We start from the raw sequence: 144,179 nt of genomic DNA, 5'->3' as shown, positions 1-144,179 counted from the left end.
ATTAATTCAGTTGGTGATTCTATTATATATACCTACTTGAGATATGCTCATAATTTCAAGTTCGTTTTAATTAGCCACCAGGGGGGGGGGGGGGGGGTGCAATAATATCCTGCTTCCAGGTATTCATCATCTTTATGCAGTGTACATTTATGCAAATATTATTTGAGGAGAAATGGAAAAATCAAATGCCATTTTGCAATTGATCTACTCTCATTTTCAAGGTTTTTTAGATAGATAATAAAAGGTCTTTTTGCAATTCTGTCATTTTCAAGATTCTCAAGTGCACTATCGCCAATATCATTAAAAGTGTGGCAAGAACATAAGTATGGGGAAGAGGCATATTCCAGAAGGGATTTTTTTTTTCAAGAGATTATTTCAACAAATACTACCATCAAAGTAGACGTATATTCCCTCACCTGAATCATGAAAAAAGCGATGATACATGTATTCCATTTTGACTCATTTGTGAAATTTAGGATCAGTTCTCAGACAGAGAACAACTGCCAGTTATTAATATGGGCTGTGATTCTGTTTCTCGCTACCCTTGAACTCGCACCTTACAATTAGATCTAGAGTCTAGAGTCTTAACATGGACTCGGTGGAAATACCGGTTTTACATGCATGTGACGTCATCAGCTTTATAAGAGCATATTCTTATATAATGTAAATTTGTAAGCGGTTAGCAAACTCATAAATAGTAGTACTCATATTAGAAACTAGTTAGTAGATTCTAACGTAAGATCCACGCGCAAACACTAGCGTCCTATATAGGCCCCTACGTTCCTACGTGTACACTGTAGCTACTGAAAACATCACGTAACCTGTTGTGATAAACAAAAATCGGGTCGCGAGAACCCCCCACCCAGCCCCTTTAATCGGGTATTTACGCTCTTTTTAGAGCGATATTTGCTACTAGTACCTAGTACTAATTTAAACCTAACAGTTTGGACCTAGAACAGTTACAGTAGGCCCAACAAAAAATATAGTAGGCCTAGGGGCCTACCAGTATACCTACGAACATGTACAAACCTACGAACATGTACACACAAACATTGTTCGAACTTCGTCTTCGTGCACGTCAGTAGCGGGTAATGATTTGCGCGCTAACAAAGATCCGCACCAGAGCCTCAGAGGTAAGAAAACTACATCAATAACAATACAAAATGCCACGGAACCTTTTATATTTAAAATTTGATGATATTTTCAAAATGCAATTATTGGACAAAGGAACCCTCAGCGAAATTCGGACTCAATGCACGGCTGCAGCGCGTTGGTGTTACGGCCTATTATGTATGGCAAACACTATAGGCTACATGTACTTAGTATGCTGCGCTACATAGTATACTATAGTATTACGTGCGTGCAAAGACAAAGTTGTCTATAATATGCGATGAAATCCGTGAAAATCATGCACATCGTTTATGATAGAAAATAACTGGTACAGGAAATAATTACCTTAAAAGATACTTATCCCCGCTGACAGACTTAGCAAAGTCACCATCATAGATTCAATGTCATTTTTAGCCCCAGACGACATCGAAGACCTGACTATCGCGATGACAGACGTTGACGACTCCGCGCCACAGCAACAAATTTCAGGCATTGGCATGTGTAACCAATGAGATCATCGGACTGCGAACACGTGACTTTCTCTGGTGGACAACTAACACCGATACGGTGTTATTAGTGAAAACCCCCTTTTCATGACAAAACTATAACACCACTTGGGTGTCATTTTAACACCGAGAATCTAACACCCAATGAATGAGAGAATGTTGGTGTTAAATTAACACCGAAGGGTGTCAAATTGTGTCAATTTAACACCAAATTTAACACCCACAGTTTGACACCCGGTTGGTGTTACACTTTTAACACCGCGTTTTTTGCAGTGTTTGAACACACATTACACATAGAAATGTAAAGATAATCAAGCACATTATACAAAAACACTACCTTGTTATACAAGAATGATACCAAAATGTCATTACGCTAAATCCGCCAGAATATTTGTCTAAAAACTCGACAGCCGCAGAAGTGGCGGCGGATCCAGGAGGGGAGCACGGGGCGCGAGCCGCCCTCCCCTTTATTTTTTCTAAAACAAAAGAAGTACAAAGAAAAACAATGGGGGGGGGGGCATGCGCCCCCTTTAATTTTGAAAAGGCGCCCCCTGTACGTTCGGATGACCCCCCCCCCCCCCCCTTCCTATTACAGTGATAGGGGTTAAATCCAGTGAGAAGTACATGTACACGTGTATAAAGTTTGAAGAGGGATCAGGGGGTAACAGAGAGGTTCAGGAGTTCAGACAAAAAAAAAACAGTTTGGAGTTATTCATGCGCAAATGGGTATACAAATGACCTCCCCCCCCCCCCCCCCATCAGTTGGTTAGGCCCTTCACTTGTTTCCAAACGACATAAAATGCATGTCAAGCTTGCATGCACGACATAACAAACTATATGACCAAAATCGTCCGTCAATTCCAACTTGGGAAAGAGTCCATTTCATTATTTTGTATTGAGTACATTAACAATCCCCTTCTATTGATATTGCCAAAGACGACCTTTGCCGCCAGAATGATGGGTGTGCTGGCTAGACGCCATTCATCTATAAGAATTACTTGAACAATCATTTATATTCCAGATGCTTATCTCAGGGAATTTAAAAATCGAATCGTGCCCCGTTGGTACGTATGATTTGTTCTGTTCAGGCGTATAGTTCCATCCCGAACTGGCTCATTTGACAAGATTTACACGTTACCTATAGTGTTTGTTAAAGGGACATTCCAGACGATTTTCATAATTTCACATCATGTAGTACATAAATCGACATCTCCATGTATAAATTTGTGGATTTATTGTCCTTGAGCAGAGAAACCAATAAACTGAAAATCTTAAACTAATTACACTGGACAGTGTTGATGACATCAAAGCATCATATATTTCAGAAATATAGCAGTGTATTTCCATTACAATACCGCCTGCTTAACAGGCTCACCTGTGAAAAATCTAAGCATGCCTTTTTCTTTTGTTCTGCTTCCTTGAGCCCCAACTTATGCATTCTAATGGCGAGGCTGCCATATCACCATAATTGTTCACTACTATTTGTTATAGATTTTGAAAACATTCTCATACCTCATCCCAATCACTATAAATTCTGAAACTCTGTACTCAGTATAACTAATTTTTAGCTGTTCAAATGTTGAAGCCTGAAAATCATCCGAAGGTCCCCTTTTAGTTCCTCCCTTTTTCTACATCGCCATAAATCTTACAAAATTGTAGGTTTTGTATGGTTACAGAGCGAATAGGAATTGTATTTGATATTACTCCGTTCATATTCGTCGATAGTGCTGGAGTTGGGCTAGACGCCTTCTGCTGAGCGTCTTTCCTGCGTCATTTGCGTCTTCTGCTGTTTGGCGTTTCGTTTGTCTGTTAATTCATATCTAAAGTTACATTCCTTCCAAATGGCATCAACGAATTCTGAAGAGTTGAATGGTTATCAACCCCTTACCTCACCCAGCACAGGCGCGCATATTTACACAGATAATAATATATTTCAAAATAATGATACAAGGGTAAGATGTATGGCTAAAAAATCGTACATATCAAAAATATTACAAACAAACCGTTATGTTTGTTTGGTGGTGTCTTTGTTTGCTGTTTCCGTCTATAAAGGATCGCGACGCCCTCTCGGGTTGGGTTTAAATCAGTTTATTGGCCCATCTGATTCTCGGGTAGGTTGTGAGCGAAACTGTTTTCCCACTGAAACACTTCGCCTTCTTACTAAGATAAGAGCGACCACGAAGACCATGGCGGTAGCCTGGACGCATGCCAAGATACGGTATACTGTCCGAAAAGAACCAGTGACGTCATAAATCAGACCTTGAGGGGTGAGAAACAAACACGGCGAGAGTTTAGTGATGTTGTAATCAGCGGGTCTAGGAACACTACCCCCTGGAAAACCACCCTCCGGATAACTACCACCCGGATAATTACCCCCAGGAAAATTCCCCCCTAGGGCAATTACCCCCCGGACAACTACCTTCCAAGGGCAATTACCCCCTCCAGGGTAATTACCCCCTAGGACAACTACCCCCCGGACAACTACCCTCCTAGGGCAATCACCCCCCCCCCCGGGCAATTCCCCCTTAGGAAAACTACCCCCTGGATAATGACCCCTCGGATAACTACCCCTGGATAACTACCCCCTCGGATAACTACCCCTTGGATAACTACCCCCCGGAGAACTACCCCCCGGAGAACTACCCTCTGGATAACTACCCCCCGGAGTACTACCCCCTGGGTAACTACCCCCCGGAGAACTACCCCCTGGGTAACTACCCCCCGGATAACTACCCCCGGATAATTACCCCCCGGATAATTACCCCCGGATAATTACCTCCCGGATAAGTACCCCCCGGATAATTACCCTCCGGATAACAACCCCCCAGATAATTACCACCAGTATAATTATCCCCAGGATAACTACCCCCTCCTCCGATAACTAGACCCCAGATAACTTCCACCCGATAACTACTCCCTCCGATAACTTCCCATGGATGATTACCCCGGATAAGTAGGCCTACAACTCCCCCTCCCCCATATAACTATCAAAAGGAAAATTACCCCCAGGACAGTGCACCACGACAATTACCCCCTGGATAACTACCTCCCGGGTCATTGCCCCCTCCCCAACTCTTACTTTTAATAAAAAGAATATTATTACTACAGGAAACGAAGTTCTTTGTATCATTTGCAAGGAATCACGGAGATGCCATATTGATACTTCATCTTATGAAAACAACATCTTAAGGATTTACGATTTGTATCGTTTGCATTTAGGACGATTTATGTACAAGCTTAATTTCTCCCTTCTGTATTTTGACTCTGTGTTCATCAAAAACGAAACTGTCCCTGTATATCCTACCCGGTAATCCAGTAAATGTCAATGCCTTTAACCAAAACTATTTTCGCTAAATCTGTATTTTCTTTTACTGTTCCGAAATTTCGGATTTCTCTTGATAGTAGTATAAAAGAAGTTTTAAGTTTGAATGCCCTTACCATTGAACTAAAGATATTTTGAAGAAATGTTACACTTCACTTTTTGCAATATTTTTTTCTAACCGCAATCGTCTATCGTTTACCACAACTCCATGTAAGACTTCTTTACTTTGAGGAGCTTATATCTCATGCCTCACGTGCCCTGGTTTTGACCCATCGTCTTCCTCTTCCCTCTCGCTTTTCTCTGTCCATGTACCGTGAAGGTAGTCTATTCCTGTCATTCATTATTCACCTTTCCTCTTTCTTTCGTTACAAGGGATTTATCTCGTGTGTGTTCATGTGCAGTGCACTCCCGTTAGGACGAAATGCCCAGGACCGGCAGTTTTTTTTTTTTCGTTTTAACGAAATTTCGTCATAACCGAACAAATATAATACGCAATGTATAACGAAAAGAAGGAAACCACGCATAAAAATAAATTTCTGTTTGTTGAATCCTCATCATACGCTGGAAAGCTATGTGAAATGGGAGAGTACCTTTTTAATTTTGTTTAAATATTACATTTTAAAAAGAGCATAAAGTTGTTTGTGTTGTCACACATGTGTAGAAAATGACGGTGTATGATTTGGTTACAGTTCGCTATTCCAAAGGTTCTTTTCTTACTTAACTACGTTACTCCGAAGGCTCCTTATTCCGAAGTTTCGCCATTCCCGGGATTCCGATGGTTTGTTTATCTGAAGGTTCGCATTTCCGAAGAATCATTATTCCGAAAGTTCATAATTTAAATTAAAATAATACATTGTTCATTTTCCGAAGGTTCGTTGATCTGAAAATGAAATGAGGTTCGTCATTCTGAAGGTTAATTATAAATCAAAAAAAAAAATGAGAAAGGTTCACTATTCAGAAAGTTCGTTGTTCCTTTCATCCGAAAATGAAATAAGGTTCGTTATTCCGACGAAAGTTTGTTAATGAAAAAAAAAATGAGAAAGGTTAGTTATTTCGAAGACTTATTTATCTTAAGACGATTATAAGGATTGCAATTCTTAAGTTTTGTTAGTGAACTCACCTTTTTCCACCATGGATTAACGATTCTTTTTTAATGTTCCGATTAACAAATGTTTTGAATTCCTATCATTTTCGGACTAACGAACCGTATAAGAATAAGAACAAGAACCATATTTTATCATCGGATTAACGAACCTTTGGAATAACGCCAAAAATTAATGTGCTTAATATTTCATTTCCGAACTATTACGGACATTTAGTTGTATCAGAATCTGTGTGTTTTGTATTAAAGGACTTCGGAACAATGAAACAAACCTTATCTGAATTCAGATTATTGTATTACAATAACGCAAGTTCCCCTCGGAAACTGTGCGTGATACACGGAGTGAACATACAATGATATGAAGCGTTCGCTCATACATCCAGAGACGCTATAAAAATGCTTGTTCCGCTACGCATTTTCGAATGCGATCCGCATTTCGTTGTAACGGAGCACATTTCTTTTGTTTTTCTTTGTCAGTGGCGCTCAAAAAAGACTTCGTGGTAACGACTATTTTGTTATAACCGTCTTCGTTATAAGCGAATTTTGTACCATAGGCGATAATTTTGTACCATAGGCGATAATTTTGGGACCAGAAGTTTTGCTTCGTTATAACGAAATTTCGTTATAACCGTGTTCATTGTAACGGGAGTACACCGTATCTTTATTTGTGTACTTCGTCTCTGTCTTAATTTGCTTTCTTTGCATTGTTTCATCAATTTTGTAACTGTTTTACTATTATACCGTTAACGCTCATTTCAGAATTGCCCTACTGCATCATTGGGCATTAACAACTAGTATATCAAGGATGCGGGAAGAGATTGTCACATCCTGGGTATGATCACCGCAGAGCATTACCTCCCTTGACAATTACTCTATTAAAATTAGGCTCCAAACAATCACCCCTCTTGCAATAACTCCTCCCCCCCCCCAGAAAATTACGTCTCACATTGTCATTTTCGAACAACGTTTGCTATTTGAATTGAAAAAAAAAAACAACAACAACATTTTTTCATATCGTCTGGTTTTGGTCGAGACCTAACTTCAGGTTTTTAACATCTTTTGGGTGAGATAATTAGAAACCCCTTACGAAATATTAAAGAGCATGTTATTTTAAGAAGGATTCAAGTTTTTGTGAAAAAAAATTAAAATGGCCGGGATAAAACAGAGCAGCCCTAATGTAAAAAGGATTCTGTCAACTACAACTCTCTAGATCTACTCAAAAAGAGGGTGCAGGACAAAAGACTTCGTTAACAACTAGGGGTGTTTTTGTAAAAAAAAAAAAAAAAAAAAAAATAGAAATACTGTTAAACTCGTAATATTTTACTCTTTCTAATCAGACTAGCATATATTTGAACTGGATTTCCCCTTAAAGTGCCGACAACATTTAATTTGAAAACTAGCACAATTCTACTTGTATGTAAAATAAGCTGTAATTTTACTCAAATGACAGATTAGGGCACCGTTTGATAAAAGTTGCCAGTTATGACATCTTGTTAGTCTCTAATAATTTCAATAAAACCATGGGTTCTGTTTGATTGATAAGCTCGAGTCACTGACTTGTTACCATGGACCTGCTTTGATCGACCTACAACGATTGGTAATTGTGTGGAACTGACAGCTTGTCAGGACTGATAACTTTCATAAAACCGTGCCCGGATCCTATCAGAAACTATGGCTTTACATCGAAGGGTCCCTCGCTAATGTTAAGGGAATATGAATTGCAGTGAAATCAACTCTCCTTTTTTTACGTTTATCGTCTAATGTGTTATAATGGTAGAAAATGACAAGCCAAAAGAGTAAATGATGACAGTGTAAGAGAAAGGTGCATTAATGTAGGGCCTACATGAGCTTAGTCTTCTGATATGGTGTTATGCACTTATGGAAAAATTACAACGGGTGTATGGTAACTTTCGGGGGGGGGGAGGGAGGGTTGTCCAGTGGGTAAGTATCAGGAGGGGGCGGGGGGGGGGTATCTCGGGGTGGTAATCCGGGTGGTAATTATCCTGGGGGTAGTTATCCGGGGGGTAGTTATCCGGGGGGTAGTTATCCGGGGGGTAGTTATCTAGGGGGTAGTTATCCGGGTGGTAGTTGTCTGGGGGGTAGTTATCCGGGGGGTAGTCATTCAGGGGGTAATTACCCAGGGGGTAGTTATCTGGGGGTAGATGTCCTAGGGGTAATTGCCCTTGGGGGTAGTTGCCCTAGGAGGGTAGATAACCGGGTGGTAGTTGTCCTAGGGGGTAATGGCCCTGGAGGGTGATTGCCCTAGGAGGGTAGTTGTCCGGGGAGTAGTTGTCCTAGGGGGGAATAGACCTGGGGGGTAATTATCAGGGTGGTAGTTATCCGGAGGGTAGTTGCCCAGGGGGTAAGTGCCCGGATACGGCAATCAGCGTGTACATTAAAGGTCCTGTTTACCTTTAAGAGCAGTGATTTTAAAAATGTTTACGATATCACATTTTGATGCATATGTGTCGGTCTGTTGTATCTCAAAACATCCTACCATAAGAAAGAGATGGGTACCAACAATCTCCGGAATTACGCACCTTATGTCGTTTTCGGATTAAAGAACCTTTGGAATAACGTGTTTTTTTTTAAATTTATTATTCATCAATTATACTGCCTCATTGATTACTCTTTCTATCTTTAACTTTTTAATCCTGCAATTTTCATATTTCATATTCATCAGAGTTAGTATCCAGCAATTCTTGGACTGACTATCGTCCTTTTTCCCTGTACATACTGCAAATCTGGAATGAAAACACGGTACATTGGCTCATTATTAAACTTGTACTTGTTTTGTTTAAGTTTATATCATGTTATATGCATTATGTTACTTTAACACTGTTTTATCTACGATGTACATACCTTGGGATATCATTTGTTATTCAGCCTCGGGCAGCAATGAATGATTCCATTGGATGACATAAATATGCCATTAAATTAATCATCTCGAAAAACAGACCTTCGGAATAACGAACCTTATTTCGATTTTGGATAAAAGAACCTTCGGAAAAGTTAACCTTCGGCATAAAGAAACTTCGGAAAAACGAACATCATTTTCTTTTTGGAATAGCGAGCCTTCGGAATAATGAAACCTCGGAACAACAGACTGTAACCTCTATGCCAGAGCTGAGTTGAATTTTTTTGCTACAGTGTGACGTGAGTGAGCAAATAGAGGACGCAGTGATGAGATGTGAAAGATAAGAGAGATAGATTCGAGCAAAAGGAGAAATCATGCCGAGAAAACATCGCTACACAAAGAAACGAGAAAAAGAGAGAAAGAGGAAAGTAAAACAATAAATGACAAGTATTGACTTGGCCTCCACAGGTGATCCCGTGCGGACACAATACCTTCAACATGTTCAAAGCCCTATTGATATTGTTGACTACGCCATATTTCTGCACACGAAATAATATCTCGTCATGAATCATGAAGTCATGTGACCATTAATTTTGACCGTGTACCTGAGAGAAAGGAGGTCATGATCCCGCTCAACCCTTTACCGACGTACATGATTGATATTGCCGTAGAAACGACGCCGGGTTCAACAACCAGAAATAGCATTGGTTCGCATAAACCAACGGAACCGTAGACTCCTATACCAATTAGCAGGGAACACCCGATTAAATGTCCATACGATGTACTAAATGGCTGTAAAAATAACGTCACTGTCACTAACGATGCCATCGTCACGTAGCAGTGGGGGCTCCACGTTGGGCGTTGCCGGAGCACCAGGGAGGTAAGAATTCTGGCCACTACACCCCCAATACCCCCGGTGGTTGCCAAGTAAACGGCTCTTGATTCCTCAATGCCAACGGACACTGCGTACGGCACCACGAATAACATCCAGCTGATGAACACGAACGAACCAAGAGCGCCGCATGGGAGCACAAACGCGAAGAACAGTTTAAGTTTAACAAGGAGCTCCTTCATCCAGACTAATTGCATTGTCGTGCCAGCTCTGTCTTTAAGGCATCGAAATTGCAGGACACGGGTTGTCGTTTCCCTGGTGTGCGGAATGCAGCTTTTGTCATCGATCATGGATTTGTCATTGCAGCTTTCGACATCAACTGAGTTTGTATGCCTGTCGAGGTTTCCATGTAAATCCAGCATTTGAGGAGAGCGATATAAATGCTCTTCATCTCCCCTGTGGTGAAGGCTCTCGTATGAAGCGCTTTTTCCAGCATCACAATGGACGACGCGTTGATCATGCAGCAAGCTTTCATGAACAATCTCATGCTCGGAGCTCGCTCCTGATGTCTGCCTCGTGTTTTTCTTCGGCAACTTCAAAACGAGTCCTATGGGGAACATGTTCAGATTGAGTCCACCCATGATAAGGAGGGCGCCCTTTAGTGAAAAGGTTTCCAGGAGAAATTCCGTCACGATGGGCATGGCGAGAATGCCGACAAGCGAGCCGACGAATGCAACTGAGCAGGCGAATGGGAACTGGACGCCGTAGTGCCGGTGGAGGCAGTGAAGAGCTGGAATGACGACCATACTCTGACCGATACCTTGGTCAAATAACGGAAGAAAGTCGTGAGGGAATTTAACAAGAAACCAAGCAAATCGACTGTTGCACGCAGCCATGGCAGGGGTGAGTCTGCCTTCATAGGCAGTCATTCTAGAGCCATATCGTGGATTTTAACCATGGCCTTGTAGGGTGACCTTAAATCAGTATTTCACTTTCAGTTCAAAAAGAATCATTACAAAAATACATTTTACGATAATCATAATTCATGCATAGCCCTGCTCAGCAATGTCACCATGACAGTGCTTGTTTGCAGATGTCTGTCCAGATCTTTAAAAAGAAACAAACCAGCAAAAAAAGAAAAAAGAAACGTAATGGAAAACAGTATTACAATGTCATACATACAAAAGCTAATAGAATACTACTTAATCATACTAAAAAGAACGCTTACAAAACAAAACGTATGTAATCTTTCCTAATGTATCTCTGGATATTGTTTAATCGGATTGGCAAGATTTGGGGTGTGCAGACGGACAATCGGAAACGAAAAGAAATTAAAACATCTAGGAATGAATATCACGAACGTCCTAGTTCATGTGGAACGGGATTTACCCAGATTTAGCACAATTTCACATTTATATGCGCAGGTCAAGAGGATATGTTCAGTCCTCAACAAGGCTCAATAGTCTTTTTGCGTCAATGGTGTGTTGAAATGAAAGTTTTCATTAGAACCTCAGATTGCGAGTTGCGGAGACAAGCGCCGTCTAAATCAGAATGTTTTTCAGTTTTTAAAGGCAATATTCACAACACACCAAGCATAACCACAAGATGGCGACCACAACTGTCATCTTTTTCTGGTACTCCACTATTTATAGCTCACATTCTTATATCGATACCAACCTACACAAATAAACAAGACTCCCAGTGGAACGACGTCATTAGCGAAGGCAGATGACGTCATGGCCACTCCAGCAGTGAAACCTCCTGCCATTGATACTTTTTTGGCGTCCACACGGAGTATCAGAAGTCGTATGAAGATGCCTGTCATGGAAAGTAGCATTTAAAAGATCACCAAAATCGGGGACGCTTACTGAGCAAAGGAAAAGGTGTGTTTTCAATCAATATCACCTCATCATATGTCCTTCTGAGTAAAGTAAAAGCCTTATGTATATTTCAAGTTTGTAGATTTAAACAAAGTTCTTTTAAAAAAAAATCATATTTCTTGGTACTTGAATAGCACTCTTCGGTTTGTAGTGGTTTTTTTTCATGATTTCTTCCCCTCGTGAAGACCTGCTGACGAGTGAACGGTGTAAATCAGTTTTTCAACTGCTCTTCAGGATTAACCATGCATTTTATCTCTGCAGTGAATTTGAAGTTTCGTCTCAGTGGGCATAAATTTCTGTACAGGATCAGACGAGTGTACAAAAAATTCAAATCCCTACAATCCTAAGCAAGTGATTTGCATTCAACGATGTCTGTTGAAAGTGAGATAACGAATTAGGAGGTCTTTAAAAATAATCTTCGTTGTGAACAAACAGTTTGTCGGAATCTATCATTGATGATTAACACATACAAGCAAAGATCCCTGATTATAAAATGGGTACTACAGGAAATAGTGATGAGTACAACCACAGAATTAGCCTACTAGAGCAGTATTCGATAGACCACGGAAATGATGTTAAGGCACCCATGACGGCGTACGAAGAATCAAACTGCTTCACAAAAGACGGGATCATAACACCAAGTGACTTCAGCGTTCCTGCCTCGAGGAATAAGAAAGAAAATACCGCCACCAGCACGACGTGGCGCCACGGATCACGTGGCTTCTGGGCGTCGTCAGCCATTGGTACAATCTGTGTCACGAAACCGGCGTCTTCTGCTTCCGGTATAACTTCGTGTTGCGGTGCCCTGAAAGTATTAAGCAGAAAATCTGACAAACTTGGGCCAACCGAAGGTTATTGAGTCAGCAAATCGAAATATTTCCTTCACTAAAGACATTACACGATTCGAGTTGGATTCTATTACGTTTGATATGATTAACCCTTTGAGTTTGCGGTTTGTTTGTTTTTCTTTTTTGTATACTATTTGACACCATGATATACTTACTTAATGTGTTATCTACTGCTATGTTTACCTGCAAGCTGAGTTTATAGCTTAGTGTTTGAAGACAAACTAACAAGTTAATGATTATCAAAGTGTTAAGATACTCCCTATCTCATTTCACCTTGAATAATTTCAGTATACAGTAGTAGAGTTTGTCAATACCCGAGCAGCGCTACTTCTTCCCTGGAAAATCTGTTTGTCCTAAATCACCAGCGCAGCTTTTTTTCTTTTTGGCCTTCCAAATCTATAAGTAGTGTTCAGATAATATCTGAAAGAGTAAATCGTCATATCTGTTCCGTCTTGCTTCACGTTTGCATCTGCACTGTGTACAAACTCTATGAAGGTGCCCCAAGCAGAAGACATGGTGTTGGTAGAGGGTTGTATCAACGGAATCGATCACTCGTTGCTCGCTTTTAGTAGAATATATTGGAAAGTGTTTTAAACTTAATTGTATCGAGTCTGTAGAGGTGCACCTATTTGGGGAATGGTGTGTGAGGGTATCTCCTTCCCACTCTGCAATTTAACGATCTTGTGCACACATTTAGTTTGATGTTTTGTCAACAAGTCAGTAGCTTCAAAACATAGACGCTTGTATACTAATCGGCAGGTATTGCACGAGGGACATAATGACTCCGAACTTCCAATTTCGTGTTTTTTTGGTGCCCCAACACTTCTGTGCATGAAGTTTGTGCTTCGACCTAATATTTAAAGGTTTCTGCTGCATTGAAATTTCTGGCCTCCCTAACAACACACGCGTATAAATGACTGAAGTTTTAATCTGTTTCGAGGCCTTGAATTGTTTGTATAGTCTCGGAGGCAGCCTCTTAATCGTGAACATATGAACAGTTTGATCCCTGGAGTGTTTCTGGAAATTTATCAGTCAGACTACAAGGCTGAATTCACGAAGGTGGTACAATCTTTGTCCCATGGTTTGTGTACAATCTTTGTCCATGATTTCAACCATGGACGAAGACCGTAGTTTTGTACGGGGCGCCAAGTGTCGCATGGCCCATTTCGTTACGAAATCAGTCATTTCGTCGACGAAATGACCATTTCGTTAACGAAATGTCAATGTTTTAAACCATGGCCAAGAATTTACCACCTTCGTGAATTCGGGCCCAAAAGTTTTCACCCAACACATGTGTAGAGCAAAGAGGTGGTCAAACATTTCCAGTTATCTATTTGTTAATTGGACCCACTTATGAATTATGCCTGCTTTTGCTTTAGTATCGAAATATGTGTCAAAACAAGTGTCCCATTTTATGACGCAGTCATGTGCATCATAATTCATTTCCAAAAGCTGTGTAAGAGCTAGGACAAACATAGCCTATTGCCTCTGAAATAGCACATCAAATGCCTTTTCTTCTTTGTAGAGTGAGTTACATGCTAAATACAACTGTGTCTATGCCTTAAAACTTTGATAGGCTGCTCATTAACATAGTCATTCATTTATCACAGTGGCAATTTTCTTACGCCTCATTTTAGCCCCAAGAAGCTTCAACAATAATTCTGATGCAATGAACAGAGTATGCTATATATCAATGTTACAGCAAATTTCTCTTTGCTTTACAATATTTTCTGCTACTGAAAATACAGGTTCATATAAGTATACACAAGCATATACAAGTATACACAAAATAACCGTGTCTCTGCATGACTTCCAAATATCCCAGCTTTTCACACATCCCGATCAAAATAATATCGGCAGGTAAAGTTTTCTTTCATTTCGTAAAGCAGTCATGTTAAAGTGAAAATATACTTTTAGTTAGTTTTTGAGAACTCGTCTTACACCATTTCATAATTATTTGCTTGTAATGATCGAAAGAGTCTACCAATACAGAAACTTACCTTGCTGATGCGATTTGCCAGGACGATGAGTTGTTTTGGAGTATTTCGAGATCAGAAGTGTAGAACTAGAAAAAACACTCGGATAGCGCAGACCTCTGCCACACCAACAACTCATTTCCATCCATACACGCATGAAATTTCCCAATGAGGAAACATTTCGTTACGTTACGCCGCCTTGCCCGAACTATAGGGAGTTTTCGCTGCACGACGGGAAGACCGAGAGTACGCGGAAGCAATCAGCTGTGACAATCCCCGCACTCGGACTCTCGTCCCCATATCTCAGCAATACGCTTTCCTGTTACGACGGAGACGTGGGGAGAAGATCGCTGATTGGTTGACTGGTATCGGGACCGAACGCTACTTAGGCCCCAGTCACATATAAACACGAATCCTCAAGGATCTACACGTTGATCCGGGGAGGTCTGGGATACTTTCGACCTCGATGGAGCGTCGACGAGCGTTGATATGACTGTACACACGGTATCAACACGGCAGCTACACGGATAAGGCCGGAACAGCACGGCACTTACACGGACCAACACGGCAGCTACGCGGCGGCCACGTGGACCATCCCGGATTGCTCTGCCAACACGTCAGTCCCCGGGTGACGCCGGATGTTTTTGATCTCCAATAGTTGCCGTGTTGGCCTCTCGGATATCCAAGGATGCCCAAAGCCCCAGTCACATAGACTGCCCGAGGAGAGATCCTTGTTGAAGCCCCAGTCACATACAAACACGGATGCTCAGGGATCTACACGGCAATCCCCGGATCATGCGTGCGATGATCCGGGGAGATCCGGGACAGATTTGCCCCGAATGGAGCGTCGACGAGCATTTATGACTGTAAACACGGCATCAACACGGCAGCTACACGGATGAAGCCGGACTAACACGGCATCTAAACGGCATCTACACGGCGCTAACACGGACCATGCCGGACAAAGCCGGCATCTACATGGTCCAAGCAGGCAGAGCACGGCGTCTACACGGAACAACACGGCAGCAACACGGACCAACACGGCATCAACACGGACCAACACGGCAGCAACACGGACTAACACGGCAGCAACACGGACCAACACGGTAGCTACACACATGCCACACTTGCAGAAGAAAAAGCTAGCAAATTTTGAATTCAGCATCACAGATTTCATTCATTTTTTACCAATTCAGAAAATTGAATGCCGTAGGAACACATATAACAATCAGTGAGTGATTTTGAAAGCTCATATTTTGTTTTCTAGAAACATTCCAAACGCACAGTCATTTTTTTCTAAGTCATGTTAAAACCACATGTCAGATACGTTACCAGAGGTAGAAAATTGTTGATTGTCTGCTTATTTCTTGATTTAAAATGGCAATGCTTATGTGAAACTACAAGCTTAAACGTAAACAAATATCATGGAAACATTTTTGAGTCAGCCTTCATCTAATCTGTCATAAAAATGATCGTGATTTATAAGTGAAGGCTAACTAAAAATCAAGAATATACTGTAGTATAATCTATATCGGCTTGAAATACGTTACCCTAATTTTACTTTTACCTTCATTTCAATTATATCAATAATCTCATCGTATTTGTAAAAAACATTATGAATAAGTATTACACTTCTTAAATAGAAAATGCCAGGTAACATCTCTGCCAGATTAAATACATATTGGATCAGACAAAGACCAGTGTGGTAACGTATCTGAAGCATTATATGTCCTGTTAGCGTATACGTTTCAGACCCAACGCCAATCATGCCAATAAATTCATTTTAACCTGTAAGAACATCACAATGTGACTATTTTAGTTAAAACAGCGCACTTCTAATCGTTAAGAATGATCTCGTCATAGATAGATTAGATAACTCTTCATTCATGTCCATAAAACTTTGAGATATACATGAAATACGAGAACCAAACAAACATAAATCCACAATATTTTTTATGTAGTTCAGAAATTTTGTAATTACAAGGAAGACGGTAAAAATTAAATTGGAAAAGTTTTATATGCAAAAAAAAAAATACACATGAATGCAATTTTCCTTTGTTCCTGTCTCTAATAAATCAGACCTCAAGAATAGATAGATGATGGTAACGTATCTGACAAAGCATGATGTTGAAATGTCCCCCAATTAATAGGGAATTCGAGTGGTTCCGTGTGATCTTCATGTGAAAAAAAAAAGTGATGGACTGCCAAGGATACTCCCGGCACCTACACGGTCGTTCCAGGCATCAACACGGACCTTCCCGGCATTTACACGGCAGCCACATGGACCACCCCGGATTTCTCTGCCAACACAACAATCCCCGGATGACGCCAGATGTTTTTGACATCCAAAAGTTGCCGTGTTGGCATCCCGGATGTCCCCGGATTTACACGGATGTCCCCGGCGTCAACACGGCTGTCCTCGGGGGTCGAAACTATCCCGGATCTCCCCTGATCATCGTGTAGATCCTTCAGGATCCGTGTTTATATTATGTGACTGGGGCCCCGGAGAGTTCCGGGACAGTTTCGACCTCGATGGAGCGTCGACGAGCGTTGATATGTCTGTACACACGGTATCAACTTGGCGACTACACGGATAAGGCCGGAAGAGCGCGGCGTCTACACGGATCAACACGACATCTACAAGGATCAACGCGGCAGCTACACGGCAGCCACTCGGACCATTCCGGATTGCTCTGCCATAACGGCAGTCCCCGGATGATGCCAGATGTTTTTGACCTCCAAAAGTTGCCGTATTGACCTCCCGGATGTACAAGGATGCTCAAGGCGTCAATAAGGATCTCTCTTACAGAGTTCTGTGATCTTTCCCCGGATCACCCCGGATGTTCCGGCATGTCTATGTGACTGGGGCTTTAGTATTTTGGCCGAGTACCGTACTCGGTTTCCCCAGGACGGAACGGTTCTCGGGTTTGATCATGCGCTGAAGCAAATTTTGTACACGGCACGCTCAACTACCGGCTGCGTCGTGCATGCGACAACTCTCTAATGTCAATAACAGTGATTATAAAATGGGTTCAAGAATGTAGCCAATAGGAAGCGCTGAAATGAGTCACGTGTGCTTTGGTTATTTTAGTCCCATTGCACTGCGTGTTAAATCCTATTGCCGATCGTCTGTGCGCGCGGCGGCTCCTTTGAATTGCATGCATACGCGCTGTCAATCCTGTAAACAACTTCTAGTTCGGGCTGCCGGCCGGCCGACCTTTCTTCCCTTGTGCATAACATGTGTGGCGTACGTATACTCTTATACGTACAGTAGACCAAGCGTTGTGGGACCGGACGCGTACATGGAGTCACTTTGAAGGGCAAATCCAACGATTTAGCAGGTTAATTCTCACGCCGTTTTCAGAGTATGTTGTCTAGTAGGCCTATATGAGGAGTCTATATCAAGTATTTAAGGTAAAGGGTGCATATTCTATGTAAAATAAGTAAGTTTTCATGCGGGAACTTAAGTGTCCGGAAACCCAACCCCCTATCATACTTATATGCGGGATTTCCGAGTGCGACGTGCGTAAATGTTTGGGACGAAAATCTTCGGACATCTTGACCCACAAAGGTACGTGAAAAATGCTGTTAGTTTTCGACCCATTTCATAAAACAAATGATGCACAGGATTATTTGGTGGCGTCAGTGAAGATGTAGCGCACTCGAGGGTATTTACAATTGTGAAACATGCACTCGGCTTCGCCTCGTGCATGTTTCACTACATTGTAAATACCCTCGAGTGCGCTACATCTCCACTAACGCACTCTATCCTGTGCATCATTTGTATACAATGACAATTTCTTAATCCCATTATTGACTAATTATTGATTGGGATATCCATTCTATTTACATGAGTAAGTAGGCCTTATTAACAATGATTGTTTTCAATATTTACAAAGTATATATAGAGTGTGTCTATAGACTATTTACTGTACTTACGTCTAACATTCGAACGCAACTATCAATCCAATATTTGATAAGCAGATGCTGTGAAACTAAAAGATGGTAAAGAGGACTGTGAATTAAGGAAAAGGGAAAAATGACATAGAAATTAAACGAAACGGAGGAAGAGAGAAATCAACAGACGAGAGAGAGAGAGAGTGAGAGAGTGAGAGGGAGAGAGAGAGAGAGAGAAGGAGACAATGACAGAATAAACACGATATAGGCGCCAGTAGAACAAGACAGTGATCTAGGCACACCGTTAAGTGGTAGATCGCCTATTAGTCAGTAACACGCGCTTTATTAGTGCGCGTATGTAAAACTAACTCTTCTTAACTACACTTTATTCGCTTATTATGTTCTTGTGGTACTAGATCTTAGTACAAAATAGTTGAATTCATGAATGATAATGTAGTCATTACCACACAACTTTGAATGATTGTGGTATTTTAGTGTATCTGTTTTGGCTACCACTGAAACAGTTCAAAATACATAAAGTTAATCTGTTTGATAAATCAAAGTCTTTTACAGTAGGCCTACTCTGTAGACAATAAGGTGATGATGATATTCCCTTATGCAAGGATAACTGCATGTATCTATATTCATCTTACGTAGAACTGTATCAACACTGCAAGATTTATTTTTGAAAAAAACAACAACAATGTGCATCATTTTCAAAAGTTTCAAAACTTTCTCCAGCAGAGATCGTTGAATATAATGTTTTGATGTGATAGAGCGTGTTACGCCGTCTATTGGTCAGATTTTGAGAAAATGATCATGACAACTTGCACGTATTTACAAGACCCGCTCTCTTCTACCCTGTAAGCATTCACAGAAGTTTTTCGTTTATCATAAACAATGATCTTTGATATTGGATTGCAATCACCTAACAAATTATGTTACCTCCTCTAAAAGATTGGTTTAACTCTTGCCAGTTTTCACTGGCTTGGAATAGCCTACCATTACCTTGATCGGGCATGGAGGGTTAATCATTGAAGTTATGGAAAGGTCAAGATAAAAGCTGCAATGCATTTCTTTCAACAACAAAAAAAGAATGTTCATAGCTGTATCCGGTCCTTTTGCATCATCAAGAAGGAAACATTGCAGAATGTTCAAATTACAAGTTTTCTCAATTTTTTTGTAGATACATGCATGTCACTCAAGATCATATTCTGAAAATTCAACTTCACACATTTCACTCTTACAGCACTGAATCGGCTTTGAAAGACAAAGTCTGTTCCTTCCGGCTCACAATAGGAACATGAATTTTGAGCAATTAACATTGAAATTAATTTCAAGCCTGCGACAGAACCGTATTATCATATATCACAGAATTCATATTCGTGATGTAAAAGAATTCATTTTCCTTAGAGGTGTATTGAATTTGAAATATAGAATTTAAAAGTTATATTGCATACAATTTATCCGATAGGAGTCTGTGCAAGTTGGTCTTTCTTTTCACTTAGTATTGAATAAATAACGTTTATTACCAGTGCATTTGCATCTGTAGACCTACCTGTCAAATCTTGATGGCATCACCTCATGCGGGTAAAGTCATGGTAGCTAAATGCATACGATATCACAGGAATTTGAACCCGTAAACTTATAAGGGTTGTAAGCATGTCCAGCTTTGCTTTATATATGCTTCATTATACAAATGATGCACAGGATAGAGTGCGTTAGTGGAGATGTAGCGCACTCGAGGGTATTTTACAATTGTGAAACATGCACTACATTGTAAATACCCGAGAGTGAGCTGCATCTCCACTAACGCCACGAAATAATCCTGTGCATCATTTGTTTTATAAAATGGGTCGAAAACTAACAGCATTTTTCACGTACCTTTGTGGGTCAATACCAGTCAGCTACATGTTGCACTCGCTCAAGAATCGATGTCCGAAGATGTTCGTCCCAAACATTTACGCACGTCGCACTCGGATATCCCGCACATATAAGTACTGTACGTATAAGAGTATACGTACGCCACACATGTTATGCACACAAGAAAGGCCGGCCGGCAGCCCGAACTAGAAGTTGTTTACAGGATTGACAGCGCATATAGTAGCGCGCGACGCACTTGTAACAACTGATTGAGTGCGCACTGCTAGTGTAAACATTGTGACGTCAGGCCGTGCATGTTAGTGAGAAATTAATGCACGCACACGTGACTCATTTCAGCGCTTCCAATTGGCTACATTCTTGAACCCATTTTATAAATATGTATATTGTATGGCCCTTGTTTGTTTAATGCATTGCTCCAGCGTATCTCGCATCATCTCTGTACACGAAAGAATGATACCCCTTGACCACATGCTATAATTTTTGATAATTACATATTTGACAAATCAACTTTCTTCTTCTTCCTGTTCAGTACATACGCAGTCCACCTTTGGTGTATTGTCGTACTGTTGGCAGGCATGGTGTGGAAATCAAAGGGCACTATAGCACCCCATCAGCAAACATGCCGCCAAATATAGGCCCTACAATATACAATGTAGATGACGGCTAACACAGACCTACTGTCGATATAGACCTACTTACTTTAAATAGTTAAACATCGTCCTTATTCTTTTGTATTCCCCTCTACCGTATTCCCCCCCCCCCCCAAAAAAAAATAGATAAATAAAAAATAAAATAAAATAGAAATGAAATAAAGATTAAATAAATAAATAAAACAAAAATAACATAGAAATACAACGGTAACTTCCGCAACGATAACTTTAAAAATAGTGAATCAATCTATCACAATTTCAGGGTATGAAACTATAACTCATTGCCCACATCCATTGAATTTGCTTCAGTGGTCAAAGAGAAATGAGGATTTTTGTAGAGCATGTCAGGAATCCCTTCCCTCCAAGTTCTTTAGGATTGTGTTTATACATTAATATGTAGTTCCAAGAGCATCAAAGTGCTAAACTTGGAAGAATCAGACTCATGACATGCTTTACAACAATCCACATTTCTCTGTGACTGCTTAACCAAATTGAATGGGGTTTCCTTCAAAATAGAGCTAAGATGTTATAATTATTTTAAGACCCTGAAGTAGAATTTGGGCGGTTTAATCGTATTGGGTGTTATCAATGCAAAAATCTGATTGTAACTTTTTTTGGACATACTGTATAGGTCTCACGCTATGATCCGCGAAGCGAAACGCAATATTTAACACTCGCAGTGCAATCTGGAATAAGAAGAGGGAATGGAAACTGAGAAGTAGAGAATTGCTGAGAATTTAGTTTTGTTGTGTCGTTGACAAAAGGAAGTATGAAGTCCAAGCATGGCAAAAACAAAAAGATTCGTCCACTTTATACAAGCGACGGGGATATATTCCATGGCAAAGTTGAGGCTCAGTTTCAGCATGAACCAATACCCCATGATGGACCATGAAGTAAGGACGTTTAAGAAATGGAGTTCCAACTGGCTGTAATTATTCAAACCGTTTTCAGTTTTTGTTTATTGATGTACAAAAGAATTCCACAGGTGCATTTGCGTCTCTGATGATCGATGGGAGGCGCCGTCTTGCTGGGCAATCTCAGGATTCATTTTGAACGTTAACATGTTTGCTAAACTTTGCTTGTTTATTTTTTTTTAATGAAACGAAATCTCACTTAATGATAAAGCATATAAATCCTGTCCCGAAATATATGGAAAAGTGTAAATCAGAACTACATCATAATCATTATGAAAGTGTTTAAAACTGTACCCCCTGGAAAGCCTGTTTATCACGTAATCCACAATAATCCCGACAAATAGAACTGATACGGAATAATCTTAGAGTATAATTTCTTATCAACAGATGTATCAGATCAGTGCCCGGGCATGCCCAGTGGATTAATTTTCATTTTCATTTCATCATTTTTTTATTTTTATTTATTTATTTATTTATTTATTTTATTTATTTATTTATTTATTTTTTTTTTGGGGGGGGGTCCAATTTCTATTCGCGCATCCCCGTGTTTTCAACATGTATTATACACCCACCTTGTAAGTAGGGATGGCGAAGAGTAATTACAATCACAACGCCCCAAATATCATCAATTAGCGAATTTGGTAGAAATTACCCTATGGCTAGACAACATTGGTATAATATACAGAGCTTGAATCTTTATATGCGGGACTACGTTAAAGCTGGGGAGAGGGAGGTAGGGGGAAATCACACCCAAACAAAACTTTAAGAACGGATAAGAAGCCAGCTTAAAGCGCGTAGATAAAAGCTTAGAATCAATCAATGGCAACACCCACCTGTTACACGAGCAACTGCAAGTTGACAGTGATTATTTACACCGCCATTTTCTCCAACAGACGAAATATAACGCATCAAAATGAGTACATAGAGAGATGAGTGGTCTTATGATCGGTGATTCAATTAAAAAAGCACTTAATTGTTTCTCGTAACCCAGCGAAACGACAGCTAGTCCCTTCTACAAAATAACTGGTACCACAGCAGAATGATATGACTAGGTTAAAAATTCGCTATCACTATATCTCACCTTTCTAGAGGAGTAGGCCTATATTTCTATGTAGGGAAGTAAAAAAAAAACAAACAAACTGCTGATCACAATTCATGCAGTGCAAGCTAAACGAAAAATATATTAGATAGAGCAATAACGATGACTTCCTGTCACTGAACGCAGATGTTATAGCATAAGGGCTATGCAAACATGATAAAGTGCAATCAACGGTAATGCTGTGTTCAAGGTACTATCGGCAGATGATTATCAAAGGTGAATTTCAGACCTGTCAAAAGTTAATAGTCTGAAAAGAAATAGGAAAACATGACAAACAAAACAGTGAAAATTTGGTTCATATGCATCATCACACACGTTGTTAGTAACATAATTCGTACATCTAAAAAATTCAAGATAACTTTTTTTTTTCCAGGTATATTGGTCATGTTCCAACCCTTAACCCCTCTATAAGACAAACTTCTCTGTATGTGCGAGCTTTAGGTAAAGAAAAGCCTCTGAAATTATGAAGTCATCCGACGAGACCGACACCCACGAGTCATACAGCAAACGAGTTCGAAATTAAAAAAAAAAAAAAAAGGTCCGTGAGTCATACAGGCCACGAGTCATGAGTTGGGCACTATAGGCAAATAAGGTCCACGAATCCGACATTATAGGTTTAAAAACACTCGACGAGATCGAAATTGCAATACGAGGCTGATGTGTCGGTCTCATGTGTCTTGTTTACTTAGTGTTGGAACTCATGGGCTGTATGACTCATGGGTCGTATAACTCGTGGGCTGCATGACTCATGGGCGGTTTGACTCGTGGGTTGTATGACTCGTGGGTGTTGGTCTCGTGTCGTACGCCCGATATTATGATATTATGGCATATTAATGATACAAAATCTATTAAGAGATATCTTGGAGCGCAAGAATTAAATATCTTATCCACTGTACATCGAACAGCTTCTCTCTTCCGAAATCTCCATTCAATATTATCCAGCTTAAGTACACTGTACAACTGAGAAATGGATGAGCGAGGCCCTACATTTAAAACTGTTCTCAAGGCATGATTTTGTAATACACGTATATTTGGATCTTTCGTAGTAGGTTACACCTGTATTGCAGTACACTGTGTCACAGCAATCAATGTGCCATTGTATCATATACGTTTACATAAAATAACTGTTTGTTGTTGGGAAATAAGTTTTTGAATTCGCTTAAACAGAATTACTATACCTGTATAATTTCTTCACACAGCCTTTATGTAGACTTCAGTTCAAATTCTCATCTAAAATCATACCAAGATATTTACAAGAAGACAATCTCGGTATTTATTATCGTCATTCATTTAACAGCAATATATTATGATTATAAAAAGATAACATTTTAAGTTTGCGGTTAGATCCCATAGCAACGACTTCACATTTCTTTGTATTAAGTTTGAGTTTCTTGGAAACTAGCCACTCTGGTATCAGATTTAGATTTTCACAAAGGGTCTTTTCCAGGAACGCAACGTTTTGACACCATAGTACAAAACGTGTCATCAGGGTATAACTGCACTAGTGAGTATATCGAACCACTGAGTGAAGATCATTGACACAGGACTACATTGCAAATAAAAGAGGTCCGAGAATAGAACCTTGCCGGATCCCGCACTCCCGCACGAGACTTCCATTAATGACCCAGTCACACAGACATCCCGGATCACCCCGGACAGATCCGGGGTGATCCGGGGAGAGATCCTTGTTGACGCCTTGGACATCCTTGGACATCCTTGGACATCCGTGTATGTCCGTGTAGATCCGGGGACATCGGGGAGGCCAACAAGGCAACTTTTGGAGGTCAAAAACATCCAGCGTCTCCGGGGATTACCGTGTTGGCAGAGCAATCCGGGATGGTCCGTGTGGCTGCCGCGTTGATTCGTGTAGATGCCGTGTTTGTCCGTGTAGACGCCGCGCTCTTCCGGCCTTCCTGTGTAGCTGCCGTGTTGATACCGTATGTACAGACATATCAACGCTCGTCGACACTAGTGGTCTTCATCGAGGTCGGAACTATCCCGGATCTCCCCGGATCTCCTCGGATCACCGTGCTAATACGTGACTGGGACCTGAGGCCCCAGTCACATATAAACACGGATCCTCAGAGGGAGTATCTACCTATGAGCGGCGAATGTTTGCGAACGTAGCGAATTGTAGGTTTCGACAGAAATTTTGAATATGTTCAACAAAATTTCGTTGCGATAAGAAAAACTAGATGCAACATAGAAAACTGCCTTCGAACTTGATTGCAACTGTTACTGAACCCTGACAAAATCTAAAATTTGCTAAAATTCGCTTCTTTCGCAAGCATTAGCCGCTCATTGAGATACCCCATTTACTTTTGATTATGAGAAAAATTGAATTAGATGTCAAAATTTAAATAAGATGAGATCGTATGGTAAAAAAAGGAAAGATTAATCTAAAGTGTATCTAATCTAAATACTATTTCAGTCGATTTTGCGATCAACAGTTACCGGGTAGGCCTAATAGTTTTTGTTTTCGTAAACGGCACCAGTCAATTTCCTCGTCGGGTAAAACATTGACGCAAAGCACGCATTTACCCTGAGGCATATGCTATAGCTACAAGCTGGAAGCTCACGGCGCTCTGGCAGTAAAAGTCTTCTTGGTAAAGCAATCGTTTCGCGAATCGCACTGTGCAGGTATAGCGAGAGAAAAATACTCATGTAGGACGTTTGGCATGGTTTTGTTGAAGGAAATAAACCAATGAGAGTTTAAATTGTTATGTAAACTTCCACCATATAATGCCTTCGGACTTTTAGTCACCGCTTTCATCCACGCGAGTTACGCGTATCAGCTGATACTGTAGTAGAACCTGTAGACAGAATCTGTACTAATACTGCCACTTGCGAACCATGTGTGCAATATCCATTAACGTTTTCTACTGTAAGTGAAAGTGAAGTTTCAAAGGAAATAGAACAATTAGAAAATAAGAAGTCAGTCGGATTAGATGGAATATCAGTAAAGATCCTAAAAATGTCAAAGGATGCAATTGTTCAACCAATAACTTTTTTGATTAATAAATCTATAACCCAAGGAAAAGTTCCAAATAAATGGAAGATAGCAAAAATCATTCCTCTACATAAAAAGGGTGATAGATTGATTCCAAATAATTACAGACCAATTTCTATTTTATCGTGTTTATCAAAAATTCTTGAAAAGATTATACAAAAACAATTACTTCAACATTTAAGTAGAAATGATATACTCATAATGGAACAATCCGGATTTCGGCCAAAACATTCAACCTCCACGGCACTGATTAAAGTAACCGATGAATGGTTGAAGTCTTTGGATAACGGATTATACACTGGTGCAGTTTTTGTAGATTTGCAAAAAGCTTTTGATATGATCAACCCTAAATGTCTGCTGCATAAACTTTTCACAATAGGTATTAACGGCGCCACCCTTAAATGGTTTGAAAATTACTTATCTGACAGAAAAATAGTAACTAGTGTAGGAAATTGTATACCTCTGAAGAACTGGATATTAAGCTCGGTGTGCCACAGGGATCGATATTGGGTCCATTGTTGTTTATCATATTTATTAATGACTTACCTTCCATATTTGATTCATGTAATGTGTATTTATATGCGGATGACACTGTTATTTATTTTTCTCACAAAGACCCACAAAAAGTACAAACAATATTGAATAAGGAACTATTTGTATTAGATAGTTGGATGTCTAAGAACAAATTGAAAATTAATTATGATAAAACTGTGAGTATGTTAATTGGTAATCGATATATGTTGAAAAGATATAATAGTTTGGATTTAAGTATAAAAGGATATGAAATTAATCAGGTTAAAAGTTTGAAGTATTTAGGATTGTACATTGATGATGAACTCAGATGGGACGTTCATGTAAATTATCTGTGTGAAAAAGTAGGCCGTATGATTTCCTTCCTTCGTCGTTTGACATATTTCATAAACAGAAATTCTTTGAATTTGATATATCGCAATGTTATTCTTCCTGATTTGGATTATGCAAATGTTATTTGGGAGTCTTCTTGTGAAAAACATATAAATCAATTGCAAAAACTGCAAAATAGAGCAGGAAGAATTATTCTGAAGGTCAATCCTAAATTACATTTTTCTGTCAGGTTAATACATGATATATTACAGTGGGAAACGTTAAAATCCCTTCAAAAATTTCATGTCGGAGTAATGATTTACAAGATTTTGAATGATTTAACACCTACCTATTTACACGAAAATATGTTTTATTCCCCCAAACCCTACCAATTTCGGTACTATAGCCTCAGCCTTCCAAAACCTCGGACAAACTTCTGCAAACGTGCATTTTTCTACAGGGGAGCCAAACTATATAACAGCCTTCCTCATGCTGTCCGTGACTGCAAGTCACTGAAGGATTTTAAACGGTCCCTTTTTGAATTGGTTTAATTTCATCTGCGTAAACATATCTAGATATATGTATAATAAAAATATATATATATACTTTTGTCTGATACACGAGAAATGTATCTACACTTTTCAATAAAGCGTACTTTGCCCTGAGATTTTGTATGATTATTGCATTATAAGTTTTCATGAGACTACAAATGTATTATAATGTTGTATTTATATAATTATGTAATCTTCTACTCTTTTTTTTTCTTTTCCACAACCCTTTATAACTGGTCCCCATGGAAGACCAGCGGCACCAGAAAAGTGCAGCTGATTATGGGCTATCCAGCCGTTATCTCTCTATATAATCCTACTGTACATTCTATTCCCTCATTTTTTTTTTTTTTGGTATATCGATGATGTCACATTATTCATTTGCTATGTATGTATGCTTCATTTTTATGCATGATGTATCATTTTCCCTGTACCTCATATGTTGTCTTTTATATCTGTATGTATGTTTATGACGGAAATAAAACAAACAAACAAACAAACGCTAAACGCAGCGTTGACAGCGCGATGGCATTCCGATAGTTGCATTAATTTCTCTTCATATCTTTCTCTTCTCAGATGTAAATATTGATCAACATCAGTATAACAAAAGGCGGGTCCAATCTACATCATGAATTGTCAAATCTAAAACATTCGACAACCGTAACGTCGAAGAAAGGCCTACGTATATAGACAGGGTCTACTGAATATATTATATTTCTTTTCATCATGGTAGTTTTCTCGAGAATACTCTCCCATATTTCTGTCGCATTTCCTGTTCTTCTGTCCACCGACATGATGAGACGCCATATAGATGTGCAGATATGCATGTAACCCAATTTTACCGGACCGTATCTATAACATAAAGTTTTATTACCCCAAGTGTTCGGATACAATGAGAATGCGGATATAACGAAAAAAAATCACCCCAAACCGATGATCTCATTATAACGGGATTCCCCTGTATATTGATGGGCTCTTATAGCGTCCCTGTTGATTACAGGTAGGACACGTGACACAAGCTGTGATCAAAGTAAAAGATGACACTGCTGACCAGATACTTTCGTGTTATACCATCTCCATAGGCAATTTAAGAAAAAGAACAATAACCAAAGAACAAATATAAGAATGCCCAACTTGGGGACACTGTCATATTCTCCTGTCAGCACCTGAAAGTGATGGCGAAGTTTTCAGGGACCTCCAGAAATGGGGGAGGGGCGCATGAAATATTTCTGGTGCTCCTTCCAGGTTTCATTTCATTTTTTCATTTTTTCTTTCTTTTGTTTCAACAAAGAATAAAGAGGGGGAGCGCCCAGTGCACCCCCCTCTGGATCCGCCACTGTGCTTTGGGACTAATACTACATGTTATAGTAGGCTCAATCATTTACGCACTGGACCAGGATAGATAGAGGGCCTTCCATCCATGTATTCTAACACGTAATATTCTGGCTCTGCACATGTCATTGTGCATGATAGCAAAGTCGGCAACAGGTTTTGCTTTGTGGATATAACATAGAAATTGTGGGTACTTTGCATTGGGAACACCATGCAGTAACCTTTGCCTCACAAGTTTGCTAACTCTCAAGACATGGACAAAATTTTAAGGAGTTTGATACGGCATCAACACTATTATATCGATAATGTACAGGTGAGAGTGTGTTTGAGGAGATACAACCACTTGAGGGTATCGTCAGAGGTCAGTGGCGTAACTACGGGGGGGGGGGGGGGGCACTGCCCCCCCCCCCCCCAATCCGCTGGTAAAAAAAAAAACAAAATGGTAATTCAAGGGTTAGTAAACTGTTTTTGAAATCGACATTAAAGGGTGATCAAGAAATAAGATATTTTTCTAAGATTTCTGTAACCATAATTAAAGAGGTATATAGTGTGAAACATTGTTCAAAACGCCCGGAGCCGACAAAAGATTGTGATTCAGCGTGATTCCTGGTTGGCATTCTGAATATAAGCAGGATGTGCGCAGTATACTCAGAACATCCGAACGGCAAAAAGAGTCGCTGCAATGTTGCGCAATGTGATGTAGAATGTACACCTTTGTACCTTACGCATCGTTATATCAAAGCTAGATCATTGATTTTGCAGTGTTGCTTTACATACTAGTCTATACTAAAATGCCTTGCACTGCCAATAATAAGACTTGACCTGGGCTATTTGCCTATTTCCTAACTTTTCCATGTATATAAAACACACACACACAAACACAAACAACTAGGGGATGCTCTAAAGTGCGGATTTTGGACATCTTTCACCCGCTTGGTCACTTCGACGCCCCCTCGCTGGTCATTATACCTCCCCCAATCATGAACATAAACCGACACCCTTGACAACCAGTGACGGATCCAGGGGCGCCCCCCCCCCTAATTTCCAAAGCGAAAAAATATAGCTAACGGCAAACGGCAGTATTTGGACTGTAAAATGTCAAAATTTTCAAGCTCGCTCGCTCCACTCGCTCGCATTTAATCGCTATGACATTCTCCTTATGTTGCTGCCAGTAATTGCCAGCAGTTGCGCCCGGTGCGCCACCCCCCCCCCCCTCCCTCCTTAATTTCCAAAGCGAAAAGTATAGCTACAAACGGCAGTTTTTGGACTGTAAAATGTCAAATTTTTCAAGCTCGCTCGCTTCGCTCGCTCGCATGTAATTGTTATGCAATTTTCCTGATGTTGCTGCCAGTAATTTGTTGTTTCACACCGTCATTCCATGATCCCTGTAAGGAAAACTTACATTATGCGTTTTCACATCAGCCCGATGTTTCGAAACAGCGCGCTATTTTTCTGACTTGGGACATTAAAAAAATCTCGACCTTGGATTTTTATCGGGCTGATGTGAAAACGCCTAATGTTGCTCAATAGGCGTTTTCACATCAGCCCGATAAAAATCCAAGCTCGAGATATTTTTTAATTCCCCCTTTCAGAAAATAGCGCGCTATTTCGAAACATCGGGCTGATGTGAAAACGCCTAATGACTGCGCTGTGGAATGTATCGCATTCCGTTATGTATTGAAGTCCCCATTAAGGTTGCAGACTGACAGCGCACGCACAAGCATACACACCCTCAAAATTACTTTTCCACGAGGTGCCCCCCCCCCATGTCTTGACCCACGGTACGCCACTCAGTGGCGTATCTAGGGGGGGGGGGGGCAAGGGGGGCACGTGCCCCGGGCGCCACTCCTTTGGGGCGCAAAAAACGAAAAAAAAAAGCGAAGAAAAGAAGAAAAAAAAAGAAAAAAAAACGAAGAAGAAGAAAAAAAAAAACTCGCCCGGAAGGGGGGGGGGGGGGGGGGGGGGGGAGAGGGAGAATGGGGGGGGGGCAGAAAACCAAATCAAACAAGATAAAAACAAAACATGATGATGACGCGGACAAAATGACAATGTTTATTGTGTTCATACAAGAATTCCATGTTCCGTAAGCTGAAATACAAAAATTTTCGGCGCGCTTGCTGCGCTCGCTCGCCAAATATATATAAAAAAGAAGGTAAGAACAAAACTTGATGATGACGCGGACAAAATGTCAATGTCTATTGTGTTCACACATGTCATTTAATATTTAGCAGGCAAAATGTTTCACTGAGCAGCGGCTGCAATTTCTTTCGTTCTGAAGCGATCGCCAATTGGATCAAAAGGCGCCAACGGTTTCGAAGATACGGGGGGGGGGGCGCAAAAAAAACCCCCAAATCAAACAAGATAAGAACAAAACGCAATGATGACGCGGAAATATACAAATTTCGGCTCACTCGCTCGTACTATTAGAGTATTTTTTCAAGTCCTCAGTTTGGTGGTATAAATCGTTATCTATGTGGATAAGGCCGTCACTATAATTATCTTGATTAGAATTGTAAGATTTAAAGGACAAGTTCACCTTCATAAACATAAGGATTGAGAGAATGTAGCAATATTAGTAGAACACATCATTGAAAGTTTGAGGAAAATCAGGCAATCCGTTCAAAAGTTATGAATTTTTGAAGTTTTTGTGCAGTACCCGCTGGATGAGAAGACTACTGCTGTGTATGAATAACTTAGATGTCACATGCGTACAACAATATAAGGAAAATATAAAGAGAATTTCACAAAATTCCATCTTTTGAAAAAAGTACACATTACCCTGACTCCTTACCGACACATGTTATGGGTAATATTATTCCCCCTGCCTTTAGAAAGAGACAAGTCAAGTGCTCTTTTATTATGCGAAAAAAGTGAAAATATGTTGAAGTTTCTTTTACATTTTCTTTATACTGTTGTACGCATATGACTCACAAGCTGTCGTAGTCTCCTCATCCAGCGGTTCCAACACAAAAATTTAAAAAATTCATAACTTTTGCATCGATTGTCCAATTTTCCTCAAACTTTCACTGATGTGTTCTACTAATATTGTTGCAATTTCTCAATCCTTATGTTTATGAAGGTGAACTTGTCCTTTAATGAGCAAAAAATGACAAGAGTTCCATGTTTAGTAAGCTGAAATATAAAAATTTTCGGCTCTCTCGCTGCGCTCACTCGCCAAAATTTATCAAAAAAAAAAGGAAGAAGAAGATAAGAACAAAACGTGACGATGACGCGGACAAAATGACAATGTCTATTGTGTTCACACATGTCATTTAATATTTGGCAGGCAAAATGTTTCACTGAGCAGCGGCTGCAATTTCTTTCGTTCTGAAGGCGATCGCCGATTGGATCAAAAGAGGACGCCAACGGTTTCGAACATACGGGGGGGGGGGGCGCAAAAAAAAACAAATCAAAAAAGATAAGAACAAAACGTAATGATGACGCGGAAATATACAAATTTCGGCTTCAGTTTGTTGGTATAAATCGTTATCTATAAGGTCGTCACTATATCTTGATTAGAATTGTAAGATTTAATAAGCAAAAAATGACAAGAATTCCATGTTTTGTAAGCTGAAATACAAAAATTTTCGGCTCGCTCGCTGCGCTCGCTCGCCAAAATTTATATATATATATATATATATATATATATATAAAGAGAGATAAGAACAAAACGTGATGATGACGCAGAAATATACAAATTTCGGCTCACTCGCGCGTACTAATTTTAAGTATTTTTTGAAAGTCCTCAGTTTGTTGGTATAAATCGTTATCTATAAGGCCGTCGCTATATCTTGATTAGAATTATAAAATTTAATAAGCAAAAAATGACAAGAATTCCATGTTTTGTAAGCTGAAATACAAAAATTTTCGGCTCGCTCGCTGCGCTCGCCCGCCAAAATTTATATAATATACAGTGTATATAAAAAAGAGAGATAAGAACAAAACGTGATGATGACGCAGAAATATACAAATTTCGGCTCACTCGCGCACACTGATTTAGAGTATTTTTTTAAAGTCCTCCGTTTGTTGGTATAAATCGTTATCTATAAGGCCGTCACTATATCTTGATTAGAATTGTAAGATTTGATACGCAAAAAATGGCAAGAATTCCATGTTTTGCAAGCTGAAATACAAAAATTTTCGGCTCGCTCGCCAAAATTTATCAAAATTCGCTACATTTAAATCACCTTCAAAAGACCCCTTTTAAGTGCTTGAAAAAAAGCATATCATGTAGACTTTGTTTAAAGTCCCTACCGAGATGGGGTTGGGGTTGAACACTTTTTCAGAAATTAGGGGCGCAATTTTCGCGCTTGCCCCGGGCGCCGTTTCCCCTAGATACGCCACTGACGCCACTGTCAGAGGTGTAACATGCAAAACATTGTGAATACCTAGAATGCGCTACATCTCCATTAGCATCACAAACATAAGCATGTGCATTATCTGTTGTATAAAATTGGTCTATGAATCAGCTCATACAACTTTGTACTTCAATAGGTCAACAAGAGTTGCTCTTCAATTGACAGTGCAGATGACAGTGTGAATCAAAGCGATTGTTTGGCAGCAAAGGGTAACTGAACTGAGCACTCAGTAATCTGCCACAGGATAAACCACAAAGCAGTTGTGCTAGTTTTCTTTTGCTGCAACACTTTTTGCACTCCTGCGCATTATTGTACAAATACAGACAGCACATGCGACTCACTTCAACTCTCCTAATTGGCTGCAAACCAATTTTATAACACAAACTGATTAATGAAAATATCAAATGTGGCACACTTTTACCTTTTTTTAGATAAATGTGATTTCCAAATTTATTGGTGCATCTTTACAACAAATACGTGTATATCACATTCCATCATAAAATATATAGAAGCACTTTTTATAGATGAATGACATGTACACATGAAATACTCTTTTTTTTTTCTCGGCATATAACAATATTCCATTTGTACAAGAGCCTGTGTAAAAGTGAACACTGAGAAAATTTTAATTACATTTGCACATTCAGTTAATCACAGTTGAGATCATACAAAATAAAGTATATAGTGCTTCCTCATATCATAAACAGATACAAATGTTGAATATCATTACATATTTGACAAGAAACGCTCAGTCTAGATCATTTCATGGCGACAAAGACATACTGATGAGCAGACGGACAGTGACAACCGGAAATTGACCATTGATAACATGTAAACAAAGCTACGAAATGACGACCATAGACGTAATCAGTGAGCACTTTTTCATCATGCAGCGTCGAAACAATTTAAACAATTCACATCAAACTGATGAAAAAAATATCGCCCTCTTTGATGAAAGGCGGCAGAACCCTAGATGGACAATACAGGCAGGAAGAGAGAGAGAGAGAAAAACGTCAAGCCCCGACACAAAACGAAAACCATCTCCCAATTAATCAACAAACAGTTTCCCAGTAAACAAACAAGTCACATCAATAAATGGTGAATATCAAGAGCCCCCTCGCTTGGCAGTTCATTGCTGACACTTCTCTGCAAAGCCACTGACATTGCATAAACTTGTTTCTGGATGGAGTCCAGTTTGAAGGTATGCTTTCGCAGCCACATCGCCATCATCTCAGGAAAAAAAATATGATGAAGACACATTTACTTCCATTCTATATTCACATTATATTTTTTTGAGGTAATATCAACATCCAGTGGCTTTCTCTGTACTCATTTGTACGTAAATTTGAAGCACAATTGTGAATCTAGGCTAATGGAGTAACACAGTAAATAGTTGCTGTCAAGCTCAGAAGTTGCCGGAAATCTCACTTCTACTCCATCTCCTCGCACTACTTCTTTCCCCTCCCGCAATCAATTTGCAACTCTTTGGGTTTCTGACCCCTCCAAATACAAAGTTTTGACAGTCTGAAACAAGAACGGTATGAACACCACACACATCGTACAGCACTACCTTCCTTTTGTCTAAAAAAAAAAGTAACATGCTGGCAGTACATCACACATTTGAAATCCAATTTGAATAATCTCAATAAAATGTAATACTAATCAGCTAAAACAATCTTGTGAGACGTTTTCTGGCTGCCTGCTTGGGCAATGCCGTGCCTCAGTTGGCTGTAAGTCCGTCTTGTGTCATACCGAGAATGCAAGGACATTAGAACATAATGTTATTGATTTCTCCAACAAGATGTACGAACATTAATCGCTGTTTCAGAGTTGAATCATGTAATGCCCAAAGATGATGATAAACATAGTTTACAAACTCAAAAGAAAAAAGACACACAGATACAACCTTCCACTTTTCAAACAAAACTTGGTTTTGGCACTTCCTTTCTGAAACAACCCTACACAACATCACAGTTACACAGACCATTGCAAATTCATACTACTGCTCTCCTGGATCGAAGACTAGCGGACGGACAAGGGTCAACGCTCAAACCAAGTAATTTTGAACCAAATTTGACTTGAATAAATGATGACCAGTACTTCTAGAATCATAGGCCCAAAAATACATGAACAACTCTATGAAGACAGCAGCTTGCCACCATTTTCAGTTATGGAAATGAAAATAATCCTAAGTTGTTGTCGTAGCAATTGTATTTGACAGTACTAGTATAGCCAATCTTTCTGCAATAGGGCTGATAAATCTTCACCAACTATTATCAAAATATAATTCAAACACACACACACACATACTAACACACACACAAACACCTCCTTCACCATCAAAATCTTGGTAGTTGACTGAAATCACTGTCTTGGGGAAAACCCAATAAACCAATAAAAAATGTGACTCATAAAAAGATAAACCCATATACCTAAATCTGTGTTACTTCCAAGAATGATTTTTCACAGGTTCTTCTAACTCTTGCTTGGGGTGCACAAAAAGTCCACAAAAAGGTGTACAGGGATTTACATTAACAGTACAATTAGCAAATCAACCTGTCCAGGAGAGATCCCCCCCCCCCCCAAATACACTTATGCTAATACAATCTTGCGCTGACTTCATGCACACAATCAAGACTGAACAGATTAATCTGGTACATTCATAAATGTTTGATATTTCAAAGTATGACAGAAACAAAATTATGGGACACTGAAATTGCAGTGTTTAAAACAGGTCTCTTTCTCTCTTGTGACAATGCAATATGCTCATTATGGCCTGGACTTTTCAGATAATATCTAGCTTCAGGCAGTAATGTGGACAATCTGGCATGATGACCTCAACAGCTGACCTCTGGCACTTGACCAATCAGAAAAGACAAAATATCAGAGCATTGTTACTGTCGAGCAGTTTCTTTGTGTGTGTGTGTGTGTGTGTGTGTGTGTGTTGTGCACGTTATTTGTCGTTCATTTTAAGAAAACAAAATCTTTCAGCTGCTCACAATGACAAAAAAGAACGTTCCAATTCAATTTTAACTTGGCCTCTGGCACAAACTGTCAAAAGCAAAACTACAAAAAAAACAGCCTGCCCCCCAATTCACTTGGTGAATTGCTGCTGGGCTAACATTACCCCTATATATACCATGCTTGAACAAATGCCAACACAGTCCCTATTTTGTACTTGCTTTCTCATCAACAGAGCACAGAATCATGTCAGTGAAGTCCTAGCCAGCAAGAATAGCTTGCTATGCAAGTAGCTTACTGCAACAATAATAACCACACAACTAATCAAATCAAGATTCCTTGTGGTTGCCATGGAAACTGCAAGCTATGTAGATTTAGTTCGCCCCTCACCCGTGCTGCTGTTTTTTGTTTTTTTTTGACCCCTGACCTCATGCATGTGAATTTCCAAGTATGATACCGTGAAATCTTTATTGATGCTAACAATTTTGATCACGTCCTGCTCATCATCTTTAGTTTCTATTACTGTAATGGCACTAGGGTTTGAACTTTGACCCTTTACCATATGAGAAATGATGCAGAACAGATGGACGGACAGTGTGAAAATGTGAAAAGAGGAGTACCTGGAGAACATTTTGAGAACAGGCCCAAAGCAAACATGAGAGAATCGGCAGTACCGTGCCTGTATCAGACTGGCCTGCAGATAATGGCTAATACTGTTTGTGGTTTAGTGATTTGTTTTGTTGTTTTGCTATTTAACGTGAAAAGCTGCTTTCAACCTATTTTCATCAATTCTACAACTTCCTGTAGATGACCATTGGTCTTCAGGCATGACACCATGGGATTAACCCAAGCCAGAATAATTATATTTCCTTATAGAGTATAGAAATGACACAACATGCTTTCCATTCCAAAAAGAAAGAAAGAAAGAAAAAAAAGAGTACTGACGAGGAAAGGCTGCAATGTCCTTCGTGCTAATTCCACCTGTTACAATTCTTCTTCAAATGCTTTCACAATATGGGCTTGGATGATGCAAAGTCACAAAGTAACAATAATTGTTTCTAAAAAGCAATTCAATGATATATCTGTGCCGGTGAAAACTGGAAGGCACATACATAAGCAAACACCCACACACCCACTACAAAGACATCATGATTCCCATATTACATTGGAGGCGTTGTGGCTGAGAGGATAAGAGCACAGTCTCTGAATCACGAGCGTGATTGGGTTTGTAGGTTTGACCCCAACAAAGTCTAATATGTTTGCCTTTCAGCAAGGCACTTTATCCACATTGCTGCTCTCTACCCAGGAGTATAAATGGGTACCCAGTAGGATGAGTGCTGGTTAATCAGCGAGTGTGCACCTACGATGGTGACTGGCTGAAATGCTCTCGAGGGAGTGGAGAGTGAGCACTGTCAGTGCTGGTTGGAAATAATGTAGGCCTATCCAGTAACCAGGGTAATGATAATAATGCATGTGCCTTTAGCACTCTACAGAGTGGATTTGGCGCAATACAAGTCCTTTATATTATTATTATCATCACCATCATTATTTTCATTATTAGGATTAATCCCATGCATGGAAAGTTGTGTGAGCACTCTTTGTTTACAGTGAATTGATTTGTTACATCTTTATTAGGTCAGAAAGTCACCAAAGAAACTGTCTCAAAGTTCATGATCTCCACAAAAAGGATTCTAGTGTTACACATGATTGACAGTACAGAACATACTTTTGGCAGCTCTTCCAAAAATATTAGATTGAGGACAAAAACTAAAGAAACAAAATGAGCAGATACATACTGCAAGTACTCAACTTTACACTTCAACACAAAAAAATGTTGCATTATTATTCATCTTTTAAGAAAACAAAAATCAAATGCAATAATCAGCAATAACACACACACAAACACACACACATACACAAACAAACAGCTACACATACCTTTCTTTCACTCTAAAAGAAACTGGTGCCACAATGAAAGGAAACCACAAAAATAAGTACCATCATAACTTTCAAGAGAAAATCTTTCTTTAAATCAACCACATTGATAATGCACACACTGATGACAGGCCATCACAATTAAGCAGAGAATACGGTCATGATTTCATTAAAACTCTGCCCAGTATTTCACAAATCTGTTACAATTTTCATTCTTTTCCGCTGTTCATTTTTTATTTTTGCCTGTATGTATATATTTTTATAAATTGAAATGTACTCTTATATACACTTATTTACAAATGACAAAATATGTATATACGCATGAAAAATTTCAAAAGATATCTTAAAAAAGTGCAGTCTAAACCTGCCAAAAAAAAAAAGAAGAGCAGTAGCATAAACAAAAAATAAGGTAGATGCTCTTAGCATGAAGTAGTTGGAGTACGCACAGTACTTTAAATTTCACATGAATTCTAAATAACACCTGGGAGAATTTCACTACAACAGCGTTCCAATGACATTCAGGTAAAAGCTAAGAATTCAAAAGGATTGACACAGGTATTGAGAGAAAAAAAAAATGCACAATTTACAAGTAAAGCTGCAACTCACAATCACACACAGTTTGATGAAGCACTGATACATGCAAATACACGCATAAGAAGCTATAACAAAGTCTTCATTCTATACAACCTGTAGCAACATTACTGATTTGTTAAAACAAATCCAACATTTGTAAATACATTGTATTGACCCTCTGCACCCTATGAAAATGTATACCGATTAAATCCCACGGACCATTTCTACCAGTAACGTGACGAGTACGGTACGCTCCTTTCCACTCATTCCTTTCAGCACAAATGGCAAGACAATGTCATGTACAGTATACGCCATATACAATATTTAGCGAGTCTAATTTTCGTGAATTGGGACTTCCAGACAATTTCACGTGTGGTTAAATTCACGTTCACGGAGTACAGTAATGAATGACCAGAGAAATATATGCATGCACGTTGCATTCATGTCAGGATTACAGTTAATATTTCTGCGTGTGGATAAATTTGCAAATAGCAACCGACTCGCGAAAGTTGCGAAAATAAAAACTCCGCGAAATATATGGCATATACAGTAAATGAATATAACATTTGTTGTCACTCCCATCCCTATCAGATGGAAGCCATATTCTGAGTGTATTTCAATATTTGAAGAGTTTGTTTGCAACCAGCCAAATGTGACCATGCATCACAAAACCAACCAAAAGCTGCACACCTCCATTTTCAGCGAGGATGCAAAATATGTGAACTGGGTCAACCTAGTCTATCTTTAGTTTTTTATATATTTCCTGCGAGAGCAATTCTTCTACATAATTCTCAAGTTTCAGATCATAAAATACATGGGAATTTGTGTGTTTTTCAGTTTTCTAAAAGAACACCTTTTTTGTACAATAGTGTGAATTAGTATGTCTAAGAGGCCCCTTTTAATTTCTTAAAACTCCTTACGTACTCTTTACTTTCAACGCGAACAACTTTTGAAAGGAAGCTGGTGCTGCTTTGCATTCATAGTGTGCAAAATGTCAACTTAATCTGATAACCCCTTCATTGCGGTTGCCAAGGAGTTTTTCATCCTGTTTTTACTGTTATTTTCCCTTTCATTTTACACAGCACAGCTTAGAGAGGTTAAGCCCTTCAATAGACCCTTAACTTCAAAACCTCTTTTCTCAGTTAACACTTTCCAGAGTGTATTCTGTCTTTCCATTATCTAGGTAAGTTAGGAATGTCAATATTTGTTTTTATTGAGTTATACATCATTTCAAAGCTGAGAGTCTGCTATTTTGGAATCTGCCCTTAACTAAAAATCCATGTCTGGCAATTTTGGGGGTGATTTTGTGATGCACAGTCACAATGTATACTGTATATGCTGTTATTTTCTCGTACATATGTTTTCGTGAATGAGGTCACAGTTTTTGCAAGATGTTGTTTTCGCAAATTGACACACGAAGCTATCAAAAATGCGTCATTACCTCAGCACACAGCGACATTTTCATGTGTTGTTAAATTCACTATCGCAACTGTGATTCACGAGACTCGCGAAAATCAAACCCTCGCAAAAATAACAGCATATGAAGTACATGGTCACTTGGGTTCCCCTCCATTGCTTCTCAGCTCTCTGCATACTTATAAAGCATAACAAAACAAAACACAACAAAAAATAGGCGACATGTGTCCCAACAGCTTGCGCACAAGTGTGACATTTTGCCACTAGAATTTGAACTAAAGAGGGGGTCAAAATTTTTGTGCAAATCTATCAGCGCACTGAATCATGCACCACAGAAATATTGTGTCAAATCCAATGAGGTAGATGTCCGGAAAACTACACAAACTGAAGAAAAGTGGGAGAGGGCTTCTCTTGAAAAAAATAAGACAAACAAAAAAATACAATATTTTTCCATGATGATCTGGGGCCTGTGTCATAAAGATTGAGCGTAAGTTGCCATTAATCCCATATTGCGTTTCATAAACAACTTTGCGACTGATCGCAGGTAATGCTCAATCTACTGAAAGCTATGCTTGATTCTTCTTGAAAGCAAGTGTGTCTTTATGAAACGGGCCTTATGCTCAACATTGAATTTACGCTCAATAAATCGAGCATACAATCAATCACAACTCGTTACGAAACAGGCCCCCACTAATCTCCTATTTAGTTCAGAGTGATGAAGTCTGCACAATACATACATGCATGTGAGGCAACAGGAATCACTATCTGCCACAATGCAATTCAATGCACATCAAGAATATCTTCTACCACCCTTGTTCATCGTGTAAAGCCCGCCGCACACTATACGATCCGACCGATCGTACACGTATGACCTTAAGAATGGAAGTGTGACGTCACCAGCCTTGCCATTTTCAGTTGTACGACTGGGTCTTAGTTCCAGTCGTAGAAATTTGACATGCTGAATTTCCACGACCGGTCATGGGCTTTCAGCCATTCAAAATACAGTAAAATGCAGGCGCATGCATTAATACTCATTGGGAAAATGTACTGAAGACAGAACAGTCTTAAGCCTACTCGTAAGATCAGGTCGTATAGTGTGCATTGGCAGGTCGTACAATGGGGTCTTATGGTCTTAAGGTTGTATAGTCGTGAGTCGTATAGTGTGCGGCAGGCTGAAGTCTGTTCACTGCTGACGGCAAAGAGAAGGATTTGGGGAAAATGAGAAAAAAATCACTGCCCAACAATTCTCTCACAATTGCATGGCGGAATATGCAGTGTAACATGATGTGTGTGTGCAGGACAAGCTCTGGACCCAATCCAGGCCGCCATTTTGGCATTCATATCTTCAAACAATTTTACCCACGGGACAAATATTTGCTTCACTAATAACTACCACCTCCTGACATTGATGTTACTTCTTTACAGCAGAAGTATTTTGTTCTTTGTTCTTTTTCTTTTTTGCTGAGGTCCGTGTAATATAATTTGAGGTTTGTTGGTCACAAAAATAAACTGAAGTTAATAAGAATTTGTAGAGACATACAAAATCAAGGCTGGTAATTTTATCCTCTAAATATCTGTTGGGATTGACGATGAGGAAAATAGCTAATACCACAAAATTTGTTCTAAAAATGTTGCTCTTTCTCTTTCTAAGGTATTTTGTTGTTGATATTGATATCTGTTCTATACTTGCACACATGATACATTATGCTGAACATGAAAGCGGAGTTTAGTTGTAGTGAATTTTCTGATACCTTCAAGAATCCAGTCTAGTTTTAATCAAGGATGCTTTCATGCGGCCATTTTACAAGACAAGCAGAGAGCTCTGGATTAGAAAAGATTGCTCTCCTCCAAATGACAAACTACATTTGTAAAGTCTTACCAGCTCGACACATCCATGCACACGCATGGGTAGAATGAAGCATTCCCTTGCAAAGAACATGTGGGCTCAGTCTAAATGATGCTGTCAAAGTCAAATCAGACAGACTTCCCAGCAGTCATGCTAATTTTATCTGTACTGTAAATGGAAACCCAAGTATATGAAAATAGTACAAGCTTAAGATCCTCCCCTCCCTGTCTCCCGTCACCCCCCCCCCCCCCACCTCTAGTAATAACAGTTTCATGACTGGATCTCACAAATACTTCCCAATCTTTTTCACATTGTGCATGAGGTATTGTTAATCTCCATCCCCTTTTTGATCACAATGTTTATAACGTGCTTGTGGCCAACCCCCTTTTTCATATTTTGCAAAGGGCATATCCTTTTTCCTTTTTTGTTTTGTTTTGATCAATCACTGCTTGAAATGAGGTATCTTCATGTTGTCTACAGACCATAGCCCTATCTTTTTTTCTTTTCTTTTTTTTTTGAGCTTGAAAATGACACCTTGGCTTTGATACTAGGTCATTTACCATCATCACAGACAGGAGATGTGTTTCCAGAGGCCAGCTCAGCTGGTTTGGTTTTCAAGATGTTTTACTGCCCTTGTGTGTCAATGGACGGCAGAATGAGGATTTTGACCTCAAAAACTCAGCCCTAGTTAACAAAATCTTGTTCCTTGTAAACACTACCTTTTCCTTCATCACAAAATCATGCAATGTAGGATGAAATGAGACAGTACGAAGGAAACACACAGGCTTTCAAAAACGACCTTTTCAATAATGAAAATGAAACATCATAAATGCAAGAAACTTTGAAAAGGAGAGCATATCATCCGGAAATATAACAAGACAAAAGTCATATGCAATTTATTTTGTTTTGTTTTGTTTTGTTTTTTGTTTCTTTTTTACGTGTAAGAAAACAGACTGGCTGAAAATTCAGACCTACAGTGTATATCCAGCTTGGTCCCCAATTTTGATCTGAATTAACCTTGCTTCAACACTGTGGGGTCAGTGTTTCATTGCTAGTACCTGGGAGAGCTTTTCATCATATCCTCAACTATAAAGTCTTTCATGTGAGTAACATGAAAGTCTGTAGACACCCTACATCAAAGTTCACTACTCCTACAATGTATCTCTCATCTAGGATTAAGATATAAAGTACCCGTCAAATGACAGTTCACAAAAATGGGGGGGGGGGGGAGAGAACAGTTTACAAACAGATCTATAGCATAACAAGGAATTGGATTATGGCTTCATAATGTTTCACAAAACTGCTACTTTTCAGGGAGTAATTTCATACAAAATATAATATTCTGCCACAGCTTGTGATGCCAACCAATAAATGCATGATAACAATCAGCATAGCAACGAACACGCCAATCAGGAACGAATACTGGAGAATACAAACCCTTAATATCAATGAGCCTCTGAACATGCATTAAAAAAAAGAAAAGAAAATATGTTGATGTCTGGAAACAAAAACCCAAAGAGAAAAATACAAGCACAAAGTGATCTATCAAAATTTCATCTCCATTCAAACAGACAGGTACAGGTAAGTTGTGAAGTACTAAAGTTGTGGTTTTTCCCCCCTCTCTTTCTTGTATCCATTTTTCTGCCAAATTACATAAACTTAAATTGTTGGCTCATGATATTGTGGGTATGCATGTATCTGGTATGCTTAAATGCTTACGTATTACTGTTTATGCTGCATAAATACATCTACAGGGGACAGGCTATCTTTGAAGCATTTAATCTCAGAATCAGGTGTGTGTACCTTCAACATTGGCACTGCGGGTCATTCTTAATCAATTCACACAAAAAAGTAGGTGTTTGTATTCAGTGAAAGACGAACTGACCAAACATGATTCAATTGGTACAAAATAGGACTGGTAGGAAGGAATTTCATTTTGGTTGGGAATAAAAAGGCAAAATGTGATTTACAACAGACAAAAAAGAAAAATACCCCCTGTTGTGACCTGAGAAAACCCATGCACATACAGTAAGACCGAAGAGATCATGTGATAAATGTCACCTTGGTAACACCCCTCCCACAAGTGATTCAACCTGTAGGATACGGGGCATAAACATCTTCTCTTGTATTATGGCTGCATCAATGCATTTCACATACTGCAGGATGCAGAGGACATTCAGAGACATGAATGTAGCACTGTCCTCAACTTGGTCTATGCAAGCAGACTTGGTCACATGTTTGACTATCCACAAAGCACCAAGTTCAGAAATAAGACAACAGGAAAAGAGAGTTCCCAGACTCGTCAGCCCCCTCACTCCCCTTCATCACTACTCTCACTTGTTCTTGTTATTTTCACCTTTTGAGGTTTGTCCAGGTTTTATTTTTCAGGTGTAAGGAAATGCAGTCAAAGCTTTTGGTGTTCTCACTGTTATATCATAATTTCCACTTAAGTCCTCTTATTCCATGCCCATGTGAAAAAAAAAAAAATGCATAATTTGTCATTGCCTTCCTCATCCCTTCAATGCCTTCCTTCCCTTTTGTCCAACCCTTTCCTCTCATGGTCTGAATTTGATCTTTGAAAAGTGATGAAACGTTGTTTCCTATCGTCATGATGCCACAGTCAAATAGACAGGTCACATAACCTATGACCTTTGAACCTTGAACGGAACCGAGAGGTCCTCGTGTAATGGCACTTTTGGCTCAGGTTGATTTGGTTTGGATGTTGTTGCACTTGTTCATTTGTTCCTGTGATGGTACAAGGAGTGTTATCAACATGCTTGTTTTCGGCACAAGTGTGAAGCAAGATTACACTTCCAACCAGACCTCCTGCTTTGTACATCATGCATCAAAAAATAAATCTATACCAGTTTGTGCTTTAACATCTTTGTTTTGCTTCTAATCTTTCACCTTCACTTAAACACATACGCATTGCATTTCCTTGTCAAATTTCTCAGATGCTGAACTAATGACAATAATTGATTCCCATCTCATAATACCATGACAACAAAAAAAGCCCAATTTCACACTGTACCACTCTGCACTTTATAAATTTCTAACTGGACACTGCAGAAAAGGTCTCCATTATCATGTGTAGGGAAAGAAAATCTATAAATCATCTTGCTGTTAGAAACTGCAACGATCAGGTTTCCAACATGAGTACTGTATTTATTCTGACACGACTTCTAACTCCTCTGGTCAGGGTACCAAGAGATGTTCATGACATTTGTCAGTTTGCTGAACATATTAGAAGACTGCATTCATTTGAAGCACAAGCCTATTTGTAATCCTTGCTCCTGTTTCGATCAAACAATTCTGTTTTTGAACAAGTATCAAGATAGCTAGCTTCGGCATAGACTAAGTTTGTCAAAATTTGCATGCTGAATGAAAATGTCAAACTACGAAGTTATGGGGGGAAAAATTCATTACGACAAAAACCAAATTATCTTTTTGCTTACCACAATAACCTGGTGAAAGTCAAAGACTGGGCAATCTGACAAACAAGTTTGGCACATCAGTGGGAACATGCAATCAACACGTCTACAATTGTTGCAAGTTGCACTAATTGCAGTAAACCAGAGCAACAAATGAATTGCTCACATCCGATTTGGTTGTCACCCAGCCAATGACACAGTAACTGCAATCATCTGCACCAACAGTTATGTTGTACACATCTTTATGGCATGAAATCTATCAAAAAAAAAAAAAGAAGAAAATCCTACTAAATTTCTCTTCTTTTAAAACAATAAACTAAAGGGAAAAAAAATCAACAGCAAGTGGTGTATTACATGGCATTTGAAGAGAGAAAATATCATGCATTGATGCCAAGGGTTATGGTGGGAAAGGAGATTGGTGAAGTGGGTTTATCTATCAGAACAAGGGGTTTAAAGACATGAAGACCTCTATGCTTTCTTCAACAGCACCACTCCTTTCACCTTTGTCTTCATAAAAGACTACAGCAAAACACACACACACACATGCATGTAGTCATACAATGATCCACACATACTTGTGAAGGCACTTGGTAAGTTCTGATTTTCCAAGAAAATAAAAAAATAAATAAAACAAGGAAAGAATACCACTTTCTCTCTGTTCTAGTAAAGGCACTGGGTCAGTGTCCCATTGTACAATTCTCTCCTGCTCCGTCTTCAGTCTGGCTGAAAACATGCCATACCTTTACCATTTACCGATCCAAGAAGGCACACAGCTGCACACGCACACGATAATGTCACAATAATGGCAACACATACAGATAAACAAACACTCACGCACATGCACACACAAACACTAAAGACCAACCAGCCAACATGATATGCTGACCTGTGCCCCATCCTTGGTGGTATCAGACCTGGGTGACACTGGCTTGGCAGGCATCCCTAGAGTAACCCACACTGCATCCAGCCCTAAAATCACTGTACACATGCTGGGCCTGCAGCCTTCTGTCTTGGCAAACTTTGCATGAAACCAACTGAAAAGATTGCATCCCCCCCCCCCCCAAAAAAAAAAAAAAAAAAAAAATCCCAAAACAAATAACAAAACAGTAGGGCAAATATAGTATCTGGACAAAGTGAAAGTACAACTGTCTTTAGAAGACAAAACACAGAACAAGAAATCCTGACATGCCAGAGTAAACACAAGGTCTTGGCAAGGCCTGTCAATAATGCTCCATAGAAACACCACCATGTAACAATGTGAAGAAAACAATGAGAAATACAAATCAAGAAAAGAAAGAAACAAAGCAAATCTTTGATGAGATTCACAAATAAAAGCTTTGGCTACCATGGTAATTTTACCATGGCAAGTTGGAGCAAAAACCACAGAAATCACTAGTATTTTTCAAATGTGCATTTTTCTGTTTTGTTCTTCTTCTTTTTTCCGGGGGGAGGGGGAGGAAGGGGAGGGAGAGGGGACAGCGGGCAGCACCCTTTAATTCTAGCTTGTTTTAAGGGACAATTTTTTTCTGTTCGTGTTTTTTTTTTTTTTTTAGGAGGGGGCAGAGGGCAACACTCTTTTAACTCATGTCTTAAGGAACTATATACCATGTACCTGCCATTTTCCTTTAGTCATGATTAAGTTTAAGCTTATCTGACTGCAATCAAATCAAACATTTAACATGCAGTATTTCAGGTATAAATACTCGATGTAAATAAATATAAATCTTTTAACAAGTATTAATAGGGTAATCTCATTCTTCATCATAGAACACATATAGAGCAAGGGGATGTATTGAAAATTCCTCTCCAATAAACATTCACAATACAATTATCATATGAAGGGGCTGTTGGAAATGGTGATTATCAACAATAAGAAAATTTAAAGTAGGATTAAAATGAAAGTTGTATTTCATGAACATGAAAGCATCATACTGTTAATACTTTACTTTCATCTTTTGCTTCCCATCAAGTTTGTGAGTACAGGTGATGTGGTGACTTGTATTATAGCAAAAAGAAATATTTCAAACTAACTTATGAAATAGCTTAGAGACTGATCAGCATACATGTAGGGGGGGGGGGGGGAAGCACTTGCTTTATCAAAATTACAGGGAAGTGGAACAAATACAAGTAAAAATTACAGCCGAAACATGAATTATGGCATCTTATGGTGGCATAGGAGCATCTCAGTACAGGCCCCTTGTCTGGTTAATATGACACCTTCAAAATTTCCATTTAAAGAGCCTAATATAAGATATTGTCTAAACTGCACAGGAAACCTCATACGATGGTTCAGAACATTTACCGATGATAACGATAAATATGTACCCTAGCCAAGAGCCATGAAATGATTGCAAATAAGGGGGAAATGAGCAAATTTGTGACATTTTGTGCAAAATGATTACAATGAGTGATGATGCAACGTAACGGTCTTGTGAAGAAAATCACCACATTGTGGCATTTCCAGTGGCGCTGTGTTTGACAGACACCCGTCACTCAAACAGTCAAAACTTTTTAAAATAGATTTGTCTTTTTCCATATAAAGTGCCATATAAATGATGCTCTTTCATTAAGTTTCATAAGAGAGTTAAATCTTCTTTTGAACAAGAGGCGGTCACCACTTTAGAGCCGAGGGCGTATGGTGACATACCCTACATGCAGAGATGTGTGTGTGGAGGAAACAGATGCCTGTACCTTGGCTCCTACTGTACTTTTGGATGACCAGCATTTGGAGGGAGAGGTATTCAAGACTTATCAGTGCTGTCACATGGTTAGGGAAGGTCACATGATTAGGGAAGGTCACATGACCATGAGTTGGGATACATCAGCATTTTTCACTGCTGCTTAGACTGTACTGCCACAATTCACAGGTGTGACTTCTTGACTGCAGCAACAGCTTGACATACATCCAGGAGAATAAAACAAACCACACTTACCAGGTACATTACAAAATTACTCCAAACACAACCACACACAGCATAATTTTGCTAACTACATGTTTTACATCCCCTCATGGAGAAGGATTTGGGCATTTGTGTCGTTCAACCGCCACCTGTTACGGGCAACTGACAGGTGAAACCAATACTTCAATCAATAAAATAAAAACTTCTCCAACATTCTCAATAAGTTGACAATTGTACAATAAGGACAATGCAACGTTTCTCTCTACTGTTGCCGTCTTGATACGATTCCCTTCTCCGGGCCAGCCTAAGCCGAAACTAGCTCTCTTACTCCTGCTACTCCTCGGTCATGACATTTTGGCAGAAAAAAAGAAGAAGAGATGTTGTAAGATCCACAATCATGGCTTTCACTTCAGAATACATACAAAGCTGGAGCATTAAAACAAAAAAGAAAAAAAAAATCTCTGAACTTGCACAAGCACAACCTAGCGTGTACACATAGGTCTCACTCCTGTGCAATCAAGGCTCGAAGCATCCCATCCACAAAGTGGAAAAAGTTTGCGTGGCTCTCTACTCCCAAAAAACAGGTTTATAGGTATATCTTTGTGAAAGACGCAAATGGACAACAATGGGTCCGGCTGGTCCATCGCCAACGAATCGTGCCCACGCCCCGTGGGTGGGATAACGTCACAGAAATACGTTCGTGCATTGATCGGCACAGGGCATGTTCGCACAGAGAAATACTTGGGGGAGCGTGCCCTACATATTTCAGCCTTCACCAGGTGGCTTGGAAGTCGAGGATTCCACTTACGATAGGCGACTTTGGCACTCACTTTTCTTCTTGCACACAGTGCACTGCCTTGGCAGACAGACTTCGCAGATTGACCAATCAGATACAATCAACATCCAGGGGTCTATCTCCTGTCACAGCATCAGCGCTTTTGACTCAGTGCGTAGGCATACATGTACATGTTTCAATTTAACATACTCAGCGACAGTGTGAAAACATTCTCACCTTTATTCTCTCTTTCTCAATCTCTCTCACTCTCCCCTCGGACTTCTGCAAAGGTATAATTTCTTGCTTTCCACATACACACGTGTGTGCCACTGTGTACATCAAACAACAGAGCTGCGTCCCTCTCTGGATAGAGTTTACTCCTTTCCACCCTAGAGGGCGTCCTGTCCGTCTGGCTGGTGAATGTACTGGTCCGACGACATGTCCAGGGTGGGGAGTCCGAGGCAGGAGAGATCCTGCATTGGCATGGCCTGGGCTCCTGGGGGCATTGTCATGGACGAATGCATCGTGGGCTGCGGCAGTGACAAGGTGGCTTGCCGGGATTGCGGCTGCTGTTGCTGCTGCTGTTGCTGTTGCTGTTGCTGTTGGTGCTGTTGCTGTTGCTGGTGCTGGTGTTGCTGTTGTTGCTGCAACTGTTGGCTGAGACTTGTGGCAGTCCTGTGGGGGGTGGAGTGGTTGAGACGTGTGTCCATGCTCCCCGACGGGTACTGCTGCGCGTGATGCATGGCAAACGGTGCTCGGGTGGCTGACTGCGAATCAAAAGGGAACAATTCATACACCACTCAATGCAAATCTAATACTATAGATATTATATCTCTTGCAAACACACTGTAACAAAATGCTGCTGTGCTTGTTTGACTGGTGCAGAAGAAAGGGGTTTTCAATTAGAAGGACTGTATCTTTTCAGCAGAATGAGTATTTGTGCAATTCTGCAGTGTGTACCCTGCACCATCATAAAGAGCTTGATCTTCTCATCATGGGGGCATACAGAGAAACTTTTATCTTTTACCTGTCCTTTCCTTACTGGGAGCATATTCAGTAATTAACAAATCTTTTGTCATCAATTATCAACTCTCTTCAGGGCTTGTTAACCTATGGACAATGAGCACATGACAACACAAATGTACAGGATGTTATGTGAAAAAAAAAAACTGCTTAACTGAAAATAGAAAAGTAAAACTTCATCACAATTTGAAAGAACAATACACAAGTCCATCCTTTCCTGTATAGAAAACCATAAAACTGTAAAGCCATACAACTATCTCTGTTTAGAAACTGCACTGTAGGTGCAAGACTACACTTACAGTAGTATATTTACTTCCATGCAGCTGTAAATGAAAGCCCAATTTACTGAAGAATTTACTGAAGAATTTTCTGAAGAATGCAATCCCTCACAAGACTGTGAAAATGTGATCTAGTCTTTGTTCACTGCAGTGTCTCTGACCCTTCTATTTGGCAAAATATTTAATTTTTTTGTGCAATTCAATGGCACAAAAAAAAAATACTATGCAGAAAGATAAATCTGCACAGATTTGATGACAGAATTGCATTTATATAGATTTTTCTGTCTGCCTGACCATCAAAGTACAGAATATGACTTTGGTAGAATAGCCCCATATCAACAAAACCACAAAATTTTGTCCAGACAATCTTAAGAATTACTTAAGACTACTTTTGATATGTGCATTCATGAATGCACTCTGACAAAATAGAGAGAGAGAGAGATTACGTGCTGTTTCAACAAGGGTTAGATTATTCACCTGAATGAATGAATGAATGAATGAGTGGTGGTGGTGGTGTTTGGGCTTGTTTGTTTTCCTTATTTTTTGTTTATTCATATCATTTTTTGGTCAAACCTCATTTTCTTGAGGGACTTGCATGACATCCTCACAATGCACTGGATATTCTGATTATTCCTGTCCTTTGTTGTTGAGTCATGAAGACATATGCGAACTACAATTGCTCTTTGCTTGTGTCAAAGATGACAAGTTTTGGGGCTTGATACAAATACAAATGTTTAAAGTAGAGGAAGAGTTAGGGAAGGGGGAGGATGGCAGGGGGAGTGAAAGGAGGGTGGGAGGGAGAGGGAGGAGGAGAAGGAGGAGGAGGAGTAACAAGAGGAGGAGGAGGAAGAAGAGGAGAAGGAGGAGGAGGAGGAGAAGGAGGAGGGGAGGAGGAGGAGAAGGGGGAGGAGGAGAAGGAGGAGGAGGAGGAAGAAGAGGAGGAGGAGAAGGAGGAGGAGGAGGAGGAGAAGGAGAAGGAGGAGGAGGAGTAAGAAGAGAAGGAGGAGAAGGAGGAGGAGGAGAAGGAGGAGGGGAGGAGGAGGAGAAGGGGGAGGAGGGGGAGGAGGAGGAGGAGGAGGAGAAGGAGGAGGAGGAGGACAAGGACGAGGAGGAGGGGAAGGAGGACAAGGAGGACAAGGAGGACGAAGAGGAGAAAGAGGAGGAGGAGGAGAAGGAGGGGGAGAAGGAGAAGGAGGAGGATGAGGAGGAGGAGGAGGACGAGGAGGAAGAGGAGAAGGAGGATGATGAGGAAGAAGAGGAGAAGGAGGAGGAGGAGGAGAAGGAGGAGGAGGAAGAGGAGGAAGAGGAGGAGGAAGAGGAGGAGGAGGAGAAGGAGGAGGAGGAAGAGGAAGAGGAGGAGGAGGAGGAGGAGGAGGAAGAGGAAGAGGAGGAGAAGGTGGTGGGAGAGATAACCACCAGATGATTGGCAGTGATGAGATTAGGAACAGCTCTGAAGGTTAAGAGGGGTCGGGGGGGACAAAGACTATCTACTGGGTGATGGACTTGCATCAGTGAATGGAGGTTGGTGTGTGCGTGGAGCAGGAGAGGGGTGGGGTTAGAACCAAGCAGCTAACCTGTAAGGCATTACTTGGCAAGGCTGAGATGTTGCTGTTACAGGGCCACATGGCCCCAGTTGAAAGCTGTTTCACAGAAGGAGAAACAGGCTGGTTAGTACACATGTTACAAGCAGGACGAGCTGGGCGAAAGGTTTGACATCACAGGTAGAAAATTTGGTGTGAAAGGAGCACACATCACTACCTTCCATCATTTGTCATTGCAGACGGTACTATGAATTGAAACACTGCCGACCTAATTGTGGAAGAGTTCTGGCAGACACATTCATATTCAAAAACTGCTTGTTGTGATTGCATTAGAGGTACTAAAGGCAGCTTTGGTGCTGCCTCACCATAAAGATACGTACAGTAGCTTGATCATCACAATTCCTTCTAGCTTCTATGTGGCTATGGGGAAGGAATCACTGAATCACAAGGTTATCTGGTAACTTCCAGACTGGAAACACAAAAAATGATTTGGCACAAAAAGATCCTCATTCCTTCAATTCTGATCAGCACAGTAGAAAAAGGGGCGTGTCATTATGGTTAATCAGTAATGATTACAGATTTCACATGACTCAAGGTTAACTTTGTTTATTTCTTGCAAATCAGTCTGGCTGGCTAGGTAAAGTATCTCAAAATGCACAGTTCTTGTAAATAATGTGTCATGCAGATGAACAGAAGTCAATGCAAAATATGTAAAGATGATTTCCTCCAATGCTGCCTCATACTCATACTTTTTGACAGCCAAAACCAATTGTTTCATTTTTTATTAACAACAAGACTCTTTACCAATAGAAAGCACTTATTCCACCCAAATTTCATCAAACAATCTCTCATCTAACATCGGGAATTTGCAAACTATTATAGAAAGTTACACCATTCATAATGCAGAGTATACAGTATGTTTACTGTCCTCACTGTCTTATTACATGAAATGGCTCTCATGAAAAATCCTGGAATTCCATGCCACTTCATCATTTTTTTGTTGAAAACTGTTTTCTTGATTTCTGTTTTTGAAAACCTTTTCTTGCAACCTTAAACTTATCTTCTTCTTTTTTTAGTTCTGCCCTCGAATCGAAAGGTAGGTAAATGATGATGAAATTCCCTTGCAACGATACGAGCTTAGCCACGGCAGGCATGATAAAACAAACTTCTACCATGATGGCAAACATCCAACCACTCTCGTAGTGACATGTTAATTAATATCAGGCAAGGTGAGTTCACTAGTAATTCATGCACATCACATCAAACAGGCATTCAATGGAATCACATGTCAAAACAAAGAGAGACTGGTCAAACTAAACAAACTGAAATACAAAGAAAGAAAAAGCTCAAGTCCATTTAGTGCAATACACTGGTGAAATACAAGTATGAAGAATAGGAGGGAGGTCCTAAAACTTGTGAGAAAAAGGTGACGGACGTATTATTGTCACAGAGAGTAGACAGCAACCTTCACGAAAAATTAGTACTGTCACTGTTAAAGACATTAACCCATATCTGCCGATCTCCCGTAGTTCGCTCAAACGCTGCAATCGCCACTCCAAAGGATAATTCATAGAAGATATAGCTTGGACAATGACATCATTTATCAATGATGTCATACATTATTTCTGTAGCATGTGAACTCTGACCTAACAACCTGCAGTCCCTTGCTTCACTTTTGAAGTATACAGCTGATGGAATAGGTCTTCATCTATGTGAGATCAAGCAATGCCATACGCATACATACTGTATTCCCATCCATAGGCTTGTGAATTAGACCTCACTAATCCACAGTAATCTATCAGTTTCCATTCCATAATTCTTCCCATTTGTAGGTGTTAAATATCCCCACGAGTAATGCACCATTGTAAAGCTTACATCATGAAGAATTTCAAAAATTTAGACATACAAAGACTTTATTTTTTTCACAAATTGGAATAAGCAATAAGATTATTCATAGTGTATTTTTGATAATATGTAAATACACAATTATCACATGATATCACAAAATTCATGAGAGGATACTGATTTACATCTAATATTGAAGACCATTATTTTCTCTTTCAATACAGTTTTCCGTAATTTTTCATCTCAGTGATATCAATCTGAAGTTGAGAGAGCACAGTTGAAGTGACATAGCCTGCGGCACCAACACCTTATAAACAGCATTATGCGACCGGCGGATATGGGTTATGCAACTCTATCAAAGTCATAAGTCACATCAAAGCCGTGACTAAAAATACTAAAGATAGCAAAGGAATGCAGGACTGACAGACCGTAACTGTGCATGCACTATGAATTAGTTGAAGTAAACATCCAAGTTTTGTGACATGTTAAAGAGTCAAATCATAGAAAGAACTAACTCATGAGTCACAGGCACAATCTATCAAATCCATTTGAAAAGTGACAGGAAGACGAAACAGTTGCTCAAAGTCCCATGCATGCAAATTGGTGTTGGTTGTACTTACCTGGTGCTGCATGGCAGGTTCCACTGTCAAGGCCTGGTGGAGCTGTGACTGAAGGGCCTGGGGCGGCTGGGACGGCCCGCTAAGTTGGTCCCCGCCCGGGACCATGCTCTGTGGGGTCAGCGGCGAGACGGGCGTGGCCTGGCCGGACCCGCCCAGGTCCAGCTGCATCGGGGAGACGTCGCTGCCCATGAGCTGTGTTTGCTGCTGGAGAAACATCTGTCCCAGCATCGGGTGGTGTTGCATCATCAGCTGCTGGGCCATCATCAGCTGCTGTTGCACCTGTAAGACAAGGGTAACACCAGCAATTTGAGGAAACTCCCTATCTAGCATCCTACGCAGCCCTTTAAAGGGATAGTATAGTTTTGGCTGAGGAAAGGAATCAGCTTTCAACTTTTTGCAAGATACTTTAATAGAAACCATTTCATGAAATGTTAAAAAACATACGTCAAGAGGAATTCAAAATTTATTTGATGGAAATTGAATTTGAAATGGCTGAGATATCCAAAATAAAGTGATCCTAATAAAACGAGGGACCCACCTTCATTAGGATCACTTTGTTTTACTTTGGTTTTGGTATCTCGGCCCTTTCAAAACCGATTTTCCTCAAATTTTCTTTGAGAGAATGCAGAAATATTAAATGATGGCACATGGTTATAACCAACACTTTGGACAATTAAAATGTCTAAATGGATCTTTTCCTAAAACCTCACTGCCATGTTCCATTTATATTTCTGCATTCCCTGAACCCAAATATTGTCAGTGGGGTGACAATTTTGGTGAAAATCACTTTCTGGATGAATTGTCAGATAATCAGTTATGTGATGTCTGTCCAAATCCTAGCTGTCTCACCCCAAAATGAAGCCATCACGGCAATGTCAAAAGAATTACAGTGCTTTGCCTCCTATTTTTTTTTGCTCTCCTAAATATTTGACATTTTTGATATATGAGGTTGTGTCGTCCCAACAGCGATATATATATTTTGGGGTAAGCTTCCCTTTATTCCTTCCCCCCTCCCTCCTCCCCCTCCACCCTCCCCCAGCCACACCCGACCTGATGCCCACCTGCTGTAACTCCTGCTGCTGTCGGAGGATAGCATCCTGCAGCTTGTGGTGTCTCATCATCAGCTGCTCCTGTAGCTTCAGTTGGATGACCGTCACCTGCTGTGGGGTCAGGTTGTCATCCGATGTGTCCTGCTGCTAGGGACGGTGGCAATCACAATAGACAGGGGGTCAAAACTTGGAACATGGTCACAGTTTGCAGCACAATTTAACATCAGTGGATTTTATTTCACAGTAATGCATAAAGTGAATATCTATAAACGCATGCTACATTCGAGGGATCGCTTTCTTCTCAAGCACAGAGCATACTTGCATGGCAGTTATGCCATTATTATAATATGAAATGGGCTTCTATCCATCATCTCCATGGATATAAAGCTTTAGTGCTTGTGCTGATGAATGGCTGTCAGGTTCTTCAGGTAGCTAAATGTACTTCATTTTGTGAATATTAGATTATATCAATGGGTTTCTTTCACACTTGCTCTCATTAAATTATGGATGCAGGCTTTTACAAGTGCATTAGTGTATTGTCCGTATGTAGTTTGTTGATAATCGGATATTCAGTATGTGTGTGCTAAAGTATGTTCTGAGTGTGAGTGTGAGTGCGTGTGTGTGTGTGTGTGTGTGTGCACGCGCACTGGCATGTCTCAGATATGGTAGGGGAGGATGCAAGCAGTATAGCAGTGAACACTCACCTGCTCCTGGGGTGGGTTACTATGGTACATGGTAGGGAGCGTCGGGCCGGATGCAAAGGCCTGCGTTTCAGGTTGATCCTGGGTGGGCTTCGGGGGATTTGACGCCTGAGGTTCTGCGGAGAAATCAAGCAGAATCATGCTCTTGACAACTTCTGGTTAATTAGGTTTCATTTATGGCACATCACTATAAAGAAGTAGTATGCTCTTTATGACCCGACTTTCAAGTGCTACTAAGTTTATGCAACGCCTCTCCAAGTGCTGTGAACGCCAGCAAAATTCTCGGTCAAGTGCCACAAACTACATACAGTATATGGCACAGCTTTTAAGTGAGCAGAACTTAAAGACACAGATTTTCAAGAGCCAAGGAATTTGACACAGTCCACACTGACTGTACCTCCAACTTCCTCTCAATAAATAGAACAAAAATAAATCCCCCCCCCCCAAAAAAAAAGAATATTTGAACTACATGCCCAACTGTCACATCCCACTGTGAATAAACTTGGCTTTATGAATGCTCCATTGTCACAATGTGAATAAATTTAACATTCCTGGGCTTCATCATATGCACAACTGTCACATCACATCTCCAGTTGGCATTTCTGTTTTCTGGAACAGAACATATGTTTCTCATATTTCAGTGCCGAGAGTATCTCCTCACTTTGCTACAAAAGTCTTGTTATCATTACTGCGGATTTCACAGGAGGAGATAGTAGACTCCACCACCTTATGTGCAGTGGCTCCCCGGGTGCACAGTCCCAAACTTCCCAGTATATGTCTGGCAAAATATTTGTGTTGTTTGTAACTTAGCTTTTTTTCCCCCTTTGAAGCAATATTTTTGTAACACTGAGTGAACTGGTGGACTGTACAGTAAGAGCAACATTATTTTTTTTCCTACTCAGTCTCTCACTCTTGCAAATCTCTGTTCATCTCATTACAGAGTGGTAAGCGCATGTTTTCTGAAGCTCAAAGTAATCAAACCAATCTGATTCATTCTTCACCAGAGCCTCTGGCATTCTTCGGGCTGAGGCGAAAAAAAAGGAACAAAAAAGAGGCAAAATGACAAGAAGAAATAAGATACGAAGATGCTCAAAAAAGTGTTAGGGAGAAAAAAAACCACCAAACCAACCATCATGTAGGTATGATGCTTCCTACTTCTATGTCATCTGCCTCACTCCTTACGTTATAAATTTATTGCAAAATGTGTGATCTGACATGGACAGTTTTTTCTGTATATCATACGGACTTGCTGAAAAACAGCCTAATGGCTGAGTGCAAGTATTTTAACCTGTGTTTAAAACGAACAAACAGTAAATATTCATCTCATTTGACTGGTAACCCCATACTACAATCTCTCCAGGTGGAGCCCTGCATAGTAACATCTCACATACTCCAAGAGTGAGGGATAGATAGCTGATGTCTGTCTAAACTTTATGACGACAAGATCAAGCGTAACAACCAGACGGACAGAGGAGACATGTACAGTCAAACCTGTCTATAGCGGTCACCCAAGGGAGACAGAAAAAGTGGCCATTGCAGACAGGTGGCCGCTATAGACAGGTTCTTTAACATGCTCTTTCTCTTGGAAGGAATTGTCCTTAGGGGTCATATACAGCAGGTGGCCGCAAGAGACAGGTGGTCGCTAAGACAGGTTTGACTGTACTAGAAAAAAAAACAAACTTATGCTTCTTGAACTACAAACACTTCAAGGCTGATGTCATTCCTTCACAACTCTCCTAGAGGTTTCTATAGTAGAAGTAGTAGTAATAATGATAATAATGATAATAAAAATGACAACAAAAATAATACTAAACATGCATGCACATTTTCCTTTGGTCTATATTTGGCAGTGATAACCTCTCCCACCCCTGGCAAGTTATTACAACTCCGAAACACTGGAAAATGAAAAAGTCCACAACTTTCTTATTTCCAATTTCCCTGAAACTCCTACTGTTCTGTCTGTCTGATTTTAGTCTATAAACCTGCAGCAAAAATGAAACACAGGATGGAATTCAATTTTAACTGGTATGCTGTTAGCTCACAGACAAAACTCTGTGTGCCAATCGCAAGACAAATCGAGAGTATGCCAGAAAAAACGTACTTAGCACCTCTAATAAGACCACGAGGTGAATGGCACGCTTAGTTGCTAAGCGTACAATCACCTGCTACTGAAAAAGCAGTTACCATGGCTGACTTAGTACAACCGCACCATCAGAGCTAACCACACAGACATGCCCGAGACACACCAAACCACACTACATTGTTTTAGTTCGTACCCAGCCAGACAGGCAGATGCTGTACGGCATATGATGCCTCAGCCACCCTTCCAAGCAGAGGCATACAAATGCAATCTTTAGATAATGCCATCGAACCCACATATTTTTGTGATGATTCTCTTGACATGACGAACTCACAACCACTTCACAGCATCACATTACACAAGACAGATGCAACATACAAACAAACAAACAAACATGAATGCAATATGTCTAGACCAAGAGTTTACCGTACATACAACTGTACTTTCTGCACAGAGACTCATTTGCCCTCTAAATCAAATGCATATGGAAGCTGCTTTCAATCAAGATCATACCAACATCCTTTTTTGTAATCTTTCTTTTGTTATGAAGTCTGAAATGCTCAGACAAAAGCTGTGACATGCATTTTCAAAGTGTGCAAATTTTCCAGCCTACTGAAAGGGATGGTATAGTTTTGGTTGAGACCTGGTTTCTGGTTTCTAATGTTTTTTTGGAGAGATTATGAGAAACCTCTTATGAAATGTAAAAGAGCGTGTAATTCCATGAGGAATTCTACATTTATTTGATGAACTTTGTTTTTGGACATCTCAGCCATTTCAAAACCGATTTTCATCAAATAAACTTTGAATTCCTCTTAAAATGGTATGCTCTGTAACATTTCATAAGTGGTTTCTCAGTATCTCACAAAAAGTTAAAAGCTAAATCCTCATGTCCACTAATACTATACCATCCCTTTAACCCGACCCCAATGCATTCACTGGCTCATAGTGCAATGCCAAACTAGGGGCGCGTGTTTGTCTCTCCCCATGGCACACCCTGTGGGTGGTCACATACCCTGTCTGATCTTGGTCGACATGACACTGCCATCTGACATACGTGGCGCGGTGGACTTCTTGACACTGCTTGTGCACGACACATTCTCGTCTGGGGTGAAGCAGGATTAAACATAGGAGAGAGAGAGAGAGGGGTGGGGGGAGGAAACAAAAAAGGGCGGTGAGCGCTTTACTGTGCTTGACCATAAGGCAACATATGTGATGCAGAAACGTAAGCAGAAGCATACTACAAACAGGCAGAACTTAGAATAGCCATAAATCAACAAAGGATGGATGTTTAAAATCAACATATTCTCACAACTAGAACTATCACTCAATGTGATTAATACCACCAATTAAAACTGAGACAGTTGGCTCAACCAGCAATAATTTTGTGCATTTTTTTATTGAAAAAAAATGTTGTTACCATGGCAACACATTGTTCAACATTGAATAAAGATGTGTTTAGCTCATTTAAAGATGTTAGTCAACACATGCCATATCTCAAGTCAAGTGCTCAAAAACTGAGTAAGATAAATAAACTGGTAATTTCTATGATTTTCATTAAAAAAATGCTTTTACCATGGCAACACAATGGTTGACATTAACAAAAGCTGAAGTCTGCAAATTTACAATTGTACATATCAAAGCGGTCTCATGTGCCAAATTTTAAGCCAAATGCAAAAAAGCTGATGGAGTTACCAGTATCCACAATAATTTCATATGATTTTCATTCAAATATGCCATTACCATGGTAACACATTCTTTGACAATAACGGAAGATAAAGTTTGCACATCTGCATACTATAGCAGTCACATGTGTCACACTTCAAGCCAAATAATCAAAAACTGAGGGAGTTACACATTTGAAGCTAAATCCACAATATTTTTGTATGATTTTCAAAGTATGCTGTTCCCGTGGTACAAAATGTTCAACAATCACAAAAGATTACATTTGCACATCTACATATTAAAGTGGTAACATGTGCCAAATTTCAAGACAAATGCTCTAAGGCTGAGGGAGTTAGCTGAATCTACAGTATTTTTGTACGATTTTCATTCAAAATATGCTGTTACTATGGAACGCATCGTTTAACGATGACGAAAGATTAAGTTTGTACATCTACATGTGTACTACAGCAGTCACATGTGCCAAATTTCAAACCAAATGCTCAAGGACTGAGGGAGTTAGCTGAATCTGCAGTATTTTTGGATGATTTTCATTTAAAATACGCTTTTACTGCGGCACTGCATTGTTCAACAATGACGAAAGATGAAGTTTGTACATTTATGTACTATAGCGCTCACATGTGCCAAATTTCAAGCCATATGCTCAAAGACTGATGGAGTTAGCTGAATATGCAATATTTTTGTATGCTTTTTACTTTAAAAATGTTGTTACCATGGCAATGCATTGTTCAACATTGACAAAAGGTGTGTTTTGCACATTTACATACTGTAGTGGTCACATGTGCGAAAAGTTCAAGTCAAATACTAAAAAACTAAGGGAGTAAGGTCAATCCACATATTTTTGTATGATCGGTATGAAAAAACTGTTGTTGACATGGCAACAGATTTCTTCACACATACAAAAAGGTTTCTTGCATAACTACACATTACATTGGTCATATAAGCAGAATTTCAACTGAACTGCTTGAATTTGCCATTGCCATAGCAATGCATTACATAATGCTAATGAAAAAGGTGTCTTGCACATCTGCCTTTGATAGCAGTCACACATGCCAAATTTGGGGTCAATAACTCAAAAAATTAGAGTAGTTCGATCCATAAGACTTTGCAACAGACTGACTGCCCGACCACCCGACCTCAGAGTGATTTGTATACCCCCATTCAAACTATGTGTGTGTGTGTGGGGAGGTGGGGAGGTGGTATACAGAAGCAGTGCCTCAAATATAAGTTCTTGACTAAAATTGTCTCTTTTTTGTTTGTGACTTTCATTACAGACCTCAACTGCCAGGAGATAAACGAAAATTGAAAACACACAAATAATCACAGACAGCTATAGAAGTGATAAGTGTGACACACTGACTGTATGTCTACATAAGAGTGAATTTCACTACTATGTGGCTTGACCTCTGCATATACACCTTATCATCAATTGCTAAGTATCAGTTCAGTCAACAAGCTCGTTCAGCAGACAGAGTAAACTTGCTTTGCTCATAACTTCTTGTTTAATTAAAGTCTGACATTTCCTGAGGCCAATAGTGAAAGTACTGAAAAATAATCAGAAGAGGTTTTCTCCTCACTTTATGTCTGAAGAAAAAAGTGCAGTGTACTATTTTTTTATTTACTATTTTCTGAATTAGGGGGAAGAGGTCATGGCAATCATCTACCAGCAAAGGCACATGATTCTTCTTTCCTTCCTGACACACACTCACACAGTGGATTAAGAGGCAAGTACAGCAGACGTCTAACATGTGAATCGGACGTGGCATTTAGTTTAGCAGGGAGCCAGATGGTCAGGTGTAATACAATGCAGCCTTCGACAATGTGAAGGGGTGGGGGAGGGGAGGTGTCAGTGGGGATTTCGTGGGTAATTGGGGATCAGTCTTCTGCAGCCTAGAATCTACAAGTTGCCATGACAACGCCGTGGGCGTCTTATGCTATGCACGTACCCAAAACGTGCTGAACGAGGCTTAATCGTGGCATAGATATTTTACAAGAGTTCTGGTTGTCTCCGACCAAACATGAATCGAAAGTCATGACTTACAAGAGGCTGGATGATGTAACAACAAAACACAGTTTTCTGAGAAGGGAACACTCATTCACATGGCATGGTCATTTGTTTAACAAATATGAGAGCATTTGCCAGAGTTCAGGTAAATGGGGAGAAATGAAAACATAATCTGAAATTTCTCACTCTTCCCATGCCTATTGTGAAGTTCAAATCAGTTTGTGATGATTTCCACTGTTTGACGGGCCTAGTGTTCCAGGAATCTGCAAATCTATAAGGTCTTCTACAAAATCTGCCACACTTGATCGATTGCATGATAGACACTCTCTCCTCAAGTGATTTTTGTTCTTGTTTCCAAAACATATCAGCCAATATTGCCCCTTTTCCCTCTAAGCTACTCATTCTTCACAATTCTGTTCTAAATCATCTGTCATCGGCGGAATCCGCCCCCTCGACGTTTCACACGAGACCTCGTCATGAGGCTTCTTGACATTTTTCTTTCAAGTCTCGCACAACTTTTGAACCAAATTTGCAATGTCAGCGCTAACCATTATGAAGCCACGCCCATTTTAATGATAGCATATCATCCAAAAACTGGCACAATTTTGTGTACATTTCCTATGGAGAACAGTGCTCTCTTATGAAACTCATGAAAACCTGATTATTCTTATCATATATCAATTTGACCAATTAATTCTATGCTAATTATGGTAGAAAAGTAGTCCATGACAATTTCCATTGAAAAAAAAAAAGATAAAACTAAGCTCAAAAGACATATAAACACATGCAAAATTCCAAAACTAATAAAACACATAAGAATTTAAATGACTTTTGGAAGTTTTCATGATGTACAATTGTTGAATATGTTTAAACAGATATACAAACCAAAAAATAGACTCTCAATGCTTTTAATTAGTGGTTAACAGCCTAAAATTAGACGTTGGCCGTAATTTGCATTATTAACTGATTTCAAAATTCGAAATTGATAATTTCCCCCCTTCAAGACCGAGTGAAAGACCCAGATCGCCCCCCCCCCCCCCCTCCTAGATTAAGCATAGGCAAAAAAAGCCTGGCCTGTTTAGGGTTCAGCTATAGGTGCCAGGTTGAAGTAATCCAAATCCTGGAGAGATACAGTTACAGTGTCTATTTATATGCAATTGAAGGAGGCACTGCATGCTGGTTGGGGTAGTTTTCTGAATAAAGGCAATACCACAAAATGTTATCTGCCTTCTGCATAAGGGTTTCTACTTCACTAATGCCCACAACAGTAACCCATTTTCAATTCGCTTCAAAATCGGCATAATCAGACCGTGTTCCAAATTTTCACATGGCTCCCACTTCCAGGAATATTGCGAGGGGATATTAAAACTTTCCCGGATTTAATTTCACTTTATGGACAGATACACAGACAGACACGCTCTGGCTGCTTGCAGATTATAGCCGGGATGACATTATGGAGTGATGGACTGCAGGAATTGTCATGGCAACCTACTCTAAAGTCCCCCATCCCATCTTCTCCAGTGAGGGATGATGCTATTCAAATGCACTTCCATGAGGTAAGACATTGCGTTCACATAAATGACTGCACACTGAGATTCATGGCTACTTTACTTTTTAACAGGCAAACACTGACACACACTATTTTAAAGGGATGACACAGTTTTGGTTTAGATGGGGCTGCAAGTTTCTAAATTTCGTTTGTGTGCATGTGTTTGTGAGATAATGAGAAATCTCTTATGAAATATGAAAGGACATGTACTTTTTAGAGATATCCAAAAAAGCGAACCCAATAAAATACAACAAGCAATAACTTTTATTAGGATCTCTTTGTTTAACCTTGTTTTTGGATATCTCAGTGATTTCAAAACCAATGTCCATCAAATAAACTTTCAATTATCCTCAGAATTGTATGCTGTTTAACAATTCATAGAGTGGTTTCTAATCCTCACCTCAACCAAAACTAAACTATCCCTTTAAGCACTGGTGCGGACCATGGGGCATTTGTCAACTTGCAACAAGAAGCAGGCTGAAGCAGAAACACAAAGATACTAACAGTCCCTGACATGAAGGGGGGGGGGGGGGGGGGGTGGGGACAAAAGCAACTAAACTACATGGATGGTTAGGATTTTCACGAGGGGCGGGGAAAGGAAGGGGAGGGGAAAGGAAGGGGAGGAGCGTGAAGTGAGTGGAGATTGATAGAAAGTGCTGGAACGGTGTGTACCTGACTGGGAGGACCGCTTTGTCTCTTGATTACCTGTGCTGAAGAGGGCGACACTAAGTGAGGTGTTGGTGGAGACGGTGTTGGAGAGCGAGGCCGAGTCGGAGGCACTCGAGTCCCACAGGTTGGTGCTGTCCGAGTCCGCCCCGCTCATCTTGCTGTCCGTCAACTCCAACTCCTTGTTGATGTCGTTACGCACATCTGCATAGCTGTTTGAGGAGAAAATGAAATATGAATCACGTCAAAACCTCCCATAAAAACAAAAAAAACCCCAAATTCTAGGTGTATAAAAATTCAATTGTCAACAAAAAATTCTCAAATGATGAAGGAGTCAATGCAGATGTATGACTCTTATTTAGAATGTTATAAATCAACACACTTGGTTTTCATTGTCCTTATTTTATTATTACTCTTTTTTTTTTGCATAGTCAAATATACAAAGAAATTAGCTTGACTGACCATTCTAAAGAAATTTTGCCTATTCCTCAATGAGCATAGTTGCATGTTAACACACTGGAAACAAAGAGTGTCCAAATGTCATCAGCACAGTTTGTATGCACAGTCTCTATGCCACTGTGTCAAACCATATACATTAAACATATAAATGTATTAGGGAATTACTGTAAAACTTATGCATTTTAGCACGAGTAATTTTTCGGTTTTGGCTAGGTAAGATGAATTTCACATGTTTTTAATTCCGCAGAATCAGAACATTTAGTAGTTGAACATATCACACACAAGAATACATGTATTTGCATGTTTTTATTTTTGCTTTGGTTTCTGGTCACATGTAATGCGCCAAAATTTTACCAAGAATACATGTATTTGCATGTTTTTATTTTTGCTTTGGTTTCTGGTCACATGTAATGCGCCAAAATTTCCACTTTCAGAGTATATGCTATTACGATCTGTAAAGTATCATACAAGAAAAACAGACAGAGGTAGACAGAGAGAAATAAAGATAGAGATAGAAATAGATAGATAGAGAGAGAGAAGAGATAGATAGATAGATAGATATATGGATAGATAGAGTTAGAGATAAAGATAGATAAATAGATAGAGAGATAGATGGATGGATATATAGAGATAGAGATAAAGATAGATAGATAGATGGATAGATATATATATATATATATATATATATATATATATACATATATAGATAGATGGATAGATAGATATATATATATATAGATAGATAGATAGATAGAGATAAAGATAGATAGATAGATAGATAGATAGATAGATAGATGGATAGATAGATAGAGATAGATAGATGGATAGATAGAGATAGAGATAGATAGAGCAAAGAGAGAAAGAGATAGATAGAGCAAAGAGAGAGATCGACAGAGATAAAGGGAATGACAATAAAGACATCTAGGAATAAACAAAACTGTTTTGCCAACTGCATGAACCTGAAGACAACTCTTTGAAAATGAGAACTTCACATCTACCAGTGATGTGAGCCCTGGCTACCAATACTCATTATCTCAGAGAGACTCAAGGGTCATACAATGCGGAAGAATACGAGAAAAATCGACCTCCTTTGAATGGCTTCGCATAAGTGGCAATCTTGTCACAATACACCGCCCACTCACTTTTCTCTCGACCTACAATCTTTATTCCAGTTTCTCGAGACACTCACTAGCTTGGCCTATGCTTTATTTATATGGATTTTTTTTTCTTCTTTTAATTGAAATATTCAAGAGGTATAAAATTGTATCACCAAACACAAAACAACTAAAACTGAGTGCACTCGGATGAAATGTTAAAGGTACTATTTACCATTGGGAGCAGTGATTTTAACAATGTTCAGGATATCATATTTGATGCATATGTGTAGGTCAGCTGTATCACAAAACATCCTAACACGTATAAATTTCACAATAGAGCCTAAAATATAGGGAGATATCACTATTTTCCCACTAAACCATAACTGTAGAAGGTAAATTCTAGACACATTTTTATCATTACTATTGTTCACATTTTGTATATTTAACAATTCTTAACATTAATCATACTGAAACAAAATTTTACATTGGTTGTTTCTGTCCCTAACTCACATTTTAGAAGCATGACAGCTATTTTGAAGCACTAAAGCTGGGTTTTTGTTTAATCTGCAAATGGTAAATAATGCTTTCAACACCATCTTACACAAGCCTTTGTATTTTACAGGCAACAACCTTGTCATAAACACAGATTGAATCTAAATACAATCATTTGTCAATTAAGAGTTTTGCAACTCTAAAATGTTCCATCTTTAAATGATATCTCAAACAATGGCTTGTAAAAACAAAGTGCTATTATCAAATTATGAAAGCAGGAAACGAACATAAAAACTTGCTTCCCAGTAAACCACCTATCTATCTATCTATCTAGATTTCAGTCTATTTATCAATCTATATTCATCTATTCATGAGAACACTTGTACACCTACACACACTAGAACACACAACTATCAAAAGGCCAAACCACTCATTTCCACAGCACTCACTTTACGACTTTGTGCGTGCAGACGATGAACTCTGGCTTTGAGTTCCACTGGTTGTAGGTGATGAAGTAGCGCGTCTGGAGCCAGATCCACTCCTGGCCCTTGGTGAGGAACCGGTAGTAGCAGGACACGCCCTCACCCGTCTGCATCACTGGAGGACACCAAGGCAGGATGAGAGAAAGAAGAGAGAAAGACATAGAGACAGATACAACACAGCAAATTTATAATAATAATAGGTCTTATTTACCAAGGGTAGCCTCTTCAGTGTTATCACTGCTCTACCAGAAGGCTCTGCTATTATTATTACCCCAGCGTTGCCAGGTACCCATTTATACACTTGGGTCGAGAGGGACATAGTGGGCAAAAACATCTTGTCCAAGGACTTAGGCACTGGGCGGGGTTTGAACTCGGGTCCTCCGATCGGGAGTCAGGAATCTTATCCACTATGCCACAGCGCCCCCAGCTTGCTGTTGATGTACTTACAATGTAAATAAGATACATTACTGTCAAATTGATAGATGCACTTCCATTTTTTTTGTTTAATGCTGGCACAACTTGAAAAAGTATATCATACAAAATGAATAATTTGATCACAACAAAACTGGTCAAAAGAGCATGCACTCTGGGCCCTGTTGCATAAAGAGAGGCAATCAAACAGAAAATCAAAACCTAAGTCAAGTGTCGGCCAATCAGAATTGAGTATTCAGAGACTTATGTTTGATTTTTGGACTTAAGTTTGATCTCAACTTCCACGCACCACGGCATGGGAAACATACCCCCAGTGATATCTTTCTACATTGGAATGTCAGCTACTCAGCTGTCAACTACTGTAATGAGATAGCTCCAATCAACTTTCACTGATAATCCCCAAATGAAAATGAAAAAAAAAAAAACACCAACAACAACTTTTATATATTTTTTAAAATAAACTCTCTATTTTGGCATCAAGAATATAAAATCAATCAAGAACTTTTTTTTTACAACCACAATGTCAATGACTAAACAATTGGTCAGCATTTGGTAACACCAATTTCCAAGATTTTTCTTAAGTATGTGAACTACAATCATTGTATCAGAAGTTGTCACAAACAATGAAAAGATCTTTTTTGTCTATTTTTTTTTTCAGAGTAAATACACTGTATAAGAATTTTAAAAGAATGATAGAGTTACATGAATCAGAATCATGCCAACATGAGGATTTCAGTGAACCACAAAAAGGCTCTACCAAATAATATAAATAGTACCAAAATGTTCCCAGGATGACTGATGAGATAAGATTTAATAATTCAAAAGGAAAGTAGTTCACAGTGCGCTAGGAGATTAAAATCCCCCACCATCCCCAACGCACAACATGAACAGAATCAGAGTCGTTGAAGTGATGACGTAAATCACTGGAAGTTTGCGTGGAATAACATTGATGTAATGAGTAGGGAAATGAGTGGCTGGAAGATGTTATCTCACTTCCATTATACATGTGTTGTTCTTCTCATTTTGTTCAAAATAGACTCCCTGTCTGGCCTATCTTTCATTTTGAAACACTTCACAATGTGCGTGTAATAGATTCATGCTTTGATTCAGCTTGTAGGAGACAATATCACATTTTCTCCATAGTTTTAGCAGCACCTTCTGTCTTCAGGACAAATACTGATACTACTCATACTCTCTATGCACAATGTCCACCTAGTAGAAATGATTTGTATGAATTATTTGCACCTGTGTGGGTGGAGGTGTCAACACGACCAGTCACATGTAATATTGAAATAGAATGAGGTTGTTTGAATGTACGAGTTTGCATGGCGGGGTGCGTATGCGCGAAGAGTTTGCCAAGTCACCATGTAATAGAGTTCTGAAGACTGTCTGAATTCTATTCAGAGAGAGCTCAAACAAAATCTGAGCAAAGCTTAACCACAGCTCTGGGATAAACTTTGTAAACACAGTCTTGACGTTAGCCTAGCTATAAAGAAAAGAGATGGCTTCTGTGGAGATTTCAGAATCTCAGTGGACGCCACTATTCTCAAACTTCCCTTGACGCCTTTTCAGCTCACCTTTATATCACTCAAAATCATTCAGATTTTCCACTCCCTTAATATCTCTATATTTTCTTCTCAATACAGATCTTATTTACAGTAGTTCCTTCAGAAATTCTCAGGCACAGTCTGCAATATGTAATATCATGCACTTTGCACATTATAAGGTCATTCCCTAAAAATATTACAGACCAAACATTCACTTGTAAAATGCCAGAAGAAAATGAGATGTTGAATATTATAGGGCATATTGCCTCATATTCTCTTATTATCTTGATTGAACTTAGGTTAATATACTTTGAAACAAACCAAACTTTGCTGTCATTCACAAAAAGTGGAGCATAGGCTGGAATTTCTATAAACTCCGACCAACCTTTATTTTGTGAGTTTGAACCATTTAGATCATTTCCTTTTACCCAGTGGTGTTGGACAAACTATAACATGACCAGTCAAGGCAGCTAAGAGAAACAAAGTCCAACAAGCGCATGCAATCTTGTGGCTACAAAGATGTCAAAATGCATCATTTATCCATTTGAACTTCCACCTGTTGGTCTTTTTGTCTATCAGTCCTCTGTCATTCTATTTCTTTGTCTGTTTGTCTAATCTGTCCATCACTCTTTGTCTATCTGTCAGTCTGTATTTTATTTTTTATTTTTTATTTTTTTTTACCCTGACAGCTCTTGTATCCCTGGCAATCTCTTCATTTGTGAAAGTATCAATGAAGTCAGTGATTACTTACAGGCTTCGTGGCACCTGCCCAGTTTGTCCAGATCATCTTGCTGGTAGTATTCATACACGGAAGTACCAAGGACTTCAAATGGAAGATAACCAATGATAGGGGGAGCTCTGCAGTATTGGGGGGGGGGGGGGGGGGTGGGGGAGGAGCAAAAACACATTAACAGGCATGATGGTAGAAAGTTTGTGATTTTATCATAATCTTTGTTAAGAGCATTGTGTATAAACTGGTTCACTCTTCTACACTTCAGATAGAATTTCAAGAAGGGAACCCCAAACAAGGCAAGATATGTGTGTTTTATGATATGTACAGTTGTACATATAATGTATGTATCAAACAAAATGCATTATTTTGAATGCGTGGGAAAAAAAGAAACCCTACTATTTCAACAAGCCCTCACCCCCCCCCCCCCCACACACACACTAGTATACCCTTACAGCATAACAAAGAAATGGTATCCACTGCTACTCAACAAGTATATCGATCAAGCATCTTGTTACGTATCTCATTACGTAAAATGTTTGTGCTACGTGCTATTAGCCACAAGACAGGTAGGAATTGCTGATTCTGCTGAACCTTCTGGATGTGATGTAACAGAGTAACAACAATATCCTCAATCAGCAGATCACAAGCAGCTAAAACTGATTGAGTGCCACCTGATACACCTAAAGGAAATGGGATGTCATAGATTTGTTACGTTTTACAAGATTTTGGTTGTGGTTTCCACCGAAACATGAGCCAAGTACCGGTTTTATGCATCTTTTCTTTTTACTTCAGTCCCTCCTGTGTGATCACGTAAAGGTGGTATTCATAATTATCATCTTTTTTCATCATTCTGTGGCTTATCTAACAAACAATCATCATTTGACTAGGGTTTTTAAACTTTCACATGACATTAACATGAAGTGATATTGGAAACAGGCACACGTGAAATTGAGGGCAAAATGATGTGATGATGTCGCTTCCTCATAGGTCTCACAAATCTTTATTAAAGGACAAGTTCACCTTCATAAACATAAGGATTGAGAGAATGTAGCAATATTAGTAGAACACATCATTGAAAGTTTGAGGAAAATCAGACAATCCGTTCAAAAGTTATGAATTTTTGAAGTTTTTGTGCAGTAACCGCTGGATGAGAAGACTACTCCAGTGTATGAATAACTTAGATGTCACATGCGTACAACAACATAAGGAAAATATAAAGAGAATTTCACAAAATGCCATCTTTTGAAAAAAGTACACATTCCCCTGACTCGTTACCGACAAATGTTATGGGTAATATTATTCCCCCTGCCTTTAGAAAGAGGCAAGTCAAGAGCTCTTTTATTATGCGAAAAAAGTGAAAATATGTTGAATTTTCTTTTACATTTTCTTTATACTGTTGTACGCATATGACTCACAAGCTGTAGTTGTCTCCTCATCCAGCGGTTCCAACACAAAAATTTTAAAAATTCATAACTTTTGCATCGATTGTCCAATTTTCCTCAAACTTTCACTGATGTGTTCTACTAATATTGTTGCATTCTCTCAATCCTTATGTTTATGAAGGTGCACTTGTCCTTTAAATTTCCTTTTTTGGGTTTTACCTCAAAGAGAAGACAACACATCTCTCTGTGGCAAGGCTATAAGAAATGTGAGGCCATGGTCTGAACACCTCATTCTATCTGCATGTGTGATTGTCACCAAAATGGATCAAAGTTTCCATTTTAAAGGGATGGTATAGTTTTGGTTGTGGTGGAGGAATCAGATCTCAACTTTTTGCACTATAATTAGAAACCACTTTGCTTTAATATGAAATACTGTAAAATGAGGAATGTTCATGTGCATTTTATTTTTGTGAATTTCGCGAGAGCAAAGATTTGAGAAATTAAAATGCATGTGAAAGTTCTTGCCTACAATATATGCATTGAATGTCAGCGGCAACTCACAAATATTTCATGCCGCGATAAAGGCCGTTGGCTCCAATTCGCAAAAATATTGTGTTTTGCAGTATAGTATACAATTCTAAGAGGAATTAAAAGTTTATTTACTGAAAATCAGTTTTGAAATGGCTGAGATATCCATCAACAAAATAAAAAAAGTGGTTCTAAAAAAAGGTGGGTCCCATCTTTTATTAGGACGTCTTTGTTTCTGGATATCTCAGTCATTTCAAAAAACAATATTCATCAAAATAACTCTCAATTCCTCTTTGATAATAGAATTGTATGCTCTTTTTTCAAAGAAGTTTTTCATTATCGCATAAAAGAGTTAGAAACCTAAAGTTCCATTTCAACCAAAACTATACCATCCCCATAAAGAGAACTGAAACAGTAGCGAGAAAACAAAGGCTAACAAAGGCCCAGGTGGAGTGGACACTTGAGCTTGTGATTGCTGACCTGTGGTCAAGGAAGAGGAACTTCCAATCCAAGCTATGCCTCGAGGTGAATTCGTTCCCCTTCTCGGTGAAGGTCGCCATCTCTCGGCTCAGTTGCGTGGAGAGGAGTCGGACTGTCGCCACAAAGCAGTAGCGCGGCGTCGTCACCATGTCTGTGAACGCCGCTGCAAAGGAATGATGAATGCCACAAAAACACACGATAGCGATAACAGTAACTTCGCATGTTTACATTAAGACAAATCCATTACATGAAATGCTCAAGGTGACACGTTTCTTGTGAAGGGAGGCAACGAGTTGCAGTGATGGCCCAGCATGTGCAAAGGCACGCTCCCTCAAAGACTTAACTACATACAGGGACCACAAGTAAACCAGAGTCTTCTGACCAAAGGGATCGAACTGGATTTGTATACATTTTACTAATGACACATTACATTTCGGGGCAGAACCTTCATACAGGTCACATAACCTTAATGTAGGACACACTTACAGTGTATTTCAATTGCAGAACAAGCACTAGCTTGCTATGTGGTGACAAGGGAGACACGACATTTGTTCCTGCAGGCAATTACTCCAGTCTTGTTATCTCAAAGGACTTTAATAGGGTTAGGGTTGTAAAATACGGTTTTAGGTTCAGTTTGATGGGAGTATTAGGATTAGGGCTAGGATTATGTTTGTGGGTAGAATTTATGTTTGGCTTAGCGTGCAGATATTTCATGGGAGCAATTGTCACAGTCCTGAGCAACCGTTAACAAGGCATTACATAACAATATTCTGCCACTTGTCTGAAAGGCACTGGGCAAGGGCACCACATAATTAGCAGACAAGTGCCCAATCATTTTGCTTGCCCTGATAGTGAGTTTGGTTGTCCCTATCAAGTGGCAAAGTGGACTTGTAGCAGCCTGGATAATAATCTACCTAACACCTTTCACTCCCTTTTCTGTTCTCTATCCTTCACCAATTGGCTGTTCCAAGGGAGTAAAGTGGGCATCATAAATCCAAGACATATGCTGAATAACAGCAAACTCTAAATACCGTCTGTACCAAGCTTGCCAGGGTTTCCTACGTGTGTACATTATCATGGCTTTACAAAAGATGCTTCTCCCAATTGGCTAAATAGGCATTCTGAACAATGACATCTTGAGCCAAACATGACCGACCTTCAACCTCTGCATCCTCAGAGGTGGATGATCAATACAGAATACTTCATGTTCCATGTGAAGATGGCACATTGGCTCTGTCGGTGTCACAACTCACCCTGACTTGTTTTGAGGAGGGAGAAGCTGCCATTGAAACGGACGGGCTCATATTCTGGGGGCTTGTCCGGTTCTAGCGTCCCTCTCCTCATGTGGCAGGTGAAGGAGAACCGCTGACCGAGGACGTCCGGCGTGCCGCATGACGAGTCTGCCCGTGACAGTATCTTGAACATCTCCGGCCTGTCGTCCTCGTGAATCAGCTCGTATATTGTACAGCTTTCAAGGTCTTTCTGCAAGGGGGTTGAGAAATTTCATTAAAAAAAGGAAGTAAAAGAAAACATTGTTTCAACAAACACAAGAACATTTACGGGCTTCATCATGCACCATTTCACTGTATCCAACACTACTTTTTGTACTTGATGGTAATATGGCAGCAGTGTCTATGGGCCCCATTCCAGATAATATTGTAAACAAAGAGATGAATGCATTGATGCTGGTACATTCTAAGGAAGTCTCATGTTCACACATTAATGTGCCTGTATTTAATTTCCTTCTCCATAGTGCCAGCTCTGAAAAAATACTGGAAAATTGTCCTTTCTAGCTTCACACCTCCATCACATCAAAAAATCACAATTTAATCTCATGCATTCCCAACAGGGAATTTCCATACTTGGACAACGAGAGCAAGAAAATCCACTGCTCACTTGTTGTTCCGTTATTGCTCGTTCATGAAGAGGTCATTCTGGAATTGAACCACGCTCAGAAGACAAACTTCCGTGACAAAGAATGAAAGAAGCATGCACTAGACTGCTTGGGAGATCATTGATAAGTCTGGATATGCTGCTCTTTCCTGTCTTAATATCGGTAAATGAGCTAGAAATCACCCACCTTCAGCACTGATTTAACCTGCTAGACTTGACACCAGACACACCACCAAAGTGCCATCAACACAGAAACTGACTTAAATTTTTATTCCCCTACTGACATTGACCGTGAACTTGCCTATACAGTACCCAAGGGGAAAAACAAAGAAAGCAGTCACCAATTTGAAGCAAGTAGAAAAACTCAATACTCCCCATGAATTATGCCGAAAGTTAGTTCGGGTTGGATTCAATTTTGTGGGCAAATCAAGCTACGATGAGTTTTGAATTTCTTTGTGCAAGTCTTAATGTTTTAGGCATGTAACAGCGGTTGGCATAATAAATTGACTGTTTTGAGGAGAAATTTGTCATCGAGAGGAGAGAGCGTGGATCAAATGATGAAGACGATCTGCAGGGCATCATTCTAGCTGTCACTTTTGGCATATTGTGGCTTTAAAAAGCAAACAGCGAAAGAGCAATCAGAGAAAGGTGAATGTGTGTGTGTGTGTGTCACAGCCCCCATATACATGTAGTTGCCCCCAAATGCTGGATGCTTGGTTCCATGCTTCATGTATGTATTCAGTGCCCACAAGGGCATTCTTTAGCTGTTCAATCTATCTTTTGAAGTAAAAATCCACTTTTGGTCATGCTGACCCTGACTCTAGCAATTCTGCTGGTCAAGTGACAAACATTTAGTAGGAGTGGTATAACTTTCTTCCAGGTCTTGAAAAATTATCACAGCAGATCTATAAAAAAAGAAAAGAAAAGAGGCCTTTGTACTGATGCACTTGTTTTTGACTCTTTATGACTGTCAGTGCTCATTCAGGTCATGACTATTACTCTCTTCCCTTAAAAGAAGCAATAGTGTGTATATACTAAGTGTAAGAAATGTTTTTATATATGTTAAAATATCATTTTACATATCCATGCACTGATAAACTCACCCGCAGATGAAGTGAGTTAACTGTTACTGAATTAGTATTAAAAAGAAATCAGTTTCCCACATTAGGTATTTCTACCCCTCTATACCACATCACTTTCCTATTGGACTCTCAGGGTGAAATAAAACCGAAAAATGACCCAAGGTTTTTTCCACATTTTTAAGACCTATGATTAATAAAGTTTACTTTTTCACTTTTGTCACACAAACAGATTCATGTAATTACTTCATACTTCCTACCATATTTTATTACTATGTGACTGACACCTACAATTGTACGCAGTCAAACTTCAGTTACATAGGACTTCTGAAGGATGAGAAACTTCTCAAACATTTGTTCAGCAATGTACTTGTAGCACCTCATGATCATGCCTTGGAAATATACCAATAACAACCACCCAAGGGTTTCTTTCTCTAATCATCAACTCTTCATGTGCCATGTTAGCATGCCCGACTTGGTCAACTGTGTGCCAAGTTCGCACATTCTGCTCAAAGGCACAAACCTGCCAAACCGATCGATAGATCCCAAAATGCCACAGTACAATGAAAGCTTCACTCGCCATTCCATTTCTCGCACATTGTAGCTTGCATTGTGCACATCAGTGATTAAATATCAAGCAGTGTTTCCTACTGGATTTTCAAGTAAATTCTATAAAGTTTCTGTCATCATTTTGTATGCAAAAGTCATGTCTGTACAACAGTGTGTAGCTACTGGTCCTATGAAAGGAAATAATCATAATTTGTCATAAAATTTAAATCACAGCAAAGCTTGGAGTTTTCTCTACAACTTTGCTCATCACATGTCCAGCATAACAAAAATCTGATGAAAGTTACATAGATTTGAAAAATATAATGTTTTCCCAAGGAATGCCTGCATTGCAGTCTCAGAATAATGTGGCACACATGGGGTGTACACCATGGCACATAAAAGAGTTAGATGATGTCCGAGGTGTACTGTATGCACAGACAGACCAACTGGCAAACATGATGCCTGGGACATACTTCGTGGTGGAAGACATGAAGAAGCCATAAAATCATCTACCTGGACCTACCGTCCAGACTGCACAGTTCCATACCGCAGACACAAAAAGAGGGGGGAAAAACAACAGGATTTCATGGCATATTATGCAATAGGCTAGCCCTTTTTGCATGGTTCTACTGGTACCCCTACCAAACAAATATGGCCAAACACTCGCACCCCTACCAAACAAATATGGCCAAACACTCGCAATCAAGCACACACACAAGCACACACACTCGTTGAATGGTTCATTAAATCATTGTGCTCCAAAAGGTCTTGTGACTTCTAGCAGATACAAGTAACACCTAAATGTATACATGTAGCACATAGTGAGAATTACATGGCAAGTCTAACTTGATCACTTTGCTGTCTTCTTTCACACTTTTGCCAGCAGGGATAGGTGATATAGTTAAGATCAAGGAGATAAGGTGTGGGCACTGACCAACTCTAACTTCCATGTAGGAATGAAGATTTTGCCTATCTTGCTTAATGAGCATGATATTACCCATGAGACAGATTACTGAAAATATCACGAAAATTAGACAGAAATACAGATGATTGCAGGAGCTGATTTCAGTTTACTAATGAAAAAAGCAACTTCCTCTCTGAGACAAAGTACATTGTATCTCAGTGGGTAAACTTTTTATATTCTTTTCCAACTGCTATGGATGAGCAATACAGTTTGAGGAAAGCTGTTCAAAACAAACATGAAAGGCCACCTCTCTACATTTGCTAATCATGCAGTAAAGAGGACATTGATTAATTTGTCAGCTGTGAATTTTTCCCTCCCCCCCCAAAAAAAAAAAGTTATACTGTATGACATGGCATTGCTTAAAAGGAGGAAATCCACCATATTTGTTTAAATAGTTTGTATATATTGCAGCAGTCTTTGAGAAGGCTTCATGACCATTAACAGTTTACATAATCAAATTATTTTTGAATTGTTTCTGATCTGCCTACGAAAAGAAAAAAAGTACACATACATGTATACACTTTCAAAATTTACATAGGAATGTTTATGTATTATTGAAGTATGCACGCATATAGATGGTATGGCATGTACATGTGTTTGCATTTGCACGTGTTTTTACTCTTTACTATTTGCCTTCAGCAAACTTTTGCAGCTGAATTTTACTCTAACCAGGACCCATGGTTCAGAATGAATATGTTATTGCAAGGTAGAAATTTTCTTTTCCTTTGCTTTAGTCTGTTACACACTTTAAATGCACACAGACAAACAAAAAACAATGTTTCGTTTAGTTTTTTAATCACTTGAGAACATGCCAAACTTGATGCCCGTGCATATTTAGCAAATGACTCACTGGTAAACATGTTTGAAAGCATGTGTCAGTTCGTCACGCTTACCGAATTGGTTTAAATGTAATCTTGACTAGCTATTCTCCAAACACTTTCTCCAACCACATGTGGCCAAATTGTGTTCTGGTGGGGTTTTTTCCCCATCCATGTTTACTTGATTTCTGTTTGTGCCTGCAATCTGACTTGATTTAATTTTGTAAGCATGCTGAGGTGGTGGTGATTAGCTTGACCACGTACCAGTCGTTATTTCTTCCATCATGTGTACATTTAGCTCAATATTGCAAGTGATCATATACAACTGTACGTACACTAAGAGTGGTGTGTTTGCCTGACAGACCATGGAGTTTGTGGCGCAGCTGTTGTATGTAATGACATTTGTGGTTGGCAATTGCAAAGTTATAGCATTCTCAGAATCCCCTCAGAATTCTCAGAATGAGCTCTGCATGAACAGACAGTTCAGGGCACCGTTTCATGAATGTTGTCAGCCCTGACAAGTTGTCAGTTTTTGACAATCACCATGGTGACAATCAGTCACCAGAGCTTCTCGGCCAATTGATCAAAACTAAGAATCTTACCGAAGTTGTCTGAGACTGACAACTTGTCGGGGCTGACAACTTTCATGAAACAATGCCCAGACCAGGGGGGCATTTCATCAATGAGTTCGTCAGAGGTTTTCACCAACAAATTTGCTATCAGCCAATCAGATGCAAGGATTTCAGTAGCTTTTAACAGTTGTCAATATAAATCACTGACAAAAAGTTTCATGAAACGGTCCCCAGGAGCGCTCTGAAGTAAAACGCCTCTCAAGCCTAGGCACATCAGCACTCCTGAAGCGCCCTAAACTCTGCATAAACGGGGTTACCAATGTTTGGAGCACTCCAAAAGTGGTATGCAGCACAGGCTGCCCTTACACGTACGTCTCTGCACACCTGAAGGTCACCGTCACATTTGTGCCCCACTCAGCCACTTCATGTGTGAATCTCTCCCTGTGTTCACATTGCTCCCTGCGATGCGGGGGGGGGGGGGGGGGGGGGGGGAAAGTCCCACCTTGTGGACTTTCTCCTCAAAAACCATAATGTGAACGCTGGCTGGGACTTGTCCCTCATCCCCTCAAAGCAAGTTGGGTACGGGGACAAGATTTGGAGGGGAGAGTGACCTTGGGGCGCAATTGATAGCATTCAGCTGTCATCAAATGTGCGCATGCGCTATGCCTGGTTTCAAGTGGCAGAGCTTGCCCCAAGCCCCAATTGCCCCCACAGCTCGGGTACAGATGAGATAGCAGTGTGGACAGTCAGTCCTAAAAAAGATTAGATCTCCTATGGCTGTCCCCGCGTCGTTGTGGGGACCACTGTGAAAGCTGGGACAGAGGAACATACAAAATGTAAGTCAACATGCCTCCAGGAGCACTCCTGGGCCAAGCTGTGTGTATAAATGGGGCAATGGATACAGGGATATTATACTCATTAACCGTACCTATCCTACTTCTGACAAGCTATAATTCACAAGTCCATAGCATTTCTTCTATATGACCCCAAGATGGTTACAGGGAAAGTGCTGGATAATGCACTCCATTACATGGAGAGGACAAAGAAACTTCCTCTTCTTTTTTTTTTCCCCTTTTCAGTGTTGCCCTCATGCTCATAGCTATCATGAAGTTTGTATCACATTTTTTGGGGATGTTTCCCCAATGTTTTCCCTCATGTAGATTAAGTGAGTGCTAAATTTCTCGAAAGCATCAGTGAAAGCTTTCGGTAAAACAGACATGTTGCATAGTTTTATCTGTTTTGTTTAATAACAAGAATAATCTTTAGTTCTAAGAAATTCATGTTTCTACTTTGCACAGGCCCTTCTGCTACTAGTCATCACAGGCCCTTCTGCTACTAGTTATCATATGTCCTTCTGCTACTAGTCATCATAGGCCCTTTTGCTACTAGTTATCACAGGCCCTTCTGCTACAAGTCATCATAGGCCCTTCTGCTACTAGTCATCATAGGCCCTTCTGCTACAAGTCATCATAGGCCCTTCTACTACTAGTCATCACAGGCCCTTCTGCTACAAGTAAGTCATCACAGGCCCTTCTGCTACTAGTCATCATAGGCCCTTCTGCTACTAGTTATCATAGGCTCTTCTACTACTAGGCATCATAGGCCCTTCTGCTACTAGTCATCACAGGCCCTTCTGCTACTAGTCATCACAGGCCCTTCTGCTACTAGTCATCATAGGCCCTTCTGCTACTAGTCATCATAGGCCCTTCTGCTACAAGTCATCATAGGCCCTTCTACTACTAGTCATCACAGGCCCTTCTGCTACAAGTAAGTCATCACAGGCCCTTCTGCTACTAGTCATCATAGGCCCTTCTGCTACTAGTTATCATAGGCTCTTCTACTACTAGGCATCATAGGCCCTTCTGCTACTAGTCATCACAGGCCCTTCTGCTTCTAGTCATCATAGGCCCTTCTGCTTCTAGTCATCGCTAGAGACGTCAAGAAGGATTCAAGCCACCAGAGAGAGAGGCAAGGTGCTAGCAAGGTCAAAATCATTCAGAGACCTACCTAAATTCCTTTGACTGGTTTCACACTTACCAAGAGTAGGCAATTTGAAACATGACTGTAATGACAACTGTAATAACGCATTCACTTGAATCATGACTCAGATGGTGCATTTTGGCTGGGGAATGCAAACTGGAATCGCAGAGGGTGATTTGAATCACAATTCCACTCACGATGCAAATGACGATTCAGAGGTGTTTTCTAACCATGATTTAAATTATGGAACAAAACAGTCGTGTGGATACAGATTGACCTCCAAATCATGTTTTGGTGGGCAGAGCTTATGGTGACCTTTCACCCACTTCCTCAGAAAAATTGCGCCCTTCAAATGCTCGCACTGCAGTCAAAGCACGTGCTGCATATCACTTATTTAAAGAGAGATTGATGGGAAACTTGGAAAGAAGCCACACTTCTCCTCCTAGCTCTGAAATTCAAAACTGTAGAATCCTCAAAGTCTTCCTTGGCCATGTGTATGGACAATAATTTGAATTATAATTGCAATTGCAATATTGTAATTCCGCATTGCAATTACGTTTCTAAACCAGTGTGCAAACGACTGAGTCCAAGCTAATACTCCTGCTGAACAGACTTTACTCAGACCTCCCCCTGAGTGTTCTCTGGAGACAAAACACAGGGTCACATTTCACAGATATATTGTAGTTAAAATCAAAACAACAGGGTGAATGATGAGTGCGCCATCTTAACAGGGATTGCTTCAAGACCTTCTCTGGGTATGTTGTTCCTACAACTGCAGTGAAATCAGTCATCCCTGGTTGTTACTAATGTAGAAAATGTGTATCATCAATGCATATTATCAATGCATTATCAATCAGTAGCATGCACTATGGTAAAGTGTGCATGTACAGGCTTGTATTATTATCTACAAAAGATGATTGAATTACTGTTTTCTTCATTAAAATATGTTTCCCATGTAAATGCATTTTATTTCTAATTGCTTAAGGATATCATTAGTACTTTAAAGAGAGTGGAGATCTTAAAATCAGCATCACTGATAAAAGCATTAAATGCAACAGAGGATACCAATAGACTCGTGACATACAGTGTGCAGGCTGGTCGCAACAACCTTACCTCAAGTTCTGTGGCCTGCTGAGACAGGGTATTATCCGCGAATGTCCAGACAAGCACTCATCTAGATTTGATATTAGCGGATGAGCCAGATAAGCACAAGCAAGACCCTTTTAAGAAAAGTTGTGTTGGGTATACATGGGACACTGTTCATTTACTTTTCACTATGATGCTATGCATGATATTTGCATATTTTATAATTTGCATAATGTGGACATGAAATGGTATACTGTATACCCCATATACCCTTATAAAAATCTTAGGTTGCGGCAAGCTTGCAGCAAGCTTGCGGTAAGCTTGCAGCAACCTTAATTAGCTTGTATTAAAGAGTGCAAGCTTGCGCACGCTTATTGCCATCTTACTGCAAGCATGATACAAACTTGGCATCCCCTGGTAAGCTTGCTGCAAGCTTGCGGTAAGCTTGCAGCAACGTACCATTAGCTTGTGGACGATTGCAAGGTCGCAAATATGATTGCAAAAATAATCGCAAGCTTGCAGATTGTGTCGCAAGCTTGCAGATAAGTTTGCAAGACCATATGAAAGCTGTGCAAGCTTATGACAAGCTTGCGGTGAGACAACTAACAGCTCTGCAAGCTGGCCGTAGCTTGCAAGTAATGCAGAAATCTCCGCAAGCTTACCACAAGCTTGCAGGCCATTATCAGAATTTCTGTGAGCTTGTCGCAAGCTTGCAGGTTGTTAAAGAAAACTCCTCATGCTTACTTATAGAGCTTGTGAACTGTGATCAAAATCTTTGCATGCTTGCTGCAAGCTTGCGGGTTAGAACTTCGCAAGCATGCAAAATGCAGTCAAAATCTTCGTGAGCTTGTCCCAAGTTAAAGCTTGTGGGTAAATTCTGCAAGCTTACTGCAAGCTTACTGCAACTGTATGGCCACAATCAAAATCTTTGCAAGCTTGTCGCAAGCTTGTCGCAAACTTATAGGTTAATTGATAGAGAAAATTGCCTGGTGCCCTCTCAGTTACAAAAAAGAATGTTACTTTGTTCACTCTGAAATTCAAAATGGCGGTTTGACTGTTTCTGTGTGCAGCTTAGATTTAAGGACAATAATTCTGTTCAAGGTATGAAATTTATTAATACTGTTATAACTAACTGCATGCATTAACATGCTGAATAACTTCACCATATTTTCATTCCCCATAAACCTCAATAATCTACACATTTTAACAAATTAATCATTGTAACTTCCCCTAAATGTGCAATACAGTCCCACCCATTGTAATTTGTGTGTGTACAAACAGGTATTTTTATTGTTACAATATAACTCAATACCTGTACATTCTGCATAGATCTTTTTCTTTAAATAGTAAAATAAATGAATGTATAACAGATTTGAGTGTATTATTTATTCTTCATTCTTTTTTTTTATGTTTCACTTTTGTGCAAATTTCAATTAAATTTCCTAATTGTATCCCCCGAACAGAGTTCGGAGGATACTATGGATTTGGCCTCGTTGCACCGCTGCGTCCGCTGCATCCGCGTCCGCCACAGAGATTTTCTTGTGAGAGCGCTCTACTGGCTGCAGTTCTTCGTAGATCATCTTCAAATTTGGCATGAAGGTGTATTATGGTACAACGAAGATGTCTGTTGTTTCTGGTGATGGCGCCCTCGCTTGTTCTGTCTTTATACATGAAAATAAGGTCAATTTAACAGGGTCTGCTTGTGTGTGCAACGTATGCTGGCCTTGTTTCTTGACCGATTTTTTTTCTTCAAATTTGGTAGGCCTATGTATTAATGTATCATAGTCAAATCTATACACCTACGTGTATACCTATTGATAATGCTGCCCTCACTGTTCCACCTTTTACAGGGTCAAAGGTCACCCTAATCATGTCAAAATTTGCAAATGTGCTTATAAATGATATATGCAATAACTTGATTGTTACTTAACGGATTTTATTTAGACTTGCTAAGGAGGTGTATGGGTGGTCATTCTACATGAAGGACACAACAGTTTGTGGTGATGGCGCCCTCAGTGTTCCGACTTGGATGCCATGTCACATTTCTTGTGTGTGCTCTATCAGCCACATTTCTTATTAGATTTTCTTCAAATTTGGCAAAAAGGTGCATCATAGTGAAATCAAGGTGCCTATTGTTTTTGGTGGTGGTGCCCTCGCTTGTTCCGTCTTTATACATGAAAAGGTAAATTCAACAGGGTCTGCTTGTGTGTGTGATGCTGGCCTTGTTTCTCGACCGATTTTTTTCAAATTTGGTATGTAAAGGTATCATAGTCAAGTCTATACACCTATACCTACAGGGTATTGATAATGCTGCCCTTACTGTTCTAGCTTTTACAGGTTCAAAGGTCACCCTGACCATGTCAAAATTTGTAAAAATGCTTTATATTTATGCAATGACTTGATCGTTCCTCACTGGATTTTACTCAGACTTGCTATTTTAAAGGAGGTGCGGGTGGTCAATCTACATTGTACATGAAGGACACATAACAGTTTGTGGTGACAGCGCCTTCAGTGTTCCGACTTGGAGGCCATGTCACATATCTTGTATATATAATGCTCTATTCGTAAGCTATGTAGAAGCGACATTTCTTGTCAGATTTTATTCAGGCTTGCTATGGAGGTTTTGTGGGGGGTTATTCTAAGTACCGCGGTAACAAAAGTTTTCATTGACAGCGTCCTCATTGTTCCGACTTTTAAGGATATGTCATATTTCTTGTATGTGCTGTATGGTACTACATGTAACCTCAATTCGTATGGGATTTAATTATTCAGACTTGCTAAGGATCGGTGAACGAATGGTCATCTACATACATACATGTAGGACACAACAGCTTGTGGTGGTGGTGCCCTCAGTGCTCCAACTTAGATGCCATGTCACATTTCTTGTGCATGCTCTATCAGCCACATTTCTTGTTGAATTTTGTTCAAACTTGCTATTGAGGTTTATGGGGAGTTATTCTAGGTAACAAAAATGTTCATTGCCAGTGCTCTCATTGTTCAAACTTTTATAGGATGACATGTCATATTCCTTGTATGTGCTATATACCAGCCTCATTTCTCGTCAGATTTTATTGTATCCTGCGACAGTTGCCATATTATACAACATTCTGGCCTAAAGTAATCCAGATGGGGGATGGGAGATTGGTTCAGGGGATATGTGAAGAGTTTGTTCGCAAAAACCGATAAGTCCATATTTACCAAATGGAGATATTTGCGATTAAAGGTCAAGAAAAATAAAGAGAATAATAAGAAAATTTTTGCTTCTTTTGACCGTAACTTCAAAAATGGTCTTTATATGTAAGGACCAATGTATCATTTTAAAGGTATTATTTGTACTTTATAACAGAAACCGTACTTCAAAATCTTCAAAAATGGACTTATCGGTTTTTGCGAACAAACTCTTCAAGAGCTCGAACGGGTCTCCTGTGCGAGTGCTCTATAGTAATCAAATTTCTTAATTTCTTTAAAAAACTAAGCTTGCAAAGGCTTGCGACAAGCTTAGCAGCAAGCATTCCGCGAACTGGTGGCATAACACACATGGTTGCAAACTCCCTGCAAGCTTGCAGGTCAGCTAGCCCTGCAAGGTTGCCAGAAGTCAATACACAAGGCTGCAAATTTGCAGGTCAGCTACCGTGAGTAGCCCTGCAAGGTTGCGGCAAGCTAATATGCAAGGTTTCAAACTAGCATGTTAGGTTGCGGCTGCTCATTTGAATATTTGGAACCCTGCAAGCTTGCCGCAAGCTTGCCACAGACTGGCCCGCAAGCTTGCCACAGACTGGCCCGCAAGCTTGCAGTGAGCTAGCCAGCAAGCTTGCGGCAAGCTAAAAACTTTGTGCAAGCTTGAAGGTATGTGAGCTAGCCCTGCAAGGTTGCAGCAAGCTAGTATGCAAATTTGCAGCAGCTCATTTAAATATTTGGAACCCTGCAAGCTTGCTGCAAGCTTGCTGCAAGCTTGCTACAAGCTTGCCACAGGCTGGCCCGCAAGCTTGCAGTGAGCTGGCCGGCAAGCTTGCGGCAAGCTAAAAACTTCGTGCAAGCTTGCAGGTATGTGAGCTAGCCCTGCAAGGTTGCAGCAAGCTAGTATGCAAATTTTCGGCAGCTCATTTAAATATTTGGAACCCTGCAAGCTTGCGGCAAGCTTGCCGCAAGCTTGCCGCAAGCTTGCCAAGATCTGGCCTGCAAGCTTGCGGCAAGCTAATCCGCAAGCTTGCGGCAAGCCTGCGAGGCATGCTTTACAGATTTGTATAAGGGTATTTAGCAAATCTAATTTTTTTTGTGAATCGAGACTTCCAAACAATTTTGCGAGTTGTTAAATTTGCGATTGTGGAGTACAGAACGGATACGGAGAAGTGTGTGTGCACGTCACATTCATGTCGAGCTCAGAGGTGATATTTTCGTGTGTTTTTGAATTTGTGAACAGCACCCTACTCAAAATTTGCAAAAATACCACTCTCATGAAATATTTGGTGTATACAGTAGGTATGAACGGAAGTATACCTCCCTCTTGGTCTTTGTTAATTCTGGCAACAGCATTGTGGTTGTTTGAAATATACGTTGTAACATGGCGATCAATATCTATGTCCCAAATTTCCCATGTCCTTGTATTTGCAAGAGAATCATTGTTTTGTCTTTTCAGTTAAGTTTGGCATGAAAATCACGAAGACAATAATGTACCAGTCCATCATGCATAGATAATAGAGAGACTCAGAAAAGTGACGGCCAGATAAACCGACGTCAGACTGTCGTGCCTTTGAATTACCAACCAGCATTTGGCAGCACAAATCCCCTCTCAGAAGAATTACGTTTGAAAAGAGCTGCTGCATATACTTCGCACTGATAGCCGATGGGAAAATCTTGCAATTCCATTGAAGTCAAAGTGACTTTCTGAGTAATTCAGTAGGAAACGGCATGCTGGTTAAGCTGTCTTGAGGCTGGCGATGATAATCGCATATGTATGCAGATCTCAAAAGGCCTCCACGCTGATTTGCTCAAGCTGAGTTCGCTTCGTTCACAATTCTGTCTGCGCTAACAACAACATGAGGGTCTTCGAAATAGGCTGTTTCCAGAAATAGTGCAATATATAAACCTAAGTTTTTCAAAAGAGTAAAAAGAGCAGGCCAGGAAAAACTTCAAATTTCCAAAAGAGGCAAGTGCATGTGACAAAATGTTTCCCAAAATGGGAAGCCTATGCAGCCTGGTGTTTCCTATTATGACACTATGTGCTTACACTGTTTCCAAAAATGGCTAACTGGCACAACCCATGGATTCACTCATAATCTGAACATGCGACCTCCTTTTCTTTTCTTTTTTTTTCATAATCAACCAGAACTGAGCAAGATCCACGCATACATTACCCATTATTTACACACACACACACACACACACACACACACACACACACAGAAAAAAGTACACTAGTAAACAACTAGATCACAGCTCCTCAAACATACATTTATCATACCCTCATGTAGATGTATCCAGGCGGAATGTTTTGTAGTTGTTGTTGTTTTGTTTAGGATCAAATACTAACAATGGCAATGAGATATTTGCTGAAAACCATTATGATAGGCATTTCATCGGCACCATAAAACAAAAATAGTGACAACTGAACATTTTAACATGCCCATGATATCTACGTTGCATGAAACATACAATGTGCATGTACTGGTGCATAAATGTACATGTTGCTGTTTTCCTATTAATCACTGGTTAAGATTAACACATAAGAGAGCTTATAGAATACAACACATTGATATTGAGTGCTTCCTATCATAAGGTCTTTGTGGTTAAGAACGATTTCTCGTCAGTGGTTTTCCGGAGTGGAGTTGGGGGGGGGGGGGGGGGTGGTATGAGGACGGTGAAGACCAGCTTGATATCAGAGCTCCAGTAACAGGACCCAATTCTCTCTGTCGAATTTGACAACCTGCGACTCCTGGTCTCGGCTGACAAGTGTTCACTCCTGATAGACTCTCCTGTAATCATTCTATGTTGGCGCCCCAAGGACGAAGGAAATGACAGTCTTCTTCAGCAGGCATGCTTTGCATGACAGATTAGCTAAACTGGGTCTTTCTACAAACATGAAGAGACAACAACTGTACATCCTATTAAACTAAAAGACTACAGAACATTGCCTTTATTGCTCATTTGACATGAATCTTATGTACAGGGTACATGTACTACTAGTACTGGTAGGATTGTCCTACATGCATTCCAATTCCATCAAGGAAAACTAACTCCACTTCAAAATACAACAATAACTCACATGCAAATCTAATAATGTGTGATTACTGTAGAGATTTATTTTGAACTGAATTTACTTTCCCTCCATTACATGAGCTCAGACAGGTTTCATTTCTTCGTATGGCATCCACATGTCACATTTCTCACGTAAGGTATGGTACACTCCACTCTCCTTCTATACATACAGTACCAGGGCACATCTCCATGTCCTACCAGTACATCAGCCATTGTTAAAATTTCCCTCCATTTCCATCGATTGGTTTTCCCGGTAATTAATATCTATTTGTGCAGCCGTCCTCGTTAGGAACTTACATAAGAGTCATGAATAGTAATCTATCCTTTATTGAGATCCTTTATTGAGTCTCTTGAATATTCAGGTCCTCAGTTGGTTTATTTGCATATAATGAATATTCATTGAATTTCAAGTGCTTAGACAAGAACCACACAATAAAATTGCTTGGAAGAACAGTTCGCCAGCAGATCTCATCCACGCAAGACCTCTGTGTCAGCTGTGTCCTAACCACTGGAAAAAGGAGAAAAACTATCCTACAGAAGCGACATAGTTCTTCCCTTACAAGCCTAGGTTTCTAACACAGCCCAATATCTTTAAAGTGATTCCTACTCAGAGAAATGAGCCATGAAGAAAGAAAATGTAGTGAAAAGTCTGTATACATAGCTCAACACAAGTACCTTACATTTAGAAATAGTTTGATGGAAATGATGGTGGTGTAGATGACTTGTGCACGTCCAGTCTATATCTTCATCAGAGTGATGTAACATAAATGGGGTCTAGGGCAATTACCCCCTGGGCAATTACCCCAGGCCCTTCCCCTGGCCCTAATCCTAATCCTTATCCTGAACCTAATCCTAACCCTAACCCTAATCTTTACTCTAACCTTACCACTAACCAGTATTTAGCGGGGGGGGGGGGGGGGGGTAATTGCCCTCTGGAGGTAATTGCCCGGATACAACATAAATGTTTTATTACATCAAAGTAATGTAAAAGTGGAAATTTTCGCGGTGTTGAAATTTACGCACATTTTGGGCAACCAGAAACTAGCGTGAAAATAAAGCATGCAAATATTTTTGCTTGCTGTATGTTCCAGTAGTTCATGATGTCTTGATTCCGCGGAATTAAAAACATGTGAAACTCTTCTTGCCCGGCTGAGCGCGAAAAATTAGTCATGCGAAAATATCTGCTTTTACAATAAGCCATTTTTTTTCCTATTCTTTATTAATGTAACAATCAAAGTAATTCTGGCACTTTTTTTCAAACAAACGGCTAGCCACTAAGAAGAATAAAGGGTTGTTTTTTCTTTATCCAGTCATTCATGAACAATAGTGGGTTATAATGGGCTCATCTTCAGTGGAGTATGGAGACATACAGTACAATTATTGTGGTTATACTTGTAGCTAGTTGCTACCTAGAACAAAATAGTGGTTCTGTGAAGGCCATCCCTGTTCTTCCCACACTGTTCATAATATTATGTCATCATGTGATTGAATTTTGGATACTATAAAGCAAACATACAAACAGATGGAGATAGTAATAGCTCTTTTGGGCTGAGCAAAATTAACCCAATGAGGACGAGTCCTGAGTATACTAGGGCAGGTGTCTATGGGAAATGCGTGTTGTAGCAAAATCAAACCGTCCTCAATGGGTTAAGAAATATGTTTTATCATAAAATACAACACTTTTGTATGACAAAATATTTTACAGGTCAAATCGAGGAAAATATAATGTGATTTCAAATATGACGCTTCAGTACGCACTGTTTCACAATCTACAGCTAAGGGCTTTTTACACTTGTGTTTCTTAACCCCGGACTTTCTCTGACCCAGAACTATCGTTAGTCCCGTACCAATTTTTTCAGCTTTTTACACTCGCCAATTAGTCCCGTACTATCTCTTGTCCGGGGCTAAGGAGAAAACTGACCTTTTTACACTCATATTTCTTAGCCCCGGACTTTCCAAACCACATGAATATTCATAATTATGCTGTGTACTGTACACGTACACGCACGCACCGGCAGCACTTGATTGCCTCGTTTCTGATTGGTCAGTGAGGGTCGGACTTCGTCTCCGTCGCTTAGCCCAGGATTATTTTTTCATTCCGTTTACACTCACTTGCTTGGCACCGCAATTGCGGTGCTAACCCCTGCTATTTTGCAGGGCCAGATAGTACCGTACTATTGGTGGGGCTAGCCCACTTTGGCAAAAACGAGTGTAAACAGAAAGTGGGCTAAGGATAGTCCCGTACCAACGGTGGGGCTAAGGCCCCCCCTTAGCCCCACCGTTGGTCCGGGGCTAAGCAAAAATTTACAAGTGTAAAAAGCCCTCTAGTGTACAAGAGTATTCCGAAATTAAGAGTAGTGCAACATTACACTTTCGTTTGGCTCTGATGTGAAAGGGCCTGGCAGCATAAAAGTTGAAAGTTTATTTACTGTGCCTAGCAGTGCAAGCCAGAAAAGCGCTCACTTGCTCATTCTACACATACTTTTGCATGGACCACTCGAGAATCGTAAAATGTGCAGTGCTGCACTCTATGCGCAATTTTAGTGCACTGCATTCATCACACATTTCCGCACAGCACACATATTACAACTGCTTCTTCCCTCTCAATTGGCTTTACTGAAATCATCATTCAATCTGAAAGCAGCGTGAAGTGTCGTGAAAGTAAGACAAATCATGCTCAAAAGTGTTTTTCAATTCCGATTTGTATCGGTCTGAAAGAGCTTGAAGATTAAGTTTGGTGTGTGATATGCAGCAACCTTGGCGAGTATATCCACCTGCGTGTATAGATGTCCTGTCTCTGTATATCACCCATTATCACAGATCTAAGTACACCGGGAAACTTTCCTAAACTTAAGCTTACAATCTGCCACAGACAGAATTTTCCTTCCTTTAGTGTGCTGGACAGTACCCACCATGCTTACTTTGACAGGTCTTTTCCAACAATTTCTTTTGGCATGCACGAACAAGTAAAAACTTACCATGGTCTAAGTTTAGAAAAAGAAAGCCCTCTGACAAGTGTTCAAAGGATATACATGGAGAAAAATATATGCAGCACATGTACTTTTGAAAAATACACACTCTGCAATGAGGGATATTGGCTACAGCACAGCCCCAAACTTACATGCTCATATTTAATCATAGCTCAGCAATTTCTTTCTCATATCATCTGCTCAGAGAATCCATGGGATTATGTGGCTGTATTCTCTGTTTCAGTGAGAAATTACCAAGGGTAGCTATGATTTTATTTTTGGACCAGCATAGCTAAAAATTCTCAATCATAATAAAGATATCTTTAATACACATTAAACATATTGTATCACTGTGTAATAAGAAGCTGTATGAAGAGTTTGCCATTTTCAAGAGTCTACTCTACCCAAGAGGGAAGTGGTTCTAAATAATACCAATCAAATCTTTAAAAATGGGGATATACCAGATATTACCTAGGCAATACTGCGCAAACTTTAGCACAAGCTATGACAGTTCAGTATGTCTAGGTCCATTACCGAACATGGTATGGTGGGGCACCACTTACTGATTAGTTACATACGACCACTCAAAGGTCCCGTTTACCTTTGGGAGCAGTGTTTTAAAAAATGTTCAAGATATCACATTTGATGCATATGTGTAGGTCTGTTGTATCACGAAACATCCTACCATATCATTTTTTTTTTACAATAAAGCCTAAAAAATAAGGAGATATCAGTACTTTCTCATTAAAGGGATCGTATAGTTTTGGTTGAGACCTAATTTCAGGTTTCTAACATTTTTTGGTGAGATAATGAGAAACCTCTTATGAAATATGAAAAGGCATGTAATTCTATAAGGAATTCAACGTTTATTTGATGAAAATTGGTTTTGAAATGGCTGAGATATCCAAAAAAGAGTAATTCTAATAAAGTGTGGGACCCACACTTTATTACGATCGCTTTGTTTTACTTTGTTTTTGGATGTTTCAGTCATTCCAAATCCGATTTTCATCAAATAAACTTTGAATTCCTCTTAAAATGGTATGCTCTGTACTATATCATAAGTGTTTTCTTGGTATCTTGCAAAAATTAAAAAAACCCAATTTTCAACTCCACCAATACTGTACTATCCCTTTAAACCATAACTGTTGACGGTTTAGTGTCGAAATATTATATTATAACTATCATTCACATTTTGTGTATTTAACAATACTTTCATAGCATCGATTAAACGGATTCAAATTTTTACAATGGTTGTTTCTATCCCTAACTCACGTTATCTTAGAACTATTTTAAAGCACTAATGCTGGGTTTTTGTTTCTGCTGCAAATGGTAAATTATGCCTTTAATTGCATGAACTCAAAATCTTTGATCATCTGGAAATATACAGTAAAATGCCACTTTAATTTGCTTGACTTAACATTTCTTATCTTATTCTCTACTGGAGCATGAGCAAGACCAAAATAACTTTCAGATGTCATGAGCAAAATCTACATGAATATATTTTTGTAAGGACCCATCTTTAATGTCATGTCCGATGATGCACCATTCACTTTTTCTTTTTTATCATAATTTTTTTTCTTTTAAAGTTGAATCCATGTTGTAGCGAGAACATCAAATTCATGATCTAGAGTGAATAAAACACTGATACTCACTTCCCTATACTTTGAAATTATTCATCAGAGGTACTACAATGTGAATTAGGCATATAATGTCAAATAGACCTCCAAGATCAGCCCTTTCAGGAAATCTACAAGGACCAAAGCAGGACTGGTCCTAAAACAAGGACAGAGCAGTTCCAACACCCTTTCGCTTCCCAACATGATAAAGAGCCCTCCCTGTAGAGAAAAGTGTGTGTTGACTGTAGCATTGTAGGATCACCAACATACCTTTATCCTGTCTCACCCTGTCTCTGTGACTTCTTTATTTACACTCACAGCAGTTCCGTTGCAGACTCTGGGCTACTAGCATCACTTCCAGTGTGGCACAAGGACATATGTTGCACTTATATTGTATTTACAGCATGTATCTTGTGCTCTCACTAATAGGCACAGCTTCTCTACCACTCTATTCTTATTACTGCTGAGGTAGAATGTTATCATCTTTCCAAGGAAGCTGACTGCTACAAACCTCCATGTTTGGACCCTAAGCATATATTAAATGTACTGTAGAAACATTTAGAGCAACTTCATTAATTTTGACATTTATCAGAAAGATTAGCGAGAAGAATATATTTTGGGGTCTTACTTTCACTTGAATATGGCAGCACTGATAACATTACAGTCACAAGCAGATTTGAGCAACCAAGCAACTTTCAAAATCGAGTGACTTGGTCAAAGATATCCCTTGATATTTAAATCATAATTCCACTCCATGTTTGATAATACTGTTTGATTAAGAAAGTACATTAGACAGACTGGTAGAGGTAACCCTCGTAACGTAAGCACATCATGGAATTTTCACAGTGTTTGATATTGTCACCAGAGTGATATTGGTTGTAATCATACATCACATACGTGATGTCTTCATCATCTCACCATTTTCCTGATTGCTAGGCATACTCTCACCAAATTTCCACTTTTTGAAATGAAATTGACAAGTACGAATTTTTATCCAAAATGCCAAAATGATGTCTACAGTTGCAATGACTTTACAATGGTGCCTCTATAGAGAGAGAGGTTTATAGTCACTAAATTATCAGCTATGAAGAACATTACTGTTTTGACATTTTATCTTTTATTTTTTAAATACACCAATGACATGCTTGTGATCGATGTTATCATTGCTTCATCTAATTTGCTGGCATGGTTTAAACAGATATTACTGTTTTGTGAAAACATGTGAATTGTCACGATTTGATTCTGTGTCTGGTGTCGGTAAAACTTCTACCCCTGTTAGTTTGATTTTACTCTTCCATAGGAAAGTCAACTCAAAACATGACACACTGTTTCACTCTTCAGGCAACTATATAAGAGGCCATGATTTGAATACCCCATGAAAGGTGTTCAGACACCTGAATTACCACTTTTGGAAACTCGTGGAAATCTTTTGATTACTGCGATCTGTGACATGACACACAATTTGACCCTGCTTGATTTTTTTTTTTTAAAGCATCGTCATAATTTGCCCTGAGCGGTGTGTGCAAGCAGTACACTGTACGTGAAGAGAAACTCAAGTTTTTTTAATCCCACAATGCAACTTGCCACAGTTGGTCCGCCCACCCGGATGCCCAGGGTCCCTTTCCAGTTACTGTCGACAATTTTCTCTGAAACCGCGTGACAATTTGTTCTGAGCAGTGTCTGTGAATAATGGCAAATAAAATCAATTTTTGCATCTTAATGTAAAAACCGATATCTCCTGTGAGAGAAAGCGGCTGAAGATGACCGGCCCTCAATCAACTTTGTTTGATTTCCCTTGAACTTCCACTTATCTGTATAATTTGTCTCTAAGTGTCCTCAGAGGTTATTCCCCTTCAAGATAATCATGCATAAAGTCACACAAACTAAGATACCGTAAAGTTCCGTGTATAAGACGCACCCGTGTATAAGACGCACCCCTAATTTCGGACCTAAAATTATAAAAAAAAAAAAAACACGAAAATGTCCACGCAAATATTGCGTGTGTCCTACATATTATTTCAGCTCAATATTTCCCTAGAATGCAGCATGTATTTGCTCTATTTTTCGTTTCCTTTTATATTTTCTTTTAACGGTATTCATCGGATATCAACAAAATATGGAAGACACAAAATGCGAGACTTGTCTCGGTACTCACTAGCTATTTGTTTCGCCTTTCAATCGTGGTATATGTGTCATGCATATCATACTCATGAGTAACAGTACGATCTTTGCTGTCATACATAGCAGAGGGTGTCTCGCATATTGACGCATGTCAGAGTGGAAGGTTCATTACGAAAAATAAGAAAAACATCAACAAGTGTAGCAGAGGGATCATACAGCAAGACGTACGGTGCGTACGGTAATTACACTCATGCACTGTTACCAGTAACATGTGTGTCTCTTGTACCATGCTTGTATGCACAGCGCTAGCCTTTTGCAAAAGGCAGCTCGCTATAATTTCAGCACAAGCACACAGAGAGCAATGGACTTGCACACACAGCGCGCAACGGGCAAGCGCGCTTCGATCCGATCGCTGTGTGCACGCGAGTCCATTGCAAAAGCCTCTCTGCATAACATGCAGCTGCTGCCTTTGCCAAAGGCTTGCTAGCTAGCTAGCTAGCTAGCTACAGCATGTAGCTATGCTATCCTAGCTGGTCTTGCACTCGTGAAATGAAGAGCAAACAAACGACATGGATATGCATGCATGCTTCACACATCGTTCATATTTACGGTGACATAGTGTCGATCCTACTCCGTATTTTACAGCTTTTGTCTATGGCCATATTGATACTAGTACATTGATAAGTTTTACGGTATCGGTAATTTAGTAATGATACCTGTACATCGCGTATTCCAGCTACTAGGTTGGCTGTTGGTAGCTTGGTAGACTGACATCGGTAGCATACAGCAGTGCTGTATAGTGTTACAGCTGTTGTCTATGGCCAGATTGATACATCGTTACTGCACAAGGCCGATGTAAGTTTATCTCGTATTTGCAGCTTTTGTGTGTGTCCAGATTGAAAGATCGCTCTTTTATCCGTAAGTTCTAGTGATTGCTTACCTTCCAAACGTCGATGGGCATACATGGCCCCAAGTTGGCCTTATAAAATTGGGTGTACATGACGGATTTTTTTCCGTGATTCGACTGTACCCGTGTATACGACGCACCCCCGATTTTCAACGTTTTCCGACGAAAAAATAGTGCGTCTTATACACGGAACTTTACGGTACTTATTAAGAGCGACATGGCTGGAAAGCAAAGATTGAACATAACTCTCAAAAGAGAGAGAGAGTACCTTGGGAAATAGAGGGTACACTTGAATTTCCTGTTAGCAAAAAGGGAATATCTTTGATCTCATTCCCAGTAACACTAGCGTCTGTCACATTCTAATTGCTCTAAACAATAAAATTAGAACTCATGTTCAGCAAAGATGTATACTGCCAGGGGCAGATCCAGGAATTCCGTAAAGAGGGGGTACCTTTACAAAATTAAAGGGGGGGGGGGCACTCATCCCTCCCCAATTTTTTCTTTTTATTTCTTTTGTCTTAACAAAAAAATAAGGGGGGGGGGCACCCGGTGCGCTCCCCCTGGATCCACCACTGTATACTGCCACCATGGAAGGAACTCCACAGCAATCACAAAGCCCATGAGAGGTTTCTCCGAAACCAAAGTGGCACTAGTTGTGACAAGCAATCAATGCAAATCACATTAGAGCCACAGAACTGTGATTGTTCAATGCATGCCTGGTGTAGTTCACTTGCTAACTCTTTTACTTAATAAATACAAGAAAGAAAGAAATTCTTCCCCCTAAAATTTGAAGAAAACATAAAAATGGTGTATTGTGGGAAAATAAAGTGTGATGATGAATTTGACATACTGTCTTCTTGACAGACTGTCTTGGCAACCATAAGCTGCTATGATATCACTGCTACCTGAATTTTATGAGTATTTGACAGTAAAACTGAATATTTTAAGGAAACACATGAGATACATGTATTCCTCTCATATATTTACAATGGTGCACTTCTGAAATCTATTGATATAAATTTATCACATACAGCCTCTAAATATGTATGAATTACAAAATTAGCTGTGATTCTTCCATGAAAATATTTCACCTGAATTTTAAATCAAAATTTACTCAATGTGAAACAAGAACAAATGCTCCTTCTGGGTCTATTCAAAAGCAATTAATTTGTGTGTTGTTATCACACTTTCAGAACAAAAAGTGCAATACCAATCCATCTGTTCATGTTTTGCTGATTAAAATCTCTTCTTGTCTTCCATTAGGCAAATAATTACTTCATGATAGCTGCTGCAATATCTTCTAAACACATAAATTGCCAAAAAATAAAAGATAAACAACAACAAACTGGCAAAGAAAAATGGTAGAACATCTGCAATTGTTTTGCACAGATTAATTGGATTGCTTTTATTGATGTGAACAGCCAAACTTACTAACTGCAAATTAGAATGTTCCATTGGATTAACTGGGACTGCTAGCACACTGGGGTTAAAGGTCATCTTCAAGCTTGCAGACATATTTCTATGATCTGATATCACAGTTTAAATTAAATGAGCTAGACGGACAGTCACTGTTTCTAATTCAAGCATCTTTACTTTATGGCATGTCTATACCACTTTTATGAGGAGGCAGGGGATAGCAAGACAGACATAGATCAAACTTGAGTGTGCAATAAAGGGCTTCACACTTGCTAGGAACTCATTTGTTGTCATGTTTAAACATAGATCTATAAACGCTTTGTGTTAATCTGTTTCTCCAGTCATTTTAGGCCAGCTCTTTTCTAGGTTTTGTTTCATAAATGAAGCTATGCTTCTTCCAGACATACACCAGTTTGATCTCTATGATTAGATTGCAATTGTTGAGTCCGGCTTGCCCAAGCATTTATTTTAGCCATGGCACATACACTGTATGCTTATACTCTTATACTCAAGCGCATTAAAAGTTATGTGTTTGGTTGACAGTCCACAGAGATTGTGACATAGCTGATAAGTTATTTGCAGTTAGAAGTCAGTAAGGAGACTCATCTCTGTAAGAACGAACTCTAGGCAAACTGTAAATATATTTAGAAAATGCACTTCAGAAACACGATCAGAAACGAGTTCTTTTCAAAGTGTGAAACCTCTTTAAATTAGCATGGCGGGGCATGTGCCTGGCACACGGGGAGGCAGTGGAGGATTATGCACTTACAGGAAGATGCCTTAGGAGGGAAATGACGCTGTCCGAGGTATAGAGAATGTGGCCCTGCTGCGAGAAGACGATCATGAATCCGTCTAGCGCCTCCAGCATCAGCTGGCTAAACTCGTCGTCAGACAGAAAGGACGGCTTCCAGTTCTCATTGATGGCGTTTTTCTCCGATTTCATCACCATGTCTGCTGGACGGGACGAGATGTGCACGTAAGATAAATACGACTACAGAAATGAGTTCGTGATAGTTAATCAAACACAAGCTGTAATGGAATATGCTACTATATTTATCACATGGATTTAAGCAAGGAAAGGGGAGGATAGATCAGTGATTAAATTCATAGACAAGGAACGTTGACAGAGTTGTTTTTTTTATAGGAAAACAATGGGTAATATGAGACTGTTTTTCTTATACAACTACATGTAGGAGAAGTTTTCTTAGGAAATCGATTGAGGACTTTGAACAAACATTTTTTTTTTTGACATTTTCTTTTTTTTAGATGTAAATTATCAAAGGAGTCCAACATGCAAATGTTGTTGTTGGTAGTAATGGTACTCTGACTGGGGAATGTGACTGAAATTCATACAAATTTTGATTACAAATACAACAAAGAATTTATTGGAAATCTACAGGATTCTGGGACTTTTTTTTTTTTTCATAATTCACACTATTGGAAGATTGAAGGCAAGAATTCTTAACAAAATGATTATATATTCAATAGGAAAATTACTTTGTAATAACTAAAACAGATGTTAACACATAGCTATAGCCTGTAGTCTACAATGCAGGCACAATCACAGTACTCAGCCGATGGCATACAATATATTTTTATGACACGGCACAAGTATGATTGTTTTTGGTTTGGTTACTGGATCTTGCAAAAACACACTGACTGGATTTCATATGCATTCAAGGAAACAGGATGTATAGCAGTGTTTGCGGAAGCAGGAATGACATACTAGTATTCCCTTCAAGGACAGATACACACTTGACCACCTAGCAAGTAGCTAATATTCAAACCTGACCACTAGACAGTTTGAATGAGTAGGGTAAGAGGTAACATACAACTACAAGTGCAGACATCAAAATTCCAAAGCAGAATTTACAGGAAAGGAAACACATGCAGTGAAGAGTCTAGAAATTTTCCTTCCCTGAAAATGGATGTGGGTGTTTCTTTTTGTGTTGCTTTCTATCTGATCACATACATGTAGTTAATATTCAACGACTCCTTGCAATAAAACAGACATGACATCAGCCTGAACGAGGTTGGCTAAGAATGAGGATGGATGAAAGGGTGGGGCTAGGATGCGGTAAGGGCAGTCGGCTTACCGTTGTGTGCCTTGAGGAAGTGTATCGTGGCCCGCAGCACGGCCGACTTGTCCAACTTTCTCGTCTTGGACGAAACCATTGAGCATAGCTCCTGTATGAGGATGTTGAACTGGTCACGCCGCTTCTTCTCACTAGCATTGCGAGACTTCCTGAGATTGGAAGGGAGCAAAAAACAAAATAAAACACAAATGCGAAAGAGTTAAGAAATAGATTGGAAGGGCACTACTGAAATGGAGCATTTTATACTCTGCTCTCTCAACAGGAAATGATGATTCAGGTCATCACAGAGCAGCTAATCCTAACTAATGCACCAAGACATCCTTCTCCCAAGATATCATTGGTGCAAGTTGCCAACAAATCCTATACAAATTTGAAGTACTTAGTGTTTTCATGGCAGAAGAACTGACAGTGATGTCTAAAGCAAACACATACTGGTCCACCGGTACGTCCTTTGCATGATGCAAGAACAACATGTCAACAGGACAGTGTCAGATACAGGCATCAATGGTAGCACCATCATGCTGAGTAAAATATTGATAAATAAAGACAATAAACTGTAGATCAATGTGAGATCATTACCATGATTACCAAAAGGAAATACAGTCAAAAGAAAATTATGGAAAAAAGTGAGGAGAGGATAGAAATTGTTCAGAAACCTACTGAAATGGACAAAATTTAAAAGTCAAGTGAGAGCAACTATCACTACATTTATATAAGACTTCAGATGCTGCACCACATTTCAAGTTAAAATTATGATGCTTGAGAAACAAAACAAACACAAACCCTAGACTCGGGAGATAATTGTTCAGTTATGAATGTATATCATTAAATGATGTAAGGAAAATTATGATACATTTATGCATCATTGCAACTTAAGTGTGAAGTATCCAAGGTACTATCATGGGTTTCAAATGCACAAAACTGTATGCACTGATACAGCTAAGTGCTGGGATTTTCATCTCTGGTTTTTTGTTTGTTTGTCTGTTTAAACACACTATGTGTGTAAACACACTAATAACTTTCCAATGGTAACTAATATCTAACCATTTTAGGGATATCATTTGTCAGGTAAACAAATATCTCCTCTACAAATACTGCCAATGTACTTCATAATACAAACATCTTGTCAACATTTTATAACCAGCAGAGAGAACTACCACTCCATGCGTACACCAGTAAAATTAATTGATGAACTATGGCACATTGGAACAACTGAAAATCTTGACTCCACCCCCCCCCCCTCCCCTTTTCTTCATCTGTCTGGGAGAGCACAGAGTTTCTTCCCAATTGGTCTGTGAACTCAACTGGCATGATTTGCATACATGTGGAATATTTCAAAATTCTCATTGATGTTAGTATCACTACATAATATGTATGTTGGCTGTACACCTCTGGAATATAAGTTTGCACTGAACATAATATACATGTATATATAAGAATACACGTTACTATGCTCTGCTAATAGTGTATCCATATCTCCACTAAAGAAGATCAACGTGCCTACACACGTGGATAAACTTCATTTACTATCTTCTTCTCTATTGTCACTGCATACAGATTGCAAAATGTCAGACATTGACTCAGAGGCTGACATTCCAATTGATGACGCCATAACGGATATTTGTCCCAGATTTTGTCGTTCCATTGCCTTGAATAGTTGTTACCCCGTAGCCATGAACTAAATTCAGTGACTTTCTGGCAAAATACATTTTTGCGGTAAACAAACTACCAGTAACATTAGAAAAAAACCAGCTGGTTCTGTGACAATAACTTATATAATATATCCTGTTCCTCAAATGTCAATAAATTTTCACATACTATTTTATAGATCCATGCCAAATTCACTGATATACATGTGTAATAATATAATATTTCTCCTAATTTACTGTCTGTTCTTCTTCCTTTACCTTGACTTGTGATCCCTTGACTCACCCCAAATTTTCACCTCCATCTCATTTGTGAACTGCCCTCTCAAACTTCATCCATGTACTATGTTGTTAGGCCTTTTTTTTTTTGTAGCATGCCAGAAATCCATTGCAAATTATAGTTTGAGCATATTTACATACACAGCCACACAGTCTTAATTGTAAGTGTGTCTTACTCCAGACGAAGCTGTCATGAGAATAATAGATATAAGAGATACCTTTGTGTATAACGCAGTGCTACTAGCATGAGAACAAAACGATCCAAACACTTTTGTATTGCTTAATTCTCTTGTCATGGCCACTACTAAAACATTGATCAATTCAGTATTTATTTGCATTGATAATTTGTCAGTCAGTTGCAATAAAAATGACATGATGGAAGAATTTCATGAATTTGAACTTTTATACTTGTTGATGTAAATGTATGCTATTATTAGTAAAAACTTAATAATCATTAAAATAAAAAGCAAACTTCATCTTAAGAAAGTGTGCAGAGAAACATTCACGAGCAAAAATTAACACTTCTAATGACATCAATAACTCCAGATCACATTGTGATGATATTCACAGGTGGGTGACACATGAAAACTACTGCGAGCAAAGATTGAACTCAGATGAGAATCTTGACTTTCTATCTCTGTTTCATAAATGGGGGGAGGGGGTATGTGTACTGCCCTCTTTTTAACGCATTGCTTCATCCATTCATCACATTTCATGAGGAAGCTCAATAATTCATTTTGGACGAGCCAAATAAGATCAAACTCGCAGCAAATTATCACATAAATGGAGAAGTGAGAATGGATCGGCCAGATGGAGAAAAGAAGAGCAGTTTGCTTCCTGCCACCCTGCTTGCAGAGACACATACAGATCACTTATGCATACAGGAAACAGGCCAAAGCTGCCTGACAAAGTACCTCACAGAAATACAATACTGGGTGCATTTACTGTAATTTCCGGCGATTTACCCACACTTTTCTTTTCCCGAGAAGGTACTGTTCAAGAGGGGAAAGGGGTCCGTTCACTGATAGTAAAACGTGACCAAAGGATATCTTTGAGATATTCTAAACATCCATATTCTTCAGTTCGCAAAAGAAGTTCTAAAAATGTTCAGAAACACATTCTTTGGTAAAGTCAGACATGATTCATTCCCGTTTTTAATCTTAATAGTATCAATATCAATACCCACAGTAACTACCAGCAGACCCAACACTAAAGCTTATTAAGAGAGCAACATCATGCAAAAGATAGACAATATGCTTGGTGTTCGCATATATATTTGCTCAATTTGACAAACAGTCTCTGAAACTTCAAACACTTATGGATTAGAGTAGTTCTTCATTACACTGTAAGAGAAATTTGCTGCAATCATTGCCATTTAGACAGTCTGTTATCCTTACAGCTACCACCTGTGTATTTGTCTGCTCACAAAGTACTAAATGGACATCCTCACATACTAGCTTATAGCCAAACATACAGTACAGACAACTTCTGTCTCTGAGCTTTAAGGTACAAGAACCTTCTGCATTGCAGATTCTGAAGTGGTTGTCTTTATTGTTGTACAAATTACAATAGAGGAAGTGGCTCTGTAACTGGACTGTAGAAACTTGAAAGCTTTACCACTACTGATTGATGTGTATTGGCTGACAAATCAATAATGCCGCAGAATTTTAAAGATACAAAATCATACTCTTTCCTTCTTTCTTAGAATTCTTCAGCCCTGAAAAGCAACAGCATAACAATAGATTGTACGGAAAGATTTTCAAATTGTGCACTACTGACATTGTATGCAGTTGTTAGTTTTCTTTTTTCACTGGAAAACAGGTGGGGTTGATACACCTGCATATAGAATACCTTACAATGCCAGAATGCCTTGAAATTAAAAATGATGGATGCCTTGATTCAAATAGTCAATTCAATATTTGGTAGCTAAGCTCAAGAATACTTTGTACTCACTACCAGGCTTGCAAGAGGCATCTCTTAATGCAGAGAAATAATCAATCATGCTGAATTTTGCTAACTTCATATCTAGGAAAGATGAGAGCAAAGAAACCTATTCATGTTACCAGATTTTTGCCATTTTTTAAACATTCTGTGGGAAATTTTTTCTCTTTTTTAAGAGTTTTTTTTTTAAAATAGGTTTTTGGGGTGGATTTCTTCTTTAAAGATGGCAGCATTGGACATGTACCATTACTTATATAAGATGAAAGTTGCCAGACTTAACTGCCATCAAACTACACCTGAAGACCTGACTTTCCACATTTCCTATGAAGTTTGTTATCTTGATATGCAGTTTGAATCACCACTGAAGAAAAACTTTCTTTTTTTAAATTTTGCCATATAACTTCCACTCAAATTTAAGATTACTCCCTACCACAGTCACATGTGAAATATGCAGCCAACTGGCCAGACAAACTTTACAGCAGTTGCACAGACTGGACAACCAATCCAATCATGCAAGAAAATGACATCCGCAATGATTTCACATTGATCAAATGCAGCTTAAATGGAAAGGTCAAATATATCACAATTTTTTAGGTCACAAGTCTTCCCAACATGAATGGGCGTATAAAAGAAGGCAGTTCTAGGGCTTCAGTCTTTGATTAAAGGGTGATGTAAGTTACAACCACAGATCAAATTAGATGAAGTGATCATGTCATGGTCTAACATATCTCCCATAATGACCCAGCACACAAATCTCTCAAGGTTTACATCTCTTCTTTTCACAAGAAATCAACAACAACAAAAAAGGAGAATGAAAGAAAAGAGAAATGAACATGCCTTCGGTTCAAATTATTGCCATGTTGTACCCCAAAGTAATAACTGAGCAATCATGACTTTTCCAGAGGGGAGTGGATGCAATTCTCCCTATCGCATATAACTGTAAAAACTCCAACAAGCGGAGGCGCTGTTTCATTTCTGAAACAATGTGTCAACAACGCTGTGCTGGTACACAACACTAGCTCTATTTGATCATTCACACACAAAAACAAAAACAAAAAACAAAAAACAAACAAACAAGCAACAACAACAACAACAAACCATGTATAACCCTTAAAAATGTCTATTTTAAAGTGACAATTTTTTAGTAATGATAAAAAGGGAAAACTTGATGTGATTACCGAATGTACTCTCTGCCCTTGCCTGCAGCACAGTAACTATGCATTACCAACATGCACAAGTTGATACCAAAAGTATGACTCTGCTTGACTTCCATGTGTTGCACACAGGTGCATCAGATCACCTCATTCATTTGCACATAGCGTAATATGCAAAACAGAGAATTGCTGAATCATCCACCAAAAACATACATTGTAACTTCTATACGCCTTTTGAGTACAAGCTAATAGAAGAGATCAAAGGTGACTACATCATCACCCCCATCAATATAGGCCTACATGCTGTAGGTTGGGACCAATATCTCTTTCAACCAAAAAAATAAATAAATAAAAATGATAACTTCTAATAACAAACTTATTTTTCCCCTTAATTGTGAAAAATCTGCAATCAACCATTTTTGTATTCTTATCTATTTATTTATTCTTTTTTTTTTTTTTTTTTTTTTTTTTGGGGGGGGGGGGGTTACTCTTCACAATTCAGTTTAAATATGGAGTGGATTGGCACTGTGAAAGGAATACCATCACATCAAAATACACCATTCAGTCCCTCGTGCCCTTTGTACACAATCAAAGCCGATACAGCTATCTGACCTTTGCATCACACTTCACAAAATGTGAAAACACACACACACACACACACACACACATTCATGAACTATCTTTTCTTCCTCTTTGACAAAGAGACATATAAATGAATAGTACATTGAAGGAATATATGGCGAAGGGGTGCATAAAAAAAAGGCCACGACTTGAAAAGGTGAAATATTTTCTCTTCAATCCTACACAGAATGTACTATCATACTCATGGTAAGGTTACTGCAACAATAGAATGCATGAGTTTTCTTTGCGCTGCAAGTCTTTTGGAATTCTTCTCTTTTTCTATTCTTTTTTTACATTTTCACCCAACTTGCATATTTGTGTCAATTCGCAGGAAAAAAAAAACACATTCGAGAATGATCAAAGAGATGGATTGATAAATTGGCCAATCTGCAGCATTTTGTATTATGTAGACAACAATTTCTCGAGAGGGCACGAGTTTACACAGCCATCTCTGGCTAAAAATAGACAGCGGACAGAAAATTGTGTGCATTCATGGCCTGGCAATTGTCATGGTCAGCATCTGAACTGGAAACTGATTTATTGATTGTGCAGCATTACAAACAACATCCATCTCAAAATGGCAATCTACTATGGGCACTGGTGATTTTTTTTTCCCCCTTCGCCTACAGGCTTTGGTTTTACTGTTGAAGATTTCAAAAGATCACAGATATTCACAAAACTAACAGTACATCCACAAAGACATCTCACTCCATCTTTTTTTTTTCTTCCAATGCAGAGTATTTCAATAAATTGTAAATGTGGAATATAGCCCACAACAAACCAAGCACATTAAGAATATTGTACACCATACCCATCTTTGTCAAATCATATCATTCACTGATAAGACTTGATTACTGGTATATTTACTGGAATATCGACTACCAGTCAAAATAGCATCCACACTGTATGAGTATTTCGAAAATTGTTGAGTTTCAATGACTTTGAACATCAGATCATAAAAAAGGGGCTCACCCAAGGGTCTTTTATTTGATTGAGCTCCAGGTCCCAGGTCTATCATTCACTCATAATCTTATTTGCTGACCACACTTTCAACAAAATTTCACTTGAGTGTTCTTTATTGAATTATCTGAGCTGCTTTTTAGTAACAATTTGCGACTGCTACAATGAAGGTCACTCAAACCCACATGTAAGAGGGACTGCAATATACCTGACATTTAGTGCACTTTAAAGATTTAAGCCGTTGTCTTCGAAAGGGTAGAATCATTTTAAATTTAGTTTTACTTGAAGTTTTAATGCATTGTAAATCACTGAAACTCATATAAAAGAACCCTACAGCAAGTTGCATTAATAGTTATTAATTGAAGCACTCTACCCTTTCTAACTTCCTTGAACTTACAACAAAAAATAATGCCATTTGCACAGCTATACTCAATTATTGATTCCTTCCCTCGCCAATAATGAAAACAGAAAGCCAACAGACAGAGCAGAAAACATATTTGTGAGGTTTGATCACGTATGCTGACAGTACGGTACGAGGCAAAAAAAAATATAGAGCTTTGATGATGCGTGCCAACAGCATGGTTTCAGCTAGAGAATAATTTTTGAGAAAACAAGAGAAACCAGGCTGGCGGCTGCTTTTCTTTTGTTGCTTCTGTCAGCAATGACGTCTACTGAACTATAAACAGCATACAATGTGCGTTATCTATACTTTGAAGATTTTCTGGTATGAAGCAAATATACACGTTTGATGATGCATGCTGACAGTATGGTTTCAAGTAGAAATGAATAGTTTTGGAAAAAATAATTATTAAAAATCAGGCTGGGGGTTGCTCTCCTATTGTTGCTTTTATTGGCAATGACGTCTATACTAAACTATAAACAGCATATGGTATTTAAGTACTTTGAAGACTTTTCCAGTGGCACAGAGCAAAGGAGTGGGATTTGCATCATAGCAACATATACAAGCTAACATAAAATGTAGTATACAGATATTCCAAACCAGCTCTTAGTAGGCCAGCAATTAAAGGTCCTGTTTACCTTTGGGTGCAGTGATTTAAAAAATGTTCAAGATATCACTTTTGATGCATATCTGTAGGTCAGTTGTATCACATAACATCCTACCATGTAAAATTTTTGCAATAAAGCCCAAAATATAAGGAGATATCACTATTTTTCTCATTAAACCGTAACTGTAGACGGTTTAGTCTGGAAACATTTTTATTATTTGACTATTGTTCACATTTTGTACATGTATATTTAACAATACTTAACGTCGATTATACTGGTTCAAATTTTTGCATTGGTTGTTTCTATCCCTAACTCACATTTTAGAACTATTTTAAAGCAGTAGTGCTGGGTTTTTGTTTCATCTGCAAATGGTAAATTACGCCTTTAAAATAATAGTAATAATAATGATGATGATAATAATATGATAATAATAATAATAATAATAATAATAATAATAATAATAATAATAATAATAATAATAATAATAATAATAATAATAACAATAATAAGAATAACCTACAATCAAAATAGTGATTTACATGAGGGTTTAATACAGAAAATCTAATAAGCAAATTTATCCACATACCAGCCCCAGTGTCATCCTTCCTGAAAACTCTGGATTGCACAAAGTCATCCTGTTGCTTGGATGATTTAATAGTAAAATGTTATTGGGGAACGATCTCTACACAATTTCTGTGACGGATAGGGTACTTCTAAACTGAAGAGAAGGCACCCCAACAAAAATGTTACATCAGTGGGACAACAGAATGGTGACGACATAATGAAATGAAATGGGTAACTCAAACCTGGTACTTCAGGTGGGCTGATGAAATCTGAACAAAAACATAACCATTACAATTATTTCATGGACAGACTTTAAGCAGATACCTCTGGTTTCCTCTAATGTTCATTACTCATTGGCTGTGTATATCACAGAAACATTCCCATGTTCGAAACATGTTTCAATATCCACTATTTGCAAAGGCCTTTCAGATCGTGTTTCTCAATTTGTTGCGTTTACCTTCTCTATCGTAAGTCGAGAGGCCTTGTGGCAGCGCAGCTACATTGCACAGTTTGACCTGAGGTGTAGCTGGCAGTGATTGGCGTGGGCAGGTTCGGGCTATAAACAGCATTCATCATCTCTACAGAAATGTGTTTCTGGCTCAAATGCATTTGTGATCATACTTGTTTTGGTGTTTCCGTTGTTTGGAAACCTTACTTCCACATCAGAAGCGAGTTGATAAACACATCCTGTGTCACATGAGTGGAAAAAGGGAGATTCCCAAACTTGATTTAAAAAAAAGAAGAAGAAACACCTCTCTTACTTAGTAACTTATGCCATATACCTGGGGGTATACTAAAATTTACTGTCAGGCAAGCATGGGGCGCTTACCAGATTACCATTTGGGTGCGAGGGTAGAAAGTCATGGTAGTAATGCCTTCAAACCTCATTTCATCTTTCACTTTAATTTACCAACTCCTGCGGTACATACGGTATGCAAGAATAAATGGTAGTAATTTTGGCAGAATATCTTTGGCGTCATGATAAACAAAGCTTGAAAAGTGCTAGATATGCCAAAAATGAAGATTTCAGTCTCACTTCTTCTTTATCATGGTATCTTTTTGGACAGATTTTGCAGAAGTTCAAGACCCTCCCCCCCCCCCAAAAAAAAAAGTATGAGTAAAGAGTAAGGTCTGCGTGTCGTGTAATGCATCACAAAGATGTAATAACATGCTTTGAAAAAGTTGTAGTTGAGAAGTATCACTGTAATACTATTATAACTACATAATTACAGTCAAGACTTGGCATTGGATCATTATCGCCGACTGCTAATTCGAGCTTCATGATAACAGTGTGTAAATACAGATGTTATCATTTATCATTTATGGTATCACAATAACCATCAACAAAAAGATTCTAAATCAAACCATTCAATTTCATGTGTGTTAAAGAATAAAAAATTGGACAAAACAAACAGAAAATCAATGCAAGAAGTGTAAGAAAATCTGTCTCCTGGGTTTACATGGCAAACATCAGAAATCAATCTACTTACTCATGAATGCAAATATTACTGCTATCATGAAAGGGAGGGGGGGGGGGGTTCCTAGCCTAACCATTGCTATCTACACTGTAAATAATACATGATGAATATCATCCTTCAAATCATGACCTTCAGAGAGAAACTGAGAGATTGATCAGCATTGCATTTTTGATTATCATGAGAGAGTTAAGTAGATGGTGATGTTGCAACACACACACACAGATGATTTCCCATCAATCTCTAGCAAATCCCTTGAACTCGCTTCCGCACACAGGCTTATGAAGAACTGTAAATGCAGCTATCCTTTACTGGTGCAGCCATCTTTGGCAGCTCCACTCATTTATTCATTTGCTAGATGAATTCTATTAAAGTAGAAAAACACTTGCTGATATGATATCCTACATATGAAAATATGCACCACTGTAAACATGGCATATTTTACACTATCAGAAGTTTCTCTAAATTTCACACCTTGATTTTAATTTTATAAACTGTTCACATTTTCATTAAAACATCAAACAACTAACACATTTTCATACATACGAACACTTGCCCTTTAAAGAGTGAGTTTCAGCATTGTATCATTGATGTGCTGCCTTGCTCTACTTCATCTACCTAAAGTAGAACAGCAAACAAGGTTTTGTGGTTTGGGGATATCATTTCAATAAAAGATTTTTTTTGAAAGTCAAGTGTGGGCGGCACAGAAGCAATGTCAGAAATCAAATCCGGTATTGGACGTCCACCATGACTAATGACTTGACCATTTCACTGTGAAAATGGGAAATTCAATTCTGAAACCAACAACATGACATAGAAGAGAGAGAAGACCCCCCCCCAAAAAAAAAAAAAAAAAAAAAAAAAGCCAAACACAGTAGGACCTAAATAGTTGCAATGAAGTTTTTAACCTACAGAGAGAGACAAAAAATTACTATAAGTTACATTCACACAACATTCCTAATCTTAAAAAGAATAGCTCAAGTTTTCAACTTTGATAATTAGATCATAGTAAAGCCCCATGTAGACGCTCTTGACATCCAGCAGTCTGAAAGCTTAGTTGATGATTACAATGTAGAGAACCACATTTCATAGCCCTTTCAGTAACCCTCTGGTGAGGAACACTGGTTGAGTTGTAAAATTTTGAGTTTATGAATGGCGGGATATTTTTGGCGCTGCCGTTACTAGCACCAGGCCAGCACCAGGCCCATGCTAGTCGCCGACCAAAGGGTTTATAAATGACAGCAGCACCAGGCTCCAGTCAAAATTTCTGTGTCATTGGAAAAGTATCATGGCTCTGCTAAAGTTTTCAAATGCAATTTTTACTGCTTGCCCCAGGCTATCTTAGCATGAGCCAGGAGCTGGCCAAAAATGCATGGGTTACTGAAAAGGGTATAGTATCCCTTTCAGTAACCTTCTTGGCTCGGACCAGGAGCGGACCAGGAGCGGACCAAGTCGAAAATTTTGAGTTTATGAATGGTTGGGGGCCAAAGTGGCCCGCACCAGGTGCGGACTATTTTGGCGCTGCTGCAGCTAGCACCAGGCGCGGACCAGGCGCGGGCCTGGCGCTGATCGAAGAGTTTATGAACAATAGCAGCGCCAGGCGCGAGCCAAAATTCCTTTTACAGTCAAAGGTCACAGTTTCCGCTGCTCAGCTCATAAGAGCACAGCACGCACATCAAATATCGCGCGAAAATGCACTTACGCTCTGTCCATGACACTACCAGCACTAACCGTGGTACTTACGTGTTGAAAAAGCATACAGTTTTGCTGTAGGTTGGTACTGAAAAGGTTGTAAAAAAGTCGTAGTTTTGCCGTTGATTGATAGTAGACGATAATGAGCAAGACCTTTTGTTACTGTAATCCTTCCCCTTGTGCTCGCTCCATACAAATTCAAACAATAGGAACTATAGGCGATTTCCAGCAGAGGGGCAGACTCTGGTGTCCTAATTACCTTTTGTCTTGGTGCATCGACGTGTGCGTAAATTTCTAAAGATGATGGGAATAGGATTCACTATCGGTGTCACCAATTTTGTGGAGCCATGCTTCGCGGTCGCCGATCGGCGGGTTTGTTGAACAGCGCGAAAATCTCGTGTCTTTCGAATGCTGGTAGAACATAATTAATGTCTGTTAACGTCAAGAAAATAAAGTCGATAAGGCGTCGTATGTGATGACAGGTGGGCAGTTACAGCTTCCTTTCAAAACTTAGATATGTTTGCATCAGAAATAGGTTGAGGAATATCCCGATTTTGTAGTAAGATATATTTTCTTTGCGGGAAAATCGGCCACCAAAAAAAAGTCGGATGTTTGCCTTTACTTTTGGAAATGAACAGCGGTAACTATCGGCTCCGTAAGATGCTGAAATAAATGTCAGATGTTTGCTTTTAATTTTGGAAATGAACAACGGTAATATGCGACTCCGTATGATACTAAAATAGATGTCAGATGTTTGCTTATACCTTTGGAAATGAATAACGGTCAAGATTCATGCAGCTCCGTACGGTGCTAAAATTAATGTCAGACTTGATTTTGCGTTCGGAAATGAATAAGGATAACATTCGGTTCCAGACGATGCTGAAATAAACGTCGAATGTTTGCTTTGACGTTCGGAAAAGAATAGTAGTAATATTCAACTCCTTACGATGATAAAATAAATGCCGGATGTTTGCTTTTACGTTCGAAAGTAGATAGCAGTAACATACAGCTCCGGAAGATGATAAAAAAAAAAATGTCGAATGATCCCTTTGACGTTCGGGAATGAATAAAATAATATTCAACTCCGTACGATGATTTAATAAAACATATCGGATGCGCTTTTACTTTCGAAAGTAAATAGCAATAACATTCGACTCCGGAAGATGCTAAAATAAATGTCAGATGATTGCTATACGTTCGGAAGTGAATAGCAGTAATATTCTGCTCCATACGAGGCTGAAATAACTGTCGGACGTTTGCTTTTACGTTTTGAAATGAATAACAGTAACATTTACCTGCGTTCGATGGTAAAATTAATGTTTGATGTTTGCTTTGACGTTCGGAAATGAATAACAATAGTATTCAACTCCGTACGATGATGAAATAAATGCCAGATGTTTGTTTTTACGTTCGAAAGTAAATAGCAATAACATTCAGCTTCGGAAGATGCAAAAATTAATGTCGAATAATTCCTATGACGTTCGGAAATGAATGACCATAATATTCAACTCCGTACGATGATTAGATAAATATCGGATATTTTCTTTTGATATCCTTTCGAAAGTAAATAGCAATAATATTCGGCTCCGGAAGATGCCAAAATAAACGTCAGATGATTGATTTTACGTTTGGAAGTGAATAGCAGTAACAGTCTGCTCCATATTCATGATGCTAAAATGTCAGATATTTGCTCTTATAATATACATTTCGAAATGTAACATTCAGTAACATTCAGCTGCGTTTTATGGCCAAGTTAATGTCTGATGTCTGCCCTTACGTTCAAAATGAAAAACAGTAACATTCGGTTCTGTACGATAATAATTGTCAGATTATTCATTTCACTTTCGGAAGTGGACAGCAATAACATTCGGCTCCTTGAGATGATAAAATAAATGTCGGATATTTGCTTTTAAATTTGGAAATGAATAACGGTAATATTTTGCTCCGTACGATGCTAACATAAATAACAGATTGTTGTTTTTACATTTGGAAATTATTAATGGTATCAATCGGCTCAGTTAAATGCTAAAATGAATAGCGGATGTTTTCTTTCACGTTCGGAAATGAATAAGGATAGCATTCCGCTCCGTAAGATGCTAAAATGAATGTCGGTTAATACATTTGAAAATGAGTAACGGTAACATTCGGCTCCGTTAGGTGTTAAAATACAAATGTTGGATGGTTGCTTTTACAATCAGAAATGAATAACAGTAACTTTCGGCTCTTTACAATGCTAAATCAAATGTCTGATGTTTAAAAACGTCTGCAAATGCTCCCACTTTCTAATTTCAAACGTAAGTTTTGACCACCTAAATATAGGCACAATTTTTATAATGATCAATAAGCCTATACTTGCTAAATCTTACAACTCAGAATATCGGTAAGATGATTGAATTTTCTATTCATTTATTTTAGACATGGGTACCTGTATCACTTCAGTAATACTTAATATGCATTCGTCTGTGTTAAGTGGGACCGATTTCGGTTTTTTTTTCCTTTATTTTCTTTTTTCGTGCCACAAGAATTTTCTTTCGGGCCACCCGTAAGATAAAAATCAATGATTTTTGTGACGAAAGTTGGATAACGAAATTGTCACTGCATGCGTGTTTAGAATGAGATTAGAAAATGTCATCAATTACTAGACTTTGACCATAATCGTCTAAAATGGATATCAAAAGACAAAAGATGCCCTACATTTTCCCCCTCCGTTCGGCCTATTCAAAATATGAACATATACACTGACAAAAAGATGTGATGTTTGAGTTTTCTGCAAAAACGTGTGACTGAAACTATTGAATCGTTTTACTAGATTGAAAACAGTTTTATGAAATAAAAACAACGTTTTTATGTCTCTTTCCACCACTCTTACATATGTTTTTGATTCAAAAGTGACAAAAAAAAAGGTTCGCATGCCACCGATGTCCGTTTTTACCTTTACGATTTTACTTTACGATTTACAAGCTATCGCAGCCATCAGGCATTATGCCATATTACGTTGCGTCTTGCATGAACTTCAAATGGTTGGATATCTTTTCCTGATGCCCTTCCTCCTAGCTATAGGTATAATATTGTTAAGTATACCATCATCAACTATTTTTGAACTTTCTAACAACGACTTCATTCACTCATTGTTTGTGGCACTTTTCTGACAATGGCCACCCTGGTTCGAATTGAGTGTTGTTGCGTCGGACAGACTCTGGAAAGCGGCCCATTGTCGTACGTGTTGTCTCTCCGTATAAAGGTCATCTTTCTTTCAGCGGTCAAACCTTTCATCCCATCGAACGGTCCTGACCTGGACCCTAATCTTGCCGGTGCTTATACGCACATAGAGGAGAAAAAATTCTTTTGTCCTTAATTCGTGCCGATTTCTTTGATGATGATGAGCCAAACACGAGCCAGGCCTGTAGGCCTAATAGGCCCTATTATAATAAAGACAGCAAGCAATTACGATGTCTGTAGCATACATCCGCTCTTTCTTGCCATTCTTAAGTTTGAATTCTTTTGTTTAGTTTAATTGCCCAAGCTAGTGACTCATGCTAAGGAGATTTAAACTTTGATGGTTACTCATCTTTTCCTTTATCTGCATGTTTTCAAACTCTTGAAATTATAAGCATATCATAATAAGGTACGTGAAACATGGCTGTACCATTCCTCTATATATCGTGACACTACACGTGGGGAAAGAAACTCAGCTTTTAATTTTTGTTCACAGAAAGCATTTTATTTATTTATTTTTTGGTTTGTTTCAGAGACGTTTGATCCTACGTACTGAAATCTGTCTGGGGAAATATAGGGCCTAGCCGTTATCGCGCTGTTGCGTATATGCGTGAAATGTTCGCAAACACGTGCTTCCACTTTTCACCGCGCCACGTGTTGGCTTCGTTGCCAATATTGCGACGGACGCTACTTCATTTTTCGTATGCGTTCGACAAGGAAGGAAATCAAGTCCTCTGCCGAAATCGTAAATAGCGATGGTCTACTTGAATAGTGTTGCAACTGCAAGGTTGCAAGTTCGAATTTCTTTCAGTTTTCAGAAGTAATATACATTTTGTTTTTGTTTTGTTGTTGTTTTTCTGAGCATAAGATTACAAGAGAGTTGCATTGCCACGATCATGCCGTGTAAAGTAGTTGGCAGAATTCACCTATCTGCCGCAGAGCCGCTGCCTACCATCCGAAACATTCAGCATGTTTCCACAGAGAATCCGATTTGGTTTGCTTGCGCGCCATGCCTTGTGTCAATTTAGCACAACAGCAGCGTCGCTAAGCTACATTTGCCTAAGCATACGGCCACGTGTATTTTCGTTGGTCATGTGGAATGTAGTTACATGCTAGTCTTTTTGCAGGGGTAGATTGATATGATTATGTGTGATGAATTATTGACTACCGGTATTCGCTGGTTTATGTTACAAACGTAAAAGAAAGGAGAATAGAATAATTTCGTATTGCAATGCCCGAGGCCTTTGACTCGAGACTAGCTGGGAAGACTGTTCATTCCTCCGCTGTTTCCCAGGCTGTTTTGTCAAGGAATGATAATTATGCGCGCGTGTTCTTCTGTTTGAACGCCCCCCCCCCCTCGTGCTCGTAAGAAATGTCCAGTACACCTGTATCTTTTTATTTCTCTGCTTGCCTAATGAATGTATTAATTGTGAGTACTTCACATCGAACCTCGGTGTTATTCTTGCGCGCTTCGTCCTCGTCTGTACCAGTATAAGGGCCTTTACAAAAAAAAAAGAAAGAAAAAAAAGGGGGTGGTAGTTGTCGAACCTTCAAAAATACGATTAGCATTATCGACCTACAAATAGGGCATATAGAAATGAGTACAACTTTCTTGAAATTACTGCAGCAAAATGGAAAAAAAAATACAAATATGAACACAGAACACTCGTAATAACGATTTTACTTTGAAGTGGACAGGAAAAAGATTAAACGCAATAAAGAAAGAAATCAATGATGATGATGATGATGACGATGATGATGATCAACAGCATTTGTATGGCGCCATATATCTTTCATAGAAACATTCAAACGCGCAGACTCCTTAGCAATTGAATGCCTGGTTAAAAATAAAAAGAAAAAAAAATCAGAGGCTTTGAGGTGATCCAGTTAGTCAATTTCACGTAGAAAAGATGGGAGGGAGTTCCATATCACACATAGGCGACGAGCACTAGAGGAAAATGCCCGGTCTCACCAAAAGACGTATATACTACGTTGTTTGTTCATACAGTTTTCTCAATATTTTAGATCAATTTCGTTATGTATAAGCATTTTGTTTTTTGTTGTATTTAATTTGTTCTGATAAGTTATCGTATTTGATTATTTTATGGTTGTATTATACGGTATACTGTTCATGCTGGTTATGTAACAGCGCCATGAGCATCATTCTTGATGGACTTCAGTGCATTGTAAGAGGCCACTATTATTATTATTTTTTTAATCATTAGTATTATTATCATTACTGTAAAAAAAAACACTGTAAAACAAAAGTCGAGTGATTTGATTTTCATTCATTTTTCAATAGGTCAGTTTGGCCGATTTCTGTTCGCGCATTCCCATAGGCTTGTATTATGTAGGCCTACAGCTCATCTTTTTGAAGCAAGGGATGGCAAAAAAGATGTTTCATCGTACGGAGTAGGCCTATAGAGGCCTACTAGTATACAATGTACACTGTATCTCACTTGGCGGTGACTGTTTACAAACGTATAACTAATTTAAGGTTTAGTCAAGGTTCGTAAACAGTTGCAATTCGAAATTGTATATACGCAAACGATTTTCATCGTCTTAAACAGTGTTTTCTTTTCGTCTTGCTGCAAGGACGTTTGGTCATATAGGTCTACAAAATTTCTTGGCGACATGCACGGCAATGCAAGCCATATACAATGTATCTTAGAATTTGATTGCAACTGTTTTCGAATCCTGCAGACGAAAGTTTAAATTCACAATGTTCGCAAACGTTCGCAGCTCAGTGAGAGACTCTTGAGACTAGCCCAGCTTGGATAAGTGTATTCGATAATCCCCGTAAGGAAATGTGTGCAGCTTCAGTGGCGGATCCAGGCGGAGGCACACCGGGTGTCCCCTCCCCCTTATTTTGGTTTAAAAAAAGAAAAATGGAGTTGGCGCGTTCGTCCCCCGACACATTCTAATTTTGTAAAGGCGTCCCTCTTTGCGGAATTCCTGGATCCGCCCCTGAGCTTTATCACTCATCTCTGCATGAGGTGAGTATTAACTCATTAACCAATTCTCCGTTTAATGAGTTCACAACAGCAGAATATGTCGACGAATGATATACCACCGTGCATACGCTTCGATGCACATGCCGACAGGTGTAATCTTTGTTCATCTCTACATCTTCCCTGAGAACAAAAGGAGAACATGAATTTCTTCCGTCGAGATGTTTTCATTGCAACTGATTGACAAATTGCCCTACATCGACGTAAATAAATAAGCACTGAATTGATCAGTGTTTAGTAGTAGCCATGATAAAAAATCATGGGCGTACATACTCGAGCAGGATTCGAACCTACGACCTCCTGATCACCGGACAGGCGTCATCTCCACTAGACCACCGAGCTTTCGCCCGAAAGCAAGTGTTGGTTCTAATCCTTATAGCATGCAGCGGGTACTGCTTTGTTATTCAAATTCATGAATTTCTTCCGTCGAGATGTTTTCATTGCAACTGATTGACAAATTGCCCTACATCGACGTAAATAAATAAGCACTGAATTGATCAGTGTTTAGTAGTAGCCATGATAAAAAATCATGGGCGTACATACTCGAGCAGGATTCGAACCTACGACCTCCTGATCACCGGACAGGCGTCATCTCCACTAGACCACCGAGCTTTCGCCCGAAAGCAAGTGTTGGTTCTAATCCTTATAGCATGCAGCGGGTACTGCTTTGTTATTCAAATACATGAATTTCTTCCGTCGAGATGTTTTCATTGCAACTGATTGACAAATTGCCCTACATCGACGTAAATAAATAAGCACTGAATTGATCAGTGTTTAGTAGTAGCCATGATAAAAAATCATGGGCGTACATACTCGAGCAGGATTCGAACCTACGACCTCCTGATCACCGGACAGGCGTCATCTCCACTAGACCACCGAGCTTTCGCCCGAAAGCAAGTGTTGGTTCTAATCCTTATAGCATGCAGCGGGTACTGCTTTGTTATTCAAATTCATGAATTTCTTCCGTCGAGATGTTTTCATTGCAACTGATTGACAAATTGCCCTACATCGACGTAAATAAATAAGCACTGAATATTTACGTCGATGTAGGGCAATTTGTCAATCAGTTGCAATGAAAACATCTCGACGGAAGAAATTCATGAATTTGAATAACAAAGCAGTACCCGCTGCATGCTATAAGGATTAGAACCAACACTTGCTTTCGGGCGAAAGCTCGGTGGTCTAGTGGAGATGACGCCTGTCCGGTGATCAGGAGGTCGTAGGTTCGAATCCTGCTCGAGTATGTACGCCCATGATTTTTTATCATGGCTACTACTAAACACTGATCAATTCAGTGCTTATTTATTTACGTCGATGTAGGGCAATTTGTCAATCAGTTGCAATGAAAACATCTCGACGGAAGAAATTCATGAATTTGAATAACAAAGCAGTACCCGCTGCATGCTATAAGGATTAGAACCAACACTTGCTTTCGGGTGAAAGCTCGGTGGTCTAGTGGAGATGACGCCTGTCCGGTGATCAGGAGGTCGTAGGTTCGAATCCTGCTCGAGTATGTACGCCCATGATTTTTTATCATGGCTACTACTAAACACTGATCAATTCAGTGCTTATTTATTTACGTCGATGTAGGGCAATTTGTCAATCAGTTGCAATGAAAACATCTCGACGGAAGAAATTCATGAATTTGAATAACAAAGCAGTACCCGCTGCATGCTATAAGGATTAGAACCAACACTTGCTTTCGGGCGAAAGCTCGGTGGTCTAGTGGAGATGACGCCTGTCCGGTGATCAGGAGGTCGTAGGTTCGAATCCTGCTCGAGTATGTACGCCCATGATTTTTTATCATGGCTACTACTAAACACTGATCAATTCAGTGCTTATTTATTTACGTCGATGTAGGGCAATTTGTCAATCAGTTGCAATGAAAACATCTCGACGGAAGAAATTCATGAATTTGAATAACAAAGCAGTACCCGCTGCATGCTATAAGGATTAGAACCAACACTTGCTTTCGGGCGAAAGCTCGGTGGTCTAGTGGAGATGACGCCTGTCCGGTGATCAGGAGGTCGTAGGTTCGAATCCTGCTCGAGTATGTACGCCCATGATTTTTATCATGGCTACTACTAAACACTGATCAATTCAGTGCTTATTTATTTACGTCGATGTAGGGCAATTTGTCAATCAGTTGCAATGAAAACATCTCGACGGAAGAAATTCATGAATTTGAATAACAAAGCAGTACCCGCTGCATGCTATAAGGATTAGAACCAACACTTGCTTTCGGGCGAAAGCTCGGTGGTCTAGTGGAGATGACGCCTGTCCGGTGATCAGGAGGTCGTAGGTTCGAATCCTGCTCGAGTATGTACGCCCATGATTTTTTATCATGGCTACTACTAAACACTGATCAATTCAGTGCTTATTTATTTACGTCGATGTAGGGCAATTTGTCAATCAGTTGCAAAAGGAGAACAGTTTCCTTTCATGGTAGAGCCGTGTGGCTTACACCGACAAGGGAAGGTGGCCCGAGAAGAAGAAACAACTCTCCTTTGAAGTCATGCTCGACACCGTAGGACGTTACGCGTTCAACACTTCGTGTAGCCATGTGCTTTGACAAGAGAGAGTGCATCATGCGGTAAGCAGGTCTTGAATTGGAGTAGAGAATCAAAATGCAGTGTAAAACTGTCGATTTTGACGCCAAAGAGTTTAAAAAACACGCTAGAACATACTTCGGCGGAGCACTTTGTTTGAAAAATCACAACATTACAGATATGATAAACAAAAATTACATGTAAGCAAAAAGTTTGCATCATGGATAAATATAAATGTCTAAAAATATCTAGTTTTAATGGCATTTCGAAGAAACTAGAAATACACGTTTATGAATTCCAAATCGAGCATTTCATTTAAGATTTTCCGGTAAAATATAGCTTGTAATTCAATGAAATTCGAAGCGCGTTTTTCGTCTCACAGAGTGGTGTCGGGCATGACTTCATGAACGTAGCCTATGAATGTTGGACATCTTATATGGTATAAAAATGCATTGAATATGCATTGTATTTGTCCGAATTACGAAGAGTTGTTACTCCGTCTACACCCCCAGCTGCACAGACCAAAGAGGACACACAGCTCTAAAATTTTCTCACAGAGATGATAGTGTTTTCCTATAAAATTTGAAAAACAAAAATCCATTATAACGAACCCCTCCTTTATGATAGTAATTTATGTAAGCTTTTCCGACTATGATCGATTCATCGACGACATTAATTGTTTATGAAAATATTTGACATTATACTCTGATGAATGATATTCTGAAAACTGACTTCATGACACAGGAGACAGCAAAATGTTCTCGAAATCCAGTTGGAACTAAACTTGAAGGGGATATAGAGATGAAATGACAATGTATACAGGCAAACATGAATTAAAAACGCATTCATTCATTTTCCACTGGACCCTTATAGATTGTGCCCGACAAGATACACATTTTCGAACTGATGATTAAAATCGTAGACTGTTTGCCCCTCGCGCTATACGACTGGTAGAAATCATATCTTGCACGCGTGTCTCTTAAAATAGTCGACATATTCCAAACTCGTCCATTATAGTCATGGAGCTGTTTTAAAAAAAAGCTGAAGAAAAAATGATGTATATTAATCAGTTTACTCGCGTAGTTGACATTAGTCACTGATAAGGGGATAACCGCATCAGGTATAGAAGTCGCATATAAGATCTCGAGAAAAAAAAAAGAAAAAAAAAGGGAGAAAGTAAGTGTCAAAGATGTCTGAGGGGAATCATTCTGCTAATCGTGGATTGTATAAGAAAACGTGGAAATAACCGCGGGACAATCGGTGGCTGCTTTTACATTTCGATTGAATCTATAATTAATGTAGTGTGTGTAAAAAATTTTATGGTGTGCATGAATTACAATTCTCTAAAGAGCTCATGTTTAAGCGTGTGACGTTCACTCCTGTTGCAACGGAGAGGGTTATATAACGATATTTTGCGATAACTAAGTAATTCATAATTAAAGTTGCCAAATTTGTCGACATTAAAAACAATTGTGTGAAATTATTACGAACACTTTTGTAAGAACACGGTTACAGCAAAATTCTTGTTGAAACAAAGTCATTTCCGAGCGTCATTGGCAAAGAACAAAAGAAACATGCTCCGTTCCAATGAGATGCCACTCCTCGCTTTCCTACATTGTACAAGAAGAAATTCACGGAGACTGCATGAGCGAACGCTTGTTATCTATATTCGTTCACTTTTCCCCGTGGATAACTTGCATTGTATTAATCGAAAGTGAATATTAGGGATCGTTATCACGAACATTATCTTATGGCGTTTGTCCAAAGGTTCGTCGTTCGTATACGGTTCATCACTGCGAAAATGAAATCAGGTTTTTTCATCCGAAAATTATAAGAATCTTCGTTATTCCAAAGATTCGCCGATAGGAATATGAATTAAGATTCGTGAATCCAAACGTGAAAAAAAGAGAAAGGAGTACACAGACACAATTTTGGAATTACAAATCTAAATCATTGTCTTCGTTTCGCAAAGTTACGCCTTGCAGAACCTCATTTCATTTTCGGATTAACCAAGCTTTTGAATTACGAATCCTGGGAATATCGAATCTTCGGAACGGTCCTCCTAAATAAGTCGGGAATAATGAACAGTCGTAAACGTTCGTTATCGACGAACTTTGGAATAACGAATCAGGCCTATAAACACATTCCTAACCATCACTTCACCTTTTTATTTTTTTTTTTCAAACTAAGCATGAAAGTACAAACTATACTCTGTTTGAAATTTGTTTCAAATTGCCTTTTCATCCAGTGCAGCGTATTTGATATGACCAAATATTACTAAGCATTGAATTACGCATCATACGTATCGTTGCCGTCTTTTTTTTTTCTTCATAACATACTCAGAACTGTATTCGTTCGATAAGACGAAATGTCGTTATACTTTTTTTATGAAATTGCCGATCCCTAGGACTTCGATTATTTATAACTGGAATGCAGTGTATACAAAATAGGCACGGTCAGACTGGCAAAAGATCGAGAAGTTTAACATCGCGATCTTTATAAGATCTCGAAGTTTTGCCCGTCTGATGTTTCCCTGGGTGAGATTCGACCAACGCTGAATTCTCACGTGACTACTAGTACCCCCGTTTATGGATGCACAACGTGCGTTGTTGCCTTGACACACGAAGAGGAAAAATGGGCTGTCACACGTGCGCACCGTGTGTATACGACGGACCATCGATTACGGTACATGTAATTTATCAGGTGCATCAGCGCTATGAATGTATGCAGTCTGTACTTCGATCGACTGTACAAACGGTTGCGGTATACTAATACAATTAACAGTTGTACCAGCTCGTTTAGCTGACCAGATGAGCTCGAACTGTAGGTATACGACCGCAAAAAGAAATCTATTCTTCTCCGTCAGATTTGCTCGAACTTGGCCCCATTTCGTACTCGTTTGAGGCGCGGCCACGATTAGTAAAAAGCTGAGAGCTATTCCCCTGTACTAGCTAGCCGCAATAACGAAGCCACATTGTGTGCGCGAATGGATTTTACCTGCCGATGCATTGATGGCTAGAACAATACTAGTAGTCCAGAGAATCATTTAAGCCGATAATTAAGTCATGAAATAGTAGTTGGCTGTTCGTAGAAAAGTCGTAGTTTTGAAGGAACTGCCCTTGAGGAAAATAGAAGTGGTATCAAAAGACGGATTATCGCCGTGAATAGCTAGTGGTCTATTGTCCGATTTTCACGCTGCATAACAAAAGACGGCGTTCTCGGTCGCGAGAGCGGAGATGCGGAAGTCGTCTTTTGTGATGTGGCAAAACTACGACTTTCGTACGACTAAATCCTCACTAATCCACCCCTGATCTACAACCACTTAACAATTTATCTACGCCTCTTTCACTTCTTAACAACGACGCATTCAACACTAAGGCACGAACACAAAGAACCACGGCAAAACTACGACTTTCTTACTACTTTTTCAGTAGCAATCTACAGCAAAACTGTGTGCCTTTTCAACACGTAAGTACCACGGTTAGTGCTGGTAGTGTGACGTGTTCGGTTACCATGGCAGTTATCCCTTACGTTACCGAGTTTATGAATGGGTCATCGTAAAAGTAGCGCGGCTCCGCTACAGCTACTGAACACTATTTTTACTGCTTGGCGCGGGCTAATTTAGCTCGGACCAGGAGCAGGCCAAAAATGCATGAGTTACTGAAAGCGGTATAAGATTTCTAAAGGCCCGGTCCCACTGCACTTACGGATGCAAAGAGGATGCAAAGTGTAAAAAAGATCTTGCCATCCGTTGGAAAACGCTACGTATCCGCTGCGTACTCATCACATACGTGTTACATATGCTCTATCCATCGAGCATCCGTCCATGGTGATTTCATCCACGCAAAAAGTTTTAAGCTGCTTAAAACTTTTAGAACGGATGAACTTTCCGCCGTGTACAATGTAAATCCGCGACATACGAGCAACAAACGTTGTATGTCCGTTATCATCCATTAAACATCCGCTGCATACTCTCTGCATCCTCTGGGCATCCTCGCAGCTCACATCCGCTGCAGCTCAAAACGGAAAGAGGGAGGAAAGATATGGTACGTGGAACGTCTACACATCGTTAATAGCACGGAAATAGAAAGGATGTAAGCGTATGCATCTCGTATTTTAAGTATTCAGAATGGACGAAGCGTTTGTTTCCGTTAGGCGTACGTGATGCATCCGCTTCATCCCCTCTGCATCCGCTCTTTCCGCTATGCGTCCGTTTCGCAATTATCTCCGGTAACCTTTTCGGAGGTGTCATCCACTTCCATCCACTTTGATCAGCTAGGCTTCCGATGAACATCCATTTAACATCACCGCTACATACTACCCACGTCCGTTCTTTTTCCGTTCTGTTTTCGCCAATTTTCGCCAATGTTGTCAATTTCTGGAGTGGATGAAAGCGGATGGAGCCATTCCCGAAATTTTGCTCGTCCGCTGTGTCCTTTCTGCATACGTTTTGTGTCCATCGGTCAGTGGGACCGGGCCTTAAGAGCTTACGCTCTATCCACGAGCCGCTGCAAGTCCCAACTTGTAGTTTGTGGACATGATTATCAATGAACCCGAAAATTAGCATGACCTATCCATGAATCCTATTTCCCCTCAGCTTATGGGTCAACCTCAAGCACATACTGTTCACTACTGTATCGTCGTACATTGTTATGGTCATCACTAGTGCTACTACGTGTAATTATTTCTTCCGGCTCTGTGGTTTGATCATCGAGTGGCACTTAAGCCCCTCAAAAGCTTTTTAAATCTTTAAGATAGGTGTCATGTGGATGCGGGTTGTAGCTTAAAACTACAAGCTAATCACTATAAAGTTCAAAATTTTGAAGATAACAAACATTGTGTAAACCTAACTACTGGTAGTATTGTGACTCAAGCAAGGTGAGAGTGCAAAGTTTATGAAAGGTGAGACCTTTTACTGCAACAGGACAACCTCGAACACTTATCTGCTGATCAAATGAATTGGGGAGTTACTTACCGTTTGGTATTATCCTTACTGTCTTCGCCTTCATCATACATATCACATCTGAAAAGGAAAAGAACGAGAGGAAAATGTATACATTATACCATCTATTAGTCTCTATTAGTCTCATCTATTAGTCTCTGGCCCCCATTTACAAACATTACATCGTCGGGTGCCCGTGCATTGGCCGCTAACGCAATACAAATTGTATTGCGTTAGCGGCCAATGCACGGGCACCCGACGACATAAGCATGGCTCAGGTATTGACCGAAAAAGACACATATCACAATTATTTACCCATCATACTGACTTTGTATGAATATTACGGTCATTAATGTCATCTACAGTACTTTCTGTGATTGTTATGGTTGTGCTCGTGTTTTGTGTCCTTCTCATGTGATAATTTTGTACTTCCAGGGTTAACGTGTCATAAGACTTTACACTCTTTTTGTTGATCCCCATTCACACGAAATATGTTCTTCATATTTCTATTTGCATGCGTCTTTGTATTTTAATGTATTTTATGATGAATGAAATAAACTGATGTAAACTTTATTCCCACAAGGCCATACTGTAAAAGCAGGCTGTATTTCTACATATTGCCAACTCCTGATTACCTGGGGCTCATGAGAAATAGATGTTGCCCCTCCCTCCCATTAAAAGAAACAAAAGATTTTTGAAGGTTTCTCTCGCCCAGGAGACATCAGAAAATATCGTCCTTCCTTGGATAGCAAGGCATGCACTTCACGTCTTTGAATTTAATACACAGATGTTCCACGCTCGGTCAATTTACCTGATGCCCCTCGCAAGGTCAACATTACCAATACGTGACTGAGGGTTTGCCGTGGTATTGTATGACTTCCCTTCATTCCAAACATCACCTTGCCGGGGCATTGTGAAACTCCTTGGGCAAAATAACAACAAAAAATGACATCAATGCCATTACTCAGGGGCTATCCCCACAGCAAAATAAAGAATGAAGCTCTCAGATGATATTTTGGAGGGCTGGGAAAGAGTTGAAGAGAAAACATTTGTCTGTTTTTAGTCTAATGAATAGCTCCAACGAGCAAAAGAGAGAAACAAAATATGAGCCCCATCCACCAGGCCACAATGAAAAAGGCCTTCATCTAATATCATGTTCACAGTGGTACTTGACTTGTGCAGCACCAATGTCATTATGAACACTCGCATACTGTCTTGATTCAGGCTGTGTAGTTTGGTGATGTTTATTATTCTGAAGGTTTGCTGTTCTGTAACACATAACTTCCATATACCCACATGTTCGTTAATGTGAACATTTTGTGTATCATTCCAAAAGTCTGTTAATCCAAAAATTACATTTTAAGGTTTTCACTCCAAAGGTTTGTTCATCCAAAAAAGAAATAAGTTTAATCAAGTTGGTTAGGATTGATGATAATAATTATGGGGGAAAAAAAAAATGAATTCAATATTTTCACCCGAGCTGCTATTACACATTTGTAGGTATTATAAATGGCAGTCCTCAAGATGTGCAACATTAAATTCCGAAGGTTTGCTGTGAAATGTAAAAAGATAGGAGGTTCATGATAATGGAATAAAACTATACATTCCATACCACATACATTTACATGAATCGTCCAGTTAGTTCATGGCGCATGCAAACAAATGCAGTGAAAAATGATAACAGCTCACACATTTGCTTATCTTGTTTTGGTCTAATTATAATAATACCGTTTCATTTAAAGGTAGGGGATACCTTTTACAGACCTCCCAAAATGCAGCAAAACATTAAATATGAACCTCAGGGGACTTGTTTAGGCCACTGCTGAGAAATTTGGAAGTCAACAGTTATCTACAATTTGAATAATGCACAAAACTCAACTACTCAGTAGTTCTGTGTGTCAGCCACACTTAAGCCTTTTTGTTGCAGTCTTCTGTATTTTTTTATTTATAAACACAAATCTAAAAGTATAAGAGCTGATGTAATAACATATAGAGTGTGTGGCAAGAATGTATATAGAAATGTTTGTAAGTTTTGATGAACTTTCTTCACAAAATATACATGATGGACACACATGCAGTGCATGGGTCTGCAAAGGTAGCCTAGTAATGTACTGGAATTTACGGTGAGCCCCGAAAAAAATTCAACGGTCAAAAAAGTGTACTAAATGTTACCTTCCACTTTCAATACTTTATGGGAGTTTCTAAAATGATACTCTCTTCAACATACCACTGTATTTATACAACTCTTCATTTAAGGCATGCAAATGGGATTCCCTACCTTTAAAACAGCCCTTCCCCTTTCCTTCCTTGTTGGTAAGTATGCGTAGTTTACACACCTGAATTTATGGCATTTTGTAAATTTGCTAATATACCCAGCACATCTGTGACTGCATAGAGTACCAAAGTGTGATGTTATTATCAGTCATACATGTAGCTATTCATCACCAGGGAAACTGGTTTTAAACAACCTTTCTCAGCCAGGTCTGTGAACACTATTGTTGCTAATCATGCTCGCACCTGGTGCCAACCAAAGCTATAACAAAAGACGGTGACATCATCACTTTGGTACTCTGTGGTCTTACCTCTCCAACCTCATAATACTAACACCAACAAAGTACGCAATTATCATGCTACACCAACCTTGCATCAAAAGTTGTACTTGTATTGGTTTTTTTTTTTTCATGATATATTGTGGTTTAAAAGAGGTATCCTGCATGTATTTGTACAAATCTCAACCTCTTTCAGCAAATATACTTATGAACAATACTTGCAGTTGCTATAGGAGCACATTTCATAAAATGCTCACTGACCACTGGTTGTCGCCTTGTGTTGCTATGGTAACTGAACTTCAACAACTGAACTACTGTGCACAGTGCCTCCAGAAGGGGGACAAAAGGTTTGACCAGAATTTATCATATCATAATTAAATTTACAAACATTGTAAATTGAATTACAACCCCATCAAGTAAATTATACACCACACATATTTAAAATTTGACAATAATCAAAATGCATGTATCTAGAACAGACGGATGCCAAAGCACCAGAGCACTCGTTTTGTAAAATGATAACTGACATCATTACAGAATGCTGAAGAAATAGTTCTTTTGAATATTTCTGGTCTGGAATATATGAGAAATTCTATAAACAGTAATCGTGCCTATCACTGTTGCAATGAGGTCTCCCACCAACCGATCATGAGAATCTGAGAAATCAGTAGTGATTCCCGTATCTACGCGATACAACTGGCTGCCCGTCTCTCAAAGTATGCTAACATACTGTGTTAAGTTGGCTTCTTCATAAATAAATAAAGAATTTAAACTAACAGAATAAAAAAACAGTCTCCTGAAAATCCAACCTCAATAAGAAGGGGTTATGGAATTTAATGGTTCATTTGTTTAAACAAAAAAAATGCTTTTTAGCAACCACACGAGATATAGAGATGATATCACAAGTACATCATAATGTACCACAAAATGTACTTCATCCTTGCTCTGTGCGTAAATACTTACTAACTACTCTGTAGATGTCGGCATTCAAAGTTACATAAATAATATCCCCAATTTATCACAAAAATGAATCTAGAAAAGGAAGCTTTCTCTCTCATGTCACATGCTGGCTAAAAAAAAGAAGTATGTACACATCTACTTCTATCCCCTCCACCCCTCCTCCCCCCCCCCCCCCAAAAAAAAATAAATAAATAAATAATGGCTCTGCAGAAAATTGGACCATATATCATATGTACCTACTGTTACGATTACTCTAGAGAAAAATAAAAGGAACAGTAACTAACAGTGTCTATTTCTATCTCGTCATTACTTCACTTGTAACAAACATGTGATTTCCACAAAGGTCACAACAGAAAACTCATTCTTAGCATGATTGACTGAAAAGAATATGTTGTTCATGACCTAAAATTGAGATTGCCCCAAACTGTTTAACTCTAATACCCCTTTCATGCTAGTCACTTAAAGGACAAGTCCACCTTCATATACATTAGGATTGAGAGAATGCAGCAATATTAGTAGAACACATCAGTGAAAGTTTGAGGAAAATCGGACAATCCGTTCAAGAGTTATGAATATCTTAAGTATCTGCGCAGTCACTGCTGGATGATAAGACTACTACAGTGAATGATGTCACATGCGTACAACTATATAAGGAAAATAAAAAGAGCATTTCACAAAACTTTACTTTTTGAATACAGTGCACATTTCCTCGACTTGCTACTGACGTATGTTAAAGGACAAGTTCACCTTCATAAACGTAAGGATTGAGAGAATGTAGCAATATTAGTAGAACACATCATTGAAAATTTGAGGAAAATCAGACAATCCGTTCAAAAGTTATGAATTTTTGAAGTTTTTGTGCAGTACCCGCTGGATGAGAAGACTACTGCAGTGTATGATTAACTTAGATGTCACATGCGTACAACAATATAAGGAAAATATAAAGAGAATTTCACAAAATTCCATCTTTTGAAAAAAGTACACATTCCCCTGACTTGTTACCGATAAATGTTATGGGTAATATTATTCCCCCTGCCTTTAGAAAGAGGCAAGTCAATTGCTCTTTTATTATGCGAAAAAAGTGAAAATATGTTGAATTTTCTTTTATATTTTCTTTATACTGTTGTACGCATATGACTCACAAGCTGTAGTAGTCTCTTCATCCAGCGGTTCCAACACAAAAATGTAAAAAATTCATAACTTTTGCATCGATTGTCCAATTTTCCTCAAACTTTCACTGATGTGTTCTACTAATATTGTTGCATTTTCTCAATCCTTATGTTTATGAAGGTGAACTTGTCCTTTAAGGGTAATATTATTCCCCCTGCCTTCTGAAAGAGAGAAGTCGAGTGTTCTTTTGTTATGCGAAATGGAATTATGTTGAATTTTCTTTATTCTTTCTTTATATCGTTGTACTCATGTGACATTACAAGCTTACTTGGTCTTTTCATCCAGCCGTGACTTAGCAGAAACTTCAAAAATTCATAACTTTTGAACGGATTGTCTGATTTTCCTCAAACTCTCACTGATGTGATCTACTAATATTGCTGCATTCAATCAACCCACATGCCTATGAAGGTGAACTTGTCCTTTAATAAGGAATCACTCTGGAGACTCACCTCAGAATCAAAACATGAAACACCTGAAAAAATTCCTTTCATATACTTGCAAATGAGCTCCTGATTAAATTTTTCTCATCCGCTCCTCTTATTTCAGTGCATTGTACATGTTATGTCAAACACGCTAAATGACCTGCAAGACGTTGCTAGTATGCCGACCTTCGTTTTTCACCCCTAGTTAAACCCACAATGCCTTTCATACTACAGTATCATCCGGGAGTTGTGAGGAACACTCAAGAGTTTACCAGGGACGGGACAATATAGGGATAAGATTTCTGAGAAGTCATTCTTTTACCCAGTATTTTACCGAAAATGCCTTTCATTCTAAAGTGTATTCCACAGTTCCTCGGAGATCTCTGAGAAAATTTGCCAAGACTGGAAGGAATTCTAATGTGCAGTATTACATTCAATTACAACGTAGTCCACTAATTCCAGTATAGAGATGGCTGATATCATACCCCCCCCCCCCCCCCCCCCCCCCCCCCATCTTCTGCACTGTATACCTACAGCCGAGTCACACAAACACACACAAAATATCCTGGGGCACCATGAATTACTTTATCTCTAGATCATGCAACAAGAAACAATATTGACCTCATTTGCTGCATAACTGCCAGACTTTGATGCAATAGTCTTCACATAATGGGCTACACTTTATTGGATACGGGCACTCCTGCTTTATACAAAAGTGATGCGCAGGCTGAGCAAACAGCTCCTGTAATCATTATGGACATTTTAGTTAAATGGGTACAAGTTTTCCTAGACAAATTTGATTTACTGTAAATAGGTAAAATCTGAAAAAAAAAATTCTGATGAGCCGAGAGCTGACAGAGTTCTCAGTTTTAATTCTGAACAAGTTCAAAGTGCATACAAGAGTAGTATGATTTATTGCCATTTTCTTGAAAGCATTTCATGAAAAATTGGGGGTTTGCAAAGGATGTTGTGTAATTTACCTAAGTGTCAGAAATACAACTGTCAAGCAATGTCTATGGTGGCATACCACACTGTATGTCATTCAGATAGCTAGTAAGTACATAGTGTGTGGTACTTTATCTGGGACATGAATGATGCATGCTCTCTGAATGGGATACACTGTTCACTTGCCGAATTGCTCTGCCTGACACGACTTGATTACAATGTCCAGTCCCACCTCTCTTATCCCGACATGGACCGGCACTTATCCGGATAAGGGATATGGCCGGACATGGCAGACTCAATGTTTAATACACGCAGCTACCTACCCAGTGGCAATTGCAGGGATTGTACATTGAAACTCTTTCTTTGCCATCAGTGCAAAATTAAACACATTTTTTCATTGTTTCATTATTATTATTACTAAAATGAAATCAATTCATTGTCAAACTCTTGGGATGACTTTATGTACTTAACTATTAAGAGACATCTCACCACATAAAGCAGGCTACAATAGGCGGAAATTTCAATCTTAACGTCAATGCAGGGCTGCCAACTCTCACGCATTGAGCGTGAGACTCACTCATTTCGGTCCTTTCTCACTCTAAAACTTTATTTCATTGACATGCATAGTCTATTGATCTTACTCATTTTGAATCCTAAATTATAGCACTGGCCTATGGGATTCTCACTCTCAACTAGTTTCCAGTGTCAATGTCAATTCATAGGGCAAAATCAGTGGAATAAACCAACAAACTGTGGCGATTCTTTATAATTTCATCTCTGTAGATTTTTTTCCTGCGGTCTCCCTACCCATCTCTATAACCAGCACTTTCATCTGCAGCTACTATGCAGAGTAGATAAACTAAAAAACAGTGATGCACCCTGCATGGTAGAATGACTGAGGCAGCCAGTGTAAGTGGATAATGTAAACGCAGAAAATTTTGCGGTACATTTTCACGTTCACGTAATTTTCACATATTTTGTGCCATTTTCTGGCTAGCGCGAATTCTAAAGCCTGCGAAATTATCTTCACAATTTTCTCTGCACATTGTGAATTGGTTAACATTTTGCGTCGTGTGAATTCAACAACCCACGAATATGTTTTTTAGTTGCACAGCGCGAAAAATTAATCACACGAAAATATTAACGTTTACAGTATCTGTATTTTGCTAACAAGAATTTGCTTTGGCCACATCGTAGATTTGTAATTGCCAACATTTGCCAAATCTTTTCCACTACACCACCCTGTGCCAAGACTAAGTGCAGCAAAGGCTTGTTATGTCCTCAGCAGTGCACCACAGATAACATCAAGACCTGAAGTTACAAGGAATTTCAAACATTGACACTAATGTTATACAAATATTTCTGTGTCACCTTCACATGGTGCCTTTCAGTGCATCCAATTATCATATCATTTAATCATGAACTGACATGGCTGCTATTGGTGAAATACTTGCAAGACAATTTACACCATTTACTACTGTGTATAAGCTGTTATTTTCACAAGGGTTTAATTTTCGTGAATTTTGCGAACCACAGTTGGATCGCGAATTCAACAACACTTGAAAATGTCCCAATGCGCTTGGGTGATAGTACATTTAGATTTAAGCATCGGCGTCAATTTTCAAAACATCTCGCGAAAAATGTCTATGACTTCCTCATTCGAGAAAATATCTGTATGCGAACAATAATATACAGTAATAATAACAGTATACCACATTTTGGGCACAGGGCGTGACCAAATATTGGGTTTGAACAGATAAGAGGGAGAAGTGGATGGGGTGGGAAACTACATTTGCAGAGACTGAGTCCCCTGTGAGTCAATATACAGAGCCAATAGCAGCATCCTTTTCTGATCTCGGTCTGCCCTTCACTAGCTTGTTTTGCTCACCTGACACTGAAGTTCCCCTCATCCCACATTACATGTACCGCTGCTCCTACTACAGACTTGTTTGCCCTGGCCGAGCTCAGGTTATTCCGCAATAAGGTCACTTAGTCTAAGTTGTGCAGACCCGTTTAAATTGTTCAGTGCACATCTGTGAAGGTTCGTGAGAGAATTCAGTTCTGTGTTGCTGTTGTTTTGGGTTTTTTTTTTTTTTGGTCAGGGTTTTTTGCCATTGATATTTTATTGGTTTTAATCTTTAGTGAAAAGGTATGATGAGAGCGATCATATCGCTTTATCAGAGGTGCAGATACTAAATTCCATTGAGGAAAACTTGACTGCCCACAGTTGCATGGGTCATATTTGTAAACATCCATACTGCAGTCATTCAAAGTACTGACGACAATGTAAAGCAAGATATTTTCGGCAGCAAGAAATTTTCGCAAATTGGAGCAAACGGACCTTTATAGTTGCACGAAATTTTCACAAATTGCCGCTGGCATTCAATGCATAGGCCCTATAGTGTAGACATGAACTTTCATGTGCACTTTAATTTCGGGAATCCTGGCTCTCGCAAAATTTGCCAAATTAAAGTGCACAGAAACATTTTTGGTTTTACAGTTAGCTCACACTTCTGAAGAATAATTATTTTCTGATTACAATGCAGATATACAAATAATAGCAAAATGTATCAAAAAGATTTAACAGAGAAATATGTTTGAGATCTATTAGAACTAGGTAAATGCAAAAGAGTGCATCAATGTTACAGACATCTATATTAATTCAAACAGAACATCTTTTGGTATTAAATGGCACCTTACAGGCAGCAGCTGTGCTTCAGAGCTCCCACAGTCTTGAACATACAGTATCAGAATGTGCTGGGTGATAAACTTCTCTTTTGTTTTTTCCAGATAGCAGTGTGATACTTATCGGTCGACAGGGACTTTTTCGATTGTGTTGCCCTAAATCAAGCAGTCAACACATCAGGCAAGAGCGGTATTGACATTCAGCTGACACAAGCTGTTGACTGTACTGAAAGCCTTTTCGATTTCACTCATGTCTGCCGCGTCATCTGTGCATCAAAACAAAAGCTCTGCGAGCAGATGGTGAACAGCATTTCGGTATAGCGCGTTAAAAAATCTGACGCTCGCTGCTAGACGCATGCTCAGTGCTTGTACGAGGTGGTCACTGGAGCAGGCAACTAGGTGGCCACGAAAATAAAAAATGACCCCTTTACTCTAGTGGACCTCTGTGCGGATACCATATGCACTGTAGCAGCATTGTACATTGTATTTTGCTTGAAATTAACTGGATTTCAAAATAACTGGATTTCCTGCACTGTTTGTAAGTTATTCGTATGTGACTTGTTCGTCGTAGCAGCAAGCTAGCATATCCCTCCATTCCAATACGTTCACACAGGCCTGATGCACTGCACAATTGAACCTAAAGCTAAAAATATTTCTGTGGATCCTTTTCACGATGCCATCCAAGTCACATCCTACATTTACAATTCCTGTATCCTCTACATGCTCTATGTCTGTTTCCACGTGCATCAAAAAATCATCAGACAGACCAGGCTACGGTGCATTCTGGTGTTTCACACAGGAATAAACTCGAACCTATCCTATTCCTCCAAATCAGCAATGATAAATGAGGCACGTAAAGCTTCAGAAGTAAAGGAGCCATAATTCTAACGACGTGGATTACTCGACACTAGTCGAAAGCAGAAAAGGAAACCAACACCAAAACACACAAACATACAGTGCTCTGAATGACTACCATGCAAGACTGCTTCCTTTGGAATATTAATGTGACCCTGAACCCCACACAATGTTCAGTTCTGACAGTGTGCATGTCTATTAGAACCTCGTAATTCCAATCCATCTTTCAGTGGGTGATAATAAGATTCTCGATACAGATGACAAAGCAAAAATGTTAGGTACTCTATTGTATAACCACCCCGTCACATCTCAATTGGGATTCTCATGTACTTTAGTAGTCTGATCTGCCGGTACTGAAACGATGTAACAATCGTACATTCTGAGGTGTATAAAGAGACACAAATAGCCATGCCGTGACATGACTGCAGTCTGCACAGGATACATCTGCCCTATCCCTGATTATGGAACATGTGTCTTTAGTGGTAGTGTAACTATGAGTAGTAAACTTCTAGAAGCAGCCAAAGACAGGCTTGCAGGATAAAAATGCCTGGCTTCACACAGTGTAAATCCAGAAATTTTAGTGAGCATGAAACATTCATAAATTTCATGGGCAGCCAAGATTCCTGAAGGTAGAATGCATGCAAAAGTTTTTATCTGCACAATGCACTGAATTCAAGAACAATGTATAATGCTGTGCACTTTGCAAGTACAGTATCAACGCATGTTTTATTGCGCAATAAGTTTGTTGTGCATTTTATATCGACCAGCAGTGTGTGTTTTCAGCAAGTCTCTGTATCACTAGTTCATTTAGTATACTCTTACAATCTAATTCTTTTATGGCCAGCAATTAACAAAAGTTTAATGCTGTAAAAAAAAAAAAAAGCCCTCGGCTCACATTTGCGAGAGTTTCATGACACAAAGGTTTCTGGTTTAACAGTACACTACCTATGATGAAGCACATGAAGTATTCTTCTTGGAAACCTCAAGAAATTGATAAAAAGGGCTTTGTTTGAATTCTGGATCTGTAGATTTCATAATCTGCAGAAAAGACTGAAATATCAACAATTCCAAATTAAAATAAAATGGTTTCAACATCATCAATGAATGACTGATTTTGTAGCAAAATCGAACATGTGACACATAGAGTCCCACAGACTTATCCTCCTGGTTAATTATCCTGAAGATTAAGGATTTTCCATCTGAACATAACTTCTGTGTTTAAAACATTTACCAATGCATTTACATCTTTAACTAATCTCCATAAAGTCTCTTTGAATTACTATCAGGAAGATGAAATGAACCAGAGAGGGTATGTTTTCCTACGAGTTTGGTTGATACCCCAAGCTAATACATTGTAGATGTTGTAAAAAGCACTTGATTCAAGACATGAGATCAGTTACATCCACTTACATTTGTATCTGCCTTCAAACAATCAAAACCTGATTGCAATGAAGCATCGTATTCAGTCTACATACATACGTCTCTTCCCATCTCCCTGGTCTATCACACAATATAACCGTATCTATAAACAATGGATGTTGAACAACCTGTTCGTGTAAAGGAGTGTACCATGGACACAAGGTCATAGCATCTGATCAAGGTAGTACCAATCATCACATCATTACATCCATCCCTTTAGGCTCCACCATGAATATTTCTAAGCAAACATGTCCACTGCACAGCGCTGTAAATGAAGTGCACTGAATAATTGAGCTACAACATCTTTGATCAAAGCATGACCAGCTGTAGAAAGAATCACACATACTTTAAACAGTTACAGACAAAAAAAAAAAACATACTTCCCTATGGCCCTCGTAGCAGCAAATTTTCTGTCTTTGTCTGAAAAAAAAAAAGTGAAATTGACCTATAAAATCTTTAATATCATATGTTTTACAATTTGTGTCATGTTGTAGCAGACCTGTATCAGGGAAAAACTGCAAACACATTTTGTGACCCCTAAAAAAAAAAAAATACCAATATCTCCAAAAAAAAACAACAACCAATATCTCAAAAAAAAATCTTCTCTTTGTCACCATAATTTTTTTAATCTTGAAAGTAGTATTTCAACATCATTCTCATTTAATGATTCATTTTCATGAGTTTTCATGAACAGGAAGGAAAGATACTAGAACACAAATGTGAGGGCATTGTAGCCTCTTGCTCCATTCAGAGCTTCAGTAGCATTTACTTGTGGGTATCAAAAAGCTTTTACAAGTTTTCGCACAGTTACTTAATATGCATGCAACAAGAATAATACGCTACCAATAATTTTTGACACACTTTATATTCATTGGTAATATTCGGATATTATAAAAAGAAGCTATCAAATCTACATGCCTAACTGTCAGCCTTGCAGATCTACAGTGGTTTGGATTCATGACACTTTCATTCTTGTAGGGTGTGTACAGTTCTGGTCTTAAACTAGTCTGAACAAAAATCTTGCAGCTCCCACCAAAAACAAAAACAACAACAGCAAAAACAAAAAAGCATTCTGATGTTGACACTTATTGCAAGGCCAGTATTTTGCAAATAAATGCACTTGAAACCAGACACAAATTCATATGGAAATCACGAAAGGTTGATTCATCCTTTACAGACAGGGAAAGAAATTCAATGTTTTCAAAGAGAGACCAACTATGATGGATCATCATATCTACAGCAAAATATTAAAGCTAGATCAATTCGATCAACAAGAAATCGGACTTTGAACTGTCATATTTTTTTGTGAACCCGGGTGTTTTGCTCGTCTGAAGTTATTATTGTGTGTTGCGCAGTTACTTCTGGCATGGTATGTTCGAGTGTTAAAGGTCTGCTCTATTTTTAGATGAAGTGTGGTTCAATGTCGTTACGCAAACTCGATAAGCCCGAGTTCATGGGAGATTGCTTTAAGGCATGTATGCACAAGTTTGGATTTTAACCCAACCTCTTTATGACATATGACTTGTTCATGTGATACTAGGCCAACATACATGTACCCTTAATAACATAGCATTAATGCTATCTTCTTTGATATACTTATACTCATAAAAGGGTTCACATTGTAAACCTGCAGGTACGGTGTATTTACAATTGTACTTGGTATTGCAAAGAGCAGAGTTGTAAACATGGCCAATTACATATGAGATAACTTAGGTTTGTTTTTATGTGATGTTGACAGAGAGGAAATATCTAGAAACATGAATACATCGTCAGCTATATCCAAAAAATAATAGTAATAATAAAGAGACAGGGACCATACATTAAAGGTTATTTAACTCGGACATAACTATACAAAGCATTTGACTACCACTGATTTAAAAGAAATAATAATCACGATTTCACATTTCCAAAGTTTTGCACACGAGCAAACACTGCCAGAGAATGCAACTATTTGAACTACCCATATGACATGGAAACATACTGACAAACAAAACTCTGACAATTTTTAAGAACATGGCGATATGCCACTCATGGAAACATGAAAATCTTTCCAAATGTCTCAGTCTAGATTGACTTTGATGATTGTTGTTCTTTACATATGAAAACACTGAAACATGAGTTATCATGAATCTGCATAAAAATTCAACCTCATCTACTTCAAGACGACTCATTTACAAGTGCCGGTCTCACAAATATAGGTCAGAGCAAAAACCTAAATACAGAGTATCTCTTTGACATTTAGCTGAAGGTTTGATGATTCAAGCCGAAACAAGGAGAAAGAGAAAAAGTGAATGTGGGTCATATGTGACAAAAATAGATATTTTGAGCTACCTACAGTGTACCTGTAGGCCTATGTCATAGGGGGCCTCTAACCAGCATAGCCAACATGCTGATGGGCACAGCTCCTCCTGAATACTCTAATATCTGACTTTTAAGTCCATTAACACTTTCCACTTAACAAGTTGTTATTTTCGCAGAGATATTTTCGTGAATGGGGAGGATGCAGACATTTTCACGAGACGTAGTTTTCGCGATTTGATAATGAGGCTTACGGTAAGTGCACTATAACAGCCTAGCGTATGGCGACATTTTCGCGTGTTGTTAATTTGTGGTCCAGAAGTGATTCACAAAATTCACGTAAAATTAAACCCTTGTGAAAATAACAGCTGATACAGCATCTGATGTGTCCTAACTTTATTACTGCATCTATGGAATGCTGATTTCCTTGAACAATGGAACGTTTTTTAGATGATGTCAAGCCCTTTAGTTTTCGCTGTCGCGACAACCTACTGGAACCAAGCTACTGAAAGAAAAAGCACAAACAGAGCACTGTGATTCAGCATTGACATGTTACAACACTAGAGGAAATTGTGCCAAAAGTGGGCCAAAAGTTAAAACATTAGCATAAAAATCACACATCACAAAGTGATCATTCTTTTTTACTCGGTTCAATCAAATGCAAAATTCATGGTTAACCCTCAATGCAAAAAATGTGCAATTTTTTTCAATCACACAACTTCCTCACGATGCTTTGATTATTCCTAGCAGAAACCAATGAAAATGTGTAGTCATAAGTTAATAGCAGCGAGCAGGGCTGTTGTTAACATCACCGTCATATCTGAGATGCCCTACAGCAGATTGCAGAACTGATTGTGACGCACATGACATTGGCTGAAACCATGATTTTTTTCTGTAGGTCCATGCTGAAACTAGCAATTTTTCTCTAGCGTCTGAAAATTACATTCCCCAGTGACAGTCCATTGAGAGCACCACTTCAAGAGATGATTACAGCAAAGTTTGCTTAACCCCTTCAGCCCCAAGAGAATTCTGTTGCAAAAATCATACCTCTGTCCTCGACAACTTGCCAACTCCAAAGTTTACCAAATATCCTTTATTGGGGGAGGATTTGATAGGTGTAACTAGTGAGATTTATTGAATTGGTATAAATTCAGAAGAAAAATACAGATTGTTGCAACTTTGAGACAGATGAACTTTGTTTCATTCAATGTGGCACCAATTCAGGATCACTTTTATATATTTAATGATCTACAAGTTGCTGGTAGTTCTGCAACCAAAATTTTTTTTTTTTTAAATGGTGTAATTTGACCAAATTAGGGCTAAAATGAACAAGAACTTATTGTACCTCCTCAAATATTATCACTAAATGATCAAAACGATATGAAGAAGGTAGCAGCAAAAAAACAACAGAAATATAGTTTCTATGATCAAATCCATCCATTCACTAATAACAAAGAAAAAAAAGACAGGGGCGGGACACGAAAACATCTAAGCACGTCATACAATACTCAAAAGCTCTTGACAGTAGCCATGGGAACCATCATGGGATGAGACAAAAATCACAGAATTGTCACACAGCATCGATGTTTTACACAAGAATTGTGTAGAAATGTAAATTTACCTCAAATTGCTTCCCCACCCCCATCCCACTTGTTTCACATACGTAATATTTCCACTGAAACATTTTCCCCAACAGCACTGACTTCTTTACTCGAGAGCATTAATTACGAAACAAGTATTTAGTACCCATACGGCAGGATTCTACTTTTGCGCTTCATCAAAAAACCTCTAATTATCTTCATCCTCAAACATCCCAAAGCTATCATCTATAAATACCACACTGCTATTCAATGATGTACTGCTCTATGAAAAAAGACAGATTTAAAATTTGACAGCATTATTAAAATTATGTCTTGAAAATGTAAACATTCAGGCTCTCTACTTTCTGGTACTTGTTAAAGGGTGTGTACAGTTCTGGTCAAGGTGAGGATTTAGCTTTTAACATTTTGCGAGATATTCAGAAACAACTCTATGAGATGTCAAAGAGCATGCAATTCTACGTATCAAAAGTTTATTTGATGAAAATCGGTTTTGAAATGGCCGAGATATCCATAAACAAGGTGAAACAAAGAGATCCTAATAAAGTTGTGACATGTCACCTTTATTATTATCACTTTTTTTGATATCTCAGCCATTTCAAAACCAATTTTCGTCAAATAAACGTTGAATCCTTCTTAAAATTACATGCTCTTTCATATTTCAAAAGAGGTTTCGCATTATCTCACCTAGAAATTTTCAAAACATGAATCCCTTCCCTCAACCAGTACTGTACAGTCCCTTTAAATATGTGTGATTCTCAATCATCCACAAATCTACATTGTAACGCATATGGGATAAAGAACAGCAACCAGTATAACTATAAAATATGTATAACGGGGAAGAAGGGTGCCCCTTTTACTATTTACACAAGCTTCAACACACAACATCAGTCTATGGCTGAATGAACCTTGACCCAACCAACAAACTGCTCTACTTATGGCTTGTTGTCTTTGCTCCAGACATCGTGGACATTTTCCCCCATCTTTTGAAAAATGGGTCATCCAAGTTTTTTTTCTGAGCTTCCGATGACAAGTAACCTAAACAACAACGCAATGATCAATCACAGCTTAAAAAAAAAAATCAATTTGAGCTGCACAAGTAAATTTCACTTGACTTGACAGATTCCATACTATGTGAATGGTTGTGTGAACAGATGCATGAATGTCAAATTTTAGCTCAACGGCCAATAGGAACAAAACAGAGTCCTCAGCACAAGAGAATTTGACAGTATTACATAAACCGCTCTGCGAGCTGGTGCAGACATGCGTGCGTGTCCTAAATCTCCCCTAGCACTGGTGACACGCCACAAATTGAGGACACTGTCGCATCCACACAGCACCCATCATCCCAGAATTGAGTAATTTGATATGGGCTCTGGAAAATGTTATGAAGATTGATTTCAGACAATGGCAATATATCAAACCTTCAGGGCGTCTGTCATGAAAAGAGAAAGCTAGTCGTGCTTGTATGGTACAATGAAATCAGGGCAGACTTTTAGTTGTAACAAAGTCATGTTGTCCTTGCTACATCTGTGGAAGACAGAGTGAGATGTAAGCCTATCGATGAGGACACTCTTCATGGCCATAGTGCCGCAAGAAACCTTCGATGCACGAGCGGAGGCGAAATCAAGTTATTCCTGTCTACGCCGGAAATAACCAACATCGAAATCATATTCTCTCTGTAACAGTCTTGAAAAATGCTAGCACACTGCATAAGGTCAGTAATGGGTCAGCCTTTAGACAGAACATTTTAGATTTGTAAACATACATCAAAACAGGTGTGTTCTCGCTGCAAAACTTTTTACTATTTATGGCTAGATAGTGTTCAATTTTCTTTCAATGCAGAGTACAGCGTATAACATTGTCCTTTTTTCCTTCTGTTTAATTCAAATAAACACTACCTGAGAGCTTGTACAGCTTCATAACACTTTCAGGAGCAAAAATATTCCTGAAATGGTCAATACTACATTTTGTACGTAGATGAATAATGAAGTTGACTTTGAGCGTATGGAGTCTTTCATACAGAGCAGCGTAAATTAAATCATTGGAATTCTTTTAATTGTGTTGTATATTTTCTGACAGTCAAACACAAGAATGAGATGGCATTGTTTTGCGAGTTACTAGCTCACAATTTTTGGTGCTGACATGGCATTTATTGTATTTTTTCTTCCTATAGGCCTACACCTCTAATTTCAAGATAATCACACACACATACAAAAACAAAAATCCTTCAAAACTATTTATGATAAATGGTATAAGGTATATACTGTATATCATTCCAAAATGAATGACAGAGAAACATATGATTTATATTTTTTTTGTAAGTGCAAAATGTAAAGCCAAGCCCCCAAAGTAACACATAACACATAGTTTTGGAACCACACTGTGTCCACTAAATTCAAGAAAATGACATAAATGAGAGACTGACAGTAATAATGGTATTTTAAGTTGTATAATACAAATATTGTATAGGGATAGATGAGGTGAAGATATAATTGCCACACAAGTTTCCCACTAAGAAAGTGACTGGGCCAGTGGGTGCACAATCCTGACTAATTACAGTTTTACACTGTTGTATGGATATTACAAAATATTACAGAATTATCTCCACTTCAACCTCATGGGCTCTGTTGTTGTTCAACATTTCAGCAAGACGATAGTAGGGCAGTAGCTTTGAAGCAATTACCTATGATGGGTATTTAGATGTTGTAGCTGCATTACTTTTATATGAGAGGGGCTGTTGCTGCTAATATATAATCATTATAGACTTCATGGTATTTTTGTTTACAAACCAATTGGACAGACGTATATATGGCAAGGGCATAATCATATTTGTGTGTTACATATGATAGCCATCAATATCGGCTTTGTGCAGACTTTAGCAAGAGCTTAGAATTTCAGCATTCTTATTCTACATTTCTATGGGGGAATAAACCTAAAATCTCTTGATCTTTAAAGTCTTGCCAACAGACTATGTGCTCATAGTCATATGAAGACCTACCCCCCCCCCCCCCCACTGACATGCATGAGCTACAGTATGATGATGCAAGGCGCCAGTATTTCACATGCCTTTGCGAGGTTTGCTGAGATTTAGACAACAAAGAGGATATGACTTCAATACATCTGTGGGAGAGTCATTAAAAAAAAGAAGTAATATTCGGCAAAAAAATACCAAGTTCAAAATGATACACAGTACATCTTTGCTGATATGACTCCTCCTTCAAAGTTGAAATGAAAGGGAGTATCCAGATGATGAAATAGCAAATCACATATGGTCACAGCCTATGAAATATCTGTCTGACTTCGAAGAAAAAAATACAATGCACTAATTCATACCATTCATCTCACTGCTAACGGGTAAAAGACACAGTTCTTGGAATACACCCTGGACAACAAAAAAAAAAATGCGAGGATTAGCAAAACAAAAGTTCTCTTGCTTGTGTCAATGACATTTATCGTGTAATTCAAACTAACAATATCATCCCTCCCTACAAGCAAAGGGAAAGTTGCTTTTAGGACGTCATCATCACATGGCTAATCCTGCCTGGATGTAGGTCCAGCATGCGAACCATATGGGCAGAACTACATTTGTATGTAATTCCCCTCTATCTGCCATGATGTGTTTGCTCATAAATCCTACATCAAAATTCTTTTCATACCCCCTTTCCCCCCCCCCCCCCGACTCGACAGGTGTGGTCATAAAAAATATCATAACTGATAGCACACTTACATTTGCATATTAGCAGAGGCTGCTTTCAACAAGACTTTGATAGTAAGACCATAGTAAAATCCATGTGAAGGAATCCAGTGGTAGATGTGAGCGGTCTATCGTCCACCCTACAGTTTGTCCACATGGTCTTCTCTGTTTTTACCAGCGCTCAGGCCCTGCTGCACTGTCGCTTATTCACCACATTCCACTCACAGTCTGAACAAATTGTGTCACCAGCGCTTGGCTTGGCCAAAGAGTCTTCATGAACACAACGTTGGACTCATGATTGCTGCAGCTCTGAGGAACAAGTTCATTATCACCAGCATGCCGAACAAGCAGTTGAAGGGGGAAGATATAAGCAGTTCATAGTTCTCTTCCACAGCAAAATTACAGTGCACTACTAAGTACCTGGTTACCGGCCGTACCCACACGCTTCCACCAATTGGAAATAATCTTTCTCTGTCCCTCTCTCTCTCCCCTCTGCCTCTTTTTCTCTTTTCCTCTCTTCCCCACCATTGATCTAGCCACTGATGCATATCACTCCGGAGTTCCTCTACTCCATGAGCATGCATGCACACACACACACACACACAACCACAAGGACCTAATAATAAAAAAAAAAAAAACAGCACGTACAGCATGCCTCCCATCCAGGGTTCACACAAAACTGTGTCATTGGCACCAATCGCACAGCAGTCAACATACACAGGCAATAGGGCAGGATCCCTTGTAACGGAAAAGGTGTAGTCTCGTTGACTAGACCCTATGCCGCTTAGCATTTACATTCAAGCACATTCCTTGTCTAGTTCAGTCCAGGACAACCTATTTATTTCTTTACTGAAAGACTATTATGATAATGATAATGATATAATTATGGTGACTATTTACATGGGGCCCATGTCTGCCATTTGACACTCATGGCACTTTGATAGACAATTAACAACTACACATGGCATGATAAAATATAGGAATAGAGGGACAATAATAACAATTAGAAAGGCAACAGTGTATTCCTATGCTTTCCTTCTCAACATTTGAGGACAAGAAATCCTACTTTAAAGTTTCGAACTCAATGCCAGCTTGAGACCAACATTCAAAGAAGCTGTCTGGGGGTGGCCGCGCCGAGACACAAATAATCTTGCACCTCCCGATACAATATGTAACCCCATACCTGCACAATAGATAATATCAGCATTCAGGTTTGTGAGCCATTGATTTGCATAGTACATTGTAGGGCTACTTTGTTACAGGCCTTGACAAGATCCTGCATGACAGATTTGAATACTGTCTACATGATTTATTTTCAGTTCACGTAACTCCATGCATACATTGCATGCATGACAATAGCTTGGAACAAACTTAGCAGCACACCACAATTTGAGAAATTCACGGAATGAGTTCATGCCTATTTTATCTTTCAGGCCTGTGTGGCTATTTATGTACAAGTACAACCAAAATTGGAAAAAAAAATGAAAATAGACCACTGTCTATAAGAGTTTTCAAACAAGTCCTCACACTCACTGCACACAATGATGGCTTGAAGGCTTTTCTCTTTGTTTTTTGTTTTGCTTAACATTGCAAAATTCGATTTTATTTGAGCTCGCAACAACTATGGGCACAGGGCGAGTTTCAGGAGCCAAGTGCGCCTGAGAAAGTGAGATGGTTCTATTAAGTTTCCCCCGCACAAACAATCAGGGTGCAGGGCTCCAATTTCAAATTACATACTCCGTTTTTTTTTCCCCCTCTTCTTCTTTTCCTCTATGCCAATACATCCCAATTAATCCATGACACCGATGTTGCCACTGCAGTCTTCTTCCCTCTTCTCCGCGATGCAATGGCGGGACTTCTGCTCTTGATATTTTGACTCTCGTCTTTCAGCAGCGAGTGAGGATGGCACCAAAATTTCACTTTGATGAGGCGCCTGTGGATAGTGTTTGTTTGTGCTCTATTCTAAACACGTGCAAATAATTCCAAGGACTACACGAAAGGGTTGATAAAATTACTAATCTATAGCCTGATGGCATGGGCAACCTAGGGCTGAAGCTATTTTGAGCTTCACATAAACAACATGCATTTGCGCAACTTCGAGTCGAGGAGAGAATCTGTTGATCACCTACAAACAGTTTGCATGCTAATTTAAAGTGACATGAAGAATGATTGTATGCTGCTGAACTGGTATGGCTGCTATCTTATACCATGAAGCGCCTTGCATTTAAAACCAGTGTCATTCATTCAGATGTGTCAGTAACCTGTGCTTATGTGGCCGTCGCAGGTTCACAGTTGAGCCTACAGTATCTGTGTTTCAGTGACCATTTTGTCACTTTGCCATAACACAAAAGATAATACAAGCACACAAGATTTTCACTAATCATCACTGACATGTATACTATTTAAAAAAAAAAATTATGTCTTACATTCTTAAAGCTAAAACATGGTTATCAGAAGGGCTCAAAATTCATTTCCCACCATTTGAAATTTGCTTATATTACATTAAAAGGGTCTAGAAAGAAATTTACATGGCTTTCATGATTTGCCAGTATAATGAGTTGCTTTGGAGTATTTTGAGATCAAATGTATAGGCCACAACTAATATTGATTGTATGTACAATATTTGAAGGGTTTGTTTGCAAAAACCGATAAGTCCATTTTTGAAGATTTTGAAGTAAGATCTCTGTCAAAAAGTACAAAATAATACCTTGTAAATGATATATTGGTC

The 144,179-nt window shown here is 39.2% G+C and overlaps 1 protein-coding gene across 4 annotated transcripts; it reads right to left on the bottom strand.

Annotated features, from left to right (window-relative positions):
* Nucleotides 1-46,193: 46,193 nt before the first annotated feature.
* On the bottom strand, nt 46,194-141,604 carry LOC139725835 (circadian locomoter output cycles protein kaput-like). Of its 4 annotated transcripts, none has more exons than XM_071636911.1 (15): nt 141,485-141,604; nt 122,887-122,934; nt 97,796-97,944; nt 96,469-96,650; nt 72,728-72,956; nt 71,475-71,637; nt 69,103-69,209; nt 66,340-66,487; nt 63,849-64,054; nt 58,955-59,044; nt 55,866-55,978; nt 55,174-55,308; nt 54,113-54,391; nt 51,681-51,746; nt 46,194-49,572 (listed from the first exon to the last, which is right to left on the bottom strand). In XM_071636911.1, exons 1-15 carry the CDS (start codon nt 141,490-141,492, stop codon nt 49,195-49,197), a joined length of 2,301 nt encoding a protein of 766 aa, XP_071493012.1. In that variant the 5' UTR covers nt 141,493-141,604; the 3' UTR covers nt 46,194-49,194. The 4 variants fall into 4 exon arrangements, with proteins under 4 accessions (XP_071493012.1, XP_071493013.1, XP_071493014.1 ...); XM_071636912.1 differs by having other exon boundaries at nt 55,174-55,305; XM_071636913.1 differs by having other exon boundaries at nt 63,882-64,054.
* Between the last annotated feature and the right edge of the window lie 2,575 nt (nt 141,605-144,179).

Source organism: Diadema antillarum, unplaced genomic scaffold (genome assembly GCF_040938485.1).
Source record: "Diadema antillarum isolate AM-2024a unplaced genomic scaffold, OU_Dant_1.0 seq00000061_RagTag, whole genome shotgun sequence".
NCBI classification, from domain to species: Eukaryota; Metazoa; Echinodermata; class Echinoidea; order Diadematoida; family Diadematidae; genus Diadema; species Diadema antillarum.
This window is presented reverse-complemented; position numbering and strand designations above follow the sequence as displayed.

What these genes read in the sequence shown, in the direction of transcription:
- LOC139725835 (XM_071636911.1), bottom strand. An exon ending in AACCTGCCATGCAGCACCAG is followed by an intron (nt 51,747 to 54,112) that starts GTAAGTACAACC and finishes TCTGTGAAACAG; the next exon opens with CTTTCAACTGGGGCCATGTG. An exon ending in TGCCAAGTAATGCCTTACAG is followed by an intron (nt 49,573 to 51,680) that starts GTTAGCTGCTTG and finishes TTTGATTCGCAG; the next exon opens with TCAGCCACCCGAGCACCGTT.